We start from the raw sequence: 141,379 nt of genomic DNA, 5'->3' as shown, positions 1-141,379 counted from the left end.
TACTGTATATCTGGTGACACTGAGACGTTTGATTTCCCCCGGGTTTAGTCGTCCTCCACCGGTAAAAATGGCTTCGCCGCCTAAGCGTCACGCTTTTAAAACCTTCTGGAAGCTGTCAGATTGTGCTGTGAGACAGAACCTGACCCGCCATATGCAGTGGAAAGTTACGAAGACATTGTGAGTTGAAGTCTTTTGATCGAAATCGCTTGTTCTTGCTCGATAAAACAAGACACAAGATCACCTTCACTAAACAGCGGGACCTACCTGCTCTCACCGCCGGAGACGGACGCTGTTTTCCGGGAGGCAGTACGCCGAAGAGTCGGTAGGAGGACTGTCCGGGTTGCAGCGACTTTTATCCATATAAGTTTGGCGACTTTTTCCATATTTGTTTGGCGACTATTGTCTGATCTTATTAGTGTGTGGGCTGAAGCGCTGGAGGTTTTGTATGTATTTTGAAAGCTTATCGTTAGCCAAGATAGGAAGGATCTGTTTTGTTGTCATACTGTGAATTACACTTCAGTAAGGAGACGCCCTGAATCGCCTTGCCATGTATTTGGTACCAAATTAAAGGGAAAGTTGTGTTTTTTTAAATGGAAAAACTTTGAAAAAATTTGACCATATGGTACATTCCAAAAAAAAAAATATGGCAGTTATATCACACTTGATACCATCTTTTTAAAGAAGAGTTTGAAAATGTAAATGACAGTTGTCAGGGCATAAAACCAATGATCTGTTGATCTTTACAAATCAAGACTCGATAGTCTAATAATGGCATAGCCGTCAGTGCTGAAAATAAAATGTTTAAATCGAAAATCGAATCGAATCGTGACCTTAAAATCGAAAGTCAAATCGAATCGTGGATTTGGAGAATCGTGACACCCCTACTGTTAAGAAAACAAATAATAACGTAAATATTTGCCAGCTAGCTCTGTTATTTTCTTTAGCTAGCTTACGCTTGGTTTGGACCGGACGCGTAGCGGCCGAGTAGCTACTGTGATTTTGCAAGCGAGTCGCAGCTGGACTGCGACTCGCTGAGTGTATTTCTCTGCGCCGGCCAGCAGCTCTCCGCTACAGGAGGAGAAATACCCCATGGAAACAGGCTGTAGGCTACTTACATTGTGCTCCGATAGCCACCAAAGCCTCATCTTTCTTACTGTTGGCCTTGTAGACACAATGCTGACAGCTCACTGTACTTTTCCACATCAGGGATTAACTTTATATAGTCCATCTTCTTCACTTTCTCCCTTTCTTCATTGACTTTATCATATCAAAGCAGTCACCATCTATTTCTATGGCGTTTTCATGTGAAATATGCGCCGTGGCGCGCAGAGAAAATGGACTGGATGCCGAAACTGGCGCTGCAGATCGCGAGCCGCAAGCGGAGCTCCGTGCTGTACCATGGCCGGTGTGAATGGTCTGACCCATTAACATGGGCGCCGAAAGGAAGCGTGCTACGCTTTGGTGCCATTCCACAGCCATTCTGCATCCGTGTGAATCTTGCGTTATAATCAATCTAGTATTTTATTGGTGCTTTTGTTAAGCTATTGATAGCTTAGTTTAAATGAGGCATCTAGCTTGAGTTGAAGCTAATGTGGCAAATAATTGCCAGCTAGCTGGTAGCTATAGTCCTATAACTTCTCTTGAGCTAGCTATCAATAATGTATATGTAGTACCTGATGATACCTTTGTGAACCAATCTCATAAAAGTATTGTGTATGTGTATTGACACGGGCAAGTACGAATTTTCATTGGTCTTGTCCGGGTAATGCTTACTTGCACAAGTGAACACTATATGTGGGGGGGGACAGAGCTTTACCCTGTATGATTCTCATCCATCTGTGGATGGTGAGGTTTTTGACCAAGAGGGGAATCTATGATTCTCGTCTGCCTTGGGCAGTGAGATCTGACGTAAATATCGGATCAAGAGTAGAATCAGGAAGGACAGGGGAAAAGTAAATTAAAGAAAAACATATGGGTTCACTCACAATGTGCATCTAAAAGTGGGAGTATTAGTTGTGTTCTTCTATCTTTCTATTTTACTTGATTTGATTCTTTTAATGCAATGCATCTTGCTTGTTCTTTTATATGAATTTTATCTTTTTATCTGTCTTTTATCTGCCTTTTATTGATGTAAAGCACTTTGAGCTGCATGTTGTGTATGAAAGGTGCTATACAAATAAAGGTTATTATTATTATTATTATTATTATTATTATTATTGTGTAAAACTAAGTGTGAATGGGAAAGAGATGGGAGCATACCAGTCAGTGGAGTAATATCAGCTAAGTTAAACAGAGACATTACATTACATTAGTACATTACATTACAGAATGCCAAGGAGAGAAAGAATTAAAAAGAAAAAAGAGTTGGCTCCTATACCTGTGATGATAAATGAACTACTGTAACATACTGCATGCATAGTGTTCACAGTGGTCTATTAAAATTGCTATCTTGTAATATAGTTTGTTTTGGGTATTCAAATTTTTATTGTTTTTTAACTTATTTGGTATATTACAGGTCAACATTTGAAATTGTGACACATTCATTTATGTGACTCAAACCCAGGAAGACGTTACATTGGGTTTTCATATTTGAGAAGAATTTGTGTTTATGTTTCAGGTAAGGAGAGTACTTGTCAATCAACTATTGGGACACCACCTGTTATTTCAGTGCCACTCCCATCAAGCGGCCAATACTGGGAAGCAGGACGATCCCTCCCATCCAGTGACGCCCCTGTGAAAACGTACCATCACGCGCACTGCGATTGCAGCACTGACTACTAGGGCTGAACGATTTTGAAAAAATATCTAATTGCGATTATTTTGACTGAAATTGCAATTGCGATATGATTTGCGATATTAGAGGGAATGATCATTTTTACATCATTATTCTCATTTTCATTGAAAAACGTATTAAAATGATTATGGTGTGATTTTTGCGGGGATCTGTACCAAACAAAGATGTTTTCTTAAGTCTGTAGAATATGATGTGTAGGCCAGGACATCTCTGCAGCACGACAATATTTCATTTAAAATGGTATTTTGACACACATTTCGCCTTTAACAAATATTGCGCCTCCTGCGATTTGAAAATTGCAGTAGGCCATATTGCGATTTCGATAAAATTTCGATGAATTGTTCAGCCCTACTGACTACAATGGAAGTGCCTCTGCTCCAACAATCGTGCTACTACTACCATTTTTCTTTACATACGTACCTCTGGAGTTTTTATAAAGGCTCACTCCCTTTAAACACATTTTCAGGAGAGTGAGCCAACAAAATAACTCCCCAAACTCCTCTGACTGTCGTTTTCTCCCTCTTTGTGCTTTACAAATTGTAGTCCTCATTGCCTTCCCCTTTTCACTTCATCTAAACTCACTTTTAACCTCCAGACTGCACAGAAGTTGAACACAAGAAGACGGGTCCCTCTGTCATCTGGTCATATTTCCTTCATTATTTTACAAAGAAGAAATTACACAAAGCTTAAACCCCCTCACCCAGTCCGCATTCCCTTTAGGGCTGTATGATCGTGTACAATCACAAAGACTACTACAAAGACAAGACTCACATATGACTCACCTTGTGATTATTGTCTGTGTTGGTAGTGTCCGTACCAAGAGAGAAATGAGAAACAAAGTAAGGTGAAGCGATCAACAAAGAGGCCAAGAGACAGAGAAAGATAGACACACACTGAAAAAGAGACAGAGAACTACAGTATATGTAGAGAAAGAGTGTGTGTGTGTGTGTGTGTGTGTGGTGGTGGTGGGTGCCGGGAGTTGTGTACCTTTCATAATATGCTTGTGTAAACTCTCAACTGTCAGACTGAGCTGGGTGACACACATGCATACACACACACACACACACACACACACACACACTGCTGAGTCCACATGGCTGTGAGTGGAGGAGTGCAAGAAAGAGAGACAGAAAAGACAGAAGAGGAAAAAACAAAGAAAAGGGACAATTATTTCTTCCTCTCCCCACCTCCCACACTCTTCCTGAAATCTCTCTCTCATCTCCACTACTTTTCAGCCTCTCTCTCTCTCATGTAAATTAAGATGACACTGAAATAACTACAGGTATGTATTTTTTCCACTGTAAAACAACCTGCTATTTAAAAAAAATGACATGAATGGGAGAGATGACACTATGGTACGTTAAACCTGCACTAAGCGATTTCAGACCCTGTAACCAATCCTGAAACTAACGCGTCACTCTCTCCATTTTAATTCCAGAAACTGCAAATACTGAAAAAACCCCAGGATCTTCTTTCCCCATAATAAAGTGAAAGTCATCCAAACACTGATGCCAGTTCCATCCAACTAATGTTTAAATCTTACCTCCTAGACACAAACACACACTCCTAGAGATGCATCCATACACACACACACACACACACACACACACAACTCAGCATAGAATAGATGATTAATTGGGTTACATAACACATACTGGCAACATAAGAAATGAGAGGAGAGAAGAAGAGTTTTGAGGAGTTTGTTTCCTGAGGGAAGACTGAAGGCCAAAGGCTGCTGTGCAGAGCTGCCAAACCTGTGTAGTGAAAATAATTTAGTTTTTTCTAAGAGCAGAAATGGATGGAAATGCAATTGATACTGAACTCAACAACAAAGGAAACAAGGGAGTCTTGGCAGCTATGTTTATGAAGCTTCTGGTGTGTGTGTGTGTGTGTGTGTGTGTGTGTGTGTGTGTGTGCACGCGTGCCCATGTGTGCGTGCATGCATGTGTTTGTGTGTAGGGAATTAAAAGAGATGTTTGAAAGAACAGCTGAGCTTGAGCACAGCCAGAACCTGAAATAAAAGTGAACAGAAAGTTGATTTTAAATAGCTACCTTTTCTTGACTTAAAATAAGTCAAGTCATTTTCTAGACTGTACAGGAAGTTGATAAATTCACCATAGCCACAGGTGTGAGAGACATTTTTGCCTACACACACACACACACACACACACACAGTACTGAGTGTGTTGGTTAGCATTAGTCATCATTAGCGGCTGGTTTTACCGGCGAGAGCTTTGGGGACATCGATAAATATGGCCAGGTCACAGTCTCTCCTCATGCCTCTCCTCAACATCCCATCGATTTACCTAAACGTTCAGCTGACATACTTGTCTCTGTGTCTCTCTCTTACTCACACACACACGCAGAGCTTACCGCTGATGACACCGCCCTCCCCTGGCAGGCCTGCAGCCAGGTGGATGTGTGTCCTCTTCATGCGGCTGAGGCCTTGCTGCTGGATGGAGCTCCAGTGGAGGTAGGAGCCATGAACCGCCTCACCAGCACCTTCAGCTCCAGATCCGTTCCCTGAAGACAACAACAACAACAACAACAACAACACATAACCAATAATAACACATTAAGTATGGGTTGTATGCTTCATGATGAAGTGCTCCTCATAAACTCCTACCACTGAGATCAGAAGTCGTAAATATGAGTTATTGTACACAAGGGCGGATATTTCATTTCACTGTTGGGGGGGACAATAAACAGAAAAATTTCTCAAGAGCAATTCCTGAAGGGGACACCAAAGGTGCCGCCAAAAGTACTGTTGTATTAAATGTATATAGAGGTCCATTATGAAACATTTCCATAAGCACTTCATTCCTTTCTTATGAAGATTTTATCAAATTGCCTTTGATATTACTGGGGTCTTTCTACTTGGCGTTTCGGTGCACTGAAAAATGATCGGATGTCTGTTTTTCTTTTCTCTGCCATTTTAACTGACCTGGCTGGCTGACAAATAGACACACACACACACACACACACACACAGCATGCAGGTTATTTACAGTAGTAGGTGAGATGCAACACCCATTAACTGAACTAAAGCTAACATATGCCTAATTAGATTTAGTTTTCCCGAAAAAGCAGATCTCTAATGTTTTGCTGTCAATGTGTAAAAGTCCAGAACGCTATGAAGCCTGCCAGAAACTTACTTCAGGGTCTTTTTTAAGAATTAAGTCTTCATTTATTTCCAAAATTATAAACACAATTACATAGTGGCAGCCATTTTACATGCAGTAAGAAAAAAATAATATACTTAGAGCCTAATTACGTAGGGTAAGTTAATCTTAAATAGCCTATTATATTATAGAAATATTACTGTTACCATCTACAAAAGATAATTTTGGTATGAAAACCCGCATTTTAATTTAACCAAGTATCCTGTATCATAAATACATGTCTGGCATTTGTAACAAACCAAACCGCTTGAAAATCGGTCGAAAATGAGGATTAGGTTATGAGGATTTTAATTGTGGATAGACCTCCTGCCTCCATAGACATACATGCATTAGGAGACGCGGCTGCTCCGTACCAATACGTTGACGCACAAGATTCAACCGCGAGGTAATGGAGCGAACAAAATGTAGTCTGGTTACAATTGTGAATGTGTTTTATTCTATTGAGTGGCAGAAGTAAAGAAAAATGTCTGACACATCCTTTGTTTTAAGTTAACCTTTGCGAAGCAGCTACTTACTGAAGGTCTGCCACCACTGACACACTTCCAGAGATCCTCCACAGACACTCGTACCGAGGGCTAATGTGTGTGTGGGGGTCCGGACCCCCCTGTCCCCCCCGTAATTTCCGCCCATGATTGTACATTCAAGTGCTTTTGGTTAGAAATAATAACAAAACCCTGTAGCAAAAGCAGCTTTGCAGTGGCTGATCAGGAAATCAAGCAGCACAAGGCGACTTTGTGCTGCAGCTGCAGAACGAAGAGGAGAAAATGCTTACCAGGCATATATATATTAAAATAGTACCCAAACGTTGTTGAACATCACTTTCTCTGCCAAATTACGCCACATCTCGGCAACTCGGGTCTCACAGAAAATTCCAACACTCCCAGACGTATTGATCACTGTGTTGGGTCATTCATGTGCTCTCAACTGCAATAACGATATTTCCGACAGCAATTGAAGGCAGCATAAGCTCAGATAAGGAGATAACAAATCCTGGCATATGCACAGTGCATCAGTGGCCAGTGTGCTGAGGAAATCAAACATCCTCCCCTCGATGCTCTACGTTAGCATGTCTCTCTGCAGGAATACCTGAGACTCATCTGAGATAGTGCTGGTCAAAAATGAACGCACGAATCATTTGTACCGGATCATTCTCGGGCTCGATACGTATCGAGTCTGTAGTGGTACGTACTGGTTCCTCCCACTTTGAGTTTCCAAAGCTCATTAAACGACTGAATGATTGCCATGTATCTTAAATGAAGACATCGCACGTTCCAACCCGCTCTTTGTGGAAGTAGTATATATTATTGTTGAGCGTGCCGTTCATTCAGGATTTCTAGTTTAACTTTCAAATCACTATCCAAGCTGTCCGAGTCAAGCAGCATCGTACTTCCATGTCGAGTCGTTCCTTGAGTCGTTTGAGTATTCCATATACGGGTTACGTACGTACTGAAACTCGACAACTCGCTCAACAATGTAGTACTACTTCCTCATTGAGCCAGCCGTTCATTCGGGTTGTCGAGTTTCAGTACGTACGTAACCCGCATACGGAATACTGGAACTCGACTCGACACGGCAGCGACACTGAATGCTGGAGTTGCTGCTCGTGGCCGACAGCCTGCAAAACACTGTGCCTGTGGTACTTTACCACAAAACTGTTTTGTTGTAGGGACGATAAGTTGATAGACATGGTTTCACTGAACAAACAAATAATATTCTTTGTGTATACTACTGTATGTCCTTGTATTGAGCGGTTGTATAGTTTTGTGTCATGTGCCGACTTGTGTTTTCCCCCTCGGGGCTTGCCGTATAGATACTGCTTTGTTGAATGAGTCGTTCATGTGCCGGTATACTGAAAACTCAAACTTGACTTGACATGGCAGGAGTATCGAACGTTTGACATGCTGCTTGTCTCGGTCAGCCTGCAGATACTGTGTCTGCCCAGGTAGGCAAGCTGCTGCGGTTTCCAGCTTGGTTGGTAGTTGTTTATCCTTTTGGTGTAACTAATCTTGTACTTTGTCTTAAGCCATATTACTAACAAATTTAAATAAAAGTATGCTTTTGTACTCTGTTAATTATTTTCTTAAACAATTACACACACCAAATTTGAAAACGACTATTACAGTGCTTCTCTCACCATATAGACAATTATAATCAATAAAACTAAAAACTGTTAACATTCTAAAATCTAATGAAATAGAAACAATTAACAGTAATTAAATAGGATATCTGGCCCTCTACTGGCCTAAAACAAGTACAACACTCAGTGTGTAAGCACACAGGACATTGCCTGAAGCTGTATGAAGACCAGATAGCTCCGTCTAAGAAAAAGCTCAAAAACTCGAAAGTTCGATTCATTTAGGATGTACTGACCCGACATGAACGAATCAACAAAAAGACTCAAACTTCCTGGCACTAATCTGAGATCTTGGAGATCTCCTGCTCCGCCTACCTGTACCGACTGGCCCTGATTGGCTCGAATCTGCAGACGGCTGTCCTCCGGACGGGGGCGGCCTTAAGCATCTGGGGGCCCGTTTCAAGAGCTAATGTGCAAAAAAAAAAAATAAATAAAAGAGAAAAAAAAGCGAGGATTCAAGTTGGTTTGCATCAATAATGGTACATTTTCGGATTTCAACTTAAATGCATTATGTGCACTTTCAGCATCATGGACAGCTCAACATAGTGTCACGTGTGTGGAGAAACTCGGGGTCTGGACCCAAACGCAGACCGGCACACAGAGAACTGGGGTTACGTAAAAGGTTTTAATAGGGAACTGAGGCAAAGTACAAAATAAAGCAGGTAATCCAAAAAGTCAAGAACTCAAAGAGGCCGACAGGCAAAAGGCAAAAACTAAACAAACAAGGAGTCCAAGGCTGGCAGGTAGTTAGAGGAAAAGACTTACTAAACAAACACAGGGCAGGTAACCAGGCAAGGAACACAAGGAACACAACACGTAACAAAATGAGGAACTGGCAACACACACTGAAAAACACAACCTATATATACACAGACAGGGACTAATGACACACGAGGAACAGCTGGCAGGAGGGGAGAGAGTCCGGGAGCCAATTGGCTGGAAGCAGGCTGGTGAAGGGGGAACAAGGTAACAGGGCTAACGAGGGTGATGCAGGGCAGGTGTGGAGGGAAGGAGCACAGAAGGGAGGAAAGTCCGAGGACATCTGGTGGCTGGTGGGAGGATGGCAGGACTGGGGAGTGAAAAGAGTGGTTGACCAGGACACAGGGGCAGACAGGGGCAGATCATGGCAGACACAAGGGCTAGGGCTGAGATCGTGACACATAGAAATAATCCAAACAATTCAAACAAACAATTACAAACCAAACAATTTAAAACTGAAACAATGACATTTTTGCTTTGGAATGAGGAGAAGCCTCGCCCTTCTCGACAACTACTAGTCTGCACTGAATAGCACTAGGCCTATGTGTTATGTATCAGCTGACATAAAAACAGCTTAAACAATTCCCTCAAATTAAACAAAAGCAATGCCATATTTTGCTTGGGAATGAAAAGTGTCTGAAACTACTAGTTGTTTACAATGAATTGCGCTTCGCGCTCTTTCAGCACCGTGGACAGCTCACGTCAGGCCTGGAGAGCTTGTTATTCATGCACTGTTGGCCTGGTAGGCTTAATTTAACCCTAAATAATTGCTTATAGAGATTCTTTTAATTATGGGTATTTGCTTTAGTTTGAGAATTTACTAGTTTGTATTAGTTGACACCGTTAGTAATGTTTGTAGTGAAAGAAATGACCCGCCTACCGTTTTGCTGTGAATATTGAACTGCTAACTGGTTCTAACTGCAATTAAAGCTGGCTGTTAGCTTTGAAACGGTGTCCGGTGCGTTATCTTTGATTGAAGTAACCACAGCTCGCCACAGTATATATATATATATATATATATATATATATTTATATATATATATATAAAAAGTGGGTGAATTATTCAATGCTTGCATGTCAGTCGGGGGCCCTTTGGGAGTGCAGGGCCCGTTTCAGTTGAAACGGGTGAAACATAACTAAGGCCGCTACTGATAAAGTAGTACATTATAACTGCCATGTTGTAAGGTATGAATTTCCTCTTTTTATGCATCTTTTTTATGAATCTTCATTTTCCCACCTTGAACAAGGTTTTTCCTGTTTTAGATAAATAAGAATGAACCCAAGCAAACCCCATTCAAAATGTCACATTAACTGTGTAGGTATTAAATTGAAAAAACAAAACCGTCTTAGACCAACACTTGCTATCAAAATTGTGTCAGAAGCAGTACCAGCAATACAAAGTGATCTTGGTGTTTACCTAGACCAGTTTGTGAGCGTCTCACCTGCACTCATTTGAAGAGCCATCTGGTTCGCTCCATGGCACAGAGCATAGGACATGGACTTTGACAGGCGGACATCTCTGTCCTGGTAGAGGAGGAGGCACAACTCATAACAGACTCACTCACTCAGCTCTAACTGTACCACTGGTCTAAATATACTCCCCAACCTTGTTTCCACCCTTGTTTGTCTCTTTGTATAAAACTAGTTTCCCATTCAGTCCATTTGTTCTATCTCTGTATGCTGTTCTCCATAGATTTAATAACAAAGACTTTGCTGAACAACAGCTAATCAGAGAGTGGTTTTTAATCTGGACCTGGTCTAATGTGATCTGGATGGAGAAATATCAGTGAAATCACCCTTTTTTGCATTTTCACAAATAGAATAAATGTTTCACAAATCTGAAACTGTGTTTTAATGAGTCTCTGGAGTGTCCTTGGTAATATAGTCCAGATTTGACAGGTCTAAGTATAGTGGTTTTTAATCTGGACCTGGTCCAATGTGGTCTAGACGTGAAAAAAGCAGTGAAATCTCCTTTTTTTGCATTTTCACAAATAGAATAAAGGTTTCGAGGTCAATAAGAAAAAAATGCTACAGTAAAAATGAATAAAACTCAGGATTATGATACCCTGTGATGTCCCCTGTCATATTGGAGTATTAGTTTCTTGAGACCTTTTGATACTCAGCAGGTAGGACCACAGCAAAAGAAATAGCAATAAGACTGAAAATCAGTTTACCATGAGTAAGGGCAATAAGAAAAAAATGCTACAGTTAAAATGATCAAAATCCAGGATTGTAAATGAATTAAAGACTATTTCATTCTATGATTCATTCTCATTTCATCTTCCCCCTATTTGTTACGTTTTTCAGTTCATGAATTAGCTTGAAAATGACTGAACAACACCATCTACAGACGTCTCATCCAAAGGAGGGTGCTCACTCATAGGACAGAGTCCCTGTCTCTGCCCTGGGGGATTGGGGATATTATTCATGAGACCAGAGGGAAGAGCATCTCCTACTGGTCCTCCTTTTTTTTTAAGTGGCAGGTTGTTTTACAGTGGAAAAAATACATACCTGTAGTTATTTCAGTGTCATCTTAATTTACATGAGAGAGAAACAGGCTGAAAAGTAGTGGAGATGAGAGAGAGATTTCAGGAAGAGTGTGGGAGGTGGGGAGAGGAAGAAATAATTGTCCCTTTTCTTTGTTTTTTCCACTTCTGTCTTTTTTCTGTCTCTCTTTCTTGCACTCCTCCACTCACAGCCATGTGGACTCAGCAGTGTGTGTGTGTATGTGTGTGTGTGTGTGTATGCGTGCGTGTGTCACCCAGCTCAGTCTGATAGTGAGAGTTTACACAAGCATATTATGAAAGGTACACAACCCACCCACCACCACCACACACACACACACACACACACACACACACACACACACACACACTCTTTCTCTACATATACTGTAGTTCTCTGTCTCTTTTTCAGTGTGTGTCTATCTTTCTCTGTCTCTTGGCCTCTTTGTTGATCGCTTCACCTTACTTTGTTTCTCATTTCTCTTTCTCTCTCTCTCTCTCTCTCTCTCTCTCTCTCTCTCTCTCCACAATGGAAATTTCTCTGATACCACATATAGATTAAGCTTTGTTTCTGTTCTGTATTGTTGTATTAGGTTAGAAGGCAGAACTGTTTCTCCTGTACAACCTCATTTTGACACACACACACACATGACTTGCCAGACACTTAGTAAGCTGACTGCATATGGTAAGGACACTACCAACACAGCTCAATAATCTCTTGAAAATGTGTTTAAAGGGAGTGAGCCTTTATAAAAACTCCAGAGGTACGTATGTAAAGAAAAATGGTAGTTGTAGCACGATTGTTGGAGCAGAGGCACTTCCGTTGTAGTCAGTGCTGCAATCGCAGTGCGTGTGATGGTACGTTTTCACAGGGGCATCACTGGATGGGAGGGATCGAATACATGAAAGCTGCTTGTTAGGTAGATAACAGATAAGTAGATAACAGCAGTGTACTTGGTGATGATTTCTATAGCCTACTAGTGAGAACATCACCAGAAGACATAAAGGTTGTGAAGTTTTTAAGCGGGTAACTTGCAAGCACTCGACTGAGTTACTTTTAATAAAGACTAACTTAGTAAAGTAACTAGTTGCTATTTAGAACTATAGTAACAAAGTAAAGTAACTAGATGAGAGCAAATGACTGAACCTCTGAGATGCGTTCTATAATCGCTCTAGTGTTTATACTTTTTATGAGCGACAGTGTCCAAAATCAAAGTTGAGCGATGATGGAATATTGGTGACTTTGTAGCGATGTGCGGGCGATCATAAATCGTTGTACTATAAACTGCCCTTAAGAAAGATGAAGCTTTGGTGGCTATTGGAGCACAATGTAAGTAGCCTACAGCCTGTTTCCATGGGGTATTTCTCCTCCTGTAACGGAGAGCTGCTGGCCGGCGCGGAGAAATACACTTCTGGTGTGAACAGTCCAGCTGCGACTCGCTCGCAAAATCACAGTAGCTACTCGGCCGCTACGCGTCCGGTCCGAACCAAGCGTAAGCTAGCTAAAGAAAATAACACAGAGCGAGCTGGGAAATATTTACTTTATTATTTGTTTTCTTAACAGTCTTCTTTACAGTGTTGAGGCTAAGCAATTTCACTGTATTTAGGCCTAGATGCTGCCGGGATGTTGCAGGATGCAATTTATCTCGGCCAGTAGGTGGTGCATGGCCTTTCTTGACTGCTACATTAACTTTAAGACTGTTTATTTCTAGGCTATGGTCAACTTCTCTAATCTAAACCACTGCCTGTTTTTGAATATGCAAAATCATTTTATATGAACTTGCTAAATTAATTTCAGTCAGAGACAGAAAAGGTTGGGAGAAAGAGAGGGGGAATGACATGCGACAAAGGGTCCAGATTCAAACCCAGGATGTCGCGTTTACATTGTATGCACCTTAGACCACTGGCCCACCAGGATGCCCCCAAATATTGTAGCTTTAACCAAAAGTATTTTGATATAATTCTTCTGTGAATAATGCTGAAATGTATAGGTTGGTAACATAAGTACATCATTTTAGTCTGTTCAGTCGAACAAGAATAATGAGGAATATAAAATGAATTAGCAAGCTGCTGTACTCTTCAGACATCCACACTGGCGGTTAAGTTTGTTTTTGTTTAGATTTAAATGATGAACAGCTACGTGGACTACAAATAATAACAATATACAGTCCAGACAAATATCTTAGCAATCTTAGCAGCTCAAGAAATAATTCATGTCATATTTGTATTTTGAATGAAAAATGTCACACTCTTACAGATGGAGCATCCACGGCCCAAACTCTTTGACTTCCATGGAGTTTCCATGACCAACCACTACACTGACAACTGGGACAATGTACAGAACTTCAAAGCGAGACCAGATGATATTGTTATAGCTACTTACCCCAAAGCAGGTATGACTGTGTGTATGAGGTTCTGGGAATTAGCTAAAATAATATTGTGTCTGGCATTATATTTATGCTGATATATCTGTGATTGTATAGTGATGAACGCAATGGGTTGGCATGTTTAAGATGTTAAGGCCATTGAACGATTTGTATTCATGTGTTTCTCTTTTCTACTCTTAGGAACCACATGGGTCTCTTACATCCTTGACCTTCTGTATTTTGGCCAGATGTCTCCAGAGCGTCAGACATCCATCCCTATCCATGAGAGAGTGCCTTTCCTGGAGATTAACAACCCGTCTCTATCCACAGGTTGAATCATCTGATCACATTCATCCACACTTAAATTAGCATGGCACTGAAAACATGCTATTTCAGTTCATTAATCTTGTACAGTCACCACTGATGCGCTCTACCTTATCTTTGTATTAGTGGTGCCTTTGTCTTCATCTATATCATTTTTGTTTGTTTTATCTCACTTGCACAAATGAGTGATTGTATCTCTTTTTCCTGTTCTTTGTAATTGTATTTAAGCACTATGATTTTATCACCACTTTCCTTCTATGTTTTATCTGTGTAACTAAACCAGCCTAAAAAAATTCTCTGTCTTTTAATTTTATCAGGGTGTCTACTGTGTAAGGCACTATAATGTTTAATAGTCATATTGTTCTCTGGCTTCTAAACAACTAAGCCCATCCTCTGTTGGTGACTAACTCTACCCCTCTATAAAGGAATAGATTTGGCAGAAAAGCTTCCCACCTCTCCTCGCCTCATCAAAACTCATCTACCAGTCCAGTTGGTGCCCAAGTCCTTCTGGCAGCAGAACTGCAGGGTACAGGATGTACTTTCTTTATCTGTACTTAGTCTGTAAATGAGTGAATTGCAACTCCCATTACTTGCCTGACTCTGATCGATAACAAGTGTTTTTGCTTTGTGCAGATTGTCTATGTGGCCCGTAATGCCAAGGACAATGCGGTGTCTCATTCCAAACTTCTTTATCTGTTCTATGAAGATCTGATCGAGGTAACTTAGTTGTTGTGGTGGTGGTGGTGGTGGTATGAGAGAGAGAGAGAGAGAGAGAGAGAGAGAGAGAGAGATAGAGAGAGAGCGAGAGAGAGAGAGAGCGAGAGAGACACTGTCCCAAAGAAGAGACATCGATGTGTTAAACATGCATCCTTTCAAAGACTGTGTGTTGTAGTGAAAGATGGAGTCAATGTCTTTATTTTATGTGTTACAAGGTTTCTCCCTTCATGAGAAAAGCTAGAGTGAAAAATGTTCTGTGAAGATAAAGCTACAAGGAGAGAAAGCATATTTTCCCCACTGAGCTCATGATGTACTCAAATTTTGTGTGTGTGCTCAGGGCAGGGCCATGACCTGAAGGCGATCACACTAGGAACAGGAGGTACACGCCTAGACTCACTTCAAGATGTCACATAGTATATTAATGGACGTATTAAACAAGCTGACTGTTGACTGGATGAGACTGACACAGACAGTTTTTGGACAGACCAGGTGAGTGGATACAAGTTTGACTGCCAATACAAGCAGTTATTTGAATTATTCACAAAGAGAGAGTGAATAATTCTGTGAGAGGTTTTTTGTACTTGTTACAAGTCACTATTCTGCAAGTTAAAAGGCAGATACTCTTACACTACGTGATATAGTAGTAGCTAGTAGTAATAGGCAGTATGTGGGCACTTATTTTAACATGCTACAGAATGTTTACATTTTTCTAAATTAGTCACTAGCACCTGTAAGAACTAGTATCTATTATATAGCAGCTACTAAAAATATATTAGCAACTAGTAGCTGCCAAAATAATGACTAGTGACTAAAAAATAAGTACTAGAAGCTAATTTTGGTGACCATACTTTTTAGGGAATAAATTATGAAACAGCCAGCCATAAACAGGACCAGTGCGCATTTGTTGCTTCCCACCATCACATTTGCTGCAATACATTTTTGTTTACATCGTCAGACCAACTGATCTTTGTTTAGGTCTTTGGATTTAGATGATGAACACACTATATTGTCTACATTGAAAAATATTAAATCCAGACAAATATCTCCGCTTGGGCAATATTTGCAATATTGTTTGTGTATTCTGAATTAAAAATGTAACACTCTTACAGATGGAGCTGCCACCTCGGCCCAAACTGTTTGACTTTCATGGAGTTTCCATAACCAAATACTTCACTGACAACTGGGACAATGTACAGAACTTCAAAGCGAGACCAGATGATATTCTTATAGCTAGTTACCCCAAAGCAGGTATGACTGTGTGTATGAGGTTCTGGGACTTAGCTTACAAGACAATATTGTGTTTGGCATCATATGTTGTTATATCTGTGACTGTATGTTGGTGAATGTACTAGGTTGGCAAGTTTCACATGCTAAGGCCATTGAACAACATGTATTCATATGTTTCACTCACAGGTAACACATGGGTCTCTCACATGCTTGACCTTCTGTATTTTGGTCAGACATCTCCAGAGCGTCAGACATCCATCCCTCTCCATGAGAATGTGCCTATGCTGGAGGCGAGCATTGCCCCTTCTTCATCCACAGGTTGATCACATTCATTCACACTTAATCAGTATTATAATGCAAACATACTTTGTATGCAAACTTCACTTCATTAATCTTGTACAGTCACCACTGGTGCACCCTGCGTTATGTTTGTAATATGTGGTGCCTTCTTCATAGTTTTTGTTTGTTTTGAGGTGAGATGTTTTAATACCCCTGAGCAGTTCCGTCTAATTTTCTGGCTATCTCAGAAAACTCATAAACCCCTTAAGTTTCACTCCGAGCACTGTGAGCAACATTTAACGTACATGTTACCGTTATAACAGTAACCTGCCTGCCTCCATAAATCATACCATTGTACCAAGGTTATTCAAAATAACAAATTACAGTAAATACATTTAATTGATAAATGCAATCTGGCATTCTATATCCAGGCCATTAGACTGAAAATGAACATAATACTTAATACTAAATGTCAATTGTGCTGTAGCACTAGCTGATCTTAAAGAGGCTCCTCTGCTCTGGGTGAGGATCTCCGAGGAATGGTCATGGTCCTGGAAAACATGAATAGATGAAATAGTTGTGACATCCGTCGTTCACATTTATTTTTTATGGGTTAGTGTTACGCCCTCAAAATCATGGCTCGCTCAAAAATGAGATTTATTTATTTATTTTTTATTATTTATTTATATCACAAAGTTTTCAAGTTAAAATACAAGAAGAGTAGGGAGGTCCAGCCAAACAGAACAAAAGCAGTGGGACACTACTGAGCCAACAAAAATTGGCAGCTTAACCATTGGTTTAATCACCCTAACGGACTTCTCCTCTGTCAGCACTCACCCTCAAGACTAATTTGTAGAATCCGGAACAAGCATAGTTACCGTCTGTGACCACAAGAGGGAGCCTTTTCCACAGCTGCCCCCAAATTTACCGAGTAAATTTGCTACCACAGAAAAGGCACTAATAACAGGCAACAAGGGGGGCTGATGTAGAAAGGATTAGTTCTGGTCCGGCAGGGCAGGAAGACTGACCAGGTGGCCAACTGGGTGGATATACAGTAAGTCCGGTCCTTGATCTCCGCACTTCTGACATGCCTGTCTGCCCCCAGAAACACTTGTATGACCTGCCCAACCAGCTACTGGGCTGATGGAAGTTGACTGTCCACAATCATCACAATGGTCTCGACTTGCAGGTCCTCTGCTTCAGTTCGCCACTTCTGGCCGACCCATCATCTTAAACAGAATCGGTCTCCAAACTACGATCTCCATGGCTCAAGAGGACTTTGTTTATCTTAAGCAGTACAATCCTACTCTCTGTGGAATGACATGTAGGACAAGCAGGTGTTTGCGGGTGCACGTTTTGCGCAGAGCCTTCAGGGTACACTTGGCTTGGTGCCCACGGACACAACGCCAGCAGCGGTGGTTCTCCTGGATCCATTTCTCCTTTTGTTCCTTAGTCAACTGCTTGAAGTTCGGACAGTAGCTTCTCTTCCTCTCTTGAGACTTAGCATCTGCTGGCCGAGACGAGGCTTCAGGGGCACTGCTGACTGGGGTTTTTTCAGTACTAAGGAGAATGGTGGTGGCTTTTGTGGGATGCTTTGAGTTTTTACGCTCAAAACATCCCTTTAGTCTTTAGTCTTTGTTTCTTTCCCTTCTTGGAAGTAACATCTCTCGGGGGATAACTGGAAACTTCCTGTACCTGCACCTCATATTCCAGCCATTCCGCGAGGTCAAGAAAGGTGGGGATGGGGAATCGAAGTGGATGAATAGACCTCCTGAAGCTGGATCTTTGGTCAGGAGGGAGCTTGCCAAACAGCCTTGAGAAATGGGAGCCAGATTCCAACTCAACAATGCCCTTTCACCCCAGCTGCTGCAGTATACTGATTAATGAGCGGACACGGAGCGCTACCTCTCAGGGAGATCTTTTAGAGTGTCTTGGAGGGGGGAAGTGTCTAAATCGCACTGCTTGTCCACAGGGATACCTCAAGGGTCAGTGCTTGGTCCCCTTCTCTTTTCAATGTACACCACCTCACTTGGTGCAGTCATCCACTCACATGGCTTCTCATACCATTCATATGCTGACGACACCCAGCTCTTCCTATCATTCCCGCCAGAAGACCCCACAGTCTCGGCACAGATATCAGCATGCCTTGCCGATGTCTCGGCATGGATGAAGGATCGCCACCTTCAGCTTAACCTATCAAAGACTGAGCTCCTTGTCATCCCAGCCAGTCCCTCTATCCAACAACAGATCAGTATCCAGCTTGAATCAGCTCAGCTCATTCCCGCAAAGTCTGCCAGAAACTTAGGTGTCATGATTGATGACCAACTAACCTTTAAGGAGCATGTGGCTTCTGTTGCTCGGTCATGTCGATTTGCCCTGTACAACATCAGGAAGATTAGACCCTACCTGTCTGAACATGCAGCACAACTCCTAGTACAGGCTCTTGTAATATCACGCCTTGACTACTGCAACTCCTTACTGGTAGGGCTCCTGGCAGGTACGCTCAAACTTCTGCAGATGATCCAGAACAGGGCGGTGCTTCTGGTCTTCAACCAGCCCAAAAGAGCACATCACTCCGCTGTTCATATCCCTCCACTGGCTCCCAGTTGCTGCCCGCATCAAGTTCAAGTCCTTGATGCTCACCTACAAAGCAGCAACCAAAACGACTCCCACCTACCTGAACTCCCTCATTCAGGTCTACGTTCCCTCCCGCTCACTATGCTCTGCCAAGGAGCGGCGCCTGGTGCTGCCACCACAACAGACAGACTCTTCTCTTATGTGGTTCCTCGGTGATGGAATGAGTTACCAAACTCCATTCGATCCGCAGAGTCCCTCTCAATCTTTAAGAAGAAGGCTAAAGACCCAGCTCTTTAGCAAACACCTTCTCACCTGATGGACTGTATAATTAAAAAAGGATGGAACCTCTATGCACTGCCTCGTGGCACCTATGTCCTGTTGGACTAGAACTTAGCTTTATGGCACTTACTCTCGTTGTTCTCTCCTGACTAGATTCTTGCTTGTGTTGTATTAACATCTAATGTGTACGTCGCTTTGGATAAAAGTGTCTGCCAAATGGGAAATTGTAATTGTAATTGTAAATTGTATACTGCCTGGGAGGGTTGCCAAAGGAGAGTTCTTTGTTATAGGCTGTTGGGTAGTCTGGTGAAGCTTTCAGAGGCTGAGCAGCATGAGACGATAGCTACAGTTGTCTCAGTCTTGCCTCTAGTTTAGCAGCAAAGCCAGAATCTAGGTTATACTCACCGTGTGGGCCTCTGAACCTGCTCCATGAATGAGGAAAAGTGGGAGCGTCCTGTGATCTTTGGCTGGCTCCTTGATAATGAGGGTATATGCTTCTCATTCGCTCTGGACCTGAATGATGTGCTGAGACAGATTGTGGTAACTCTTGTTGAGCTCTCTTGAGCTCTCTGACCTGCTCCTATAGTGCTTGCTTCCATTCCAGTCTCTGCAGCTCGCTGAGGGCATCAGGTAGTTGGCTTTTCCTTCATCGCAGATCGTTGCTATCTCTTTCCATGAAACAGGCTTGGTGGCGTACATCTGCATAATTTCACCTTGCTTGCTGTGGCTCTGAGAGTAGTGACAGGACTAGCTGAGCTTGGTGGTAAAGATCCTCATTTCCTCGTTCATACTCTCTGATAAAGGATAAATGGACTTGATGGCTGGCCGGCTGGAGTGTTGTAGGGTGAGAGAGAGAGCACTCCCTGAGGGTTGTCTTCCTTGTGCTGTTCAAAGAATGATGTCTGTTCAAGGAATGATATCTATTTAGCAACATAAATACGCATGGATACAACTTTCAACTTAAGATATTTTCACCATAGTAAGCAAATAAATTTACAATGGTGCCAGACTCCATGTGAGGTGCATGAGTGTATTGCAAGACGTGTGGTAAGATTCAGGGTTGGAATAATCAGCCAATGTGATCAGCAATACAATACCAAATACCACAAATATGGGCAATTTCTCATCCACCTCGGCTAGCATTTCCTGTGGGTTCCTAAAAGGCTCCATTCTAGGTTCCATCCTCTTCTTTATATGCTTCCACTCTACCTCCCACTAAAACCCAATGATCTCTGCACTTTAAATAACCTAAGGGACTGTCTTGAGGATAAGCTCAGAACCATCTCTAAAATCAAGTCCTTCCTCTTGTTTCATGACCTGGACAAAGTTATTCATACTTTCATCTCCTCCTGCCTCAATTATTGTAACTCCTTCTACACAGGTGTTAGTCATCTCTGTCCCGCCTGCAGCTAATCAAAAATGCTGCCACAAGGCTTCTGACTAGTACTAGATGGAGGGACCACATTTCCCCAGTGCTAGCCTCTCTTCACTGGCTCCCAGTACACTTTAAAGGAATAGTTCACCCAAAAATGAAAATTCTGTCATCATCTACTCACCCTCATGCCAGTTGAAACACAGGTGAAGTTTGTCCATATAACACACAGGGAGGTTGCCAGCACAACTCCATAGCAGCCTTCTCCAAAACAACTGAAGTCAGTGGGGACCAGTTCTTCAGAGTTCCAAAAAGACCTATATTTACACCATAATTTAGTGCAAATCTTAACTACAGCTGATTGATTTGCAACAAATAATGGTGTATAGGTCTTTCTATTCACAGTGTGATTGTTTGGCTGTTTTTGTTTTGGAACTCTAAAGAACAGGTGCCCATTGACTCCAGTTGTTTTGGTGAAGGCTGCTACAAAGTTGTGCTGGCAACCTCCCTGTGTGTTATATGGACACAAATTTCACCTGTGTTTCATTTGGCATGAGGGTGAGTAGATGATGACAGAATTTTCATTTTTGGGTGAACTATTACTTTAAGGTCTATATATATATATATATATATATATATATATATATATATATATATATCGATGATCTCCCATGCCCCCAGTCATCATCTAGGTCCCTTAAGTCATCTGACAAGAAACTATTGGCAGCTCCATGGTCTAGGTTGAAGCTTAGGGGGATCATGCATTTGTTGTTGCAGCCCCTAGATGATGGAGCAGCCTCCCCTAGTGCATCAGGTCTGCCCTAACCATGACACATTCAAATCCTGTCTTAAACCCATTTTTACTCCTTAGCATTTGACTTGATTTGCCTGTATGCGACTGTGTACTGATGTGTGCTGTGACTGTGTGTTGGTGCATCTGAGATTGTTGCTACTGTTTTGCACTTTGCTGTTGTCTGCACTTTTTTGTACAGCACTTTGGTCAATGTTGATTGTTTTTAAATGTGCTTTGTAAATACATTTACTTGACTCTAAACAACTCTGACTAAGCACATCATTGGTTTTTGACCAGCTCTACCCTGCTATAATGGAAAAGATTGGATAGATCAGCTCACCATCTCTCCTCGCATCATCAAAACTCATCTTCCAGTCCAGCTCCTGCCCAAGTCTTTCTGGGAGCAGAACTGCAAGGTATACTGTTTATGTACTCTCTTTATCTGTACCTAGTCTGTAAGTATATGAGTTATAATTCCCACTAGTAACGTAACAGTGATATGTTAAAATCGATAGCAATTTATGTTTTAGCAGTATTTACTTGAAATATTCATTGTAATAATCTGTGACATTTTCATATAAACCAGTGTCGCCATAGTGATTTGAACTGGGGCTGGGTGATAAATCGATTTGATCAATTAATTCGAATTTATGGTTTAGCACGATGTGTAAACATGAAAATCGAGTTTCACTTTAACCTGGGTAAATATGGCACGGATCGCTCTCTGTCAATCATGCCTCACCGCTTCCCTGAGCTTCCGCAGTTGATTACGACCACCGAGATTTCCCCTCAGACACAACACAGTATCAAGATGGCAGCACATGCTTCTACAAGTGAGGAGCTCGTTTCCAAAAAAGGCAGTGTCTCCTCAGTCATTTGGAAGTGGTTCGGTTTTGCAACGTCCGACGTCGAGCAAACCACTGTCCGTTGTAAAGTTTGTCTAAAGTCTCTGGCAACTAAAGGCAGCAGCGCGACAAATTTATTCCAGCATCTCTGACAGAGGCACAAAGCCGAGTGGAGAAGTGTGTGGCACTGTGACATGCACAAACAGCCCCCAAATGCCTGCTAAAAAGCAGGTAACATTGGCATAATTTTTTTATTTTTAAGTGATGAAAATGCATGTGAATTGAAAAACTGAGTGATAAATTGTTAAGTGATTTGACCCTTCTGAGGCTCGCCTTAAATGATAAATGGCAATGTTGAATGATAGGAAGTGGTGATAAATGATGAAAATGGCTCATCATATATAACATTCTGTGTAGACTCGGTTGTACTAACCAAAGATATTGTTATTTATCCAAATAACAAGCCTTGGGTAACAAAAGAACTTAAATCTGTCATAAACAAAAAGAAATGCATATTTTTCATGGGGAATGCCATGGAGAAAAAATAAATTTCTAGGAAAGTACGTAATGAGATAAGGAAAGCAAAAACAAGGTATAGGAAAAAGATAGAATTGCAATGCAGCAGTGGTGACCTAAGAGCAGCCTGGCCCCTGTCCTCCAGTAGTCAGAGGGTAGACAATATAAAAACCATAATAGCCAACAATAGATAATTCTAATTTACCAAATGCTTTTAACTCCTTCTTTTCTCGTTTTGAGACAATTGATTTTTCTGATAATGTCTCCAGGCTAAAACAGTCTCTGGTTTCACAAAATAATATGGTAATCACCCAGGATTGTGTGACATCCCTGTTTTAGTGCGTCAATGTAAGAAAGGCTCCTGGCCCTGATTCCATTTGTGGGCGCGGTTTGCGTTACTGTGCGGAACAACTTGGGAATGTTTTCTCAGTGCTTTTTCAACAGTCACTTGACTCTGGCCAGATTCCCATAATTTGGAAATCATCAACTATTGTACCAGTCCCGAAAACTAAAACACCTAAAGAACTAAATGAGTTTAGACCCGCTGCCCTTACTTCATTGGTCATGAAAAAGTTCGAGAAAATTATTAAAAACTTGATTGTTTCTTCTATTGATGGCAAACTTGATCCACTTCAATTTGCCTATCAGGCTGGTAAAGGCGTTGAGGATGCTAAACTTTTTATTCTTAATAATGTGTACAAGCATCTGGAAAAACCCCAGGCCCATGTCAGGCTTTTCTTTGCTTACTTTTCTTCTGCTGTTAACAAAATGCAGCCACACATTTTAGTTGAGAGACTAGCCTCAGATTTTAATTTACCTGATCAGCTTTTGCTGTGGATTCTGGAGTTTCTTACCAAGAGAGAGCAAAATGTCTTGGTGAATGGCAATATGTCCAGTTCAAACTACTACTAAATTATTACAAATACTAGATCGCCCAAGGGGTGTGTCCTGCTGTTACCCTTGCATTTTATTATGTACATGGACAGCTGCAGAAGCAGTAAAGAGGGCAGTTATTTAGTCTAATTTTCAGATGACACTGCCCTATTGTCCCTCCTTCAGGCCCCAGAATTAGATCATGGAGATGCTCTCCCTGCCTTTGTAAAATGGTGTGATGATAATTTCTTGGAGCTGAATGTATCAAAAACTAAGGAGTTAGTAATTGATTTTCGACAAAGCAAGGATGATGCTAAGGCGTGCACTGTACATGGAGAGGATGTTGAAATTGTACATTGTTACAAGTATCTGAGAACTGTGTTTGACTCTAAATTGAAGTGGGATGTAAACACTGAATCCATTGTCAAGCGTAGTCAACAGAGAACCCACCTTATGAGGAAACTAAACTCCTTTTCAGTGGACAGAAACATTTTATGTCGTTTTTACAAATCTTTTATTGAGAGCCATTTAACTTTCTCCTTCACTTGTTGGAATCAACAGCCTGTCCTTGAAAGACAGAAACAGTCTGAACAACATTGTTAAGACTTGTTCAATGATTATTGGCATTGTCTTTCTGGGAGAGGATGTACTGAGCAAGGCAAAAAACATAATGTATCAGCCCAGTCATGTCCTGGCAAACAAATTCATTCTAATGCCTGCAGGACGCAGGTACACAGTGCCCCCTAGGAGAACTAATCGGTACTCCAAATCATTCATCCCCTCTGCTATTAAGTTGCTGAATGAGCACTTTGAGCACTTTTTTAAATTGTGTAGTTATTATAACTATTATTGACTAATTTATTGTACTTCTGTTTGATATTTGTCTTGTGTGTTTGACATGTGTTTTTTGTGGTTATGGTCATGTAGGCTGCAACAAATTGCTCTTTCAGGGATGAATAAAGTTGAATCTGAATCTGAAAAGATGACTTGCCACTTGCTCCCTCCTCTGTCAAGGAAGTTTGAAAAGACAAATATGTATACAGAAGAGATGACATAAAACTAATGCAAACTGAATAACAGAGCTGGATTTAATGTTTTTTTTCCCATGGCATAAGACGTGTTCATCAATAGCCAAAGTCAGGTCAGTCTGTTGATCAGTCAAACAGTGCTCTCTCACCTCGTACTGAGTGATGCTCGTTCGCCCAGTTACCATTTCGCCAAGTTTTGCAACTGCAGTGGCTTATGTATGCGTGACAAAAACATAATTTTTTTACTGGCTAATTTTTTACTTACAACTACATTGAGCTAACAAAGCAGTTTTACATCAACATTTATTAGGTTTTCCCAATGCAAACAAAACGGCGCTCTCTTAACTCCCATTGAATGATGCTCTCCTCCTCAGTGTTACAGTTTCGTAATGTGTGCGTTTGTAACTTACTATACTGAACTAGCGAAGTAGTTTTGTGTAACAGGTGTGGAATTCGTTACATTTTGGGCAAATGCTAACAAAATATTTTGACAAACAGGCTAGTACGTTATGTGGTACTGAAACGTTAACCTACCAGAGCATAGCAATATTGTAGAGTGGATCTCTTCTTGACAAAACATTGGTGAATGATGTGTGTTATCCTGATTATTCCAACACTGTAGTACCTTCAACTACAGCAACAGTTGATGTTGCACATCTAGCTAGGCGCTGTGGGACTGGACAGCATCTGTACTTGTCTGTATTTGTTCACCTACAAACAAGTAGAGTGAGTAAGTCCTCTTCCTGTTTAGGTTGAGGCCCCTCCTTTGGCAATCCTGAAAAATTTGCGGGAAATCATACCAGGGGACGCACAGAATAAACACATAGAAAGCAACACAGAATAAACCAGTTTTCATGGTTACGGTCTTGTTTTTCTACAGTCATGATTTGCTATCAAAATTAATTTGAGAATTGGGTAGGGTAGATTTTTGGTCACGGTTAAATAACATTACTACTTTAAATTGCAACTTTAGTATAAAATGAAAACTTCGCTTTATGTGATGTGGACACTGAGGTAAAAGTTCTCCCTTCATGCAGATTGTCTATGTGGCCCGTAATGCGAAGGACAATGTGGTTTCCTATTTCCACTTCGGCCACATGAGCATGCTTCAGCCAGAGCCAGGAGACTGGAGCAGCTTTCTGCAGAGATTCATGGAGGGAAAGAGTGAGTTGAAAATAGTGGAGGTGTTTTAGTGTAAAAGAGGCTTGGTATTTAATTTCCTCTCTAGATGATCTTTCATGCATATTTGTATGATTTCAGTGGTGTTTGGGCCCTGGTATGACCATGTGACTGGCTGGTGGGAGAAGAAACAGACTCATTCCAAAATCCATTATATGTTCTATGAAGATCTGACTGAGGTGAGTTAGTTGTTATTGTTGTGGGGTGTGTGTGTTTGTGTGTGATTTTTAACACAACACACATTTGTGTTACTTTTCAACACAAGCTACAACTAGCAACAATGTGTCAGTATGTGTCGTTTTTAACAAAGAAGACAAAACTTAACTGCCCTTAATGGTACGTTCAGATTACAGGCTACAAAGCAACAGGAAGTCATTCATTTTCAATTGAAGCCAGCAACACAAAGCTACACACACCAGTGCGTAAAATGTAAGCTGAAGTTCAGCTGGCTTCAACTTTTTTCCATGCTCTGAAGATGTGGTGAAGTACGAACCAATCAGAGTAGAGGGAAGGTGGGGTAGGCCAGTTATATTTACTTTATTATTCTGTACTTCATTAATTATTTAAATTAACAAGAACGATTATTTGTCAAAAAAAATAAAAACGAGACAAAAACAATGTGAACATATGGTAAACTTGACTGTTAGCTAATTTATCAAAAAAACGTCATGTCTAATTTAGGTCATTGTCACATAATCCTGTCGTGGTGGAGGAACATAATCTTCACATTATTCCTGTATAAAACACCTAATCTGTGTTTCACAGTTCATGTTTACTTCATGAAATTTTGTGAGACTGTTGTTTCCTCTGAGGAGTTAGTACTGTAGGTCAAAAGAAGTCACAGATGTGTTAAATATGACACATGCTTTCTAAGAGTGTGTGTCAGAAAGATGGACAGAGTATTTTCAATTTGCCTTGTGTTACAAGGCCGACACTGGGATTGCCTATTGTAAACCTCTGCAGTAGTGTATAGCAGACAGATTGTGTGTGACCACTGTGTGTGTCTGCAGGACACTGGGAGAGAGATAGACCGTCTCTGCTCCTTTCTTGGTTTGTCTCCTTCAGCCGAGGAGAAGGAAACAGTCATAAGGGGAGTGCAGTTTGACAATATGAAAAAGAACAAAATGACCAACTATTCCACCGTCCCAACTATGGATCTCAAGGTTTCTCCCTTCATGAGAAAAGGTACAGTGAAAAATGTTCTGTAAAGGTAAAGCATCTACAATGTGAGAAAGCATATTTTTTCCCCGCTGAGTTCATGATGTGTTCAGATTTTCATTGCTCACACCAATATCTGCTCAAATCATCCCTCGCAGATTTCACTAAAACACCTGATTGATTCTCTCTGCTTCTCCAGGAAAGGTTGGTGACTGGAAGAACCATTTCACTGTGGCCCAGAGTGAACAGTTTGATGAAGACTACAAGAAAAAGATGAAGAATCCCACACTGTATTTCCGCACTGAAGTGTAGAGAGGTCTCGACTCTAGTTGTCTGCCTGAACTAGCTTTGCAGGCTTTGCTTCACGTGTTACAAGGTTTCTCCCTTCATGAGGAAAGGTTCAGTGAAAGATTTTCTGTGAAGGTAAAGCATCTACAAGGAGAGAGAGCATACTTTCCCCCCTGAGTTCATGATGTGCTCAGATTTTCATTGCTCACATCAATATCTGCTCATTTGCTTAGACACATCAATAAAAGAATACATCTCTGATCAGGGGGTTGTGCTTTAATGGTTGTTCTCAAAATTGTATGTCATACTTAATTGATTCATGACATATTGTCACTCAAATTTGTGGGGAAAATCAAGTTCCCCACTCAAAATCTGTGGGAAAATTAAGTTCCCGTTGTCTCTCATGTGGTAGCGCAGACCTGTGTGGAATGTGTATATATCTTGTTACTGGTGGAACATTGTGCAGCATCATTTGAATTCAGCCAGTTAACTATCAGAAAGTGCATAAAAATCAGTGCATAGCAAATCAGATGTCTGGGATGATTTCTTTACATGAATATGCATGTCTGAAGTAAGACTCTCCATGTAAAATGAGGGGCTATAAGTGTAGCAGATAAATGTACAGCAGGGCTAACATTTACTGCCCCTTATAAAACTGGGAGCAATATATTTTTATGTGTACAGTAAAATGGAACTCAAGAATCTCAGTCATCACTTCCACTCACATTTTCTTCTATGTGCAAAGATATTAACATTCTAATTGCTTCAAAGCTAATTATTCAAAAATGCTTGCATGACCCAAAGTACATCTCTCTTCAAATCAGGAAATTAGTAAAAAAGGATTAAGTTTGTGTGACACTGAAATCTTTAGTAATGCTCTAAGATTTGAGTCTACCTAATATTACATTACATTACATTAGCCCATGCTTCTTACCTGATAACAGTGGTTCAAATGTTTGACCAGTAGGCCTCAAAGCAGATAATGGAGTAACTCACACAGCAGGCTGGGAACAGGAGGTACACGCCTAGACTCACTTCAGGAAGTCATACAGTATATTACTGGGCGTATTACACAACAAGTTCACTGTTGACTGTGGATAGTCAGTAGATGTTTGGAGAGACCAGGGGCCTCATTTATAAAACTGTGCGTAGGATTCACGCCAAAAGGTTGTGTACGGACGAAACACAGAAAGTGCTTAAGCACAAAAATATTCTGATTTATAACACAGTGCGCACGCACGTCCTACGCCGGTTTCCCTTTATAAATCACAATCAACTCAAAATGTTGTGCACGTGCGCGAGCCTCATATTCCGCCCCTTAACCGCCCCCACAATTAACCATATATGGTCAATGAAACGCCCTGAATGAATACTGATGTGTATCTAAATGTACTTGTCATTCCATTCTCTGTGTGAGAAATTGGCAAAGCCGGACCAGACAGAAAAGAGAAATGTCCCCGGTGGCCTCAGTTCGGGTGTCACCAACCAGAAACAGTTTGTTGAGTGGCAACATGTCACAGCAGTATTTAATGCTGCAGCTCAGAGAGGAGAACCCTTTATAAAAATAAAAAATAAATTGTCCGATATAAAGGTTGACGCCAAGAAGCGCATTGGACTGTTGTGTCAGCACCACCGGCGGGGCGATGAGATACCGGAGCTCTCTCCTCTTGAACTTTACACCTCGATGACGGGGGAAACCCTATTTAGTGGCATTGTGCCAGAAAAACAGCGTGACACTGACTTAACGTTAGAGAGGAAGATGAGATGCTGCTACGATACCCAGGCATCGTAAATGTGCCTTTTGTTTTTGGAAAGAGTGAACGTAACCACGCACTCAGCATTTCACATTCATTTAATTTTAATAAAAAACGCATAGACAAGTTCTGTATTCTCGTTTTCTGACTCGGGGATCAGACAGTGTGTGACCGGGGTGAACAGCTGGCTGTAGAGGACGCTGCGCCTGGCACCGGCGTCTCCAATGCGCCCCGTGCGTCATAACGCATAATTATTTATTACATTGAGACATCCAGTCCAATTGCCTAACACCTTGAATTTGTCAGATTTAATTGTGACAAACTGGGTCTCTGCTAAAAGACTGTAATGCACTTACTTGAGACTAATTCACACCATGTCAGCCTATAATGACATGTAGATGCTTTTTGGACAAATGATCGGCTTTCAAACTAAAGCAACAAATACACTATTTAGTTGTAGCCTTGACGTTCTTCCGACAAGGAATATTATTATTAGAGGGGTTTCTAAGTTGATGTGGAGTCAGCCTGGAAGTTAACTGAGTGTAAAATGCCACTTTTTGCTTTATTTTACTGCTTTGCTATGTCAGTCGCCGTTTCCCACTGTCTCCAAAATGTGCGCACGCATGGGTCAAAGTTTCCGTGGCGGTGCGCACATTCTCCCGTCAAGTTTGTTTTTTATAAATCCCAAAGTTTGCTTAGAAAGTGGCGTACGCCTTCTTTTGTGCTTACGCAACGTTTATAAATGGGGCCCCAAGTTTGAGTGCAATACAAGCAGTTATTTGAATTATTCACAAAAGTAATGCGGGAGGGACTTAAAGTGTATGTTTTAGATTACAGATTTGATACAGTGAAAAGTTATTTTAGAGTTTAAAAATGAACAAAGCAATGACTACTGGGAGACTGATAGAATTCCTTTTGTTCAGCTTCTGGTGTTATAACCGCTCGTTCAAGTCACAACAAATGAGGGAGACCATTGGCAGCAGTAAAGCCAATTAATCAATATATTAATTCTAAATAAGTGTGAGTGTGTGTGAGTGCTGGGGGTGCACCCAGTTTGCCAGAACAACCAAACAAACAAACAAAAACTCATTTATAAAACACTGTGTGCACACAAAACCGGCCTGAAAAGTGCGTGCGCCACTTTTCACGCAGATTTGGGGATTTCTAAAAACAAACTTGGCGTGAAAATGTGCGCACTGCCACAGAAACCCCTCTAATAATAATATTCAGTGTCAGAAGAAGTCTAGGCTACAACTAAATAGTGTATTTGTTGCTTTAGTTTGAAAGCCGATCATTTGTCCAAAAAGCATCTACATTTCATTATAGGCTGACATGGTGTGAATTAGTCTCAAGTAAGTGCATTACAGTCTTTTAGCAGAGACCCAATTTGTCACAATTAAATCCGACAAATTCAAGGTGTTAAGCAATTGGACTGGATGTCTCAATGTAATAAAATAATGATGCGTTATGGAGCACGGGCGCATTGGAGACGCCGGTGCCAGGCGCAGCCGTCCTCTTCAGCCTCCTCTTCACCGCGGTCACACACTGTCTGATCCCCCGAGTTAGAAAACGAGAATAAAGAACTTGTCTATGCGTTTTTTATTCAACTCAAATGAATGTGAAATGTTGAATGCGTGGTTATGTTCACTCTTTCCAAAAACAGAAGGCACATTTACGGTACCTGAGTCAGTCGCAGCTCTCTCATCTTCTTCTCTAACGTTATGTCAGTGTCACGCTGTTTTTCTGGCACAATGCCACTAAAAAAACGTCTCCCCTGTTATCGAGGTGAAACGTTCAAGAGGAGAGAGCTCCGGTGTCTCCTTGCCCCACCACTGGCGCTGACACACTGTCGCTGCACAGCAATGCGCTTCTTGGTGTCAACCTTTATATCGGACAATTTCTTTACGTTCAGTTTTATAAAGGGTTCAGCTCTCCGAGCTGGCAGCATTAAAGGAATAGTTCACCCAAAAATGAAAATTCTGTCATCATCTACTCACCCGCATGCCAAATGAAACACAGGTGAAATTTGTTAGTCCATATAACACACAGGGAGGTTGCCAGCACAACTTTGTAGCAGCCTTCTCCAAAACAACTGGAGTCAATGGGGACTTGTTCTTTAGAGTTCCAAAACAAAAACAGCCAAACAATCACACTGTGAATAGAAAGACCTATACACCATTATTTGTTGCAAATCAATCAGCTGTAGTTAAGATTTGCACTAAATTATGGTGTAAATATAGGTCTTTTTGGAACTCTGAAGAACTGGTCCCCACTGACTTCAGTTGTTTTGGAGAAGGCTGCTATGGAGTTGTGCTGGCAACCTCCCTGTGTGTTATATGGACAAACTTCACCTGTGTTTCAACTGGCATGAGGGTGAGTAGATGATGACAGAATTTTCATTTTTGGGTGAACTATTCCTTTAACTGCTGCTGTGACATGTTGCCACTCAACAAACTTTTTCTGGTTGGTGATGGCTGAACTGAGGCCACCGGGGAAATTTCTCTTTTCCGTCTGACTCCAGCTTTGCCATTTTCCTCACACAGAGAATGGAATGACAAGCACATTTACATACACATCAGTATTCATTCAGGGCATTTCGTTGACCATCTATGGTTCATTGTGGGAGTTAAGGGGCGGAGTATGAGGCTCGTGCACGTGCGCAACATTTCAAGTTGATTGTGATTTATAAAGGGAAAATTGCGTGCAGGTGTGCGTACGCACGGTTTTATAAATCTGATTATTTTTGTACGTACTTTTCCTCTTTTGTGTGCACGTAACCTTTTAGTCTGGAATCCACACAGTTTTATAAATGAGGCCCCAGGGCATTGGCTCCCCAGGTAGGAGCAGGGAGACTACCAGGAGATGAGCAGGTCAGGAGAGAGTGTGAGCCAAACTGGGGAGAAAACTTTTATATCCTTCAATCCTACTGATAAGGCGGAAGTCCTCAGGAAAGCACCTAGAACCAATAGGGAAATGCCAGAGAGAGAAGAGACAAACAGACAGTGCATTGACCTGAAGGCCATCACATTGGGAATAGGATGTACACGCCTAGACTCACTTCAGGAAGTCACACAGTATATTAATGCGCGTATTAAAAAGTTGACTGTTAACTGTGGATGAGCCTGACGCAGAGTTTTTGGACAGACCAGGTGAGTGGATACAAGTTTGAGTGCAATACAAGCAGTTATTTGAATTATTCACAGGAGTGCAGGAGGGACTTAAAGTGTATGTTTTAGATTACAAATCTGATACAGTGAAAAATGGTTTAATAAATGACCAAAACAATGACATAATCTGGGTTCACGCTCCTCCTCCTACAGGTCATTACAGCCAACTATTAACAGCACCTCGCTGCTGTGTTATGTATCTACTGCTGGGAGAATAATAGGATTAATTGTTTTCAGCTTCTATGCAGAATGACAATCTGGAGATTGAGTGAGTTTAGATGAACTAAAAAAAAAAGGCAAAAAGGTAAGAGAGGCCTCTCAGTCATGGGTTGCCAACATAAAATATAGCATGTTTGTATTTGTTATTTTGTTTAAATGACCTTTTTCAAATTTTGCCACTCAAGAGAGGAATGTAAGCAGCAATGTGAATGTTAGCACTGTGGGTGGGGCATTTTTAGCTGAATACTGAATAATTACCCTATTTTAGATAGCTGAACATTTTCCTCCTCTTAAACTCCATTGTAGCAGCATTGGAAATGTATTGACGACACGTCATCTACATTTGGCCAGTTATCCACAGGAATTAGAAAAATATGCCAAACAACAAAATGGAACCAATACAAGGTTTTTTAACAGCATTAGTATTTTGGGATGGGTGTTTGGCTGTGACCAGCAGCTAGTCACTCAACCATGCAGTCCCTAAAAAAAAAAAAAAAACGTTGCTGCACATATGCCATGCTCCATAGCCTAGTCTGTTATCTGTCTTGTCAGCTCTGTGCCTATCAATGATTAGATAGCCTAAAGTAACCTTTTTATTGTGTCAGGAGTTCAGTTTCCTGATTGAAGCCACAGACTGAATCAATAAATGAGGTGAGGTCCAGACAAATATCTAAGCAATCTTAGCAGCTTGGGCAATACTTGCAATGTTGTATGTGTATTTTGAATTAAAAATGTAACACTCTTACAGATGGAGCAGCCACCTCGGCCCAAACTGTTTGACTTCCATGGAGTGTCTATGACCAAATACTTCACTGACAACTGGGATGATGTACAGAACTTCAAAGCGAGACCAGATGATATTCTTTTAGCTACTTACCCCAAAGCAGGTATGACTGTGTGTATGAGGTTCTGGGACTTAGCTTACAAGACAATATCGTGTTTGGCATCATATGCTGCTATATCTGTGACTGTATGTTGATGAATGGTAGGTTGGAAAGTTTCACATGTTAAGGTCCATTGAACAACATGCATTCATATGTTTCACTCACAGGAAGCACATGGGTCTCTCACATCCTTGACCTTCTGCATTTTGGTCAGACATCTCCAGAGCGTCAGACATCCATCCCTATCTATGAGAGAGTGCCTATGCTGGAGATCAGCGTTACCACGTCTCCATCCACAGGTTGATCACATTCATTCACACTTACTCAGTATTATAATGCACACATACTTTGTCTGCAAACTTCACTTCATTAATCTTGTACAGTTACCACTGGTGTACAGGAACCACTGATGCACCCCACATTATCTTTGTAATAGGTGGTGCCTTCTTCAGAATTTTTGTTGAGATGTTTTAATACTTCCGCCCCTCCAGCACTACAGACGCTCTCTGCTTTGCTCCTGCCTGCTTATCTATTTTTCGGCAATATTTTCCTGTTTTTCCGGCTGCATTGCACAAAAATACGAGTGGGAGTTCCTGTTAACTACTAATTCTACAGGATTAAAGTGATAGAGGTCGTGATCACCTATTTTTAAAACTCTTTCACCATTCGGGAATACACAATGCCTCCTCACACTCTGGACTGCCATAAACTGCTACAGAAGATTGCTCTGCTAGAAACCAGAATTTTTGCACTGGAAAATGATAGAGAACTTCATGACACACTTCCAATGTCTTCAGTCAGTGAGTTAAAACAGCCTAGAACTCAGGCTCAGAGTGCTAATGAAGTGCCAGCATTGAATGATTCCATAACCTTCCCAAAACTTGGTAAACCTGAACCAGTACCAAAGAAACTAACTGAACAGACTGAGTCTACTACCCACTGGTATACGCTGGGCGCAAAGCCCAAAAATAATCACACAAATAGACAACAGACTAATGCAAATAAGAGACTGCAGTCATCCCCGACACTACGGCTGGAAAATAGATTTGAACCACTATTGAATCTGTGTGAATCAGAAATGCCAACCACTATTGATCATTTGCACAAGGAAGAACGGCGACGGACTAAGGTGCGCACAGATAAAGGGTTAAAGTCAAAGGCTTGGATGGACAAGAAGCCTGGCCCTCCAGTGGAGCAGACACCTGTGCCGGACATTCTCATTGTTGGAGACGCCGCTATCAGAAACATAAGCGATAAGATGATCAAAACATGTTGTTTTCCAAGTGCAATGGTCTGTGACATCAGTGAAAAAATCCTGTCTGACCACCCAGAAATGAATCAAATCATTGTACATGTGGGGACAAATGATATTCGCCAAGAGCAGTCGGAACTGCTGAAGCTGGACTTCATTGAACTTTTTTTTAGCACTAATGCCAACAGGGTCTCAGTTCTGGTTCTTTTGGACTTGAGTGCAGCATTTGACACCATCGACCACAATATTCTCATAGATCGTCTTGAGAACTGGGTTGGTCTCTCTGAATGTGTCCTAAACTGGTTCAGAACGTACATTACAGGGAGGACATTTTTCATCTGTCTTGGAGATCATGTATCAGAGAAACATGATCTAACTTCTGGTGTTGCACAAGGAAGCTGTCTTGGTCCCCTGCTTTTCTCACTATACATGCTTCCATTAGGTGATATTATCAGAGAACATAATGTCAATTTCCACAGCTATGCTGATGATACACAACTATACATTTCTGTAGAGCCAAATCATGCAGATGCCTTAAGCTCCCTCACTACTTGTCTATTGGCTATCAATGATTGGATGAACACAAATTTCTTAAAACTGAATGAAGATAAGACAGAAATACTTTTGGTCGGCCCCAAAGCCAAAAGAGAAGAACTCTCCACAAGACTTGGGAACCTGAATCCCTCGATCAAATCAGAAGTAACAAGCCTGGGTGTTATCTTAGATTCTGATCTAAGTTTTAATTCCTATATAAACAAGGTGACCAGAACAGCATTCTTTCATCTTAGAAATATTGCCAAGGTGCGGCCCTTCCTAACCCAGAAAGATGCTGAAAAGCTAACTCACGCGTTTGTTACAAGTAGACTGGACTATTGCAACGCCCTTTTTACCGGCCTCCCAAAAAAGTCTATTGAGAGGCTTCAGCTTATCCAAAATTCTGCAGCTAGACTTTTAACAAAAACAAGGAAGCGAGAGCATATCACTCCGGTTTTAGCTGCATTGCACTGGTTCCCAGTGTCCTTTAGAATTGATTTTAAAGTTCTTTTACTTGTATACAAAGCTCTTACAGTTTTTAACGATCGCTAGCAAGCGTTTTTCAATACTTATAATACTTTTTCTAAACTCTTCACACACCAACTCACCTACAACACACAGTTGGCAAAACAGTTAATTTTATGCTCAAAATCACATATTGTAAACTAAACACCAACACTAATTTTCAAAATGCAAGAATACTTTGTCAAAATACACTAACTCTACCAAAACACTGCAAACATGTCTCAAGATCAAATAATTCTTTCAAAACTCTAGCACATGTTTTCTTCCAACAGGAACATTTAGTCAATCATAGCACAATGACATACAAAATACTAACAGCAGATGGTATTACAGAAAATGCATTACTTTACATGTGTCAGTTCTACCCTTATACAATAGACAGTATATTGATAATCAATTGTTTTTCGCACTGCAGTTTCTTTTGAAGTCACTCTACATTTTTCTTTTGTTGAGTGTAGTAAATGTTTTGCAAACATTCTATATCAGAAGTGAATGACTCATCTTTACTTTATAGAATGTACAGTATATGAAAAAGGAATAAGTTACAGAATTGCTGCAGTAAAGGCTTTATTTGCTATAGGAAATTACTGCAAGAGATCAACAAAAATCTGCAGTATAGCTGCTGGTTACAGTGGTGTCAAAATAAAATATACAAACAGAAAAAGGCACAGAAGAAAAAAAAAGAAAAATACACAGTCCTTTTCTAATCTACCCGGTCTTCTGCATTTGGCCACATGTTCTCGTCCACATCACTCCTTATATTTTCTCTGGCTATGCACCTTGGGAAGTATCTTTTGGCGTGCCTTATCCACCCCTGGCAGTGTTCAGCTGTGATTGGTCTATTTGCATAACTTCAATCAGCTGTTTCTCACTAGCAATAAAAATGTACATGTTTCAATGTACAATGTGAACTGCTGTTCACTTCAACTTTAGCCTATAAGTTAGGTTTAGAACATGAGGTTATCTGTTCTGACATACAGTGTGAAAGCATTTGTAAATTTGGCAGTAAAAATCCATAGTTTTGGTCTTGGTTGAGCTTGTGTGTAAAAGAAATTCAAGAGTTTTTAAAATGTGTTTACTGAATGCATTTTGTGTCAAAGGAACAAGAAATGTGTTAATGGTATGGCCCGCAACAGACCGATGTTGTGCTATCTGTGTTAAGAGTTATGAAAATGTGACTACAGAACTGATAAAAGGTTGCTAGCAATCGTAAAAAACTGTAATGGCTTAGGACCAGCCTACATTACAGAATCCTTGCTGTTCTACATTCCATCAAGAGCCCTCAGGTCTTCTACTGCTGTTTTTTTAGAAGTACAAAACCCCACTCAAAAGAAGATTGGGGATGCAGCCTTTTTTAACTATGCTCCTAAACTGTGGAACACCCTCCTAAAGAATATTAGAGAGGCGGGCTCTGTAAGCATTTTCAAACGACTGCTAAAAACGTATCTTTTCAGCTTAGCTTTTAAGTAGCCTTCATTTTAACTATTTCTGTTCAGGATCCCAACAGAGCTGACACGGGCAAGTACGAATTTTCATTGGTCTTGTCCAGGTAATGCTTACTTGCACGAGTGAACACTATATGTGGGGGGGACAGAGCTTTACCCTGTATGATTCTCATCCATCTGTGGATGGTGAGGTTTTTGACCAAGAGGAGAATCTATGATTCTCGTCTGCCTTGGGCAGTGAGATCTGACGTAAATATCAGATCAAGAGAAGAATCAGGAAGGACAGGGGAAAAGAAAATTAAAGAAAAACATATGGGTTCACTCACAATGTGCATCAAAAAGTGGGAGTATTTGTTGTGTTCTTTTATCTTTCTATTTTACTTGATTTGATTCTTTTAATGCAATGCATCTTGCTTGTTCTTTTATATGAATTTTATCTTTTTATCTGTCTCTTATCTGCCTTTTATTGATGTAAAGCACTTTGAGCTGCATGTTGTGTATGAAAGGTGCTATACAAATAAAGGTTATTATATTATTATAATACCCCTGAGCAGTTCCGTCTAATTTTCCAATTATCTGAGCAAACTCATAAACCCCTTAAATTTCACTCTGTGAGCAACATTTAATGTACATTTTACCATTGTAACAGCAACCTGCCTGCCTCCATAAATCACACCATTGTACCAAGGTTATTCAAAATAACAAATTACAGTAAATGCATTTGATTGATAAATGCAATCTGGTATTCTATATCCAGGCCATTAGGCTGAAAATGAACAAAATATTTTTATACTAAATGTCAATTGTGCTGTAGCTGGTCTTAAAGAGGCTCTGGGTGAGGGTCTCTGTCAGGCACATGCAGAGGGGGGAGCTCTGGGTGCTTGGGCACCTGCCCCTTTTCCCTTAATTGAACAAAATACCCCTTCCAATATAAATTGATTATTTTATTTTAGGCATTTCCGAATAGTTAATACATTGTAGTAATACAAGCAAAACTATCTGAGCAAATGCAAAACACATCCATCTTTCCCATTTATTTTTTAGGGGTTAGTGTTATGCCCTCAAAACAATGGCTCTCTCAAAAAGAGGATGCAACATATAACTATATGACCCAGGTTAAGAAGTGCAAAAATAAGATTTATTTTTAAACAAATCACAAAGTTTTCTAAAGTAAAATACAACAAGAGTAGGGAGGTCCAGCCAAACAGAACAAAAGGAGTGGGACACTACTGAGCCAACCAAAAATTGGCAGCTAACGGCCTTCTCCTCCGTCAGTAAATTTGCTACCACAGAAAAGGCACTAATAACAGGCAACAAGGGGGGCTGATGTAGAAAGTATTAGTTCTGGTCCAGCAGGGCAGGAAGACTGACCAGGTGGCCAACTGGGTGGCCAGTAAGTCCGGTCCTTGATCTCCGCACTTCTGACACGCCTGTCTGCCCCCAGAAACACTTGTATGACCTGCCCAACCAGCTACTGGGCTGATGGAAGTTGACTGTCCATGATCATCACAACGGTCTCGACTTGCAGGTCCTCTGCTTCAGTTTGCCACTTCTGGCGAGCTTGGAGTAGGTAATACCTGATGAGGTGCCTTAACGAAGGCACTCGCCAGATGGGTATGCTCAGCTAGGCTCAGAGGTTCCAAACAGCCAAGCTGTTTCGCAGCAGTGGGCAGGAAAATTGTGCGTTCAGACCCATCATCTAAAACAGCATAGGTCTCCAAACTAAGATCTCCATAGCTCAAGAGGACTTCGTTTATCTTAAGCAGTACAATCCTACTCTCTGTGGAATGACATGTAGGACAAGCAGGTGTTTGCGGTTGCACATTTTGCACAGAGCCTTCCGGGTACACTTGGCTTGGTGCCCACGGACACAACGCCAACAGCGGTGGTTCTCCTGGATCCATTTCTCCTTTTGTTCCTTAGTCAGCTGCTCGAAGTTCGGACACTTCTTCTCTTGAGACTTAGCGTCTGCTGGCCGAGACTTCAGGGGCACTGCTGACTGGGGTTTTTTCAGTACTAAGGAGAATGGTGGTGGCCTTTGTGGGAAGCTTTGAGTGCTTTGAGAGCTTTCAGAGGCTGAGCAGCATAAGATGATAGCTACAGTTGTCTCAGTCTTGCCTCTAGTTCAGCAGCAAAGCCAGAATCTAGGTTGTGGGCCTCTGACCCTCCATGGGTGAGGAAAAGTGGGAGCATCCTGTGATCTTTGGCTGGCTCCTTGATAATGAGGGTATATGCTTCTCATTCGCTCTGGAGCTGAATGGTGTGCTGAGACAGATTGTGGTAACTCTTGGTGAGCTCTCTTGAGCTCTCTGACCTGCTTCTATAGTGCTGACTTCTTCCGTTCCAGTCTCTGCAGCTTGCTGACAGCATCAGGTAGTTGGCATATCTTTCATTGCAGATCATTGCTATCTCTATCTCTCTGGTGGAGATCCTCATTTCCTCGTTCATACTCTCTGATAAAACTCTGCAGGGTTTGGGACGCCCCTAAGAGTGGACTTGATTTTCTGGCCAGCTGGAGTGTTGTAGGGTGAGAGAGGGACCACTCCCTGAGGGTTGTCTTCCTTACGCTGTTCAAGGAATGATGTCTGTTCAAGGAATGATGTCTGTTCAAGGAATGATGAATAATGTCTTTAGCAACATAAATGCGCATGGATATAGCATGTTAGAACTTTCAGCTTAAGGTATTTTCACCATAGTAAGCAAATAAATTTACAATGGTGCCAGACTCCATGTGCATGAGCACATTGCAAGATGTGTGGTAAGATTCAGGGTTAGAATAATCAGCCAATGTGACCAGCAACACAATACCAATGAATTTACATTTTGATGTGCACAATAATGTCATAAAAAGATACTAATATTCTCATGGTGGAATACCATTTGTAAAGCTGACCCAATTACCTCTTTACAGTCATAAGCATTCTGGCTAACCCAGCCGTCAGAGCATAGCAAAGCAATCACACATGATAAGTGTCTAAACAGACCTAATAACCAAATTTAGCAGGTGAAAATAATAGTAACATGCAGGAATTAGGAATGTAGTCTACTCACAATTTGCTGCACGCACACAATTGGTTTACCACCTACCTCACAAACAGGACCTTTTCCGTCAATATGGGAAATTTCTCATCCACCTCGGCTAGCATTTCCCGTAGGTTCCTAAAAGGCTCCAATCTAGGGTTCCATCCTCTTTTCTATACTTCCACTCTACCTCCCACTAAAACCCAATGATCTCTGCACTTTAAATAACCTTCTTGAGTATAAGCTCTGAACCATCACTAAAATCAAGTCCTTCCTCTTGTTTCATGACCTGGACAAAGTTATTCATGCTTTCATCTCCTCCTGCCTCAATTATTGTAACTCCTTCTACACAGGTGTTAGTCATCTCTGTCCCGCCTGCAGCTCATCTAAAATGCACCCACAAGCCTTCTGACTGGTACTAGAAAGAGGGACCACATTTCCCCTGTGCTGGCCTCTCATCACTGGCTGCCAGTATGCTTTAAGGTCCATAGATATATCGCTAATCTCCCATGCCCCCAGTCATCATCTAGGTTCCTTAGGTCATCTGACAAGAAACTATTGGCAGTTCCAAGGTCTAGGTTGAAGCTTAGGGGGATCATGCATTTGTTGTTGCAGCCCCTAGACAATGGAGCAGCCTCCCCTAGTGCATCAGGTCTACCCTAACCATGACACATTCAAATCCTGTCTTAAACCCATTTTTACTCCTTAGCATTTGACTTGATTTGCCTGTATGCGACTGTGTACTGATGTGTGCTGTGACTGTGTGTTGGTGCATCTGAGATTGTTGCTACTGTTTTGCACTTTGCTGTTGTCTGCACTTTTTGTACAGCACTTTGGTCAATGTTGGTTGTTTTTAAATGTGCTTTATAAATACATTTACTTGACTTATAATGGTGAATAGTCATATTGTTCTCTGGCATCTAAACAACTCTGACTAAGCATATCATTGGTTTTTGACCAGCTCTACCCTGCTTTAATGGAAAAGATCGGATAGATCAGCTCACCATCTCTCCTCGCATCTTCAAAACTCATCTTCCAGTCCAGCTCCTGCCCAAGTCTTTCTGGGAGCAGAACTGCAAGGTATACTGTTTATGTACTCTCTTTATCTGTACCTAGTCTGTAAGTATGTTAATTATAACTCCCACTAGTAACATAACACTGATATGTTAAAATCGACTTGATTTCTTATGTTGTGTTATTTGTAGTTGCTTGGCAATCTCAGAAGAACAGCCAATGCTTGTTGGTTTAGGATTGTGGGAGTTGCTGTCAGTCAGTAAGATGTTAAAATACTGACGACACTTGCAAAGTGCTCGCTGGGAAGTGCAGCGCAAATCACCACAGCGACGACTGATAATCACCACAGTTGTCACCAAAAAAAAAAAAAAAAAAATCATGAACCTCACAGATTCTCACTTTAAAAAGAAAGTGTTTGTGTGATACCATTACAAAAGTAGCACAAATTGGACATGACATTTCATGTGTTTGTCATGTGATAAGTTAGCTAAAACAGCTTTGGTTAAAGATATGGTTAAAGCTGCTACCAGTAGAATTTCACATCACTGTCACAAAAGACGACTCGACAGCATCTGTACTTGTCTGTATTTGTTCGCCTGCAAACAAGTAGAGTGAGTAAGTCCTCTTCCTGTTTAGGTTGAGGCCCCTCCTATGTCAATCCTGAACAATTTGTGGGAAATCATACCAGGGGACACATAGAATCAACACATAGAAAGCAACACAGAATAAACCAATTTTCATGGTCACGTCTTGTTTTTCTACAGCCATTATTTGCTATCAAAATTCGAGAATGATACATTTAGGTAATAAATATTGTACATGTAGGGGCTTTAACATTAGGCAACCTACCCTAAGCCTAAGGTTAGGGTAGGTTTTTGGTTACGGTTAAATAACATAAATACTACTTTAAATTGCAACTTTAGCATAAAATGAAAACTTCACTTTATGTGATGTGGACACTGAGGTAAAAGTTCTCCCTTTATGCAGATTGTCTATGTGGCCCGTAATGCGAAGGACAATGCGGTTTCCTATTTCCACTTCGGCCACATGAGCATGCTTCAGCCAGAGCCAGGAGACTGGAGCAGCTTTCTGCAGAGATTCGTGGAGGGAAAGAGTGAGTTGAAACTAGTGGAGGTGTTTTAAAAGAGGCTTGGTGTTTCATTTCCTCTCTAGATGATCTTTCATGCACATTTGTATGATTTCAGTGGTGTTTGGACCCTGGTATGACCATGTGACTGGCTGGTGGGAGAAGAAACAGACTCATTCCAAAATCCATTATATGTTCTATGAAGATCTGATTGAGGTGAGTTAGTTGTTATTGTTGTAGTGTATGTGTGTGCATGCTTGTGTGTGTGTGTGTGTGTGTGTACAACTTTTTTCCATGCTCTGAAGATGTGAAGTACGAACCAATCAGAGTAGAGGGAAGGTGGGGTAGGCCAGTTATATTTACTTTATCATTCTGTACTTCATTAATTATTTAAACTAACAAGAACGATTATTTGCCAAATAAAATAAAAACGAGACAAAAACAAAGCTATGACAGTATGACATTATTAGTTGCTGCACCCAACGTGATGACATGAACTGTCAGTGACGACCCGGGCAACATTTGTCTTCTCTGTTGGCGACAATGTAGCTTGGTACGCCAGTCCGTTTTGTAGCTTTTGTAGCCCGTAATGTTAACATAGTAAACTTAACAGTTAGCTAACTTTTCTAAAAATTGCCATGTCTAATTTGTGTCATTGTCACATAATCCTGTCGTGGTGGAGGAACACAGCACACAACAACATTATTCCACAAAACAGTATAACAGTACTACAATTATCTTATCTTGTAGTAATCTTAACTATCATATGGGCCAATCTCCTCTAGGTTTGTCTAGGAGTGATTGAGTCATGGCTAGTTATGCAGTTTGAAAAATGTACAACAGTTTATTGCCATACATAAAAATCATACCTCACAGTAAAGGAGATAAACAAATAATAAAACGAATGTCCACCACAGCAGTGTGCTGTCTTTTGTCCCAAAGTTCTTTTAGTCCACAGTTCAGTCCGTCAGTATTCCTTTTAAGGTAAGTTCCATGTGTGTGTTGTGTGTGTGTGTGCTGCCCGGGTAGTTTGTGTATTTAGTTGAGATCTCATAAGCTTATCTGTTCCAGAAGAACGTTTGCTGCAACTGCAGGTGATGAGGAAGTACACTGGATGTTACTTCACACACTCCTTGGATGGGAATCATGGCTCGCTGTATTTCAAACAACGTTGTCCAGCAAAAAATTGCAGTCTAACAAAAACACCCAACCTGCACACAGCAAATAAAATCTAATGTTAATACTGTACAGTGATTTTTTCCTTTCGCTCACTCACTGTGTAATTATATTATTGACATAGGCTAATTCACACTATTTAGCAGAATAAAATAAATGCTGTGACATTTATCATACAGCACAGTCAGAATGAATATGTTTAACTGTGTATTAAACAACAACAAATTAACTTATCTTCCAATATATCTTACACTCAAAAAGTTCTATTTAACGTTACAATACAAATTGCAATACAACTGCATAAAATGTCATAAAAACTGTCATAACTATAGAAATATGAACTGTGGGCATTGGAGCCACACAGGAAAACATGTCAAACTTCAGCATTGCCTCTTGGCTAAACCACAGTCTATGGGCTAAACGAGGAAGGTAAATATGGCGCCTCCTAATGGCGTTACTGCAAGACTAAATGTAATTAGGCTACCTTCTTAATCATCATCTAACTATAAAGCGAGGAATCTCTGTCTGTGAGTGAGTGAGTGAGTGAGTGTGTGTGTTTGTGTGTGTCTGTGTCCGTCGCATATCTCGAGAACCGTTCGTCCGATCGACTTCACACTTGGCGGGTGTATTGCTGGGGACCCAAGGACGTGCAGTGTTGGATTTGGTGCAATTTGGACGTTCAATATTACTAAACTTTGAATAAACAAGCGGACAGCGCTCTGTGCAGCAGCGGGGCTCAAGCGGTACGGGCACACGCAATTCTCGAGAAAGCTGCACTACGGGCACGAGCGGTACGGGCACGAGCAGTACGGGCACGCGTGGTTCTTGAGAAAGCTGCACTACGGGCACGAGCGGTACGGGCACGCTCGGTTCTCGAGAAAGCTGCACTACGGGCATGAGCGGTTCTCGAGAAAGCTGCACTACGGGCACGAGCGGTTCACGAGAAAGCTGCACTACGGGCACGAGCGGTACGGGCACGCTCGGTTCTTAAGAAAGCTGCACTACGGGCACGAGCGGTACGGACACGCTCGGTTCTCAAGAAAGCTGCACTACGGGCACGAGCGGTACGGGCACGCTCGGTTCTCGAGAAAGCTGTACTACGGGCATGAGCGGTTCTCGAGAAAGCTGCACTACGGGCACGAGCGGTTCTCGAGAAAGCTGCAAGCAGCAATCGGCCCATTCCGGACAGGCACGTTTTAAACGGACACTGCACTAGTCATACTATAAAGCTAGAAATCTCTGTCTGTGTGTCCTTCGCATATCTCTGTCTGTCTGTCTGCGTGTCCGTCGCATATCTCGAGAACCGTTCGTCTGATCTACTTCACACTTGGCGGGTGTATTGCTGGGGACCCAAGGACGTGCAGTGTCAGATTTGGTGCAATTTGGACACCCGACACGTTCAATATTAATAAACTTTGAATAAACAAGCGAACAGCGCTCTGTGCAGCAGCGGGGCGAACGGGCACTGCACAAGTGATACAAAACTCAGGTTAAACTTACAAAACAACATGTGTACTATCTTTACATTTTACTCTCATTTTACTGATTGGTTTTGGGATTTTTGTTAAATAAGAAAAGGCTCAACAGCACTTAAACGACAGAAAATAAAAGAATACCCCTGCAGTTTCAGTAGCTAGCAATATGGACAATAAGCTAACAGCTATCTTGCAATGCTAACGTGATGACTCACCGGAGTTTCACGGAGACTCAAAAGCATGCACCGCGGCATCGAAACAAAAATCGTTGTATCGTAATCAGGTAATAAAAACAAAAACTTTGAAAAACTAAAAAAAAAAAATTAAACACTTGTCATTTACTGATTCTCTAACTTTTACTCTCTCACTTTACTCGACGGAATTCTAATGTGCTCCCCTCTAAATCCCAATCGGCTCTGCCTATATTATGAAAGGCGTTGCAGTCTAAAGACATACTCAGAGTGCCCTCTAGCGGTCTTATTGTGCAACTACTAAAGCTGGACTTAACTTGCTGAACCATTATGTGGGTCATATATAGATAAGATATGTGTGTGTGTGTGTGTGGGTATTACAAGGCCGACACTGGGATTTCCTATTGTAGACCTCTGCAGTAGTCTATAGCAGACCGATTGTGTGTGACCACTGTGTGTTTCTGCAGGACACTGGGAGAGAGATAGACCGTCTCTGCTCCTTTCTTGGTTTGTCTCCTTCAGCCGAGCAGAAGCAAACAATCATAAGGGAAGTGCAGTTTGACAGTATGAAAAAGAACAAAATGACCAACTATTCCACCGCCCCAAAGATGGATGGCAAGGTTTCTCCCTTCATGAGAAAAGGTAGGAGCTAAAGCATCCACGAGGAGAGAAAACATATTTTTTCCCCGCTGAGTTCATGATGTGTTCAGATTTTCATTGCTCACACCAATATCTGCTCAAATCATCCCTCGCAGATTTCACTAAAACACCTGATTGATTCTCTCTGCTTCTCCAGGAAAGGTTGGTGACTGGAAGAACCATTTCACTGTGGCCCAGAGTGAACAGTTTGATGAAGACTACAAGAAAAAGATGAAGGACCCCACACTGTATTTCCGCACTGAAGTGTAGAGAGGTCTGGCCTGGCTGTGCATGCATAATGAAGCATCAGTGAATCTGCATGATGACTAATTGTTTCAAAATGATGATTTTACTGATGATACTTGATGTTAGATTTGATTGACAGGCATACTCACCAAACAATGTGGTTAATTTCTCTCTCACATTAAACTTGATTTTGGACAATACCGTTATATGACAATAAAATATTAACCTTGAAAAACTACCAATATTAAATATTACTCCAGTCATTAAAGTTTGATGAAAATAAGATGCTACTTTGATTTTACTACATTTGACCCATGTTGGTTCTCTGGATGACAAGATGCACTCGTACGACACTGATTTGTGGAAGCTATTTAGATGAAGTTCAGTTGTATGTGTATTCAGTCAGTGCTATACTGTACACATCAACTGTAACATTGTCTGGGAAATCATATGAATGTATAAACTGATTTTTAAGCGGGTGTTTTAAGCACATTAAACTCTTCAAAATGATCAGGAAATTAGTAAAAATTTTCTATTTTTTTCTGTCTTCCTGAGGGGGCATTACAATCTTCAGAAAAGGTAATGAGTATTAACTTACTGTATGTCTCTTATCAACTTGGTGACTTTTCACTAGACTAGGAACAAATCTAGCTACTTTTTTGGTCCTCTGTGTCTTGATAGCGAACACACAGCTTCCAGCTCATTGGGCAGCTGCTTTCCAGTCAGCTGGGGTCCTGGGGTGAGCTAATTGAACCCAAATAAAGAAACATAGACATGTGTACATATGTTCTTCCAGTGTACTTGGTGATTATATGGATACAAATTCATCACTCTTTGATATGGATTGACTTGGTCTCCAGTTAGGTCTCCCTCTCTCAAATTCCCGCTTTGCATTAAATAAACCTATTCATTGTTCATCATCAAACCTAATCATATTGTAGGCTGAATACAACAAATGTACAAAGATCCGAACTTGATTTTTTTAAATGTAAAAAATAAAACATATGTAGGCAGGTAAATGTCATGGTAAAATGCATTTACAAGCGAATTCAAGAATGCTTATATGATCTTCAAATTCCTTATGGAAAACAATCTCAATATGATTTTTGCTTTTCTTAGGAAGATTAAGATTGATAGTCAAAACATACTGGGCATGTGACACAAACCCAGATCTTGTCCTTTTTCCTGTTTCTTTTCCCTTCTTTTTGGCTATTTAAAATAGGCTATAATATATTTTACATGCCGACCTTTGGATGCATTTGAATAAGTTAGTTTGCCTAAAACTTGGGAGGGAGAGAGAGAGAGACAGAAAGAGAGAGAGAGATATCATGTGCTGCTGCAGGTAGAAAGACTGTTGCCGATAGCCTGTCTTAACCCACAGATAATTTCCCTGGTGCAAATAAAAACTGAATAGACAAGCACAGGTGGTCTGTGCAAGTTGTGCATGCATGATAATGGGTTCAACTATCTGTTAACCAGGTGATTTCATAAAAATGATCTACGAGGTGTAACCAAAATGACGAGGCTTGAGGCAGAAGAAAAGAGCTGTCATTTCTATCTGATAGCACCAGGACAAGATTACCTAACCCAGGTAGAACAGAGTCCATGCTTATGTTGTTTGTACTGTACATCTGTACACTACTACATATACAGTACCTGCACCCTGCGGCACAAAGGTTTGTCTAATAGCTGTGACTATAAGTGTGACTTGTCTGTCTCATGGTTGTCTGGCTGGGCCGGCTGTGCTCATTCCTTGGACTGTCTCCCACAGCAGAGGAGAGGGAACAAATAAGACGAAAAGTTCTGTTTGTCAACATGAAGAAGAACAAAATGGCTAACTGCTCCACCGATGAAGGATGATGATATGATTTTAACATATTTCCTTTCATGCGCAAAGGTAAGTGTGTGTGTGTGTGCGTTCTGTGCATGTGCATGTTTATGTGTTTGTTAGACAGAAACAGAGAAAGAAAGTAAGAGAGAGACAGAAAGGATGCGATTAATTTTTATTCCCGTTTGTCTCTTTTTACAGGAAAGGTTGGCGACTGGAGGAATCACTTTACTGTGGCCCAGAGTGAACAGTTCGATGAAGACTATGAGAAAAAGATGAGAAACGCTGATCTTCAATTTCGCACAGTTCTATAGGTCGTCATATTCACACTCACCACTACAATTAAGTGGAATGCACACCCAAAAACAATAAACAGCATATGACAATAAAGGGATTTCAGTTTTCCCATTTTTATTTGAAACCAGACATGAAGATGCAGCACAAAAATACAAGAACAAAAGTTCAATGAGCAAAATGAATGGATATAACTAACACTGTACCTCTGCACTGTGACTATGGACTGGAGAGGGGCACATTGATAGCATTAACTATGGCACATACTGCTTTAGGTGAGTGGGTGGGTGGGTGGGGGGGGGGCAACACTAAGGGTTTCTAAACTTTCAGCAGCTGCTGGAGGTACCATCCTGGTCATGAAGTACAAGGAGTAACAGCAAGTATTGATACAGTGAAATCTGACAGGTTCATTGGAATGTAGACAACAACACAAGGCCATTGTACTGTACATACTAAACAGTTCAAGCATCTCACATCACTGGGAGTTACTGCAAGTCACCCTGAGGCAACCGGAAAACAACTCATCCACGAGACATGGATTCGCTCTCATCGGGAGCACAGGCATAAATGAAGAGTTTCATTCCAAAACGCTGTTTATCCATTTTGCTACTTGAAAGTCATCAGTCAATATTTCAAAACAGAACTTATTTTCTAGGCAAAGGTTTTACAATGACTCATAACTTCAGCAGTAACCCATTAATATCCTTTACTTTCATTCCAGCAGTCATTTTTTGTAAGAGTGAGTTTCAGTTCTTCAGTAATGGATATCTCATTTTGGAATAAAACTTTTCAAATGTAAGACTGAGGGAGAGATCCATTCATTACTTAACATACGAAATACGGTTCCATTTTAAGTACACTGGCAGTACCTTACCATTACCTTAATCAACATTTAATAACAGCAAAAATAAACAAGAAATCAAAATCTTGCAGACCTTGGCCATTAGTTACATCTATTACAAAACCTCCTTCATCATTACAATCCTGAACACAGCCCAGAGAGTCCTTGACAAAACCTCTGCAGTCAAGTATCAATTGTCATGGCTCTGCATGTCCCCACATAGGCCACAATCTGACATTGTTCTCAAAATACATAAACTGTCTTCACACTTCAGAAACATCAGCAATGTCACTTTAGATTGTCTTTCACAGTAAATACATCTACTTTTTGAATACACCTTTATTCATGAACATCAAAAATAACAGTATTTACATTGTTGCTTATACATCATATATTTGAAAGATATTTTCCTCTTGAGTAGTAAAATACTTTAGTCTAGCGCTCAGGCTTTAAGAGTTAAGTGCTCTGTTATTGGGTTAGGTCTAGTATAGGAGTTCTGAGGTTCATGCGAAGCCAGTCTTGTGTGGTGCAGCCCTGCAAAGCTGTGTAGCATTCAATTAGATAAGAGATGAAACCAACTAATATTTGGATTGATTTAATGCAACTGATAGGATCATCAATACATTTAATATTCTTAGTCAAATTGCGTAATGTTATAAAAATGCAGTCATAGGCTTCAATGGTAAATAATTATCGATTGCAAAAGCTTTACCCTACAGCAAAATCACTAGACAAAATGCATTAACTTCATTGTTGACTCCTTCAGATCTCATTTTGAAGACAATTTCAGCTACAGCTAAAGGCCTCAACAACAGTTTCACAGGTAAGCATGCGTTCTGCATGTCAGCTGTTTCTCTGGCTGTTGTTTTTCTCTGCCTCTTTATGTAATCAGCTTCACATTAACATACTACATATACAGTACCTGCACCCTGCGGCACAAAGGTTTGTCTAATAGCTGTGACTATAAGTGTGACTTGTCTGTCTCATCCTGTAGACAAGGTACAGTGGCTACTGTAGTGTGCTAGATGGATAGAGAGTTGACTTTTGACCACAACAATACACAGATGCACATGAGTCCATACCACAAGTCTTTGTTCGGATTAGGTCTGTTAGGGTTTTGGTGAGTGGGCTTAGCGGTATGTAATGTTTTCATGTTTTTAATAATGCATTACACTGAAAAGGTTTACTTACAGCCTCCAATAATGACCAAAGCAATGGCATATCCTTGGTGTTATTCATGCCTCTTAAGTTGAAGGCCCCTGAGGACATTGCAGCTATGTTATTTCTCTGCTTACCACTAGTTTCGGCAGAACATCATTTTTGCCTTTGTGTTTTCAAATGTATTAAACTTACAATAAACCCCACTGGGCTCCCAATCCAGGACATTTCCTTAAACAATGTTATTTGTAATTGCACAGGATGAAAACGCTCACAGAAATCATACCCATTTAAACCAGAGGATCACACTCACTACACCACATTTTGTATTCAAATGTATGTCATAAATAATAAGTAATTCTATACATATGTAAATCTCAAAATGTTCCTTATTTATATGTTGAGTTATGCAAGTGCTCCAGTTATTGAGTGACTTTAAACTCAAAGGGAGAAGGCAGAAAGGCCGCTCAGACACAGGTGCCAAAATAAACTATAAACTATAATCTTCACAACAGAGGAGGAGTAAGAAGAGGAGAAGTTGAGAGAATTGAGGAGCTGTTTTGTACGTAGTGCTCTTGAAAAAGGTCTGCTACTCGGGAGAGTATGGTAAGTACCATTACATTTTATTTGTCTGAATGTGCCTGTTTTACTTCTCTTCTGTAAACACATGCATGTTGGAAATGTCATCAGGTTAGGAAATTACATAATTAATAAGATGTTATCCTCGTTTGTCTAGATTTGTAGTTACTAATATAGGCCTCCTTCTGCTTTATTGCAATTCTAATATCTAATATAAGCACACGCAACAGGATCAACCAAACTCCTTAGAGTAATATTGGACAGTAGATTGAAGTGGTCAAAGCAGATTGAAAAAACTGTCGCAGTTATGGGGAGAGGTCTGGCAGTTATTAAGAGATGTGCTACATTTTTACCGCAACAATGCATTTCTCACATTGTTCAAACATTAGTTCTTACTCATTACTCATTACTGTCCAGTAGTGTGGTCAAGTGCGTCAAATAAAGACTTGGAAAAACTACAGTTAGTCCAGAATAGAGCCGCACAACTCACTCTGAACTGTAACAGAAGAGCTAACATCATCAGAATGCACATAACCTTAGGTTGGTCATTGGTGAGGGACAGGACGGTTATTTCTCTGCTCTGTTTTATAAGAAATATTTCATTGTCTAAAATCCTGAATGTCCTGTACCATCAAATTTCATATAGTAGTAATGGCCATAACTTTAATACTAGGCATGCATCAAGAGGTTGTTTTTCACTTCCTGTCTCAAAAACTAATGCAAGGCAACGTACTGTTATGTACAGAGGAATGAAAATATGGAATGGTTTGCCATCCGACATTACACATTTAACAAGTAAAACTGTTTTTAAAAGAGTTTAAAGAAATACCTAATGGCACAGAACACCAGCCCCTCTCCAAATAGGACATGTTTGGACATGTGCCTAGTGCCCAGGTGGGTTATCTCGTAAAAAGGAGCCTTTCTGTGTGGAGTTTGCATGTTCTCCCCGTGCTCACTTGGGGTTCCCTCCATATAACATCAATAAGAACCCCCCACTAAAAACATGCAAGGAGATCGTCGCCTGACCAGCGAGGGTCAAAAAGAAGTTGGTCCCCGGGCGCTGTAAGCTGCCCACCGCTCCTGGCCTGCCCCATGGAGGAAGGACGAGCCAGGATGGGAGAAATGCGGAGGACAAATTTCACCGCGCCATTAAGCATGTGTGTGTGTGTGTGTGCTGGCCGCCGTGCACGTGTGTGCATACGTTGATGGTTGCGTGTGACAAATAAAGACAGGGTTTGTCCGTCCTGTTTCGTTTTTTTTTTGCTACATAATATCTGACTTTATGATCATTAATGAGGAATTTTCTTGGTCATGTTTATGCTGTTTTTTTAATGGTACTACTATCATTCCTGAGCTGTATCAAATGTTTTACTAACTATTTAGATATAGTGTGGGTACTTGTTGTCATTGTTGTTATTTGTTGTTTTTGGTAGTTTTATTGTTGTTGTTTCATTGTTGTAGTTCGCTTGTTTTTTGTTGTTGTTGTTGTTATTTTCTGTTTCTTTTTGCCTTGGATTTTAAATACATTATTGTTTTGCATTATGATGTAATGTTTACTTGTGTGGACCCCAGGAAGAGTAGTTGCTACCTTGGTAGTGGCTAATGGGGATCCAAATAAATAAATAAACAGGATCAGACTATTTCTATGTTGCTATCTGCTTTGGAACAACTTTAGTTGTCTATGCTCCTTAGATTAAGTAACCATCTAAGTAACTGGCCACTGTTCATTGGGTGATACGTTAATATATTAACCTCAACATTTGTCTCACTCTTACAGATGGAGCAGCCACCTCGGCCCAAACTGTTTGACTTCCATGGAGTGTCCATGACCAAATACTTCACTGACAACTGGGACAATGTACAGAACTTCAAAGCGAGACCAGATGATATTCTTATAGCTACTTACCCCAAAGCAGGTATGACTGTGTGTATGAGGTATTTTTTCTTAATATTAACATAATTTTGCTGCATTTTGTTGATATGTCTGAAGTGCTTCGGCAACTGGATAACATCTGTCCGTACGTTCAATTCTCTTAGGAACCACATGGGTGTCCTACATCCTAGACCTGCTGTATTTTGGCCAGATGTCTCCTGAACGTCAAGACTCGATCCCAGTCTGTGAAAGAGTGCCATTCATGGAGCTGCACGTCCCTGGGCTCCGCTCAGGCTAGTGCAATAAGATACTGTAATAAACATGCTGACAAGTTGATATACTTTATCCCATAGTGGCATTCTGACAACATGTTATCACTTTATTCCTATTACTCTGCTATATCAGGAGTGGATGAGCTGAAAAAAATACCAACCTCTCCACGCCTTATTAAGACACACCTCCAAGTCCAGTTTGTACCCAAATCCTTCTGGGAACAGAACTGCAAGGTATGTTACCAGAAAAATCATGTCTGATAAAGGTGGAAGTGAAAATGTGAGCCTGGAGACACAAGTTTGCTTTCCTTTGATGGTTTGGCAGCACTGTCTGATTTCTTTCTGTATGCAGATAGTCTACGTGGCCCGTAATGCCAAGGACTCTGTGGTGTCCTTTTTCCACTTTGACCGCATGAACCTGCTTCAGCCAGAGCCTGGAGACTGGAACAGCTTCCTTCAGAGATTCATGGAGGGCAAGAGTAAGTCAGAAAAATGGTGAAAACGAGGTGAAATTGGAAAGCATATGAATGGGTGAATATATAATAGGTATTTCACCTATTACTTTCAGCAGTTCTTAAGCAACTGAGTCATGATCTGTGATTCGATTTGTTCAGACGTTGCGTTCTTTCTTACAGTGGTGTTTGGCTCCTGGTGTGACCACGTGAAAGGCTGGTGGGAGAAGAAACAGACCAAGTCTAATATCCTTTATTTGTTCTACGAGGATCTGATTGAGGTCAGCATTGTGTTGTCTTTATCTGTGGCACTGTGAGTGCAAGCACAAGTAGACCCGGGTGGTATGTTTGTTTAAATGTGTGTGTTGGCAGGATACTGAACGAGAGCTGGGCCGGCTGTGCTCATTCCTTGGACTGTCTCCCACAGCAGAGGAGAGGGAACAAATAAGACGAAAAGTTCTGTTTGACAACATGAAGAAGAACAAAATGGCTAACTGCTCCACCGATGAAGGCTATGATTTTAACATATCTCCTTTCATGCGCAAAGGTAAGTGTGTGTGTGTGTGTGTGTGTGTGTGTGTGTTCTGTGCATGTGCATTTTTATGTGTTTGTTAGACAGAAACAGAGAAAGAAAGTAAGAGAGAGACAGAAAGGATGCGATTAATTTTTATTCCCGTTTGTCTCTTTTTACAGGAAAGGTTGGCGACTGGAGGAATCACTTTACTGTGGCCCAGAGTGAACAGTTCGATGAAGACTATGAGAAAAAGATGAGAAACGCTGATCTTCAATTTCGCACAGTTCTATAGGTCGTCATATTCACACTCACCACTACAATTAAGTGGAATGCACACCCAAAAACAATAAACAGCATATGACAATAAAGGGATTTCAGTTTTCCCATTTTTATTTGAAACCAGACATGAAGATGCAGCACAAAAATACAAGAACAAAAGTTCAATGAGCAAAATGAATGGATATAACTAACACTGTACCTCTGCACTGTGACTATGGACTGGAGAGGGGCACATTGATAGCATTAACTATGGCACATACTGCTTTAGGTGAGTGGGTGGGTGGGTGGGGGGGGGGCAACACTAAGGGTTTCTAAACTTTCAGCAGCTGCTGGAGGTACCATCCTGGTCATGAAGTACAAGGAGTAACAGCAAGTATTGATACAGTGAAATCTGACAGGTTCATTGGAATGTAGACAACAACACAAGGCCATTGTACTGTACATACTAAACAGTTCAAGCATCTCACATCACTGGGAGTTACTGCAAGTCACCCTGAGGCAACCGGAAAACAACTCATCCACGAGACATGGATTCGCTCTCATCGGGAGCACAGGCATAAATGAAGAGTTTCATTCCAAAACGCTGTTTATCCATTTTGCTACTTGAAAGTCATCAGTCAATATTTCAAAACAGAACTTATTTTCTAGGCAAAGGTTTTTACAATGACTCATAACTTCAGCAGTAACCCATTAATATCCTTTACTTTCATTCCAGCAGTCATTTTTTGTAAGAGTGAGTTTCAGTTCTTCAGTAATGGATATCTCATTTTGGAATAAAACTTTTCAAATGTAAGACTGAGGGAGAGATCCATTCATTACTTAACATACGAAATACGGTTCCATTTTAAGTACACTGGCAGTACCTTACCATTACCTTAATCAACATTTAATAACAGCAAAAATAAACAAGAAATCAAAATCTTGCAGACCTTGGCCATTAGTTACATCTATTACAAAACCTCCTTCATCATTACAATCCTGAACACAGCCCAGAGAGTCCTTGACAAAACCTCTGCAGTCAAGTATCAATTGTCATGGCTCTGCATGTCCCCACATAGGCCACAATCTGACATTGTTCTCAAAATACATAAACTGTCTTCACACTTCAGAAACATCAGCAATGTCACTTTAGATTGTCTTTCACAGTAAATACATCTACTTTTTGAATACACCTTTATTCATGAACATCAAAAATAACAGTATTTACATTGTTGCTTATACATCATATATTTGAAAGATATTTTCCTCTTGAGTAGTAAAATACTTCAGTCTAGCGCTCAGGCTTTAAGAGTTAAGTGCTCTGTTATTGGGTTAGGTCTAGTATAGGAGTTCTGAGGTTCATGCGAAGCCAGTCTTGTGTGGTGCAGCCCTGCAAAGCTGTGTAGCATTCAATTAGATAAGAGATGAAACCAACTAATATTTGGATTGATTTAATGCAACTGATAGGATCATCAATACATTTAATATTCTTAGTCAAATTGCGTAATGTTATAAAAATGCAGTCATAGGCTTCAATGGTAAATAATTATCGATTGCAAAAGCTTTACCCTACAGCAAAATCACTAGACAAAATGCATTAACTTCATTGTTGACTCCTTCAGATCTCATTTTGAAGACAATTTCAGCTACAGCTAAAGGCCTCAACAACAGTTTCACAGGTAAGCATGCGTTCTGCATGTCAGCTGTGTCTCTGGCTGTTGTTTTTCTCTGCCTCTTTATGTAATCAGCTTCACATTAACATACAAGGCAGACTGGACAACAGCAGCAGCGTGTTAAGAGCCTAGAATGAGTAATCCTTAGCTGAGTCACTATGGTACGGCTGAGAGGCTATGGAGACTTGACCCAGGTAATGCGTTTATAGATCTAGAAAAATAACATGGAACCAACCAATGGTTGTTATGTATGGCACATCTTTACAACACAAACAAATGCAAACCGAAACATGATGGACAGCAAATGAACACTATCAAAGCAATGAAAGTCACTATCGTTGATATGAAGACATTTTTCACAGAGACCACAGGGATGTGACCTACAGGCGCTTAGAGCCACATTTATCATCCAAACAATTTGTGGTTCTAAGCACTGTTTTCAGACAGGGAATTAATGACCTACTGTATGGATTTCATAAGCTATGGGAAGATGAGATTCGTCACCATCACAAATCTCAAACCACTCAAAAGTTGGGACCTGCTGAAGAGCCATTCTTAAAATAGTAAATGTATATATGGTCCCAGTGTGCTTGAAATTATACCACCATCAGTGGTACGCAGGTGTGTGTTTTGTAACAGAGAGACAGAGAGAGCAACAGAGAGAGGGGGAGGGAAGGAGGGAGGAGGAGAGAAAGTGTTTTGTTGTTTATCTGTGCAATATCTCTCTGTTTTACTCCCAGAGTACGTAGCCATATCTGTTCCACAATCACAGTTGTTGAACCCTTTAAAAAGGTAAAAGGCAACTAGGTGATATTCATTTAAGTTCATCACCCAGAGACACTTTTATATCTTTTCCCTCTTCTTCTCAAAATAATTCCTTTCAGACAGTCCACTGATCAAAATGTTTGTAGCGTCTGTGTAACTTGTTGAAGTCTGTCTGTTTCTAGTCCAGGTCTTAGTTAGAAACAGTGTTGTTAAATGGGTGTGTTTGGTGTGCGGTCATTGGTCCTCATGTCCAAGGATTGGTTCAGAGTTTAAAGGTCAATAATTTCACTGCTGACACTGGCAGAGTCGTCCTGTCGGCTGACCTCAAGGTAACTCCGTGACCCCACCGGCCTCCCAGCCCGCCCCCGCACCTTCTCTGAGTCTGGGGTGATGAACGGCCGAGTGTCATCTCCTATATCCTCCCCCAGATGCCCTGTGGAGGTTCTGGAGGGACGAAGTGACACAGGGCAGGACACTGAGGACGGGACACTTCCTGCTCCATCCCCAGCCCACCTGTGACCCTGGTGGGACGGCGTGGGGGGAGCAGTCACCTGCCTGCTGGGCACACTGCTGAGAACGCTGCCCCCCAGTGGCATGGAAGACTCTGTCTGGGCCTCGCTGCTCTCTGAAAGCATCTGAGGATCACTGTTCCTGCGGAGCCAGGGGCCCTGGCTGACCCCTGAGCCCGGGGAGGGGGACGGGGAGGGTGGGGACAAAGGCTGGAACAGGCTGCCTGCTCCTAGCAGGTGTTCCCTGTGCAGGGCCTCATCGATGCTGCGGCTCAGGTCAATGGGGGAGGGGGGCCGCAGGTCAAACTCATACAGAGACAGCCCAGTGTCCTTATCCTGATCCAGACCGCCACTCAGTGAGCGCTGGGGAGGCCGGCCCAACACCTGCAGTCGCAGCAGGGAGCCTGTGGAGCCATCAGATATGCCTCGTTCTGCTGAACGGCCCCTCTGGTTGCGGCCCCGGTTGCTGTCTTTGACACAGCGTGGCTGGGCAACGGCCTGCTCGTGGTTCTGGTTCCTGATCAGACTTTTACTGATGTCAGCTCCAGGACGCTCCTGGCCAGCCCAGTTGTTAGGCATCTCCCCTGGTCCTCCTCCAGCTCCTCCACCTCCTCCTCCTCCTCCTCCTCCTCCCACCCCATTACTCTCAGACTTCCTGCAGGGCTTCCCTCTCAGGCTCTGGACTATCTTGGACCAGCAGGTATGTCTGTGAGTGGAGCCTACAGATTGGCCAGGGGATGGCAGGTCTCCTGCTGCTCTGCCATCTCCTGTTCCCCCCTCCTCCGTTCCCCGACAATCCCGAGGCCTCCAGAACACCCAGGAACCCAGGAGTAGGAGGGAGAAACCCCAGGCCAGCTCCAGCAGCCGGGCCCAGAAGTGCACCAGCCACCATCCCCAGTTGAAGCGCCTCCAGTCCCCTAGCAGCCCATAGAGCCACAGGGTGGCGTGGACGTGGAGCCCACAGCACAGCGCCCCCAGAAGAGCGCACACAGCCAGCACCCTCCCCAGGATCAGCCCCATCCTCCTGCTCCCAGTCCAAGCCTTCCTTCTGGCCTCCTCAGGGACTCCAGGATGGGGAATGGCAGGACAGCGGAGACGTGGAAAGACATAGCAGAGGAAGCCCAGACAGAGAGCCAGGCCCCAGCACAGGGACAGGACCTGCAGGGTGACAGGCACAGCAGGGGACAGGGCTGGGGAAAGCAGGTCAGCAGCCAGCAGCAGGGTGCACTGCAGCACAGCCAACACAGCCACCAGAGGAGGGCGCTCCAGAGTAGAAGGTAACACACTCACTCCTGCCACCCTCAAGGCCAGTAGTGCCAGGGCAGCCTGCGCCCACACCAGCAGGTGCAGAGGCAGGTTGTAGAGGGCGGTAACAGCTGGGCGAGGGAGGAAGCGGCGTGTCCCGTAGGGGTCAATGAGAAAGAGAGCTGCCCTAACACCTCCAGCCAGAAACAAGAGAGCGTTGGACAGTGCGAGGGCGCCCCGGTGAGGACAGTTCATGCCAGGGGACAGGGTGAGGCCGAGAGCAGCTCCGGCAAACAGGAGGAGGAAGAGGCTAGCTGAGCCGTAGACGTGGAGCTCCCAGGCATAAGCCAGCGTCCGGCTCAGGTCATCCCAGTGGAGCAGTGTGCCATTAGGGGAGAGATTGATGCTGGGAGAGAGGGGTGGATTAGAAGCAGGAGAGTAGGGAGCTTGGTGAGGGTGTCCCAGCGGTAAAGAGCGGTTCTTCTGACCAATACCAGTCTGATAGGTGGGGCCAAACCTTGTTTGGGCAACTGGCACAACACTGGTGGTGAGGAAGGGAGTGGTCCCTAGAAAAAAGAGAAAATATGTTTTGGTTGATAATTTTGAAACATAATGAAGCTGGAGTTTTAATAGTGAACTCTTTCTACAGTGACATTTTATTGAAAAGCAGAGCAATAATACATACATACAGTTGCTATTCAGAGCCACTAGAGGGGAGTAGTTCACCATCAAAGTAATGAGCTAGAACGGTCTGGTCCTCTCAACTGTTCATGGTAACTTAATCAGCTCTGCAGCAACACATTGTCTCAGGTCTATGTTCGGTTCAACAGTGTTTCTAAATAAGAGGACGCGGTCAAAACAGATTAGCCAACCTATACATTCTCAATAACTGCTTTTTTTTTTTTTATCTTGTTTGTATTAAATCCCCATCTATCCCTTTTCTCTCTCCTCTCTACTAGTCTCAGGTGAGTGTGTTGCTACCCATCAGCTCTTGCATAAGAAACCTATTTCCCCAAGCAAGGGATACAGCAATCTCTGTTCAAGCAGAGATGTACAGATTATACAGCACACATATGCACTCAAAAAGGTGCATGTGCATATATGTACATATCTTGGAAATGGACAATTAATCAAAAAACAAATCAAAATTGCTAAATTGATTACTGCAATTTCCAAATCACAATAGGCAGCAATGTTTTTTTAGGTAAGGGACTGGTGTTCCAGACGGCCCCTCTACTGTGCAGAATACCTTGCCTAAAATCAACTTGCAAGTTGGAGAAAATGTTTCATTATATTCACACCTAAGTAACTTCTAGGGATTGGTAACTCATTTTCACCCTTGCATAGAATTTGTCAAAATATTGAAAAAAGAAAATTATGTAGAACCTACTGGACGTAGGTTCTACATAATTTTCTTTTTTCAATATTTTGTAGCAATCGCAATATTCAAGAATTAAAATATGATACAAATACCGTGCAAACCTGAACATCCACATCATATTCACATATACAGAAGACACATGCTAAAGCAAGACTCTTCTGGATAACCCAGTAATAATTGTGTGGTTTAATTGGATTAGATGTAATTAATGAGATAATCTCCATTATGTAAAACCATACAGCGTCATAATATATCTGTGGACGAGGAAAACTCCATGTGTCCAACTGTCCAAGTCGTAGTATTTTACAACACAGGCTGCAATTATAAAAAGCCTGCCTCATGGACCAAGACAACTCTTTTACAACTCGGTATCTCTCTCTTTCTCTTTCTCTTTGTCTCTCTCATTTTCTCATACGCACACTTAGACACTTATATTTGTTCAGGGCACTCCACCTTATCCTCCAGCAAAGCCCAGGAAACACCCAATAGCATTATAATCATATAGCCATTCATCACTTTACTGCCATGTGAGCTAGTCTGCTGTTAAGATAACATAAAGGGTGGAGAGCCATAACATAACCCATAAAATATAATGAGATTAAAACAAAGAAACCAATGCAAGATTAAAAGTGGGCAAATATTTTTTTTTTTTTACATAAAAGCAAGCACAAAATGCCTTTCAAGAAGTGATTTAAAAGATGATACTGAATTAGCTGGCCTATGTAACCCAAGGTCTGAGGAGGATCAGCCTGTGCTCTGACTAAGATGACTAAGATGTAGCTATAGATAGATGTAGCTGTAGAATATGTAGAATAAGGGATAGGCTATATAAGGAAATATCTTCACACACACACACACACACAACATGATGAATGGTGGAACAAAATGAACAGTGGTAAAACACTTGACAAAGAGCACTTTGAGCCCTTCTTCACCCTGTAGAAGACACCCATATAGCTGACACACTGACTGATGGCTCACTCCCTGGCTCTCTCCCTCACTTTTCCCTCACTCCCTCTCTTCACCCTATCACACATAGCCTACATCAACACACACACACGTTCGCCTGCATTCACTTTCACGCACACATAGGCACATACTGCATGCACAGAACACATATACACGCGTCTATATTTATATATAGATATGTTTGACTTCCTTCTCTTAAACTTTAGTTTCTTCGAAGCAGCAAGACCCAGACACATTCCAGATGTGCCGATCGCATTTCACAGCTGGATACACTTAAACCTACCCCTACCCTTGAGTTTTCTCTTTAGCACACACACACACACACATACAACATACACACACATGCCCACACACTGCTTTAGACGTCCACACGTGGCTATGAACTCGCCCATAAATATCCTGTTTCGCCTCACAAGACACACAATCATATATGCATGGAAACACTCAGGCACACACGCAGAAAGGCCCAGATACGAATGGGGGCAGATACACATGCTAATGTCATTGATGCAGGCCATTAATAAGCAACTTTCACTGAACTGCAAAGGAGCCTAGTGGCAGAGTTTAAGTGCACTAGTGGGAAAAGAGAACGAGCCAGACGGGCTGTTTAAAAGTCATTGCGATGTTGTCCTCATGGTATCTAAGAGACTGGCTTGTGTGCCCCATGTGTCATGCTTTTCCTTTTCCGTCTGATTTTCCTCAGCTCCCCTCCCTCCATCCATTTCTCTATCCAGCTGGTTTTCATTATCCTCTGCACTCCCTGCATTTTCCTCTGCCCCTACCTGTCTTCTATCTCTTTCACCCCACCCTTCTCCTCTCTCTTCTGGCTTCCCACTAGTCTCTCTTTCAGACCCAGCTTCTCTCTAGTCTATCACTTTGCCTGGCTGTGATTTTGTCCTCCCCCTATCCAACCCTCCCCATCTCTTCCCACACATATTTTCTTCCCTCGCTGTGTCTACCCCACACACCTACCACCCCACTTTCCATGGGACTTCTGCCCACTCTGCCTCTGCCTTTTCCCGCCTTTGAAGCTTTTCCAGATTCTTCCAGTAAAAAAAAAAAAAAAAAGTCCCAGCTGCACAAATAATTCCATTCTAAATTATCACAGGAAATGGAAACTTTAAAACCGGTCAATGCAGCCATTGTTTTTAAAACAACTACAAAACCCAGAACCCTCTTGACTTACCTGTCCTTGTTGACTGTACGGTTGTGCTTGTTGTTGTTCTTTCTGGTTGCGTTGCTTTTGTAGGTTGACTGGTTGTTTTGGAGGATGTTGTCTCAGATTCCTGTGTAGTGCTGAGGTTACTAGCTGTAGATGCGGTTGTCCCTCCTTGAGTCGTGGCGTTAGGCTGTGGACTGGTCAGGCTGCGGGTGGTAACCGGCAGTCCTGCAGTCCGTGGCTGTTTACTGGTGGAGCCAGGAATGGTGGTCCTCGGCAGCAGTGATGCAGCATCCAGCCTTCGTATGATTCTGTCTGTGGAAGGAGTGTTTGCCGTCAGCTCACCTAGAAATCGATGGAAGACTCACGGTTACGGCATTGCATAAAGGTCGTGACACCAGCGCCACATTACTATTATGAAACATTCTTTTTCTGAGACACAAATCTTTCTAGCAATGGCACTGGCTTGATAGAATGTAAACAACAATTTAAAAATGTCATTACAAAGTGCAAATAATATAATCTGAATGGAGAGCTTGTGAAATTGTGATGGGCATGGCATCTCATTTGTGATTACTACAGCAGAATACAATGGAGCTAATATTGCGAAGTATTGTCACATTTTTGTATAGCGATATAGTGAATTTCAATATATCCCATCCCTATAAAAAACATTTAACATTTCTCACCTGTTAATACCACAGTGTGAGCCGTTGCCTGCGTCACCACGGGGGACAGTGTGGCTCTTGTCTCAGGTGGTGGTGTAGTGAAGATCCTATTGGCTGTTGTCAGGGCAGACAGGCGGGGCTTCACCGTCTGACTGTCCGTTGGGGATGCCTTTACATCGACAACTTTAAATGAGGGGCCTTCAGATATCGCAGTCTGTGCCTGTGGCCGATACTGGGCCATTTCACTGGCCAGAGAAACAGGTGATTCCTCCTCCACAGCCACCACTGTTGGAATACTACCTGATCCCAAATCCAGCCACTCACCATCCTCTTTCTGTGTAACTGGTCCCTCCTCAAGACTGCCTGCTGTCGCCGGGTCATCGTCTGCAGAGTCGATGACAGCATTAGAGGGTAAAGTGGGCAGAGGTATAGTTGATCCTTTTGTAGGAGCCTCTCCCTTTGCTGAAGCGCTGCTCAACGCTAGCCTTGCCATGTCAGTCCTGGGCCTAGAGGCAGTTGGCTGAGTTAATACGGGCCTACTGCTGAGGTTCTGGGTAGTAAGACTAGTTATAAAGGAGGTGGTGGACTGTACAGTGGGACGGGCCAGTCTTTGTTTCTGTTGCATCGCATTTGTGGTTGTGAGCCTGTCCCGTATTGCAACTTTGACAGGCACATCGCTGCGCCCCCTGGGAGGAAAAGAGGGCCAGAATCGAGCGGTCTGATTGGTCGGTCGAGGTGAAGGGTTGATAGGCAGGTCCCGAGGAGAGGAGAAGGAGGGGGAGGAGCTGATGATGACTTGGGCAGGTGAAGGATGGAGAGAGGAGAGGAGAAGGGTGAGGAGGAAGAGGGACACAGGAGCCATGGTCTGCCTCTGAGGGGCGAGCAGTGACCGGTCCCTCTGGCTGTTTGTCTGTCAGTCCGTCACACCATCCTCCCACCGGGCATCTGTTGACAGAGAAAAGGAGATAGGCATTGTGTAAATTCAGTGAAACAAAACATCTTTTTGCTCACATTGTGTACAAATGAACACAAGAGCAACCATATGAAGCGTTGTGGAAATGTAAACATTCTTCTATCACACACAAGTGCACACAAAAATTCAGGTACAAAGCTATTTATGTTAATTCAACTCACTGTTGAAATGTCTTGATTACAATCTTGTCTATTTAATAGTAATATTACATTGTTTGGGTAATGTATTGTGTCACTGTATAGGCATAATTCATAGAATAGTGTTGAGCAGTAAGAATTAGTGATTGTGTCTAAATGGAGGAGTGTTTACTGCAGCCCTGCTGTGCTGATTCAGAGGGCAGGTCAATGAAACTCCCAGAGGTTTCAGCAGCATGACACCAGCAGACACACAGGGTGTGGTGAGGTGTATGGTTACAGAGTATATGGCGCACATGGCGTGCACGCGCATTTACACAGACACACACACACATACGCACACACACAGGCCAGACTTCAGCCTGTAAGTTGCATAACATAGAAGACCTCCAAACTGACCGTGGCAGAAAGCAAAAAGCGGCGCAGATGGTTTCATTCAATGGCAGATGGACGCATTCACTTGTTCTCTCACTACCTCTGCCATAAAATGCTCTTTGGATGAATATCAGTTTCTCTCTCCTCCAAAGTGTTCAGCTCTTTGTTCCAAGCAGCGGGCCTCTACTCCTTGTTCTCCTCCTATCTTTGTGCCCTGGAAGCCAGGGGCTGACAGCTGTAACGCTGAGTGTGGCGGAGGCCAGGGAGCCCAGTGGCACAGAGCAGCCCGCAGGCCCTGGAGGATTACACAATCCTATAAGTCATCTAACAAAACAGCTGCCAGTCCCATCCCCTCACCATGCAACTCTTTCCTATCAAAAACACCCCTTTTCTTTAACTACCTCATCCTCTGACTCAAATAATCCTCCCCTGCCCACACCGGCCTCTACCCATGACTCACAGAGGGAGAAACCCCCGGGGAGCAGATCCAGGATCATACCGAAACTTCAGCCTGAAACATTAGTAGGAGGAGCACAGAAAATATAAATCAGTGCCTATGGGAGAATTCATTCTACTGCTTATGACTCACCTGGGCCCCATTCAAAGCCATGATGTCTCGTTCTCTGAGAAACATGTAACCTATAGGCAACTACATCTGTGTGCAGTGAGCAGTATGTGCGTTTCATGCTCATGAGCACATGCAAGGTGATTGTGCTAGTGATTCGCATGAGTATACATATGGAAAGAATGTGTTCATGTGTGTGTGTGTGTGTGTGTGTGTGTATGTGTGAGGGGGTAGGCACCAAGGAGGAAGTCATAGACCATATGTGAGAAAACCATCCATTTCTTTTTCTCTGTTTTCTAAATGTTGGTACTGCTATACAAGAGCAGCTGAGGAGAGAAACTGTCCGTAACAAGTAGCCTAATGTAAGTGGTAGTATGTCTCAATCTCCACCCACTCACAGTAGCCTCAATGTTTATTTTCCTTCCCTGACTCGGCCGTCTCTTTTGCTCTCCGTCTAGCCTTCTGTTGGCCAATCCACCTCTGATTAATCCCTGTTTTTCCCCCATTTCTTTTTCTCCATCCCCCCCATTCAGGTGGTGTTATTTCAACATAGTCATATTTTACACACCCGGGCGAGGGCTGAAATAGGGCCGTGAAGATAGAGAGATAAGCCGAAACAGGAGGAGGAGGATGTAAGAACACAGAGATAAGATTGAGGAGTTAGCTCATGGAGAGGCCGGGCTGGAGAGGCGGAGATGGAAGGAGGGAAAAGGTGGAGGAGGAATGGTGATGTAATGAAACTGACAGTGGAGGGTGCAGTGAAAGGAGGGGAGGCGGGAATTAAGGGGATGGTGACAAAGGATGAGTGAAGTGGTGTAGATGCAGAGGGTGGGGGGCTAGCTTCTATTCTGGAGACTACTCGAAGCTAGGAAGCGGACTCTTAGAGAAAGAGAGAAAGCCAAGAGTCACGAGGAAACTATGTTAGAGGATTAACAGGTTTGTTATGGTCTAAATGCAGATATGGTGGTCGCTCCAGGCAGGCATGCAGAGAAAGGGAGCCCGCCTCACCTCTCAACTGAGGTTAACTGGCAGGTGCACAGTCTCTGGCAGCTGAATCTAAACAACCTGACTGCTAAGAAATGCCTCTTAGTAAACATACCACTATCTCAATCCAACTTAATCCAGCATGCATATGTGTGTGCATGTGTGTGTGTGTGTGTGTGTGTGTGTATGCGTGTGTGTAGGTAGGTAGAAGAGATTAATGAGACTCCGAAGGCAGTTGGCCAAATAAGCTTTAAAGAGAGAGAGGAGAAACACGCTGCAGCTATATTTGAATTGCTGTCAACATTAATCTCATCTCCACACACACACACACACACACACACAGACCAGTAGCTCCTAGAATGTTTCTTGGGTGGGATGGAGAAGCCTCTGAAATGGAGTTTAGGAATCTGACACTAAACATTTCCATTGAAATTAATATAAATAGAATCAATTTAGGCAGGTCCTCTAAACCAGTGGTGTCTCATCATGTGCCACGGAGGGCAAAGAGTCTGCAGGTTTTCCTTCCAACCAAAGACTACAGCAGGTGATTTCAGTGATCAACACACCTTCAACCAGAGAGGAGGAACTATTCAGTGAAATCACCTGCTGTAATCTTTGGTTGGAATTAAAACCTGCAGCCTCTCCATGGCACATGGTTGCCTATTCCTACTCTACAGGCCTTCAACAGTAGGTACAATACAGACACAGACACACACACACACATAGACAACACAGTAACACAGTGCATCCCTCTGTGAATGTCCAGGGGGAGAAGGCAGATGGATGTACAGTCAGAGTATTTTTATCGTGTTTTGCCCCTGGGGGCAGAGGGACACATCACCCTGGATTTCATTTGCATTGGGGTGTTCATGTGTGTTGGGAAGATGTCGTCACTCTCACTCTCACAATAAGTCCTTTATCCAGGGCAGGAAATGCCCGAGGATAACATCCAATAGTACAGCAGGCAACAATCTGAAGATTACTATAAACTCCTTGCCCACTGTATAGACCTGTCGGTTATACAATCACATGACTCAGTGCTACAGCAGCTGTTACTAAACTGTTAATCGTTGCTGTAGTGATGTCATGTCTATACCAGTCTATTAATATGACTAGCTAAATCATGTCCCCATACTCTGAACAAGGTACCAGGCGGAGGGGGCGGGGTGTGCAGTGAGGTTTTCAGAGAGTCTCCCTCTTTCTTGCAAACGTCCTCTCTCTGCCAGACTCTCTGGAATCTGGCAGGCCAAAATTTCCATTCATTTCGAGTGAATGTTTCCAGGGACAGACACAAGCCTGTTTGTGGACAGAAGGGTCTGTGAGCTGTCTCTTCAACAAAGACTGGTCTAAAGTACACTTGTCTCCATCTGTGTGTGTGTGTGTGTGTGTGTGTGTGTGTGTGTGTGTGTGTGTGTGTGTGTGTGCGTGTGTGTGTGTGTGTTTGTTTCCATGCATGAGAAATGACACGGCTATGTCTTTGACTGTGTTCCTGCTACACAGTCGACTCCACAAAGTATCCAATATCAAGGAGGTTCTCTAATGATCAGGACTTAAGAGTCAGATTCAGTCGTGCCCAGACAGGACCGGATCCAAGGACTGGATACTGGAGAATGACAGGGCAAAACATGACAGAGACCGAGAAAAATAACAAAAGATACAAAGACAAAAGAATGGCAAGAAATAGACAGTGAGAATTAGATTACAGGGGAAGGAGCAAAGACTATGGAGAGAGGTGATGGGGTTTCTGCAGGGACAGACTGACATAGAAAGCAAAGACAGAGAGATAGTGAGAGAGAGAGAGAGAGAGAGAGAGAGAGAGAGAGAGAGAGAGAGACTGAAATAGACCGGCACAGAACTGTGTGTCATGGTGGACCGCTGCACTGCAACGGTTCCACAGTCCAACAGAGCAGTTAAGTATTACTGCTTTCCCCTCTGCTTACCATACAGATGTATAGCCTGTTTGTACTGCACCATGTAGGGGAGAGGTGAGACTGTGAAGCAGTGTATGTATGTGAATTTGTGCGTATGTGAGAGCGAGAGAGAGAGAGGGGAAATGGGAGAGGGAGAGGGAGTATGTGTGGTTATGTTGGTATGCGTGTAGTGGGGGAGGTCGCTGATTTGACGGTTACAAATTCCACACCTTTAAAGAGCATATAGATTGCCAACGGCTCTCTAGCTCATTTCTGTTAATATCTACCACATTAGAATAATCTAATCAAATGACCAATATATTATTCTATTCAAATTAAATGGATTTATAAATTGGGAGTGGGACTAGCTCTACACGTGCACTGTGCATGCTCCGGGAAGTTTGTCAGGTCAGCTAAGTTTTAGCTCTCTAGAGTGCTGGAGTAAAGCTGTCCATTTAGTCCTTAAGACAAACCAAAGCCTGTTAAAGATCCCTCTCTGCCTAGGAGGTCATAACTCACTCCAGTGGAGCAACCGACCACACAGGGAGGTCACATCGTACGAAGAGACCAGGCTCCAGAACCAATCATAGACGTTTTTGATCTCCAGTTGAGGCGGATGTCCAGCTTAGAAGTGCTGAGCCCCACAACATCTTTGTCAGATGTTTTGCCTTCAGACAGGCCACAGATCAAAGGCCGAAGGTCAGCCTAAGAGGGTGAGGCATTTTAACTGCACCTTGGTTCCACACACACACACACACATGCACACAGGGGTAAAACACAGGTCACTCATGCTACACATACTGACATTATACAGGACCATCGAAAGAATGTCCAACGCAAAGCTAGGCTATATTGTCTACACCAGTGATTCTCAACCTTTTTCATATCAAGGACCCTGTAGTCCACATTAGGGCCACGGACCCCCATTTGATGAGATTTTGTTTCTCAGACCCAAATCTGAGCGTATTTTTATTGTCAGATATGATTTTGATTGTGTTGTAGGTAGAGAGATAACAGTGAAACTATGATCAAAACAGTCATTCTTCTACATTCTCTAATTGTGTTAACTTCTTGTAAATGGAAATAATGGTTAAGTCTAACAATTCATCAATTTGCTGTGGATCCCCTGGAACCCCCTTCAAGGACCCCTGGTGGTCCCTGGACCCCATGTTGAGAACCACTGGTCTACACATCTCACACACAGATTCAGTGCATATGAATAACCATGACCTGAGCATGCTCAGATGTTCAAGTTAGCACTCACACATTCCCAGAAACACACCCTGAGATAGCAAGTCTGGCAACTGATTGAGGCAGCTGTTCGACCACGTCCAGTCCAGCCACAAAACATTTTCGGTAAAACAGATTACAGTTAATGACAAGTCATTAAGTGCCTCTGCCTGCTACAGGGAGCGAGCCAGAGCCAGAGCTCTACTTCAACCAGGCTGTTGCATCGCTACAGCTGGATGCAATAAAATGGCTGTTGTGTTGTGCGACAATCATGAGTTAAGTATTGTGTTTCATTATCCCTGGTACATCGATGGGATGGTTTGTCTTGAATTATGTTGCTCTATTACTTTCCAACTATTCTGTCAGTTCAGGACTGTCTGTTCTGCCAAGGGAGTTATGTCTGCTGCTCACTTCTGGAAGGTATTACTCCACCATCATCCTGCCAGTTTCAAAAACCTCTGGCCCAAAATATGACTGAATGATCAAATCTTTACAAAACCATTAAAGTAGGCCTAAATCAATTATATCGCATACTGAGGCGTCCTGTCCACCCTTTGACTCTTTCAAAGCCCCACTTCTCCATGATTACTCTTTCAAAGCAGGCAGTAAATCTCTCTTACACTGGAGTCTGGGTACTGGAGGTGGATAGGGCTTTTGTTCTTGTCAGTGGATCACGATGTTTTTTGTTATTCTTTTGAATTCAAGTCGTCTGGTAAGACTGCGTAAAATCCAGTAGCACTTTGGAGCAGCTTGCCTGTGCGCTCAGCGATCCAGAGGCGCATTGGCGAGGTTTCCCCCCTTCACTCCACTCCTCTCCACTCCTCTCCTCTCCTCTCCTCTCCTCTCCTCTCCTCTCCTCCCCTTCCCCGCTCCGCTAGACCCAGCCGAGGCTGCGGTTCAAACCCTGATGAGAAACAGGTGAATCCAGAAGGGTCCCAGCCCCTTTGCCTATATGTCGAGGTTGGACAACCCTCGTAAACATACTGTAAAACACACACAAACACGATGCGCACCTGCCAGTAGCGACCTAACGGAGAAACGTTACTTTGTAAGTAGCTTGTAACTTGTTGCTCTTTCACCAAAGCACATAACAGCCACCATCACACCTAAATATCCCTGCTTTCGCTGTCAGAGCCTTCTCCAATTTCCAGGGATATTTAGGGCGTCTTGGTTAGTCAGTGAAGTCAATTAAACATGAGAAGCCAGTTCAGTAGAATGGCCTGGTGAAGCCTGCAGTATCGTGTGTCACGGCACCAAAAGGAGGCTCGCCTTTTTCAGCCGCTTCCACTGTTAGGCTCGTTACTCGGACAATGTAATGCATTACTCGTTACTCATTCGAAAAGTAATGTTATTACGTTACTTTTTAGCCTAATATAATGCATTACACTAGCAGTTACGCTACATTACTTTTCCGCTACACCCCTAAAATTGGCGTTTGCATCCCATCAAAAATCGGAATAGCTCAACTGCCTCACCTGGCAGGGCTAATAGCGTGACTATGATCTTGTCATCCTTGTTCGCTAAAACCAAGTAGAAAAACCATGCAAAACCACGTAGTGACGATATAGGCTACTTCCACCCAGATAAAGTACCCTGAACTTTATCTCTCATCTAAGCTAGTTTAGCATGTCTCCGCGTCAACAGAATACAGGTTGGGATGGATATGTTTTTGGATAATTCAACTTCAATATAGGCTAATACTGAGACGGGGTGATGACGAAGGTAACGACTTGCTTTAGCATTTTTTGTAACTGGAATATTCACTGAAATTGAAACCGCAAATAACTACTCGTTACTGGCAAGAGCGGTGACATTAGCTTACTGTAACGTGTTACTGAGTTCGTTACCATGGCTATTCTGGGCCAATTTCCCAACGGTAGAAAACCGACATGGTGGCTTCAACTGACAAAATTCACCCAACTGCAGCTTGACGTGCCCTCACGACGCGCACCTGTCCTTACTCCAAACAACACTAGCCTATCTATGATACACAGGCAACCAACTGCAGGTAAAATACTAAGGCACAATAGCTACTATAGGTGTGATAAATTATCGTTATCTTATAATAAGACCCAAACCAAGCGGACTGCACAACCGCGCAGGTAGAAGCAACGTCACGGATGGGATCACTGCCCAAAGTATCGCCGCATAGCAGCCACTCTATAAATTATTATCATCACCATCCATCCACTAACAGCAAACCTACCTGCAATTCAGTACGGCTCCTCTCGGATGGCGTCCTCTGCGTCAGGGTAACACTAGGACATGTCGAGCAGCCGACCAAAGAGTAGTCCAGGTTCAAGCGCTTATGAGCCGCAGGATGTTAACTGCTGGCGGTGGAGATGCAAACAGTCCTCTATCGACATGGAGGGGTTGCTTAGCGTTGTTCCGCTGCCAGCTCTAACCATGAGCTAGTATAAGGAGACGTACGCCCCCTCCGATTGCTCCATCTCTCTCCACATCCCTCCCTCCCTCCCTCCCTCTCTTTTTCTCACATGCGGATAAACACGATTGCCTACCGCCTGGCACGTCTATTACACAACTACGCGGCACGCAGATCCAGATAGAGGTCTATGTACGTAAATATACCTTGACTAGACTATTAGACTATTGCCTTTGGAAAGATGACGACATTGGCATTGACATCATCAAACCCGTGACACCCCCCCCCCTCCCTTTCTTCAACACGTCTTATACTATTGATATAATAAAGGTGCTGGGGTTTTTTAGATTTATAGCCGAAGACAAGCTGTTATGCACTAAACCGAGGTGTTGAACAGTCCACTGGGGCCAGCTGGTGTTAAAGAGGAGTCATGTGGAGACAGGTGAGGCACCTGACGTTTCGGGCAGCAGGGTGCAACAGTCAGGTCAAGACAGAAACCTGGGACCAGAGGAAGATCTCAGGGTGAAACTCTAGCCACCTCTCCTCTCCCGTGTCGCCTATCCTTGGTTTGTAAAAGGGAGCAAGCTGATACTATTTCCTCCTGCTAAAGTCTGCACCTTAGCTGGCTCAGAGCCTTTCCTTCAGCCGCCTCCTTTATCTCTCTCTCTCTCTCTCTCTCTCTCTCTCTCTCTCTCTCTCTCTCTCTCTCTCTCTCTCTCTCTCTCTCTCTCTCTCTCTCTCTCTCTCTCTCTCTCTCTCTCTCTCTCTCTCTCTCTCTCTCTACAAACACAATTGAAAACACACTCACTCTTGGATAGCCATGCAGTGCTCATGTGACTCAGAGTATACACAGCACTGCCGACTGCCAACTCTGCATTGAATGATCCCAAATGCAAATATAAGCATACTGCATAATCTGTTTATTTACCTGCACTGTGCAGGTTACTATCTCACTCTGGATCATTTTTTTCCTCTTTTTCTTTCGCTCTGTTACATTCATCAGACTGTGACGCTGCACAGCCGAGTTCAGGAGACGAAAATAACCTGTGCAGCTCAGAGGATTGTCCTAATACTATTACATTACTACTGAGCCAGCAGGAGAGACACTGAGGGGTTTGGACAGTGGGGAGAGAGGACAGGTAGAGCGGGAACACTTTAGGATGATAATCACATTACATCACGTTATTGTGCATAGATTATGACTAATATCACGACAAGGGTGGGGACATGAACAAACAAACGTAAACAGACCCACCAACTGGGACATATCAGAGAGAGTGGATGTTGATTTGACTCAAGGAAGTATTGGCAACTGATGCAATTGCGTCTACTTTTCCTCATATGTCATTGCAATAGAAAAGGTGACCTCTAATAGAACACAGAGCTTCAGATTACTGACACATGCAGGCTTTGAACTAATGTATTAATACTGTGTGAGTGTGTGTGTGTGTGTGTGTGTGTGTGTGTCATGCAACTCTGATGTGCTATCCACCTCCTAAGTGCAGTGTTTATAGTATGAATTGAGTTTTATCCAGCTATATGTTTCCCCTGTAACAAGATTACTGTAATCTGTTGTACCAGTGGGGGGCCTGGGAAAAAAAAAAGCCCCCATGAGTCACAACTCCTCTTGCCTGGAGAACAGGACACAGTCTACACACACGCACACACACACAGAGAGAGAGAGAGATAGAGAGAGAGATGCTGATGAAAAGGCGACGAGCTCCTTAGGGAGAGATCCAGAGAGTGATAGAGATACAGTTTAATGCACAAGGGGAGAGGAGGAGAGATGGGCGGATATGCAACAGAGTTATAAAGAGATACATGCCTCTCAGGTCCAGACTAAAGCATTATCTGGCACACTTGGAGCAGGAATTAAAGCATGCTAAATGGACAAGTTGCACTGACATTGACATACCTACATGCTATCCCGTCAGAAACATTCAGACCTACACATACTGCGGGGAGTGTTTCTATACCATCTTGGTCCAGGAATGTCGTGCATACATTCCACTTAGTAATTAGAATTGATCCTGGTATAGGGGCGCTGAAATCTAACACTGGAGCAGAGGGAACTGTTCCTTCCTCCCAATCTAGATGGCATTGAACCTTAATCACAGCCAGCCGAGCAGGGTTTCTATCAGATGGTGGCAAGTATTAATTTTCTTTTCTCCATGAAATAAGCCTCTTTCATTAAGAACAGCCAAGGCCTTCATATGCTAATGTCCATCCGCACACATATGAGTCAGCGACGCTTTAGCTCTGAAATACCTCCACCAGCTCTGCACTCTTACACTCTCTCTGTCTCTCTCTCACTCCCCCAATCCTCTGGTTGTCTAGACACCAAAGGATAATCTCCCCAACTCTGGGCCCCAAAGACAGACTTCCATGTGGGGACTGCTCTCCCTAACCCTCAGCCTCCCCCCATCTGCCTGCACCAGCTTTGGGTTTCATCATAACTACGGGGAATCAACACCGTCTCTGTCTATTTATCTGTCTTGGGCATTGTAACAGATACTATTGTATATCACATCTGTTACCATTCAGTAATAATAATACCCATCATTTTTATTAGTAGACAAAGGAGGGTGGATCTGCATGAGACTGTCAGACCATTTTTGGTCTTTGTCTGTGTGCAGCAGCAGAAGTGGGAGAGAGACCTGCACAGAGGCCGGATATGAGAAACAGGAAAAACATTCTAACTGTTTTTCAAAGTCTATCCCTGTGACAAAAAATAGGACTTGAGACATAAATGGGGTGCTATATTTACCACATACAAACACACACACACACACACACACACACACACACACACACACACACACTGAGTACATATGTCCCTCACTATGTTCTGTTAACTCACCCACAACAAAACCACCCTCACTTGCTGCCACCCGGAGACAGACAAACACAACCCTGCTGCTGCACATCTGGCTGTGGACAGAGGCCTCTCTTTGTGCTGGGGGTCCAACAGGTGGCGCCCCCTGGTGCCTCTATGCAGTAATGAAGCCCCCGTAGAGGAAGCAGCCGCTTTGAAAGAGATGGTCCTTTCAACAGAAATATTCCCGAGGGCATGACACAAGCTGGAACTCATCTCTTACATAATAAACAGGCCACTGTGGAGTTGTTTTGGTCTTTGTGTGGCTGCTTGTGTGCACACGTGTGCATGCTATACAGACTGGCTCGTTCTTTAAAATGATGACGTCCCACTTTCTCTCCTATCCTTCGCTTTTATTCATTTTCCTGTTCTCCCACCTCTATTTTTATCTGTCTTTTTCTCTCTAATTCTGCCCTAAAGCTGGGCCCCAGCTTCTGTCCAGCTCAACCGGAGTGGGGATGAAAGCTGACTCACATATTCATATTAACATGCATGGCTGCACACACTCCCACAAATAAACAACTTGTATGGATGGATGACATGCACACGCACTCGCAGGCACACACAGATGCAACAATTACATGCATCATGCACCTGCTCACAGATAAGTGCGCTTGGAACACACACACATCTCTCAAATTAGGGCAAGGAGGAGGCTTGGTAGCAATGTAATCCGTCCCCACTTTTTAATTTGTCTCAATGGTGAACAATAAACTAAAACACTAGTGAGACACATACTCTCCCATTGCCAGAAGGGACAGTAGTCTTACACACTCCACAAGACACATTCATGTTGTCACCAGAGACGGTCACACTAGCCCAGAGCGGTGAGGGCAGATAACTGCAATCCCTGCTATAAAAAGACCAGCTGACACAGCCAACTAATGCCTATAGATAAACATACAGGCACTATGGCACTTCCCAGCTGCCCGGCCCAGACTGCACCTTTTATGATCCCACAAACAGAAATACCATTTTGATGTAGGGACTGTACTAAAGAGACACAATGCAACATACTGGCCTTATACGCTCATTTTAGACACGCACATGCCAACACTATTCATGTACATGCACAGGTACCTGGGGGCTTGTGATTCACCCAGACAAGCAGTGCATTTTGTTCTCAAATATTTAAAAAAGGCTGCCCAAAGCAACCACGTGATGCCGTCTTGCAAAGCAATATCTTCCGAGCCATATTGCCATCTAGAGGCCACTTCAGGAGGCTTTAACTGTAACACAGCATTTTGCAAGAGTGAGTGCGGAGTTTTACTAGGCCTTAGGGTGCCTCTGTAATAATGACCGAGCTGATGTGGATATCCGGTTCCAAAACACAAATACTGAAAACACAGGAGATCAGCTATTTTATTTTTCTTATAAAAAAACAGAAGTATGACAAGTTTTTGTAGCAGTGAGCTCTGAGTTCATTGGAAAATGGACACAGGAGAAGAGGGCTCAGATCCTTTCCTCAGCAAAGAAAAACAATGACATGGAGAAAGCTTTAAGATACAGAAAATAAATCTATGAACATGGACACATATTTCACCTTTTATCCAGATTGCATTTTCCACATAGGGTGTGACTTATAACATGATGACATTGGGTTTTCAAATCAAACTGGGACCACAGGGTAAGAGGCTGTAGAAAAGATGTGTAGAAAATGCAGATGTTCAACGCTGTAACCTGAGCTGATCAATTCTAACTTAAGGAGTCTGTTTACCTCAAGCTATCCCCTTATCCTTAACAGACATCTTTGCTTCTCTGTGACATGCTGACTTGGTTTTTGCTTTCTTCACAGTTTCACCTTCTTCAATCTTAATTTTTGCCTTCTTTTTTACTACTTTCTTTTCCTCTTCCTCCTCTTCCTGCTTCAGACGGGGTATTTCCTTCAGCTTTTGGAACTTCTTGAGGTCAGCGCAGAACAACACCTAAAACAGGGAGAGACGCTCTTTGATTATAGCGGACAGACAGACGGACTGTAGAAGGATGTGACAGAGCCTGACCATTAGAGCGTGATGAGTAACACTCACCGAGTGCGCCCAGCCAGCATAAGGACCCCATAGTTTCCTGAACAAATCCCCTGTGTAGAAAGATAAGACAGGCTATTATGTGAATTTATAGATTACAGAGAGCCATAATTCGATGTTTGCAACCTGCTTGGACACTTCAAGTACTTCAGCTACTGATGAGGAGAATGAACTCTAACCGATATCTCGGTGAACTTTATCTGTAATGCTCTTTTGTCCGCTGCCAGCAGCGTATTTGTAGTCTCGTTTAGCAATCTGCCACACGTGTGTGTCTATGGGCACGGCCTCTGCCTTGTCCAGGGACATCAGACACACACAGTCTGCCACCTACAGGGAGAGAGAAGGGGACAATTCTCACACTTTCGCCATGTATTAATAAACTGGACTCAATTGCATGTTATTGTTAAAATGTCACCTCACATGCCCTCTTACCCATAAATGCAAAGAAAGCTACATCCGTTATATATATCCCTCCCTACCTTGGTGCCTACACCAGGGAGAGTGCGCAGTGCATCGCGGGCCTGCAGATATGGGACGCTCCGCAGACCCTGAAGCCACTGGGGCCCATGGGTGTCCAGAATCTGCTTGGCACTCTGCTGCAGGAACCGAGCCCTGTATCCGAAACCCAGATCCCTCAGACGCGCCTCTACACTGCTGTCTGCCAATCACAATGTAAAAACACAATTATGGCACCAATATGCAGGCCTTCTACACATTTTCTGTTTCAAATTCTGTACATTTTCCAGACCTTAATTTTGACTCTCAACTTGGTCATATCACTCCATAGCTGAAGTGTATTTTTTCACATCAATAAATATCACAATTTCTGAAATAACGGTGGATCTATAACTACATACAATATGTAGCTCTATGTGTATTGGGCCTGAACAATATTTTCCCATACTTTTCCAGACTTCTAAAAGCTGTGTAGAAACCCTGAATATGTCAATATTCCACAGTACTGAATCATCTTTTTGTTCAGGAAATATCAATACGAAGGCCAAATCTGGTGAGGACTTGAGCTGAAAATGGAGCAGCATGTGAAGGAAGGAATAAGCACACACACAACAAAACATTGATTAAAAAACAAAGAACCACATAGCGGTGTAACAATACAGCACCTGCAAGAGAAGACAGGGAAGGAAAGTCGTAGTAACTGGTTTGATCCAGCTGGCTCAGCGGGGAGCCCAGAGACTGGCACAGCCGCTCCACCATGCCCTGGATACGGGAGATATGGTTGTTGGAGGTGCAAATAAAGGAAAACAGGCATTCAGTGGGTTCCTGCCGCAGCATTCGCACACCTGGGGAAAAACACAAGTATTTCAGACACGTTTCACAAATCAAATACTGACTCAATCATTACTTACTGTGTAATAAGCAAATGTTTGTGGAACCAACAACATCATGCATGCACACAAATATGGCTGGGCGACAAATCAGTATTATTAATCGTCTTTCACTATAGAATCATATTGTGAAGAATGGTGAATTTAGGATATTGTGACACATAATTCTGCTGTCTAAATTGATCATAACAAGCAAATTTTATTTAAAAACTGACAAAATGAGGTATGAAACATTTTAAGGAATATTATTTGGACATGTCAGTTGATTATTTAACATGTGATTTTGCATAATGTGACACATACCGCGATATAGCCTATATCGGTATCGAAAAAAATCCTTATGATTACCGTGATATTGATTTCAAGTGTATCACCCAGCCCTACACACAAACACACACACTGACCAGTGAAGATGTTGGCGATATGTTTGAAGTGGGGATCCGCTACTCCCCACTCCCTGTACAGATCCCCCAGCTTCACATTCAGCTGGAAGTAATCCCTCAGCATCGTTTCCTCCTTCGTGTCCTGCTCACGGGTCACAGCCAGCGGCTCCTCCTCCTCCTCCTTCACAGCCCCTTTAAGTCTCTTCTCTGACTTGTTTGGCCCCTGGAGTGAAACACTGGCTCTCCTCTTCCTGCTGCTCCCCTCTTCCTGCCCATCTTGCTCATTGTATACATGGTACCACAGAGTGTCATCTGTCTGGGTCACAGTCCACACTCGTCCTCCCATCACTCCAGTCCAGTGGCCCTCTGCAGTCTCTCTCCAGCTGTGGGTTGTGATATAAAATAAGATTGCACATTAGTGATCCCCTTAAAAGGAAATTCAGGTGTCACAGCAGCAATTGGCAAAGATAATAAGAATCGTAGAGGAAAGGTAATGGGAAAGGTAATACGTAAATATAAAAAAGATCAAATATAAAGCTATAAAAAAAAATGTCTAAAGTGTCTGTAGTGTTGAGAATTAGTCCTGTGCAAAAATGTGTTAGTGCAAGGATAGCGGAAAATCTGCACTGTGTTCTCGCTCTGCCCTGCAGCTCTCTTGTTGTTTATGACCCTGATAAACTATATCAGTCAGATCTGACGAACTCACCGGAAAGTCTGTCCACAGCCAAGAGTGAGATCCAGACGCAGCTCTGACCTGCTGCAGGACAGAGATCTCCACAACTTTGTCCCTGATGACAGAACCGCATGCTGGGCCATAGTTGTGATGAAGCCCCGTTTGTCCAGTCAGGGATTAAACAACGCGCACACAGACTCAATACACTGTACCGTTGATATGAAACTCATTGTACTGCAACATAGCAGTCTAATCCAACGCTAGACAATCATCTATGACTTTACAGGGGGATACAACTTCATCTTGTGCCTTTTGTTTACAGCGAGCGTTAGGGACATAATGATGGGCTTAACAAAAACTTTCACGGAGTTTATTTTAACTGCCTATGATGATGGACAAAAAAGACCTTACAGCGCGTTTCAAACTTGTACTTTTCAGAGGACGAGGGTTTTTTAAAACTACACTGTTTAGGTGCATCGGATTTAAAATAGTCCCTAAAATAAATTCGAAGTTAATATGGTGAAAATTTCATGTTATCGGTTACCCAAAATGACTAAACCGTGATCTGATGCAACATTACTCAGATTTCGGTAACCCCTCCCTTCCTGATGTCAACACAAATGCTGATTGGCTCCCTCAGTCATAGTAGGCGGCGACGTCTCTCAAGTTCATTCAGGATTGGTCGATGCTGTCCGAACGCCCCGCGTGTGATTGGCTCATATTTTTACACCTCAGTTTCCTCCTCGAGGAGTACAGGAAGTTGCCCCCTCTCCGAGAAAAGTCTTCAGTTGCGTTCTGTGGGGCTCAGGTCTGGCCGCTGAATGCTGTGAAAAATGGCGGATACGTTGACACTCTTCACTTCCATCGGGCTCAGTGAGCAGAAAGCGAAAGAAACGTTGAAAAATGAAGCGCTGAGTTCTGCCCTCAAGGACGCAATTGCTCAGGTATGACCCAACTCTGTCAGTGGCGAAACCGGCGAAATATAACTGACTTTCTCTCCCTTAGCCTGCTTGCTGTATCCGCCCTGTGTTCTTCTTACTTTTTGGGGCTATGGGCTGTGAATCATCATTTGGCAAGGCAATATACAACTATCTAGCTAGCCCATTGCCCCAGTGCCATTTTAGAAAACTCCTCCTGTCCTACTTTAGGTGTATCTGTTGAGTAGTTAGCTTGTCAATGTAGCAGTGTCACTACACTTTCGGTTTCACATGCCTTAAGTGACTTGAAGACCATTCTGCCTGTCAAACTTGGAAAACATCCCCCAGTTTTACTAGTTGGTTACATTGGTCCCTGCCCACTGTGTTGGCTTTAACACAGTCTGCTGTCTCTCAAGATTGTATCTGTAATGTAATCAGTGCTGGTCTTTTCCCACTGGTTTCAATAGGCCCAGCGTGTCAATGGGGCGTCAGGAGTGGACAAAGCCATGGGGACATTGCTGTACAGCATGGCCTCTCGCCTCAGAGACACCAAACGCATGGCATTCCTGTCAGACTACATCGCCCAGCGCAAGATCTGCACAGAGCTGCAGCTGGCAGGTACTTTGACACATCATAGCCTGACTAATTATAGTGAGTAACCACAGCTGATTGATGACGAATGACGAAAGTGATGAAATATTTAATAACCATAACACATTAGAGTATATTTGGAATCTGCCAAATCTAGATTTCTCACTTTTTCCCCCCATATTTATATTTATATAACATTATAATATAACATTGAGCTTCTTCTGACATGCTGTCATCTCCCAGAATGATCGCTAAACCAAACTTACCGCTAAACAGAACTTTGATGACATGGTACTGCATCAGCATTCAGATAAACTCACCCGCCCCTGCCCACAGGCAAACATACACACTCTCTCACTCACAAATATACCCAAAGCATTTCTACTTCCCTCTATCTCTTTAGCTGCATTGGACTTTGTGAAGAGCCATCCTCAGGACCCCATCAACCAGAAGGAGTTTGACGATGCATGTGGAGTGGGAGTGGTCATAACACCAGAGCAGATCGAAGATGCAGTAAGGACACGAGCTTGCATGGACTTGCATGGAATATGTTTTTTTGATAAGCATGGTGTTTACTAGCTGTGGTGTGTTCAATGACAGTGGAATGTTTTCAGGTTGAATCGGTGATCAAGACACACAAGGATCAGCTGTTACAGGAGAGGTACCGCTTCAACATGGGACTGCTCATGGGTAAGATCTCAGACTTGTTTGGATAAATATTCTTGAGTCCTTCAATCTCATGGACATTGTTAAAGCCTTACAGAGCAACAGTGTCTCATTGAGCCTTTGTGCCACTTACAGGAGCAGCACGCACTGCTCTGAAGTGGGCTGATGGAAAGATCATCAAAAATGAGGTGGACATGCAGGTGGGTTTCAGAGAGAGAAGTTACTAGAACTAGCCAGTACTAGAACAAGCCCAATGAATTTACTCTAATGGTTTTACCTTTGTCTATCATTGTGGGAGGAGGGTAGGTGGTTGTGTCTTTGCACAACTCTAACTCTGGCTTTGTGCTCACAGGTCCTGCACCTCTTGGGCCCCAAGACAGAGGCTGACCTGGAGAAGAAACCGAAGGTAACACCTCACAAATTATTAATCGCTGCAACATGAAACGCTTTGATTTAATCTGTGGTTAATATCTAAACTTCATCCTGCAGCCTCAGAAGGCCAAAGCCCCTGAAAATGAGGTGAAGAAAGAGGAGATGGCAGCGAACGGTAAGGCCAAGTGGATGTGGATGGCAGAGATGAGTGAATGACAAGGGTGTGTCAGGTGGTGTGTTTTAACTGTGTGTTGGTTGTTAAGGTGAGGGGAACCCTGAGGGAAAGTCTCTAATGGAGCAGCTCAGAGGAGAGGCGCTGAAGTTTCATAAACCAGGTGAGAATGAATTACCTGAACAGTTAGATACACTGGCATCTCTCTGTGTTGTCTGCTCTTCTCCACACACCAGATACAGCAGTTTAAGTGATTATTTGCACCAAGTCTGTTGACGTTTCACCCCTGCTTTGTCCCTGCAGGAGAGAACTACAAGACTGAGGGCTATGTGATGACACCCAACACCATGAACTTGCTTAGCAAGCACCTGGAGATCACTGGTGGACAGGTAGAAAAAAAGACACTTTATGAGTGTTAAGTTCATTTTTTGAAAAAAAACATCCTGACTTTAAAATGAAATTTTTGCTCATCACCTATATTGAATTTTCTCCTTCCCATTTTTGAATTCCTATAGATACGCACTCGCTTTCCTCCTGAACCCAACGGTATTCTTCACATCGGACATGCCAAAGCTATCAACTTCAATTTTGGTTATGCAAAGGTACAAGTCTTTCTGGATTTTCTTGCCCAGCACCACATAAATTGCCCACTAAACTTCATTCTTCAGTCTGCTGCAGCTATCTTCTTTAAACCTGTCTCTTCCTGTAGGCCAACAATGGGATTTGTTTTCTGAGGTACGATGACACAAACCCAGAGAAGGAGGAGGAGAAATACTTCACTGCCATCAGGGAGATGGTGGAGTGGCTCGGTGAGTTTGAGTCTGTTGAGCTGCGCTTTCCTGATCTAATCCGTAAGCTTTGTGGGGTGAACGTTCAAGAGGATAGTTTCTCATCAGTGTTACTGTATTACACAGGCTACAAACCTTACGATGTCACTCACGCATCGGACAACTTCCAGAAACTCTATGACCTTGCTGTGGATCTTGTTCGCAGGTGAGTGTGGGAATTATGTGTTTGTGTCGGTCAAAGTGCATGCGTGGGTAGGTGACTTCACAGTTCTTTCTTTGTCGTCCTTCAGGGGTCATGCCTATGTGTGCCACCAGAAGGTGGAGGAACTGAAGGGCCATAATGCTCCCCCATCACCATGGAGAGACCGTCCTGTTGAAGAGTCTCTGGTCTTGTTTGAGAGGATGAAGAAGGGCCTGTTTTCTGAGGGGGAGGCTACGCTCAGGATGAAGATGGTCATGGAGGACGGGAAGATGGACCCTGTAGCGTACAGAATCAAATACACACCACATCATCGAACAGGAGATGAGTGGTATGAAAACACAAATTGTTGCACATGTGCACATGCCTTGTTCATTACATTCTCAAGATATCTCAAGATGTGTTTTACTTATCCCTGTTCTACTCATATTTCTCCCCAGGTGTATCTACCCCACCTATGACTACACCCACTGTCTGTGTGACTCCATTGAAGATATCACACACTCACTTTGTACCAAAGAGTTTCAGGCCAGGTATACTCTTGGTTATCTATATTTGTTCAATAGCATCATGGCATTCTTTGGAGGCTTATGAATGGATGGTTAATGTTCATCTTTTTTGTTTGTTCCCTTGTTTTTGTGTCCGTCTTTCAGGCGATCGTCATACTTCTGGCTGTGCAATGCTCTGGATGTGTACTGCCCTGTGCAGTGGGAATATGGACGCTTGAACCTCACCTACACCGTTGTGTCCAAGAGGAAAATCATTAAATTGGTGGAGACCGGGATTGTCAGGTAAAATAGCATTTCTTCTTCCAGTCTGTCTTTATGCCTGTGAGCCTTACAAAGTTATTAATCTTTAACTATTAACAGTCTGTTGACAGTGGAGACAAATGTGTAAAAGTCATCATGGCGTATGTGACGGGCTATAAAAATACAAAACAGATGGAAAGATTTGGTTCACCGATGCTTAAAAAAAAAAAAGCATGTGGTTTGGATTGGAAACTATGAGCGGGGGAGGAGAATATGCTCTGTTAGAATTTTTTTTTTCCTGTTTTGTTTTTTCCCCCACTTAGTCCTGCCTTCCCATGTGTATTTACAGGAAAGCTGTTACCATTGATTGTAATTGCAACCCAAATTTCTTCCAACATATAGACGCTGTCTGAGTATGTCTAGATAAGTTTCTTTACAGGACATAAAGAACTCATACATTATGGTGACGGATGAAAAGCACGTATAAGAGGATAACTACTCGTGTACAGCTCCCCTGATTTAGTGTGCAATGTTTTGACCACAGGTTCGTTGTGTGGTCTTCACCAAAGATTTAATGTGTTAATTAACTGTTAACTATCCTTTTTTAATTACAGAGACTGGGACGATCCCCGTCTCTTCACCCTGACTGCTCTGAGGAGAAGAGGTTTTCCACCTGAGGCGATCAACAACTTCTGTGCACGGGTATGCAGCATGGACCGAGAGATGGATGGATGGATGGAGGAACCAACTGTTAAATGTAAGAGGATGGTGATGTAGTGTAATCATATGTTTTTCCATCTGATCTTGATAGGTGGGAGTAACAGTTGCCCAGGCAACGATGGAGCCCCACCTGTTGGAGGCGTGCGTGAGGGACGTGCTGAACGACACGGCACCTCGAGCCATGGCCGTCCTGGAACCCCTCAAAGTTACCATAACTAACCTTCCTGAGAGCTCAAAGGTTTGTACGTTGTTTACACATACACACGCACAGGCATCACACACCAAACTGCCAGGAGACTTGCTATATTCTATGTTTTTACATGATATTTAACAACTTGTGCGCTGAATTATCCCTGACATTCTCTTCTCTTTCAGTCAGATGTACGAGTACCAGACTTTCCTGCCAATGAGTCCAAGGGCAGCCATGTGGTTCCATTTACACGTACCATCTTCATTGAACAGGGTGACTTCAGAGAGGTGAAACATCCTAACTATTAATATCTTTATTGTGCATATACAGCAAATTTCTTTCTGCAACTTTGGGATAGTGGTCAGAAGATGATTGACACCTCTTCCTTTGCAGGTGATGGAGAAGGGCTACAAGCGTTTGACCCCAGAACAGCCAGTAGGCCTGAGGCATGCTGGGTATGTCATCTCTGTGCAGAAGGTCATCAAGGTAAGATTCCAGGCCTTTCACTGCATAGCGCTTAAGGCATCTTTTATGGTTTCTCCTTAATTTTGTTATGTTGACATATAAACAAACACTTGATGCTGGTAATGTATGCTTTCATCAGCGTCTGTTTCCCTCTGTGCATGCCTTTGCTTGTTCAGTTCAGTTCAGTTCTTTATTTAATCCCAAAGGGCAATTGATTTGTAGGCAGGTATAAAAAAGCAAAGACAAGTAACACACAGACATACAATGCATGCATCCTCTTCTTCATTAAGTGTTGCTTTACCAACCTTTTGGTGTGTGCCTCTCTCCTTGCACCCTGTTACCTCCCTCTCTGTTTCTCAGGACCCTCAGGGTAAAGTGGTGGAGTTGGAGGTGACTTGCTCCAGTTCCACTGAGACTTCAGAGAAACCCAAAGCCTTCATCCACTGGGTCAGCCAGCCACTGCCGTGTGAAGTACGCCTCTATGAAAGACTGTAAGTCACAAAAAGTGGTGTAATTGACAACCAACAATCCAGCTATATGGCTTATTCACCGACATCTCTTATTGTGATTGTAGATTCATGCACAAAAACCCAGAGGATTCGTCTGAGGTGCCCGGGGGCTTCCTGACTGACATCAACCCTGTGAGTATCTCTGCGCTGCTGAGAGGAACTGGGAGAGAAGGCTTTCTTGGATAAACTAATGAGATGTATCAGTAGGGGTGATTCTTTAACAGATTTCTCCTTTCTGTCATGTAGAATTCCCTGCAGGTGATCAACAGTGCCTTTGTGGACAGCTCGGTTAAAGGAGCAAAGCTCTTTGACAAATTCCAGTTTGAGAGAGTGGGCTACTTCTCCCTGGACCCCGACAGCACAGCAGACAAGGTACAAGACAAGGCTTCTGCTGTCATTTCCAAAACTAAAAAAGTAATGATGTTCATTAAATGTGTCAATTAATAAAATCCCAAAATAAAGTGTGGCCCAAGCAGAAAGTGTAAATGGTAAAGCAGTTAGACAAATTAATTGTGAGATGGAAAATTAATAGGAAAACACATCAGTAAATGGAATAGTGAAAAGTATAAAGAATATTTTACAAATACATTTATAAATTCAGTAATTTATTCATCATTTAAAGACAGAATAATAAAATGGAATTATTAATGGACACATTTAATTAAGATTTTATTGCATTTTATTGAATTGCATCATTTAAAAAAACATTATTTTAATGTGAATTGAATTGATTACTTTATAAAATGTTTTTTTTTACATTTTATGTACTAATTAATCAATAATAACTAATCACTGAACTAGTCTATAATAATTAGCTTGGCACACTAGAGCCTCCATACTGCTGGTACTGAAGCCAGATATTCATTGACAATAGGTATTTTCATGTCCATTAGATATTCAGATGTTGATGCATTTTCTCACACAATTTTGAAACAGTACCATTATTACAAATGGTGACTGATGAAAACTAAAGTTTTCACTTAATTACTTTTACATGTACTCCTCCTGACTGAGAATATACTGGCACTTAACATGAGCCTGAACTGTGAGTAACAGAAATCTTTCTCTCGCTACAGCTCATCTTCAACAGAACAGTCACCCTCAAAGAGGATCCTGGGAAGATCTGATTGACTGAGATCAAGCTGCACCTCCTACTTCCCATGAGCCCACAGAAACATTTCCAGTGTATGCTTGTTTGCATCACTCAGTGTGGAACATCAGCAAAGACTCAGACTTCTCAGTCTGTAATTAAATCAAATATTGTGGTATTTACAGCGTCTCTGTTTCTAAACTGCAGTCCTCATGCTAGCAAGTGTCCTAGTTGAAATCTGAAAACATCAACCAGTATGGTTGTCAGTTGTGATTTCTTCATAGAAAAAGTGTGGCAAAAGCAACTGCAGTGATCACTGTGATCAGTCCTAAGCTTATGGTCGGCCAGTATCATAAGCGGCCTCTTGAATTTTTTCTATCTGCTGCAATAATATGCACTTACAATGTTTTCTCGTCTTTGCTGAAAATATGCAACTTTGGTCATAGTTCAACAAGGGCCTTATGTCTATTAATTTTATATTGCCACATCTTTTTAGCTCTAAGCTGATGTCACACAGAGGAGATGCTCTCAAATGCACTATATGGTTTTCTTACAAAAGTGGTGTGCCAGTGCCAAACCACCATGTGTTTTTGTAAGTCTCAGAAGTGGCACATGTCATTTTGACAGGAGACCATGAATAAATGACATTTAAAGAAGATGCAATGCCTCGGAAAAATTATTCCTTTTAGGTTGAAAAATACACAGAAACTTTTGGACATTAATCTCCAGAGTTGTGGACTCGAGTCACATGACTTGGACTTGAGTCACAAATTTGATGACTTTAGACTCGACTTGACAAAATCAAAAAAGACTTGCAACTCGACTTGGACTCGACCCTATAACACGGACCATGTCGGCCATTGTACAGCAATGATCTGTTTAAACAGACGAGACTGTTGCGGGTTCCCTCCCCGACTCGTACTTTGATGTTCACCCGAAACGAGATGACAAATCGGCTTCTAAAAAAGCATTCATGATTTGTGTAAATTTAATATATTGTTACTTTGTTGTTAAAATGGCATTACATTTGGTGAAGAGCGCATTATGACTTGTTTAGGACTCGAAACTCAAAGTTTAGGACTTGGGACTTGACTTGGGACTTGTCAGTCTTGACTTGGGACTTGACTCAGGACTTGCCTGTCTTGACTTGGGACTTGAGTGCAAAGACTTGAGACTTACTTGTGACTTGCAAAACAATGACTTGGTCCCACCTCTGTTAATCTCTGAAACATGCACTCTGCCCTCTGCTTTGTCCCAAAAGAAAACAGAGACAACACGTAAATACTCATTCAGATATTTTAGGCACATCACAGAAAACACATTTACACTGAGTGAGACAGACACAACACAGACCATGCTGAGCAGAGTTGAGTGCGTGGGAATTAACCCTCAACTGCCCAGAGCCTCCTGAGCGCCACACAAACATTCAGTGCATCTCTAGAGGACTACCTTAAAAGATTCAGAAGCCAGTGAACCATTGAGAGCGTCTGTCTAGCATGTCTGTGTTTTAAGGTGGACTGAAGTCAGTGTAGCTCACTGACCACATTAATAATATTTGGGTATGTATGTCCCCTTTAAAGGACTAACCCTTAAGTACTGGTCATCGCGATATCAAGTAGTGGTAATATCGCGATAGCAGCACAGAGTTCCAAATCGCCTGCTTATTGGTCTGAGGCTACTGTTGTAAGATGGCGCCGAGCGAAATATGAGTGGTGAAGAAAAGGAAAAATATAGCTAGCCATCTAACGAAAATCACGAGAAATAAAGAACAAACCAGGCACAGAGAAACGTTAGTGATACTTTGCTTCCCTTCTCGTTGGAAGTAGATCACTGTTTCGAGGGTAGAGAAGTGCTTCTGTGCGGCTCGAGCCTTGGCCCGGTTGAGGAAGAGAGGTAGCTAACGCGCCAGCTAACGTTAGCCTGCTAGCAGGCTGTTGCCTGGGAGTGGAGATAACAGAAAGAAAATGTAGTCGCTGCACAGACACAAGATAGCCAGATCAGCTCCCGTTCTTTGCTGTTTTATTTATCAACTGCTATATAACAATGTATTGTTTGTGCCGGCATGAGCTCGTTAGCGTAGTCATACACAAGGCTGCTGGATTTTCTTTGCAAACAACACGCGGCTAACATAGCTTAGCTGTCTACCTTACCTAGCTTGTTGTGTAATGAGCTGTCAAATTAGCGAGTAAAGTCTGCTCTCACACACAATGATCATCGTTAGTTGTTTAGTGCGTTAAATCAGCACGGTATATTTTGCAGCAGCTACCAGCGTTACTTTGAATACTGTGGCTGATTTGGAAAGGAACCGCGCTTTTGCCCCAGCTCGTCTACAGACAACTAGAATTAACCCTTTCCTAATACTATCCATCTGTGTTGCCAGTGGACAATGACCACTAGTTAAGTTTGTAAACACTGCTCAACTTCAACTGACGCCAACGCAGCTTTTTTTCTACTCGCTTTTCACTTTTAAAAGCCACATTGCTGTCTTACAGTCTTCAAATGCGTTTGGGTCTTTTGAAAGTTTGACAGGGTCACAGAAAATGATTCATGGTCATTCCTTACTAATTTTGTGCTAAAATGTGAATGAGCCTTAAACTAATTTTTTGGGGAAAAAAAGCCTAACTGAATTCACCTTTTCCATAGATTCCCTTTATAGAGGAGAGTGTTGCCAGCAGTAATGAATAACTCCTTGGATGGCACAGGCTCCTATGAGGAGCTAGTGAGGCAGAAAGCTCGGAGCATCCCTCAGCATCGCATGAAGGAGTTCTTGGAGTCTTTGGCCAGCAAGGGTCCAGATGCCCTGCAGGAGTTCAGCCAGCAAGGTGGAGATGCTACAACCACCACTACCACCATGGTCTACCAACAAGAGGCTAACTGCATCTACACAGACAGCACAGAGGTTGCTGGGTCACTGTTGGAACTGGCCTGCCCGGTAAATTTCTGTGTAATAGAGAGTAGCAAAATATTCTGGCAGAGTTTTACCATTGAAATGAAACTTTCTGACATTCTTTGTGTTTGTGATGCAGGTTCAGGTGCAGGTCCAGCCACAGCAGCAACAGATACAGGAGTCTGCAGTTCAACAGCAGTCTGTACAGCATGCTGAGCAACAGATAGTGCAGGTTAGTGTCTTTGTCATTCCTTACCTTTTGTTTTTATCACCTAATCCTGTGCTATTTAAAACTTGTTTCACTAAATTTTGTCCACTGACCTCCTTCCAGGTGCAGATCCAGGGTCAGCAGCAAGGTCAGATGCTGGGTCAGGTACTGCAGGTGCCCTCTGGTTCCCATCAACAGCTGCAGGGTGTCACTACTGCTCAGCTCATTCAACCTGGGGATCTTACTGAGGAGCAGCACCAACAGGTACACACACACATGCACACCACATCCATGGCAAAACAACGTTAACAAATCTGATTATGAACCACATTTTGAATATAGTTATCTATTAGCATCTCCCTCCCATGTGTTTTAGCTGCAAGCTCAGTTGGTGGCAGCCGTGGCAGGAGGACAACAGATCCAAATCCAGACAGTGGGGGCTCTCTCTCCTACCCAGCAGCAGGACAACACTGAGAGGAGGGTGCTGGGAACCACCATTGCCACTTCCCAGGGAGCAGGGGTTCTCCAGCCAGCCAAGAAGCGTAAGGTGGACATGCCCATCACGGTGTCCTACGCCCTGCCTGGTCAGCAAGTAGCCACGGTCCTAGCCATCCCTCAGGGACAGGGCCAGCAGCAGAGCTACGTGTCCCTGCGGCCAGACCTCCTAACTGTGGACAGCTCCCACCTGTACAGTGCCACAGGCACTATCACCAGTCCTACAGGGGAGACCTGGACCATCCCTGTCTACTCTGCTCCTGCTGGGTCCGGGGGCCGTGAGCAGGTCACACATATTGCCATCCCCCAGGAGGCCTATGGAACGGTGCAGGTCGCGGGGGCAAACACTACAACAATGACCACAATGCCAACACAAGTTGCTATTGAAAACGACAAGCTGAAAATGTCTGTCAGCCAAAGTCAGACAGCACAGGCCGTCTCCAGCATAACAAGTTCTGCAGGGATGGGGGGCCAGGAAGAGGTGGTGCATACACTGGCTGCTAACACACTGTTCCCTGCCCAGTTGATGAATGGAAACATCCATATCCCATTGGCAGTGCAGGGGTACCCCAACGCTACACAGTCCCTTATCTGGGACCCACAGCAGCAGGTGCTGCACACACAGGGGCTGCCAGGGCAGGATGTACAGCAGCTACAGGTAATAACACACCTGGTGTGCCACTCTGTTGGTCTTACAGCCCTTAAAACACTTTTGTTACCCAGACGTGCATGTAGTATTGCGTCTCTTGGGAGGGATAGAATGAGGTTAAAATATTGCTGTGTGTCTGTCTAGGGTCAGACAGTGGCAGTAACAGAGGTGGATGGCCAAGGCCAACAGCAAGTGCAGGTACAGGAGCTGCTGCTGCCTGCCTCTCTGAAGCCAGAGGAGGGCCTGGAGGTATGGCGGCTCTGGGCTCAAAGGAAAAACGCAGAGATGGACAAAGACGACAAGAATAAGCTAGCCCCAATTGGCCGTAAGTGCACACACATACACGTGTATTTTGTAAGGTTTCAAATAATATGAATAATTCCTTTATTCATACACAGATCTTTATTGTCATTACCTTTTCTGTGGTCTCATCTCTGTCAACCGAACCTCTGAGTGCAGGTCGCCAGGCGCTGCGTTTCCAGGAGGACTTGGTGTCCTGTGCAGTAGCTGAGCTCAGCATGGCGCTCTCTCTGATGACCCAGGAGGCCCGGGGGCTGGAAGGGGAGTCTTATGAGGCCGATGTTCTCTACTATGTCTTTCTGTGCATACAAAAGGTGCGCTCAGTATACACACACACTCTGCTTTCAACATACATTCTATCTCTTTTGACACTTGGTATTAATGTGGAAACACTGATTGACCACATCTTTCTTCCTCTGTGTTTTTCTCTGCAGTATCTGTTTGATAATGGTCGTGTGGATGACGTCTTCTCAGATCCGTACTACACTCGCTTCTCTCAGAGTCTGCACCAGATCCTGGATCCGTGGAGACCGTCTGTCCATCCACTAGGTGAGAACAAAAGATTTATATCAAACCTAGCAAGGAGTTTCCTTGAAATGCATATTCCATACATACTCTATAGTCAGCTCATTTTATTTCAAATGCAGTGCACAGTAATGAATACCATAACTTGCTTTTTGTAACACAACAGCCTGTAACATTAAAGGCTTTTATGATAACTTGAAAAAATGAGTAGTTGAGTCCTCAGCTCAGATTGGAAACATTCGAAACCAATGTAAAATACCTGATGAATGTAGACCTGTGGCCATATAACAATTAATTTAAATATTAGTGCACCAACCAAAAATCCCCAGTTTTATAAACAACCTAACAGTGCTTCTCAGCGGTTCTAAAATCACTGCAAACCACAGCTTCAGCTGGCTTATTGCCGAAATTAACGTGTTAAAATGTTCCTCACCTCCTCCACCAGGTTATGTCATCCCCAGTCATGTGACAGAGGAGATGCTGTGGGAATGTAAACAGCTGGGAGCCCATTCCCCCTCAACACTGCTCACAACTCTAATGTTCTTCAACACCAAGTGAGTTGCACTGTGCTGTCATAGGTTTTCTTTACACCCATTTAGTTTTGTTGCCCCCCCCCCCCCTACTGCTGGAAAAATGCAAATAAAATTAAAATGTATTATCTGGTCATACTGCTCAATTGTCGTACTGCACTATTGTCCATATATCATGATGTAAATATCCAAATCAGAGCCTTTGGCTACCAACCAAGACAGACTCAAAGACACAATGACCAAACCAATCAGTCAATCACCAATGAAACTTTTTTTACTGTCCCCAGGTATTTCCACCTGAAGACAGTGGAGCAGCATCTGAAAGTGGCCTTTTCTAAGGTGCTGAGACACACCAGGAAGAGTCCCAACAACCCCAAAGACAAGAGCACCAGCATCCGATACCTGAAGTCTACAGAAAGGTTTATAGGGCAGAAAGGTGAGAGGTCACACATTTGTGTTGTACTGTGATCTCTAAGAGGAATCTCAATTTAAAGGATAACGTTGACAATTAACAACCTCTCTGTATATATTTCTTCTTCAGTGACAGATGACATGTACTCTGAGCAGCTGGAGGACCCAGAAAACCCTCTGCGTTGTCCCATCAAGCTCTATGACTTCTACCTCTTCAAATGGTAAATAGGGGAAAATATAATAAGGCTGGTGGGGGGAATCGAAGAGGAAAAAAGTTAATAAGGGTATCCTCAGTGTGCTCACATCTTCCTCTCTCTGTTTTACTGTCAGTCCACAGAGTGCTAAAGGCCGCAACGACACCTTCTACCTGACCCCAGAGCCTGTCGTGGCTCCAAACAGCCCCATCTGGTACTCTACTCAGCCAATCCCGAAAGAACAGCTGGAGCACATGCTTGCCCGCATCCTCGTTGTCCGGGAAATCCAGGAAGCCATCAACATGTCAGTGAACTTGCACTAGTTGGACCGGGGGAGAACGACAAATGGACTAAGCTCATCCTTCCCCCCTCTCTTTCTTCACCCAGCCTTTGATTGCTCATTATCAGTAGTTTTCTATTCTCTCACGTCCTTTTGTGCTCTTTAAGGGTGGCATGTATATGTTTATATTCATAATGTCTGCATATCTTGAACACACTGACTGTACATACACATTCAGCAAATACAGATAACAGATTTTGCCTTACAGAGGCATAATCTGTCAACCCCACCATCATGTTTTTTTTTTTTTTGCCAAAGGATGTAGTGTCTAATCTTTTTATTGGACCTGAACTCTAATTTAAATGTTATTTTAACTGTTGGTTGTCCTACCAATAGTCTGGAATAATTGTATATTTTCTTTACTGTTTTTGTTTTAATCTGTAATATATTTCATATATATTTTCACTGGGGTTGGCCTGCGCTATGCTGCTTTTCATATATATCCCTCTTTCTTGCTATACCATCCCTCATACCTCACCATTACATCTCACAGTGAATACCTCAGTGGTATTTAGACTGCATCAAGTAGCCGGGCATGGGCTACTTAAATACTCGCTTTCAAGTTGTGTGACTTTTCCCTCTTTCTTTGTATCTCACTCTGTCAGTCTTGAGCTGAATTGACGTGTGGACACATTGAGCTCTGGAGAGGACTTGCTTATTAGTGAATGGTGCTTGGGCTGTAGCGCCCCTTATCGGACTAGCTCAGATCAGCAGCATTGAATGACTTCAGGACCTTAATTCTGTTATGGACTTTGTTACCATACAGCGTCGCCACTCTACCTGCAGCTACTTGCAGCTGCCACAAGGAGGACACCTGGCAGAGGGAGGGTGAAGTCGGCCGACTGCTGGATCCTCCTCCCTCTTCAGTACATCACCAACCCCAGGACTCACCCGCAGAGGGATCCATTGTATCATAAATGTTTATTACATGACAAATGAAAGACTCTTAAAAGTGGGTTAGCCCTTATTGTTCTATAATGTATAATACTCATAGCTCCTTCATGTACTGTAATGGGTTTCAGTCATCTAAGGAGAATGGCAGTGCCTGTGTGTTTTTGAAACATGACCTTTTTGTACAGCCACTATACCATGTGTCTTTGCCTTTGTAGCAAGTCCATTATCAATTCTGCACACGCATCCTTAAGTATTGATAGCTTGCGTTGTGATATAAAATGATACACAATGATTAAAAAAAAACCATTTAGTTCAAACTTGCATCACTCCATCAGTAGTGGAGGCAAACAATTTACTGATTAACATATTGGGACATACACATGTTCAAGCACTCATCTGACAAATATTTGGTAGCCGCATGCAGTAGACATTTTGGTTGAACATGTTGGGTTCTTAAACATTGCTATAGGTGGCGTGACAGAGATATGCTCGTCTGCTCCCTTGGTGTTAAATTGCATTTATCAGCCTGATTATCGTTCTCACGTTTCTTGTAATCCAGTGTGGAGGAACAGGTTTGACCTGAGCGGCAGGTTGTCTCCTCAACTTTTCCCCTCTGGTGACGATATGTAGTGCTGCGGCTGTGGTCTCTCCTGTCACCTTTTATCAGCATGATGCCCTTAGGCCTCATTCCCGCCCACTGGGCCTGTCCTTATACACGCGTGCACAGCATTTCCGCATAAAAGTCTATCCTTCCGTCTCAGGTGTGAGAGCTTTGGATGGGTGTTTTTACCTTGAAAGCTGTGGGTGTGCCTTGCTTGTGGATTTGTATTGTGAGCATTATGTCTGCTCAGCTATGCGAGTGTGAATTAAACTGCATTGAGGAAGGCAGTAGCCTCCTCAATAGGTTCCCAGGGTGGAGCAGATGCTGCATTGAGTTCTGCGGTTGCTCTGGGTGAGGCTTGTGCCGTTCGTGCTGATGTCTCCTCCTCCCTCTCTGTGCCGAGGAGCTGTGGGGTCGATCCTGGCTCTGGCCGGCATTAGAAGTGCCACCCTGACTCTGTGAGCTGTGGAGAGAGAGAGAGAAGAGACACCTCATTAAGATGCAATCATGCACTACAGTGACTGATGATATTCCTATACTGAAATCAATCTTGGTGTGTGTTGATGCATGTTTATGTTTTCTCACTGTGCAGAGGTTCCCACAGATCCTCCACTGAGCCAGTGTAGCAGACACCGATGAACAAATATATACTGCTCCTGTTTACACACACATTTGGAATGAGCAGATAATGAGGACGCTTGATCTTGCATTTTGCACATTCCATTAGATCACACTGAGTTTATGAGTTTGGCGATGACAGATTTATGATGCTGTCACAGTTGGGGAGTAATAGATTAAAAGTGAATGGATTACAGTTATCCCATCACAAAAAAATTGGTAATTGCAATGCATTCCACTCTAAAAACAGTAATCAGATTACACATACATGTACAAAAAAAGTGGTAACTCGGATTTGTCAAGTGTATGCAGGCAAAACGTGTTTTGACTCACATGATAATTACTTCATTTTATACTACTTAAATAACACTATTCAGTCTATAAACTGGAATATATATGTATATATATATATATATATATATATATATATATATATATATATACTGTATATATATATGTACAGATTTTAGTAACCAAAATGGAAGTAATGAGGTTGTGTTACTGAGTTGACACAATCCAAAGGAGCATGCTAATGATTTAAGTTTCAACCACGCAATCAATTTACATTTTAAAGTAACGTGTTCAACTCTAAGTACTTCTGGATAAATGACCAGGGTAAGCTATTTAAGGTTTTATAGCACTGAGCCCTCCACTTAAGGTATTCAGGTACAGTCATTCCATCATTATGAATAGAAAATTGACAACACAATTTGAATGGGATATTCTTGGTTGTAAATAGGACATTTAGGCCTCATTGGGACTGGCGAATGTTTGATGACCCTGTCCAGTTGAGTGTCGTAGTGGACTGACCAGATTCTGGACCATCCACATTCGGTGTCGGCGTAGGTCTTCCACCGCAGCACGGATATTAGGCTGGACGCCCCTCACACACAGCTGCATCAGCCATAACAACGTTACAAATGCCCCTGACCGCCCAACACCTGCACTGAAACGCATAAAAAGATGAATGATATTATACACAGTCCCATGTTCCACCAGATAAACTCTACAAACTCTACATAGGCTTATGAAAACTAATGCTGACAGAGACACATATAAGTGAGTCATGGGTTCCTTCAAAGAGGTGATGGCCTTGAGGTCAGAGGTCAGACCTGCAGTGCACCACAGCTGGCCCCAGGCGTGGAATGGTTTCCAAATGCTGCCGCACATGCTCAGTGACGGCACAGAGTGAGGATGTGTCTTTGGGGACGCCCCGGTCCGGCCAGGAAGGGTAGTAGTAGTGCGTTACTATCCTCTCTGTTGGACAACCTCTCTGAAACACAGACAGTCACCAAGACTTTGTGAGTAGATCTTCATCTGGCCTCAGTATTGTAAAATGTAGAAACTTCTTTGATGATGAATGTGTGTTGCGCTCACCTGTCTAAGGTTAATGGTGGTGATAAAATAATCTGGACCTTGTTTGCGGGTCAGTGTGGTCACTTGGACCAGTCCGTGACAAACTGTCCCTCGTTCCAGAGGCCAATACTTATCACACAGCACCTGTACACACAGAAAACCATGTCAGACAAGCTAGATTTGTGAGCACTCATTTGCCCTGTTACTATATTACGTAGGTAATACTAGTAGTAAGTATTGTTGGGATATGCAAATTGTAGACACGCATGAATCCACTTCACCAGAAAGGTCAAACCAGAGGATCAGCACTACTACAGCAGCAGGCTTTCTTCATATTTTGTAGAAACGGCACTACAATTAAAGGTTAGCATGCAACAGCCACACACACTGACACAGACACACACACACACACTCACGCACGCTGACTGAATGAATGTCTTTCTCACCGTGTCCTTGTGTCTCAGCGCTGTCACCATGACAATGATCCTGACGTTTTGCTCCCACACCATCCTCCAGAAGTCCGCCATGGTGTTGTGCAAAGGACCCTGGGTGCAGATGAAGTCTCTTTCCGATCCTCCACCCTGAATACAGACACACGGCCATTATGGGATTAGATAAATACACACAGACACACACAGACACACACAGACGCGCAGACTAGATACTAGCAAGGTAAGTGAGTATGTAATCCTGGCAGGACAGGTAGACAGAGCGACAGGCAGGTAACCAAACAGAGAGACAGGCCAACAGTCAGAGGGACAGAGAGGTAGCAAGGTATGTAGGTAAGAAGGAAGGTAGGTAGGAAGACACACGGGTGAAAATAATAGGCAGTGTTAGCTATATTACATGACAAGGTTTGAGGAGCTGAATGAATTCTTACAGGCACAAAGTTTGCGTTGATATAGTCAGAGTGTGGCTGGGAGTCTTGAAGGGACAGCCTCACCCGACAGTGGTCGTCTGTAACCGAATGGGGTCAGAAAATGGATGGATGGCAAATACCTGTCTCAACATGCATAGGCTAGTGTGCTGTGAACTGCTTTACTATGATAGAGCTACGTACTTACATGGCAAAATGTAGGGGTACCTGTTCTTCTCCCTGTTGGCCTCCAGGTCTCCCGCCCTGGAGGCGAGCTCTTTGCCAACGTCATTCAGCTCCTTCTCAGAGCCAAAGCACACGTTAGTATACATGACAACACCTCTAGCATGTTTCCCCAATCATAAACATAAACCAAGGCTTGTTTCCCAGTCACAAATTTAACCCAAGTCCCATTTGGAATACCTCAAACTCCTGTTTAAAGCCTCTGTTGTGGTTGGCAGCGAGTGATTGACATCGAAGATGGAATTCCTGCAGGATCTGTCCTCTGGAGAAAGTTCGCACCCTGTGAAACATCATTCTGTTGCATTAAAGCCTTGTAAGTCTACATTGATCTTCTGTTCATGCACTCTGGCCTGTGAGACAACAGCAAGCAGCCTTCATTCTAGACATGAATTATAAATACATGGAGTGTGCCTAACGCATTTTCTCAGGATCCAACTTGTCCTACCAGGACAGTTGTCACTCCTTACCTCATGTCTTTTCGTGGAGTCGACCTCCTAGTTCAAATACAAATCCCACTGGGACAGAGAAGGGTGTTAAGCGGTGCTGTGATGACGTGTGAGATCCTAGGTAGTCCTAGGATATGTAGATACCATTCTTCAGTGTTGTTACTGTAACAAAGACACCAAATTCTCTGTCATAAAGTAATATGTGTGAATTCAAAGTAGTACAAATTATTCAGAGGTGAAAAAAAACAAAACAAAACAAAAAACAAACTAAAAAGCCTAGGTCTTGACAAACTGTGTCTAACACACTTACACAAACACTTATGTTTTCCCCTCCCCCGGTAGTTAAAAAGGAATTTTACCACCCCAACAGAGGTATGTGACACCAAGCAAATATTCTAATTAAAAAACAAAAAATGTACAGATGTGAACAGATACAATGCAGTTAAGTTAAAGTTGGAATAGAATTGTTTGTATTTGTTTATGCCCTGAGGCAGTTGGGTTTGGCAGTTGTCCAAACAAGACCAAGAAAATATATACATTCCGACCCGACTACACCTGCGCTCCACTTTCCAACGGCTCCATTATAGCAAAAATGCATACACAACACGCACAGCATTCAAGGCCATTTTAACACCGGCACAAACTGCTCCAACAAGTTCCTGACCCTAAACACTCACAGCAGAGGGAGAAAACTGAGAAGTCGCCCGACAGCTTTAGTTGTGTCTTGTTGTTTCAGTATTACCTTTCCAAATGGTTCCTTGTTGATTATTTTAAGTCTGTCCCCGGCCACAGAGGAAGAGTACAGGGCCACGCTGCTCCAAGTCATCTTAAAAGTGGTCTGGTTTCAATAATACTCCTCTCTCTCTCTCTCTCTCTCTCTCTCTCTCTCTCTCCCTCCCTCCTCCAGGCAGGAGGAAGGTATGGGTGGAGACTGAGGGGGGGGGGGGGGGGGGTGGAGAGATGAATACTAATCTTTAGGGAGTGTTGGTATTATAGGTTGGCCTCAGCTATTCTTTGTGCCTTACACTGTGTTGTTCATTGCACATAGAAATAACACAATGTCTTAACTTCTGGGAAATCTTTTCCATCTTCTCATGACAGGATAATTCTTGTTTTTGTTTTGCTTTTTCTCTTTATGGTGCTCAGATGGTTCTTTGGCCTGAGAGTTAACTAAAGCCATGTGAAGGTGGAGTTCATGGTTTTGTCTTCCAGTCATTGTCACTCAACATGAGCAAACTTTAGCCACATCTAAAGTGTTTGTGTCCAGTTTGTGACAACACATGTTATTTCTGTACAACACAACATAAGCAATATATTATGTCTATGTGTTCCTGCTAACATGTGAAATGTGTGTTGTGTGTCCCAAATCAGATACAAGAATGTTTTAAAATGACACAGAGGTGCAACTGCAACATGTTTGACAGTTGATATTAGGCTAATCACCTTAAATCAATACACTTAGTTTTATGCTAAATGATTTAGCCCAGAATTTCAAATATGTTACCTAATACTCCTATTGCTTGAGCGGTTGCTGAATTTTGTTCCTTCTACAGCAGAGATCCAAACCATTCATTCCACTTTCACATAATCGTCTGCTCCAAGGAACCGAACAATCACTATAATATTCCCATTCCCAGAGGGAATTATTGCCTAGTGTGTCTCTGGTACCTAATAGTGACCTTATCACACTTACTGATAGTTTTTAAACTTAAACCTAGTCCCAGACTAAAATGCCTGTTTGAGCTGTCTTAACTCAAAGCGACTTGCACAGACTTATCTTAAAATAGTCGTAGATTTAACCTGTTCTGGATTAAACAAAGCCGATTGCAAGAGGGAGGATTAGAGCTACTCTAGGACTAAATTGAAGCTTAAATGAATCCTTCAAAGAGGCAGGTTTAACTTCTGCTTAGTACTGTTTGTGAGGGAGCATGGACTATTTGGAATATCTAAATGAAGACCAACATGCACTACAGAGGCCAGCCAGACGAGTACTTATGGATAGGAGTAATTCATTAAATTACTTTGATGAAATAACTTTTCGAGACCACTTTCGTATGTACAAAGAAAATGCATTGGAGATAATATCTTTGCTTGAGCCTAGACTTTCCTCTCTGTCTCAAAGAGGAAGGCCTTTACCCAATTCTCTCCAAGTTCTGATCACTTTGAGGTTTTTGGCATCTGGAATCTTTCATCATGAAACTGGTGATTTGTGTGGTGCCAGTGAAGCAACTGTGTGTAGAATAGTTCACAAAGTCTGCAGGGCCATTTGTGAACTGAGGGGTCTTTACATCAAGTTTCCTGATGCTGCTGGCCAAGCCAACTATAAAGTGCAATTCTATGAATATGGGCACTTCCCAGGAGTGATTGGCTGTATAGATGGATGTCATGTTCCCGTCAAGTGTCCATCAACTCCTGATGCTGAGGAGTACAGGAACTGTAAGAACTGGTTTTCCATCAATGTTCAGGGTGTATGCACTCCTAATTTAGAGTTTTCAAACATTGTTGCCCGTTGGAAAGGTGCAACTCACGATTCAAGGATTTTTCTCAACTCTTCATTGTGTGCTCAGTTTCAGAGAGGACAACATAGTGGACTACTACTTGGGGACAGTGGAACTTTTTATTCACTCCATACATAAATCCCACAACAGCTGAGCAGCAAAGATACAACAGAGCTCATATCCGCACTAGAGGGATGGTCGAGCGTATGTTTGGAGTATGGAAAAATCGATTCCAGTGTTTACGCAATACACTTCGTTTCAAGCCAAGAAGATGCTGCAAGGTGATCATTGCTACAGCTGTGCTGCACAACTACCTGAAGCAGCATTGCTGTCCTGATCCTCCAATGGAAGATCAGGATCAAGCAGATGTGCCCATGGCTGAGGCAGGCAATGACCGACGAGGACTTGCACACAGAGTTGCTTTCACATTGCAGCACTTCAACTAGATGAGATGCATTTAAATATGGAATGTATTCATTATGGCTTATTTTTGCTTTGATAATGTTTGTTCTGTACAAAATTAAAATAGTGTGCAGCAAAATTAAATGAGTGACTAAACCAAGGCTGGTTTAAAATGTAGTTTGTGGTGATTAAAATACTCACACTCATGAATATCCAAATGACAAAACATTTATTTTTTACATATCATACTGTTCACCATGGCTAGTAATCACAATTGTCTCATTACTGTATCTTTTTTGGATCATAGCTCTCTCTTCCAACTTCATATCCAATTCAACCTGTAGAATTTTCATTTTCATTTCATGTTCTTCCTTCAGATATTTAATTTTATGCTCATGAAATTCTCTGGCTAACTTTTCATGCATGGTCATCTTTTTTGTTCTCTGCTGAAAGGTGGTGGCAGCATCTTCTCTCAGGGATGCTATAGCAGATGTGGAGGGTACACACTCACTGTGCACTGGCTCTCCCAACCTGTTCAGATTTGTTTTCTCTGGAAACAGAACACAGTTAGAAGCACAAATAAACTCATATGGTCCTTAGAATGAAAGAATAAAGATTGACACAGACAGTGGAATATATTTACCAAAGGAAGTAACCAATTTACTTTCTTTGGTATATTTACCATTTGTGCTCAGTTCTTCATCTGAACTGTCCAAATGGTCATCGTCTGGTATACCATCCAGAGGTTGCTGGTGCTCTATTATTTCAGACAGCAAGTCACTCAATTCATCAGTCTTGTCTTTTTTTGGTGGTCCACCACCAGTATTAAATCGCTCTCTTCTGATCTCTGCATTCTCTCTTTTTAAAGCCAGTTTAAGGTTCTTCCACAGAGTCTATAAAGGCAGATATCATTCAATATAAGTGATGTCACAAAAATATGAATATGAGAAATGTGAAATACTGATAATAATGAAGATATCTCACCTGAAGTTGTTGTACTGTTCTTGTGGTTACATTTTCATTTGCATTGAATTCACTGCAAATTGCAGCACAACCACTCTTTTTCTTTTGCTCAGTAGCAGTAGTATGGTTTTTACTTTCAATAACTGGATGGTTTGACACAATTTGTTTTAGTAGCATTTTTTCATACTCACTAAAGTTTTTTGAACAAATTATTTTTGCCTCTGCCATAGTTTTGTCTCAAGATTCACACCAGTAATGGTGTTTTCTATTCCATTCCGTTCTATTCTATTCCGTTTTGATGAGCACCTAACCTAATGAGGCTTAACCCAGGTGTTCTCATTTAGGCTTACTTACCTTACTCCAGGACTCCATAGTCTCCGACTAACTAAGCCAAATTTAAGCCACGTTCATGAAAGCTACTTAAATGTCCTAGTTTAACTAGTACACATTAAGGCCTACTCCTGGCTTAATCTAAGCCCTGTCTGTGAAACCGGCCCCAGATGTATTGCTAAAGGATCTACTGTGGTATGGTTTTGACCTATAGCTGCTGCATGACATTTAAAGTTTTGCTGTGAAATTACTATAGTACCTATGCTTGTAAAATATAGGATTACTAGTTCTTTTTGTAAGGTCAAGCTTTGAAAATACAAGGCCCAAGGGATGTAGCAACATTTTTACCAGTTAAAAAAAAATCTGTGTACTGTGGGTAAGTCCTTTCAAATAACCATGGGAGTGTATAAGCACATTGTGTTGCACGCTGAGCCAGATAGGGGTTCCCAAACTGGGGTCCAGGGACCACCAGGGGGTCCTTGAAGGGTCCCCAAGAAACTGAGGATTTGGACTGAGAATGTTTTTATTTCACTATTATTTCACTCAGTAGAGAGCAGAGAGTGTAAGGATGACTATTTTGGTCATAGGTTTCACTTCCCCCACTGTAGGCTGTCTGTTGTTGTGATTTAGTGTAGAAACTGCATCACTGTCCAGATACTTTGAGTTTACAACAAAATTCTCAGATGGGTTCCTTAGGGACAAAATCCTTGGTCTAATGTGTATGTAATGTGTAATCTTTGGGGGTCCGATGTGAAAACGTTTGGGAATCCCTGTTTAACACTGGGACTTTCCACTCCATCGTGTTCATTTCTCACTTTCACTCCACTCCACCGTTAAAGTGCGCCACCAGTTGGCGAACCCAGAATCCGTCCCTCCGTCACATGAAGACAGGTCAGGTGAGGAAACAGGTGTGACTCCAGGTGCCAATGTGGACAATAAGACGAGCAGACTGCGCCTCAATGATTTACCTTCTGTTGTCTTAGTTGTTATGCATCTATTTTTTGATTAGCCTTTATGGCTGCTCTGATTGGATGGCAGTTTTTTCAAAAGGAAGTAAAAAGCATGTTGCTGCAATATTGCCTTCCGCAATCCACATAATATGCAAGTTGCGTTTGTCGACAACGTCCGATTTTGAGTTGTACAGAACTAACAATATTTAACTTGTAGGTCCAGTCCGGCATGGCAGGTGACAGACCGTGAGGAAGACTGAAATGGAAAGCTTTCACTTCACACAGGCATCGATGAATCAATCTTGAGAGATCACACACTTCCTGGTCAGCAGAACTCAGTGACAAACGAGATTTGTCTTTCAAAAAGACCAACAACCCTGCAAGTCCAAACAGTGAGAAATGGATCATGGACGACCACAAGAGACGTCGCAAAGCAAGGTAAAACCATTTCCTGTTGTTTCTTTGTATCAGAGCAGCCTGGGGGATTGAATGTGGCTCACAGTAGTAAAATATCTCAATAACTGTCACAAGTAGCTACTTCTAACCGTCTGCTTACAGATACACAGGGGGGCTGTGAGCTAACCTGCCTGCCCCCTCTGACCAAAAGGCACTGATGCATTACAGATAGGCCGACCTGTAATTAGTTTCATTTGTTTGAAAAAGAGACGAGTCACAGTTGGCAAAGTGCCAAAAAAAAAAAGTACGGAAAAAGAACTATAGGCCTAGTAATCTTGTACATTTTAGGAGGCTACTATATCAATAACACAACAAAATAATGACCTCCCATAGGAATATTACAGAAATATTATAGTATATGATAGGAAAAGAAAATAGCATTTATGTACAATAAGATCACTATAAACTCACTATTGAGTACCACAGACACAATATAGGAGTCTCTATAGGAATATTACAGTTATTTTTCTTAAGGGTGATCCTGTAAGCTTGTCAGTAGATAGTAAACACTCATATAATCATTATTATAGTAAGAAAGCTGCATTCTAATTGTGTAACACCTTGCTCTCTCTGTCTGCAGGGCTCCATGGTGTGGCACAGGGAGCACAGTGACGACTCTGCTGACAAGAGGCAGAGTGACGGCTCCATGAAGTCTCCCGCTCAGGTACATCCGCTTCTCCGGCTGCTTCATTTCTGCAAGGATGGCTCGTCTCGAAATGAACCTTTCACACAAGCTGTAAAATTGCTTTGCTCTATAGCGTTTTGCTCTCTGTATAAGCAGCACGATCTCATACTTGGGTACCGCTGTTAATTCAGGATGAGAAAAGACCCTTCAGAAGAGTGAGGAGCCCGTCCAGACCGAGGGCCTGGATATCCACTTCGTACAAACCTAGGTTTGGAGGACGATTCCACAGGCCTCGGTAAGACTGGCAGGCCGAGAAGAGGGAGCACATTGGGTTTTGTAATATTGATGATGATGAAGAAGAGGAGGAGGAGGGTGACGATGGCCTCTTTGAATTCTCCCCCTCTAATTGTGCAGTTTTCTGAGGGATGAGCATTCATTCCGGAAACCCGGCTTTGGCCTCCAGAGGTACCACCACTTCACCCACCGCTCTCACTTCCACCCGAGAGATCACCCGCTACCGAAACCCCAGTACCCCGCAAAGAGGGAGAAGGAGAGAGAGTGGGAGAAGGAGAGAGAGAGGGTGCGGGAGGACAGGAACGAGCAGAGAGAGAACACCGACACAAGTTCACCTCCCAAAGAAAACACCAGTGAGTTTACGTCTGCAACAAACGCCTGCAAAAACGACGACAATACACAGACACACACACACACACACACACACACACACACACACAGTCTTACTTAAGTCACTTTTGGGGTATTTACATAGACTTACATTCATTTCCTGGAGACTTACCCTAACCATAACCACTACTTGCCTAAACCTAACCCTTACCCTAACCTTAACCTAACCCTAACCTTAACCTAACCTTAACCACTGACCCAAAAATCAGCTTTTTACCAATTGGGGACACAGCTTTTGTCCCCAATTGCACAAGCCGTCCCCAGTCAACTGGTCTTAAGTCTGGTGTCTGTCCCTGAAAGTGACTTAAGTCATACCCAGACTCACTCGCACACACACACACACACACACACGTATATATGTGTATATTTATGTACAATATACTGTATATTTGTGCACTTTATCGAGTGACCATTGGGTGGCAGTGTATGCAAGCAGTGGCGCACGGCATTTTCATGAACACTTTGCATTACAAATATTTAGAAGGCATTTTTTCCATCACGGTATCCGGCGGTTGGCAGTCACATTCAGGTAGCAACGAAACCAGAGTTACATAATACTGATCACAAAGAAGCTTTGCCTAGACTTAACAGATGGATTATGTCATCATATAATGAGCAGTCCTCCCAGTGAATTGAAAGCAGTCATACCATCACATATGCCCCAACGCATCTAAAGGAATGTGTGTAATTCTGTCGTATGTGGAAGATAAAGTGGGTATCGGATAATTATGTCATCAGTTGTCAGTGGGTTTGTTATTAGTGAACAAGAGGGCTTTCAAATCAGTGGATAACTAAATCATATGGAATAATGTAGAGGACTGTTGTGTTGTTGTTGGTTGGGTGTTGAACTCTAGAGGATGGCTTCATTGCAGAAGTCCATGTTTCAGATTGTTGCTGATCTGTTGGTAGTATTTGGTGGTATGGTATCGCATTTTTATCGACTGTGGCATTGGTATGTTTTTTTTCCTCTCTCACACTCAGCCACTGTATCTATGCGCAGACTGCAGCAGTGTGGAGGTGTATGTGTGTGTTTGTGTGTGTGTGGCGTGTGTGTGTGTGTGTGGAGCAGGTTTCTTTGTGTGCCTGAGTGATGGTGCGATGATGGTGACTCATCGCTGGTTTGTGTGTGTGTGTGTGTGTGTGTGTGTGTATGAGAGAGAGAGAGAGTGTGAAAAAGAGAGACAGGAAGAGGGAGGGAGAGGGAGAGAAAGAGAGAGAGTGAGAGAGAGAGGGCAGGCAGCCAGCAGTATATAATGAGCCGTAACAAAGCTATTGCCTCACATAGGAACACTGCAGTCCAACGTTGCGAGGCAGATTTCTCAAATCACACCCAACGGATTCTGCTTAAAGAAACATTAATTTTAGCCGCTACTGCTTGCAGACAATAACTCTCCTTCCGACAGCAGATTGAAGAGAGAGAGACAGATCAAGGGAGTCTTGCAACAGTAAAGACACAGCTGATAGGCTTGGTAAATAGAAAAACAAGACCCCCCCCTAACATGTGTTAGAGCCGCCTTGGTTTGGATAGGACACATTGATTCTCTGTGTGCCATGTGTTGCATTGTGCTGTGCTGCTGTGTTGACCTCATGTGTTTTGACTGTTTCCAGCTGCTTGGGGACCTTTGTTCCCCAGGTGTGCTTCCAGCAGAGAGAGGGACAAGCAGTTCACTGTAAGTTCACAAGCAACACCCCTTGCTCTGCCTTTTCCTCGGCTTTGCCATTTCTTTGATGTTTCTGTTGTGTTCGAGAGTGTGATAGTAGACCCAACCATCACTTAAAAATTCAGCTTTAAATTCATCACTATTTTTTTCTCCCAAAAGACCAATTTATTGTCAGGCAGCACAGTACGAAAACCCATCTTCCCTTTGTTGAATGTTTTTGCGATATGAATTGAAAGACATGTGAACGCAGCTTTTTCTACACAATTTCAAGTCCAGCAAATGAAAAAATTGTAAAAAGAAACGATTGAAATGAAATGCTAGTTCCTAGTCTTTGCTCATTTTGAATGCAATGGAAGAATTTCTGTGATGTGCAGCTTGATACAGTATGGTGGAAAGGGATTCTGCACAGCACCAAAATCCATTATTTAGGAGGCACTCTCTCTGATTAAAAATAAACAAAAAATGTAGCCTTTTGGGATTTGGAAATTGTAGTAGTCAGTATTTCAGTGTGGATTTTTTCATTATTAATTTTGCCTCCCGAACTGGATCTTGCCTGCGTGTTCCTCAGACATGAGTTCAAGGCAGAGACCAATTTAGCTTTAAAACAAGAGCACAGGTGCAGCAGAAAGGGCTGAAATTGAAAGATAGGATAATCTTCTTGGCCGACCTAGACTCAGCAAGGTGAGGAGCAGAGTAGCACATGATGAATCACATGGTGAATCATGTTTGGCCACTGCTGCATTGGAGTCACAGTGAAAAGAGGAAGAGGAACCAAAGAAGCAGTGACTGGTTTCTAAGTTGTCCTACAGATCAAAACTCAAATCAGCATTGTGTTAGGAATGCTGATAAAGTGAGCCTGTATTTGATACTTAATACTTGACTTGGTTAAAGCTAGATGTCTTGTCACAAGTAATACCATAAATAAGATTTAAGCAGCTTAACTAATTGTAAAATTTAATCAGGGAAAGACATTTTGCTATGTGCAGCATTTGACTCTTCTTTTGCTATGTGCAGCATTTGAAATCCAAGTTTTACTCTTTGTTACTGAACGTTCCTACATCTCTCTGTTGTTTTACATGTATTGGGGCTGAATACATATATAGGAACAGATTCAGAATTTATACTTTATGAACCTTAGTGTCACAAGCATATGCACTTAGCTGCCATGTGGAACTACACTGTAGTCTGCAAACAACTGCTTGCTTATTCTCTTGTCATATCGGCTCTCAAGTGGTTTGCACCCATGTTTTTGGCCAACTGTGTAATTACTGCATTTCCCCTCTCTTGTCTCATTGTCTTTGCAGGTTCCTCAGGAGAGCGAAAGAAACCAAAGCAGAGAGAGAGATCATAAGGGAGCCAAAGGCAAAGAGAGAGAACGAAGTAGAGACAGGGAGCCCCATTCAGCTGCAAGCCAGACAGCAGCACGAAACAGAGCCATCCAGCACAAGAGGAGAGAGATAGAGGAGGTAGGAGATTGTCAGTGCACACACACACACACACACGACACCTTGGGAGAGGGGATAGATGCAAACAGATAGGGAGAGATAAGAGGAGCTGGGATTAGAGGGAGAGAAAGAGAGAAGGAGGGAAGACCTTGGAAAGCGCCGAGAGACATGAGGAAAAAAGAGATTTGTTTAGTGTAGTCTGAACATTCATTTTGAACTACTGAGCCCGAGGCGGCGAGAGTGCATAATTATTGTCTTCACTTTGTTGTCGGGTCCAGCAAAGAAGCCCTCATTCATCATCTGACTTGACTGATGGGGAGGTAATTCATTTCAAGTCGAGCAAACTTTAAAATGTTAATTTTGAGGTTGTTTTTCCTGGCTCACCTGCATCACACAGTGGCTCTAACCCACGTGCGTTAATGCTGTCTTCAATGTGACAGCACATCACATGAAGCTCTGCTCATAGACTGTGTGTGTGTGTGTGTGTGAGACAGGGAGAGAGAGAGAGTGCGTTTCCACCCACTTGACTGAAGAGATGGCCTCTTGCTTTTCATATCTCCATGGTTACGGGAGAAGGTAGGCTTTGCAAGAAAGCAGTCTGGCAACAGGTAGCTGATGCAAACTTGTGCACAAAAATTCATGCACACACACACAAAATACTCGTGTGAACAGCTGCCTGCTTGTGAATGTTTCCTCGGACTGTTAATCCATTCAGTGGTAATGGTATACACATGACAAGACTTCCCACTCAAGGTTTACTTGTTTGTTATACTCTCTCCCCTTCCAGTAATCCCCGCTCTTTCTTTTCTGTCTTTTTTTTCCATCTTCACCATGCCTCTCTCTCTCCCCCTCCCATTCAAACTGTCCTTGAACCTTAGTAAACCTAGATGCTGATGATTTCACATGCCATATAACCATGAATATGTATGTATGTGTGTGTGTGTGTGTGTGTGTGTGTGTGTGTGTGTTTCAGGTGTACCGCCAGGACTGCGATACGTTTGGCGTGGTGGTGAGGATGCTGATAGCCAAGGACCCGTCGCTGGAGCGTCCCATCCAGTCCTCTCTGCAGGAGAACCTCAGGGAAATCGGCCTGCGCTGTGTGGAGGCCATGGAGAAATTCATAGAGGACTACGACTCCGGGGAACTGTCTCACTAATCATACATACACACACACACACACACACACCTGGCATCCTGCTTGCCTGTCTGCCTAGCATACACACCACTTGTAAGTGTTGAGACTCTTGTGTTGAGTGTTTCAACGCCGCTTGTGTGTTTGTTTTCGTGTTTCCGGATGCCGCTAGCTGTAACGAGCTCGTCTGTCCTTGTCTGCTGCCTGGTCAAAGTCACTCTTAGTGCTCAGCCGCCTGGTGGCTCTGTTTCCGCCCGCATGTTCTGTGACCACTGGTGAAATGTGACTGTGAAATTTTCATGTGATTTTGAACGTTTGATACTCCTTCCAATGTTGAGACTGTGATGATAACAATACACTGTTGATATATTAATCAGGGGTGTGTTGAAGTGTCTTTATGAAGAAATCAAAGCAAAAATTTTTGATGTTTATATGACTGATGTGCATAGTAATTTATCATTATTACTCGCTGGTCACGTTTTCTAAATCTACTTATGTTCATGATACATTAAACATCAGATGGTTAACAATTTTCTCAGTGGCTTATTCATGGCTACAATAGGCAGTACAATACCATAGCAGAAAATACATTTATGGGTCAGTAGGTGACGAGGCCGGGGATTGTTGTTTGTACAACGGGGAATGAGTGCAGATCCCTTTTGATGTTTGATCAACTGGGCAGACTGCCGATGAACAGATGGTGTTTCCTTACCAGAGATTGGACAAAAGTTTCAAGGGAGAGAAACTATCATTCAAAATACTCCGCCAACCACTCAACAACCAGACAACGGTCACAACCAACCAGAGAGCTGAATAGAAGATACAACTTCCTGGCTGATCATTGAAGTACACTTTATTTTCAATATGAGACAACAACATCAAATTGACATGCAAGCCTCCCTATCTCTACATCATGTTATACAAATAATGATTCTTTAGATACAAAATATAATATATATAAATATTTAAGACCATATGTACATAACATTTACATTACTACATCCATTACTTTAATAACATTTTATTACTATATATACATTTAACAGGTATCATTCTTTAATTTATTATTATTATTATTAGTTATTATTAGTTATTATTATTAATCATCTATAGGTAACTCTCAAAAAACAAAGCATGTTGCAGAAGAGAAAACGGGACCATACCTGACGTTACTGTGCCTGAATGGTCAAGGAGCAGAGGCGAGCTAGCACTCTGTCCTTGGTAAAGCATGGAGAGCAGGCTATGTAGAGCACAAGGTTCAACAGACTATTTGTACAAGGTGATAACGGGGCTAGCGAGCCAACACTATATTCCAGCAGCGTTTGGATCCCACTGAGGTAAACAAAGACATAGCTTGGAATCTAGCACGTAGCTGTCACTGTCCCAACACAATTTCAGATTTGTCCACATAGAATAGGTTTACTGCCCAGAGCCTGGAGCGCTGAGCTGTGACCCGCGGCTGTCCAGAGCAGTCGGATCACTGCGGTTTCACCAGTACTTCCCTTTGAATCTGTAAAGGGGTTGTTCATTCTCTCTTGCACGCACAGACACACACATGTACTGTTATACCCATTAATTTGCCCTGACCAGACTATATTTAGCAGTCTAATCCATCCATGCTTCCTTGTGCCATCGCTTGATTTGATCTGCATCATTGTAAACATTTCTGTTGTGTAAGCCAGCTAAGCTTCCTCTCATGATTACATCATACTGTGTAGGTGTACACAAACACTACCCGGTGTAGAGTTGTGTAAGCTCACATACATAAAAAATGCCTTTTGCTTTCTTCTACTCCCCCCCCCCCCCCCCCCCCCACACACACACACACACACACACACACTCTCACTGTCCGCTGTCTTACTCTCACCTTCCCACTCCCTCTCCCTCCCTGTTGCTTTCACGCTCTCCTTACCTCTCCCTCTCCCATCTCTTTCTCTCTCCTGTTCATCCCTCCCCATCTCTTGGCTCTACATCTAGGAAATTATACAGTTTTTGCTCTTCCTCCTCTGGCGAGTGTGCAGCTGGCCATGAATCGGTCCATGCAGAGGTCCATGATGACCCCCCATCCCAGAGGGGCTGTAACGGTGGCGCAGCTCCTCGTTGATGTAGCGCAGCTGCACAGGCCGAGGGATGGGTTCCCCCAGGAAATAACCCTCATCTTCCTCAGACTCCGAGGAAGAGGAACAGCTGGAGCACCAGGGGTCAGCCCCCTCCCTGTAGCCATCGCCCCAGTATGGCCCACCCAGCCCCGCGGGTTGCCAACCAGCATTCTGCAGGGTGAGATCAGAGGTGGTGCGGGGACAGGGCCGGTAGGACTGCTGCCTGCACCCTGCTGGTCCCAGGCCAAACAGCTCCCTGGCAGCGTGGCCGGGGGGGAAGCGGTCGTAGTCCTCCTGGACGCGGCGGTAGGGCGGCTCCACCATCTGAGCAGGCCGGTCAGCCACCAGGTGCAGGGCGTTGTCGGAGCGGGAACGGCGAGAGCGTTTGTGGTGGCGCCCGCTGCGGTGCTGGCCGTTACCATGGTTACCGCGATGGTGTTTGCGGCGTCTCGGTTGTGGCTGCTGTTGCTGGGATACAGGCTCCTGCCCGTTTGGGTGCCGACGGGGGATTCTCTCACTCATGGGAATCATGCGCAGGTTTCCGCTGCTGCCTACCAGCCCAACGCGACCTTTGCCTTCAAAGGCCAGTGGTTGCGGGCCGTCCCAGTACTGCAGGGGGTATCCCACTCTCAACGGAGCATCCATGTTCCCATAGGGGCGAGAGGACAGGGACTCTGTGCTGTGGAACTGGACTGAGGAGCTTAGGGTGCCCATGTTGCTCTTCTCAGACACATTCACACCAGAGTCCTTACTCAGGTCAGGCATTGAGAACCTGGACAGATGCTCCTGACGCTTACTGACCCCATCCAGAGAGTTACCTGTAAAAAGCATACATCGCACATCAGTTGTTCATATTATATAGCATTGTCTCATATTGTATCAGATACTGTATCATATATCACTGTACCTGTAGCATTGGACATTGTGAGGGACTCCATGGATCCACGAGGGGTCTGTTCTAGAGGAGTGAGGGGTTCATTGAAGCTCATGGCATTAATGGGGTTCCTCCTGGTCAGCGGGGGCCTGCTGTCCCTCTGGAATCCATGCAGGCTGATGCTCCTCTTGTCTGAGAAGCCCTGGCTCTGGCTGGACATCTCGTTGAAGCTCATCTGGGTGCGTAGCTTGTTGGGCCTGAACTCATCCTGGCCATGGTGGGTCCAGTTCTCATTGAAGGAGTGGCCCCTGAGGGCGGCCATGGGGGTTCTCTTGGCGTTACCTTGCTCCTTCCCCCAGGAGTCAGGCCTCTGCCCTGGGTTGACAGGGCTCTGGGCTGGAGGGTGGGGGTTCGGGGTGGGATTGTAGCCCTGCCTGGGGTTACACTGCCCCAGCAGCTGTATAGGTGTCGCAGCAGGGGAGGGTTCCCGTTGGGAGGTCTCATACGCAGCGGGGGCGTAGGGTTCATCCCGGCTCATCCACACTTGGTTCAGGCTCGGGGCGCGGCTCGGGGTGCGGCTGGGCGTGCGGCTGGGGGTCCTGCTCGGGGTCTGGCCAGACGAGAGGCTCAAGCGGTCCATCTGAACAGACAGGGGGTCAATCTCGGCAGACAGACGGTCAGGCAAGGGCGGAGGAGCCGGCTGGCGGGCCTCAGCGCTCCGCCGTTCCTGCTCGGCATTCCGGCGCTCTTTTTTCCCAATCTTGGTGCTGTGGCGGGACTCGCGGGAACGGGCACTCTGGAAAGCTGAGTCTGAGGAGTCAGACTCATCTGGATCCTGATTGGTTGAAATACAACTAATTAGTAAGATGATTAAACTGCTAATCAATGTATACATATATCATCTCTAAGTATACAGATGACATACAGAAAATTAATTCAACCAATAAAATATTAGTCATATGTTTTGTTAAGCACCTGTCCAGCGCTGCAGGACCGTGAGCAGAAGATCTGCCCCTGTTTTGGCAGGAAGGGGCGGCCCAGCAGCGAGCGCTTGCAGCGGGCACAGCAGAAGCATTCCTCAGTAGCGTGCCAGTGTTGCCCGTCATACGTCATCTGACCTTGGTCAATGCCTACAGCCAGATGGGGAAGAGATAACCATAACTTTAACACTTAACATACCAGTTACAAGTTTAATGGTTAATAATAGTTAGTATACTTGGGCCATCTCTAGGCTCCACTGTTTTAAAATCGTCAGGTGATGGCAGCTACTCTGACATATATTCAATACTAGTATAAGATTGTTCTCCTTCTAAATCCATGGTGCATGATTTTAGCACTCCCAGTAATGAACACAGCCAAGCACAGTCTGTCTTTTAGCCAGTAGGTTAAGCTAATCTTCATGAATTATTCCTCTCAATAATGGTATTTATTGGGAGTAATGGAATCCAGTACAAACACAGAGATCTGCTGTAGATTTATGACAGTGTAGCCTGATGTTTTCTATGGTACTCATTGGTATGGGAGTATATCATTCTGTTAAACTCTGAATTGGGCCTCTATAGGAATGCTCACCTTGGATTATGGCACAAGGGATATTAACATCATATCCTGTGTATTGATAAATGGTATTTATTGGGAGTAATGAAATCCAGTAAAAACACAGAGATTTATTCTCCTGAGGGAGAATATTTGTAATTGTACACTCAAACACATGATTTTTCAACTGAGATATATATATAACATGAGAATACATTTCAGTAGATCTGCTCTGAGCTTCTTTCAGAGCCTCCATCTGGATACAACATGGCTTCCTCTGAAACAAGCTCAGTTTCCTCACTGTTATTGGAGCCTGGGACGATAATAACCATCCACATCTCACTGCTCCGACTACGCCTCTCCACAGCTGTGTGCTACACGGGGCTCAGAGGGCTAATGTTACCCACATTTAAATCTGCTTCCTAAATAGCTGTTAGAGGTTTTCTGTGAAGTGAGTGTAAGAAAGACGTACCCAAGTGTGCTGTTAACAGTTCATGTATGTTTGTGCTGTTAAAGTAATAATAGAAATGTGCAGGAAACATGTCCGGAGTGCTGTACCTATGTGTTCTCCACATGCGTCACAGTACTCTGCGTAAAGGGACTCGAAGCAGTTACAGCAGTGTGGCCGTCCGTCCTTCATGATGTAGCGCTGGCCGCCGAGCGTAGCCTCACACTCAAAGCAACAGAAGTGCTTCATGTGCCAGTGCCTGCCCTCTGCCTTGGTGCACTCATCAGCAAAGATTATCTGCATGACCGAGACATCACATTTATCAGCGCAGATATTCTACAGAGAGAAACTGATGCGATTGAGATGAATGGAGGTGACGGGGGAATGAAAAATGAAAGACACATTTTTAACTCAGTAAAGGCCTGCTTGCCACACATTAAGTAGAAAACAATCAGACATGGCCTTTCTGAGACATGGCAAGAATACTGAGACATCTTTTCACTACAGACCAGTTTAAACCCCATCCAAGCCTCTTTGCTATTCAACCATTTCCAGCCCTGAAGGGCTGTGAGCCCAGACAGGCGCACCTCATCACAGGCACAGCAGCGGGGTTTCAGCCTCTCGGCATGGTGCCGGCCACAGTAGATCTTGCCATCCTGGTAGAAGTAGATGAGATCCACCAGCAGTTCCTCACACATGCTGCAGACAAAGCAATGCGGGTGCCAGCATTGCCCGTGGCCCGCTCTCGCAGCAAACACCACAATGTCTCCTCCGTTTATCTGACCCCCACACTAGAAAGGAGAGAGAGGGAGAGAGGGAGAGAGAAAGAGAGAGAGAGAGGGGAAAGGAAAGAGGGGGATGCAGAGTGATGAGGAAATAGGGATGGGGAAAGAAGGAGAGAAAAAAAGATGAATGCAAAAATAAATGTGTGGAGAAGAGAGGGGAAGGGAGGGGGGTGAGAAAATGGCACTTGAAATGAATATGATCTTTCAAGATTGAAGTGTTTTCTACTTCTAATCTGTTTCATCTATCTGATGAAACATCAAAAAAGAAGCACAGGCAAGCAAATCTCATGTCATTTATGAAATGGGCAGATTTAGGATAATGCAAATTCCTTAGACAGGGAGAAACTATGAAAAGTGTTGGGCTGGCAATTGTTACCTTCTGTCAGTGAAGAGGAGGACAACAGGGGAAACAAAGGGAAGGGACGCTAGCTGTTGGCTGTACCTGTTCACAGATGGCCCCGTTGATGGTGAGGGGGAAAGGACGGACGTTGCCCCTGCCCAAGTTCTCCTTCTTCCGTTGGTTGCTGAAGAGCTTAAGCTCTCTTTTCTCCTCGTCATCCAGAGTGTTACAGTAACGGACCTGGCCAACACAGTTAATCATCACTTCAAGTAGGCTCATCTGCCACATCTGTCTTTATATCAGAAAGTTAGAATGCTTCCTAGCTACTGGAAGTTATATTAAAACACACAATCTGTTAATGTATAAATGAGTGACACAAATTTACTGCAGTATGGAAAGTTCTGTACCTCGTTGTCATGTGGTGGCAACTGGTGAAGCAGTTGTTTGATGCGATATTTCTCTCCGGGGCTGTTTATATAGGGAACCTTCTCTTCTGGTAGGGAGTTATAATACTGATGCACCTGAAACAAACACACGAAACAAAGCTCATGGTTCTGAAAATAGCTACAAACTTAAGATCGTTCAATAATTAGGGATAAGGTAAGCACTACAGTGAGGTAATTTTGTAGCCATGGCAACTGACTCATTATGCATTTATTGTACTGAGGTAAAGGTAGTCGACTTCACATAATCTACCATGTTTCATTATTTCATTTTAGTGGTGCCATGCCTGGAAATGGTTAAAATCCACCCAAATGAATGTGAAAGCAGTTTCAAATTAATTTATCATGGTCTTCATGTGCATAGAGTTTGTTTTTGTTCTGCCCTCCATCATCATTGCCCTTGAAAATCAGTGTCTGGAATTGAAAGTGTGTGAGACAATGAGTCCTGTGCTGCTGCAGCAGATGCAACCTTGAACAGCATCCGGCTCTTTCAGTTTTCACCAGCCAACACTCAGATTGCTGAAGAAACCTGAGTTACACTCTTGTATACCGCTTTGCACTTAGCATTCATGGTCCAGAAGAACTTGTTGTGTTGGTATCCATGGCCTAGCACTCCTTTTATGTTTGCAAGTCAGCGGGTGAAATGGAGAAAAAACGATAAAACTATAAAATAAAAATATGATTAGTGTTTGAGAAGTACACACCCATCTGATGGCACAAAGGATTCTTGTCATATGTCACTGATTTTCAATACAGTCTTTGACACAAAATGATCTAGTTTTCACTGCAGAGTAAAGCTCTATATTGTTGAAATGGCTGTGGACCAATTTGCATAATTAACATAATTTAAACACCTGGTGTCACATATTAAGTCTGCATTACCACCAACAAAAGTACAACGTTCTCGATCTATCAGAATGCATTTCCACACGTTTTCTTAAATAGTCCTGAAACACACTGTTTTCAGCTTGTTTCTGCCTACTACACATTATGGAAAATGTGAATAAGTGGTAGAGAGCGAGAGGGGAAGGGGGCGTGGCTCTGTGATGGACTGGTGCCCCCCAGATCCTCAGTAGTCCACCCACTTGTTTATATATGCTATGGAGAGTGACACTGAGTCTCATGGCAGTTTTGTAACCAAGTGGTCATTTGAGGTGGAAGACTTCTCTCCCCCAGAATCTTTTTGAAAGGCTGGAAAACGGGGAACCTTTGAAAAGGGCTACAACTGTATCATCACTGAGTACTCACTTCTCATACTTTACAGACTTCTTTTTTTACTGTCAAACATCCTGTTAGACCGAACAGGTTGTAAAAACAGTTTTGACTGGATTAATGGTTTCACATGTTTCCTTAATAGCTCTGTCTGTTTTGAGTTCTCTATCATTTGGTTGCAGATAATCAATGGAAAGCTCTACCTGATCATATCCTATATATATCAAGCTCTTAACATAGCTTTAATTCACTGACTCAACTGTATTATTAGACAGTGAACGGAGTTTAAAATGAGTACAACCTACATTATAGGATAGGTTGTGTTACAACAAATAAAAAAACAACATTCTGTTCATGAACACACTCAACAGATATGATAGCAAGAGTCTGTTGGGTGACTGGCTCAGAGTCAGTCAGTAGTCGACAGTTTGGCCGGGGGCCACAACATTTGGGGAAGCAACTCTGCCAGAAACTTGAGGAGTAAAACACTTGAACCATAAGCCGTTGTTCAAATCAAATGATGAAAAACTGCATGGAATTCACACTGTTGTTGTTTTATTTGTGTCAGCATCACTCTCAAAGTGGTGTTGCCAATAGGATTTGAATTTATTTTCACGGTTTGTACAACAATCATTTCCAAAGCAAATAGAATCCGAAAATGCCCAAATCCATTTGATTAGAAATGATGCTGTATTTTTTGGGTCATTTTTATGCTATATTTCTTAGTCATTTCTTTGTCATTTCTTTGTCACAAATAGACTGTTAACGGTCATTTAATCTGTGACTGGGTCAGTCCATCCTTTATGACTTGTTCTTACAACTAATAAAGCAATTATAATATCAAAACTAGGAACTGTATGTTCAAACAATTCAATCAGTTAACTGTACTGCATTAGATAAGTAATGTTGGTGATTTTCTTTTACATTGTGAAGCACAGGAACACATTGTACAGAGAGAAATCTACAATCTTCAAACTAGTATCCAGAAGTGTCCAGATGTGGCGGACTTAAAAATCATTATATTCAAGCACACCAAAAAGCAACAGGCAGCTCCAATTTCCTTCATCTGCTGTTGGATGAGAGAGGCTGCAGCTTCTTTCAGCATCCTGTCAAGATGGCTGACTGGAGAAAATGACTGTTATCAGCTCAGCCTGTCATCTGTTAACAGAGCCCTAGGAGGCCTGCTGCACTACAGTGCTGCACTTACAAAATAAAGACAGAAGTGTTCAGAGCCTGACCCAATAGTTGAACAGAACCTTGCTTATCTGAACCGTCGATTTCCTCACTGATGAACGCACTGATCACAAATATGAAATGATTTGAAAATACCTCCTATCAAATGTGCACAATTGTTTACATTTCCTTGATTATGCAAGCGATTAAAAGGCATTTAAAGTGCAAATTGGTCCAGACAGGGCATTTTGGAATGTGGGTGTAAAGATTTTGCCACACATTTGAGTCATCCAAACATTTGCTGGCTCAAATTGCAATGATCTACTAAACTAGAGAACACAGAACAAACTGATGCTCCATATTTCAACAGCATCCTTAAATGGAATAAGAATGGCCATATTCACATGTTTCAGTCTTTTTTATAGAAAAAAAAAGGAATTATATGCTTGATGTTCTCTTTAGGTGATTAGAGCAATGCCATTTACTGCAATCTGGGAGGTTTTTGGGGCTTTGTCAAGTCACAGGCCCATATCATCATCATCATCATATCAGCAAATATCATTACAACACAAACCACAATCCCATACAATTGAATACAAATGGTTGATAAATAATATAGGATCAAATATTTTGAGTCACAGAGCGATTCAGTCAACATAGCATTGCGTCATTTCTGTCCTTCGGACAAATCAACTAATTGGTCTGCGGTTCCTTTTCATGGTTTGGTTATGGTTGTCATTCTGCTAGACTGTGACCTTGATTCCTACACAGTGGCAGCTTTAACACTGACAGCTCAGAAACTTCTTCACGATTATTCTTCCATGAAATGTCTGACAGCTATTTCTCTGTGATATGTGCATGTCATCCCTGCCCTCCCTCCTCTCCCCTCCAACCCCACATGACCAAAACACCATGAAGGGGATTTAAAAACAATAACGACCCGCCGTCTTGTTTTACTGCCTTGTCTCAGATCAGTGAATTTTCCATCTTGGATGATTAGGAAAATGTCACAGACACATTATCGCACAAATAATTAAATTCCTCTGACCGATACAGTTCAATTTGATATGGTCTGGCAATGCCGGACTAAAGGTGACTCGAAATAAGCACTGGCTGATGGACTACTTATGCTTATCCAGTGCAAGGCGTGGTTATGGGTGTGTTACTGGGTTTGGGGCTAAACACTACTTTTTAAATGTGAGTTGAATATCTGTGATTTGAAAGGGAAGCGAGGGGAAACGACAGATTTGGTTTGTGTGTGTGTGTGTGTGTACCTGTTCAGGGCTGAGGCCAGGGGGAACCCAGGCGTATTCCTCCAGCGCGCACCCAGAGTCGTCGTCAGAGGTGGAGTTCCTCTGGAAGTCGTACATGAGCTTGGTGATGGTCTTCTCCATCTCCAGAGGCATGGCCGTCACAACATGCTCCTCAGCGTGACTCCTGCAGGGGACACGGGTACTCCTGCTGTGGAGAAGAGGCGAGGAACAAAGGAATAAGGAGATAAAGTCACAAAAGAGAGAGAGAGTGAATGAGTAGGGGAAGGGAAAGAGGAAAAGATGGGGAAAAAGGGAGTAAAGAGGAGAAATCAATATTCTAGACTATTATGTGGAAAACAGTAGATTCCCCAGTGGTGTATATCAGGTCTATATAGCAAAATGAATTACAGAGATCCAAGCAATTTATTATGAAAAATACTATGGGAAGCACAGTACACATTCTCTCTCACTTTCACATACACATACACACACACACATTCAAAACCATCACTGGTCCAGATCCTCTAAAATCCATTCAAGGTTTATGAAAAAACAAGATCAACACATTAACATGCAAACAATACAATTTCTGCCCACAGGACTAGCACCATTGTGTATGGGCTGATGGCTTTACTTGAGTGTGTATGGATTAGAGAGTGCACAGTTTGATTTGAGCCACACATGGCAAAGTCAGAAGGGGGGGGGGAAGAGAGGAGGGTGCTCTGGCTGAGAGGAGAACAGCTGCACACATTACTAATACATGAATGATTAACAGGACTAGGTATTGCCTCCACCACCAGAAACATGCAACTCAAATGCAATTAATTTAGCAAGCAATTTGAATATTTAGTGGGGCAACAACAAGAGCACGAATGAGCTGTAACTGTTAACTTCACATGGATTGTCACTTTAGATGCTGATGGGTGGAGAGATATTAGAGATAGTCAGACAGTCCAAGTGGAAGAAACAATCTTTGTTTTGAAGAATACCAGCTCCTAATGTGGGTTTGATTGGTGATTACTGAACTTGATAATGATGTACAGAGTGAACAATCAACATGGGCAAAACTGAAAACCTTACAGGAAGATACAGACAGCCACTGATTCTTCATTTTTTTCTGTTTGAGTCATAGATCAAGGTCATAGCAGTGCATTAACAAAGTCCCACTAGAAACGACACTGCATGATGGTCCACGTTTGAGTGAGAGTCAGGCCCTGAAATGTCTGATTCCAAAATGATCTTTCCCAAACCATGTGATGGGTCTTCTGCGGCTGTTTCAGACAGCAGCGCTATTTCCCACAGAGCAGAAAGCACGGAGAGACGGAGCTTCAGCAGTGGCCAGGAACAGCAGACATTTCCACAGACTGAGCCAGTGAGTCAGAGCCCTGTACTGTTTATCTCTCTAAGATGGGTGCTGCTGATTCCTTTATGCGCAGAGATCGGAGGTACGTAACCTCAAGCCCCTGGCCTGGCCCGAGGCGGTTCTTCATTAGTGAGTGGAGAGAGTGAGAGTGGCCTCATGGGAGACCTGCAGCCTGTTGCACCAGTTAAACTTAGGTTCAGATGTAGACTAGTTTGGATGTAAATTCTCACTAAGTTTATACAGTACTTAAATTGTATTGGTTGCACCAATTAAAATAGTTCCAATGTAGACATACAGCCTACCTTACAACTTATGTCTACATAGCCACTTATATACAAACTTACACCTACATCCCACTGTGTGCAAAGTCTTCCATACAATATTTGTGGGCATGGCATCGATTTGATAGATGGGAAAACTTGCTAGAGGATCTGGTTTAACAAATAACAAATTTGTTGGCAAAATGAAATTAGATCACTGAACTGATGAAGAACCAAACTACAATATTAGCTAGCTGGCATTACACTAAATATCACTTTCCAACAATATTATTAGTCATAGGGAGACTTGCATTATGCCTAACTAGCTACATAGCTTTTAGCCTGTTGAAATTCACGATTAAACCATTTGATGATACTATTGTCACTAATTACATCTAGTTGTATACACATATTTATGTGGGTATGGGAGACAAACTACAAATGAATCCTAATATGCACTAGATAATGTTCCTATTTGTTGACGTTTGGTGATGTTAAACTAGCTAGATTTATCCTCTTCTTTCACTGTTGTGTGAGTTAGCCAATATTAACTAAGGCTACTGTTAATTGAGGCACAAGTTAATTTTGGCACACTCGTTATTGGAAACAGAAGGTGAAAGTGTCCCCATGCGACAATGTTTTGGTTAGTGCTCCCTTTACACTCTGCTAGTTAAGAAGTGCCTTAAGTGTCCATGGTGCAGTTAAACAAAGACACAGCCTCAGTGTCAAACGAACTACTTTCAACGTAATGTTTGGTGTAGTCTTTACACCCAAACTTACGATTGAGTGCACGCTCAGCTGGTGCAACAGGCTGCTGATGAGTGTGTGAGTTTTGACGTAATACACACTCGCCAGGCCGAGCGGTTAGTCATGACACACACTCCTCTGTTCTTCCCCAGCAACACAAGGAGAGAGGAGAGCCGTTCCAAGTTGTTAACTTCTGTTTCCTGGAGGAGGCAACTTCTGGGTAATTCATGCTTCAAAAAGAAGTGGTAATACATATTTGGGGGAAAAGAACGATTCTACTTTTTTTCAACTTTCTAATTTTCTACATTTTTGTAACTTGTTTGCCTTCCTCGAGGTGAACACACAATGCCCAATGTTTTTTTTATAATTCGCTTCTTCACACTTTCCAGTCACATCACTGTGGCTTGGTACATCTTGGTACATCCTGATAGAGCTGGACTGTATTGTGGCTGACTGTTGTTGTGCTTGCTGAGAGTGCCTCTTTTATAGTTACTCAAATAGGACGATCAATTCTTTAATTCTCCATGCATTTTTGATAGATGTAATGTACATTCAAGAGTTTCTGTCCCCATGATGTTATTTATTTTATGTTGACATGTTTCTAAGTCATATTTAAGGTTTTTTTTTTTTTATCCATAGAGAAAGTAGAGGAAGGGCAGGAGACAATACCTTTTTGGAATTCATTTAATCTAATTTATCAATGTCATCTATTCATTTGTCCAATAAAAATAAAATCTTTATCTTGACAGAGGGAGGAACCATGGTGTTCCAAGTTTTATCATCCTGTATTTATCATCAGTTCATGTATATACTTCTTTAGCAGTATGTGTGATGGTGAAGAAAGCATCTTCTTCTATATTTTTGAGCACAGCCATGAGAGGATTCAGGGTTCAAGGTCTGTTAATTAGTGGTAATTAACAGCTTGTAATGGTCTACAACAGGGATGGGCAACCGTGTGCCATGGAGGGTTTTCATTCCAACCAGGTGATTTCCCTGATCAACACACCTTCAAGCAGAGAGGAGGCATTGATCGGTGAAATCGGCTGGTGTGGAGATTGGTTGGAATGCAAACCTGCACACTCTCGGATTGGAAGATGACACTCATCTTCCAATCCATCCCAAATTGCCCCCAATTTTCCTCAATATTGTGTTTGGATAGCTGGAGCGAAAATAACCTGACATTTGTCTTTGTAGGAAGGATGAGCCACGGTGTGCCAAGTCCCATCTTCTTGTATTTCATGCCTTCAAATGTATTTTTATTGCGATGCGTGATGTTAAGAGGTATGATTACCTCTCCCTCTCTCTCCGCAGGATCATGGAAATTAATAATTGCACCCTATTAGAAATATTGTAATTATTTCAGTAAAATATGATAATTGTTTGGATTGAACAGACAGGCAATGCGCAACAATCTTACTGCCTTCACATAATATTGTCATGCTGATTTAACATGACTTGCTTAGTTAATAAGTGTATGGACAACAGCTTAACCTATAGGCCTAATTTACAATTTGTCTCCCTTAGTACCTTGCTGTTAAGGTAAGATCATTTGTTGATTTGTGCCTTCCTCACTCCTTTTTCACCTCTTTTAACTTTTGGAACAAATAATGAATTTAAAATGATGATGATGATCATCATATTAATAATAATATTATTATTTTAACCATATATAGTGACCAGAAAATGAAGAGGAAGCCTACTCGTCCAAACCCTCCCTCAGTGAGGCAGCAGTCTGCCAACTGTAGGTTAGTTGGAAAAACTCTGCAAGTTGCCTTGGCAACCAATTGGTGTGCATCGTCTTGAACGACACCCATTTGCCAGGGACAGAAGAAACATACGATTTTATTGACTAGCTGTGAATTCACAACACAAAGAGAAAAGGATGAACAGCTGAACTGAGAGAGACATAATATTTTTCTTTCAATCGCTGCTTCCCTGTTTCTTCTGGGAAACATGAATCTACCTTTCAAGCTGTCTCTCCCTGACAAACCTCTACAATGGTTATATAATGGATAAGGATATGTAAGGTTATCATCCTTTACTGATCATACATCATGACGGACCCTGATGGTTATATGACAAAAAGATTGAATTGTTTAGTGTTAGCATTATCAGCTTGGTTCTGCTTCAGTCAGTTCCCATCAACAGTCTGTGACGTCTGTGACGATGAAGCACAGTTTACACACAAATTAAAGAAGGAGATTAACCAACATCAAGACCATCGTGATGACAATAGATTCATTTTGAGAACAATGTGAAGAGGCTTTACATTTAAATTCACAAAAGCTCAGAGTTACGAGAGAGAAACCACCGCTGAGTACATGCTGAATCTGAGAAGAGAGGGAGAGAAAAAATGGAGAAACAATAGATAGAGGGCTGTAGATGCAGTGTTAAGAGCAACGCTTTTCCTTTTTCACGTGTCATGCTTCACCCACCTCCCTCCTTCCTCCTCCCATCCTCATGTGGTTCTGACAGGCTCTGTGTGGGTGTGCATGAGAGAAAGAAAGAGAAGGAGAGGGAGTGATGGAGAGAAAAAGCTCTTATTTATGTAAAAGCTGACATGAGAGGAGGTGCTCGGCTGAAGCACACAGCCTGACCGAGGCTCTGTTAACTCTTCACAGTGAGAGCAGCACCAGTCGAAACCAACTACGCGCTCTCCGTGACACAGAACATGACGCATAGCTCACATTTTGATCTCTTTACCTATTACCACTGTGTCAAGGTTAATGAGAATTTCCCCATGCTATCTGCAATGATTCAGTCCCTGCGCAAAACTTTGCCCGTGTAAAACATCAGAAAATTGAGGCCCGTAACACATTTCTTTTTTGCGACTCTGATATTGGCAATCAACAAGATGAACTGGTGCCAATCGGAACTAGATAAATTGCATTCGGTACTAAACTTTCAAAATTGTAATTTGAAAATTTGAATGAGTTGTAATTTGATGCATTCACTCTTGCCTCCACTCTAAGTCAATAACCGGAAATACACAAAAGTCGAACAAAAGAGGATATAATTGTCCCTAACAGGTACTTGAATGTCATTTTGTACCATAAAAAACTAATCTCAGTATGCAGGCAATTATTTCATCGTAAACAGCCATTGTGTTGGATTGTTTTTCCAGAATAATTAAGCATCCTTTGTCTATTGCAAGGTGGACAGCGCTGCAGTAATGCATGAGGCGTAATTTCAGCAGCCAGCAGTGCTCAGGATTTATGAATGCTATTAAACCTTTTACTATCTGGATGAAACAACCAGTCTGTGGAATCAGATGCAGCAGATAGGAAGACTGTCACTCACTCCTCTCTATTGGTAATGGCAGCACTTCACCCCTTTCAACAACAAAGCAATCTCAAAGACTCAGCCCATCCAATGAAATATTAAAGCCAGAGTACAGTGTGAGGTTTGAAGCCTTTTACTCATACGTTTTCTGCTGGCTCTGTGCGTGTGTGTGTGTGTGTGTGTGTGTGTGTGTGTGTGTGTGTGTGTGTGCGTGTGTGTGTGGTTATACATATGCTCCTAATGTTAAACAAGTGATAGTGATTTAGTTCTCCCCCAGGCGTATGGTGTCCCCCCTTCTGCAACACTGTAAAACATCAAACACTTCCACAGTATGCCCCGGGGACATTGGGAGAACTGTGGCAGACAAATGCATAAAGCGACAAAGTACATAAAGGTCAATTATTGAAAAATTGAAATGCAAATTTATTGGGGGAGCAGACTGCTGTGCAGCTCAATGAAAGAAGAATGAAAGGCTGAGAAACTAAATGTTGAATTTAAGCTAAACAAGTCATTCTTTAGTTTCTCACATGTGATATCAACACAGAACTTGTTCATTTACTCATTAATTTGACAGATATGGCGGATGGAATATAATTATCGAGAGATACCAATATGAAAATGACATATCACTATCAATTGCAATATGAAATAGATTACCAATAAAACATAGATAAGTAGCACTTTCTAGCATAATAAATTTGGCAATATCTGTTCAGTTGTTGCGCAAGGTTGACTGTATTAATATATTGAAACAACTATTAATATTGTGTCCCTATTAAATATGGTTCTCTCTTCTCTTTCATCATACATGACGATACATGATGACGACCCCTTTTTTGTTTTTCAGCACTGAGGCCAACTGCAGTGCTAATATTCTGCTAATCATTCATGGAGCAGTTTTAAACGTAATTATCTGCCTAAGTGCCTTTCACATCTACTAAACCCCCGGAAGTGCTTTGTGGTGTCATAATAGGGTTTGGATGTTCATCAGATTATAGTTTTGCTTTTACAAAAAATGTTATGTTTGTTAAAATAATATGTTTTGGTATCTATTGGTTGCATCAACTGATATGGATATCCCATTGTATAGGCGCCCAGTCCATTAAGATACTAATTTGTTGGTGCACCTCTCACCTCACGTACACCAAACTTTCTAATCACAATGATCCGATACAGAAGCAGCGCTATAAGATATAATCGGTTGATATAATTAATTCTACGTGACAACAGATGGATGCGGTCTGATATCGTTCTCCTCACCGTTACCAGTTTCCTGATGCAAATGTTCATTATGCTCAGTGGTTATAGTTTGTATTCACACTCTGAGCTGAAATATGCAATATCCTGTGTGTCTCAGTAACTCAGCAAGGCACCAACAGAGATGCAATATGACTAATCTTTAGATAACAAAAGCGATGATACTCCTATTGGAATCTGCCAGAATGTCGCGGTGTCCTTTATACAATACGGTACAATGAGCAACAAAATGTTTTATGACATTTTCACAGATTCATAGTGAGTCTGGATGAATTACAACAAAGCACTGTGGGCAGGATGGCAACAGTAACCCACTGCTCCACAAACAGTGGTGTGTGAGCCTCCCTGCTGGACTTACAGCAGCCCAAAATGTCAACCATTGGCCTCTTTCCCCTCTCCCACTGAACTCACAGTTATCCCTGATTAATAATAAAGGGTTATCGACACACACAAGAGCCCGCCTACACACACACACACACACACACACACACGCGCGCACTCACACACGCACGCATCCCAATCCTCAAACTTCCAGCCTTCCATCCTGTCCTCCCAATAAGAGAGGATTATTTCACACAGCATGAAACGAATGTGCACGGTAACCTTCGATGCAGTATACTGGCACAGTAGCTGGTCGCCATGGAGTCAGGCTGGTTGAGTAACTACGGTAACCCCTGCCCAACACACTCATACACCACACCGCCACATCGCCACACCGATGTATGTAATGAAAGGAAAAACTCAATAACAGCATGACAAGGGTGGCAGAGGCCGGCAGGAAATTTGTTATTCGTTTATCTAAATGCAGGGGATGATAAAGTAGTTTGCGTGTGTGTTTGTGTGTGTGTGTGTGTGTGTGTGTGTGTGTGTGTGAAGAGAGAAAAGAAGGCCGAAGATAACAGGTTCCTGTGTCAAATTAGTTCCCCTAGAGATGAGGGAATGGAAAATTTCAGTCTTTTAAAATGCAATCTTTCAAGCAACTTCTGTGTCCTTCATTCCTCCATCTTTTCTCTTCTTTCTAATGCGCACAGCAGCAGGTCCATGGGGACACGTGTGTGTGTGTGTGTGTGTGTGTGTGTGTGTGTGTGTGTATCAGTGTTCAGTGGCCCTCGGAAGTGTGTGTAGAAAATCATCATCAAGGACACTCAGGAACTAAAGGATGGTAAGTGTGAAAAACAGCCACTGTGCTGCGCATTCCTATTATCAGAGCTTGTCTCCTGTTGGCTGTTAGAAATCATCCTTTCTATGAAGGCTGAACTCTATGAAGGCTAATAACTGATCGTTAAATGATCAGTTATGATTGGCCGTCAATGGGTCATCAAAACCAGAAATATGTAACTCTAATATGTAATTACAATAACAAACAGCTCGCTTGCAGCGCCGATCAGCTCATAATCCAATTATGAGGATTAAATTCTTACAGCAGCTTATTTGGATCACGACTAACAAGAAATTAATTGAAAGGGGATGACCCTATAGGAATAAAGCTCTGCAGTTCAGCTGGCAGAACAGACTGAGACAAACTCAGAGTGGGTGATAATACTGGTGATATTAAATGGGAACATTACACACACTCCAAGTGGCGGTCTACATTACTCACACAATGTTGTCACCAATAGCTGAAAGGACATAATTTTCAGTGTGCTGCAGCTATTGATCCCAAAAGTACAGGCAATGAACCAAAATGCTTAAACTGAACCAATTAATGCACACACACACACACACACACACACACACATGCACGCACACACACTACTGTTCATCTCCCTGATGTGGTAATTGCCGGAGGTCTGTTCCTGAAATCTAAAGTAGGACTCTCTCTTACCTACAGATGCACAAAATTTCACAGGGAACTCGAAAGCTGTAATTAAAGGGTGACAAATTCCTGCTCCTCTCCCACTGTGTGTGGGATGGCCTGAAATAGAATAGCAGGGTTTCAACAGGCGAATCGCACTCACACCGCTGCACAGCCGCGATCCTGTGTCTCAATAAGAAGAAGAGGGAAAAAATGGATACTGCCTGTACTCATAAGTCTCCCGTCTCTGTAGGCATTCTAGCAAATGATTTTACAGACAAGCGTGATAAGGTACGGTGACAGCAGAGGCTGAGGAACAGTGGGCCGTATGTAGCCACAGGAGAGTGACGCTGTCTGAAATGGCAACACAAAGCACATCAGTTGCCAGACCGAGCCTGTGAACTGTACGAGGAGAAGTGCAGCTGGGCAGCCGCATCTTCTCCCATGACTGCTGCCGGTGATTCACAAGCCGAGGCTAATTCCTGTTGTGTGATGCCATTTACATCATTTGCTTGAGGGTGTAATCTTTAATATGGGTCCATTATTATTCCACAGAGCCTTGTGGCTGGGGGTATATGTGCGCAGGCGTGTGTATATTCGTGCGCGTGCCTGTGCATGTGTGTGTGTGTTAATGTGAGTATGTGAGAGAGAGGGAGAGAGAGAGAGAGAGAGAGAGAGAGCGAAAGAGTCTGTTGCTATGCATTTTTACACGTCCTTCCTCCCACTGGTCTCTTCACATGAAACACGGCAGAGTGGAGTTGAACACATATAGCCGAGCCTTTTTCCTGTGATGCAACAACACTTCAGCAGTAATAGCTCTGAAAGCCTCGGTGTAGCATTAGAGGTCCTGCGTGTCCCTGAGCCGTCTTGCTGCTGCGAGGGAAAAGGGCTTGAACCCCCCTGAAAATGTCTGTCGGTCCTCCAGACTGCTCCATTATTTCGACGGATTCTAGTGTTAGCATTATGGCCAGTGTTGGGGAAGTTACTATAAAAAAAACGTACTACATGTTACATTTTACCTTTCAACCAAAGCACTGCGTTATATTACAGTGTTACTCACGGTAGAGAGTGATATGTTATATTGCTTGTTATGTAACTTTTGAGTTACTTCCATAAATATATTCATGTGACTCAAAAATGAGGCGCTGTGTGTTGCCCAGCCATAGACTCAGTAACGTAGAGGACACATCGGACTGAAATTATTTTCTCTTTTCTCGCATTAAATCAAGTAATGTGTGGATTTCCACAAAGAAACTATTAAGTGATGTAACTTCACTGCTCAAATTTTCTTTGGATATGTTCTTCAGGACAAAATGAAAGAGCATAAATTTGATTAACAGCTTTGTCTTTTGAAATATTACATAATATATAACAGCCAATACAGCACGACACCGCAGTGTAATGATCCTGAGAGGAACTTTGTGTTACATAAAAAGTCTCTGTAATAATACTGGTTGATTTTAAAAAGTAATTACATTATATTACTTAGTATGATTACATCAAAGTCATTATTACCTCCAGCACTGACAATGGCACAAAATGCAGCAGTGATGTCGTGTGATTGAGTTACAAAAGCAGCAGGTCAGTTCAATAACAAACTCCACATGTGGCAAAATTATTTGAATTTAATAATTGCATATATTCAGCAAGATGTCTTTTGTTGGGATCTAAGTAAAGAAAGGCCTTTTCCTCTTCTGGCACGTTTGACTGATGGTAATTTGATTTCAATAGGACAGCAGTGTGAGAATTTCACAATCTCAGCACTCTCTCTCCAGAAATAAATAATGTTATAAATCTCAATATATTTCCATAATCTCTCTTTTACTGGCAGCGAACTAGGCGCAAACATTTTTTTTTTAACCAACGCAGAAGGACTGACCAATGTGTGAACTCAGCCATATGGGAAGCATTTACTGCTCTCCATGCATGCGTAAAGTGTTATGCATATGAAAGAGACGTCTTTTGGTGTTCAATCTGGAGATGAGGTGTCTGGGCCCTATACAGCGCTCTGGCTGCTTTGTCAGTGCAGCCATGCAGAGATAGCATGTGTTAGTATGAGGGGCAAATTGGAGCTTTGGGGGAGAATAGAGCAAGTAGCTTACTAAGGAATCACACTATTCCCCAAGAAACAGCAGACAGGCCTAAGAGGCTTGAAGAGGGTTGAGTTGTTTGAAACATCGCATCAACACTAAGAGTTTATACATCGATGTGCTGTGAACAGAAAGTGTGGGAAATAGCTAAACGTATTGGCTTGGCTTGCTAAATTCAAGAAAAAAGTCCTCCAGTGTCAAATCCACAATCAGAAAAATGGCATCTACTTGCCATTGAAGCCTCAGGTTAATGGAGTAGAAATCTAATATTGACTATTTGGAGTTGGGTACCAACCCATATTCAAAAAAGGAGAGAGAGTAGCCACTGAAGGCATGATTCATTTGACACCCTCTTTCATTGTTGTAGTCTTTATTGAAAACCAGTGCCTTTGTGCAGCGATGCTATCAACAATGGACATATAATGACTCACACCACAGTCTTTCCAAAGCTAACAAAGACATATAAATTAACTGTGACAGTACAAAGGAAGCAAACAATGAGATGAGACAAATCGTTCAGATTTCAATAGATCAAGTCAAAGTCAGACAAAGATTGGGAGCGAATCTAACTGTGTATGTATGTAACAGTCTAATGCTGTTGCAGGTGTTCCCACTGAATTTCTAAATCTCTGTGAATCATTTACACCTCCATGCTTTAGTGGTTCGTCATCTGACTGGAAGATTACAGGCTGAGAGCAGTATAATGTTTAGGACAGCAGGGTTATTGGCAAGAGTATGATTACATACAGACAGGTGGGTGTCGCCATCTAATAGAGCTTCCTCCACCGGCCTCTGACCCCAGCCACACTACACTGGGATGTAACAGCAGAGTTCACTGGAGTTCACAAGACTGGCTCTTTCACAGAAGGATGCATTCTCACCAAGACAAACACCAGCTTGGCTGTCTGGGTGAATAATGAATGCAGTCAGACGTAAAAGATGGCCATGACAATGCAACAAGTGCAAAAAAAGGGCAACTTTGGTCAGCGTACAGAGGCGATCAGTTACCATTAGCCTAAAAGCCATTCAGCCAACAGCTGAAAGCTGTAGACATTAACACAAAACATAATTAACTAATGAGGAAAACCTGTTAGCCATCAGCTTTGTGCTTGTACTGTTGAAGGGTCAGGAGAGGTAGCACAGAGCTGGGAATAAACCTAAATGGGTAACAGCACAGCACCAGGGAGGGTCATAGTGTGTGTGTGTGTGTGTGTGTGTGTGTGTGTGTGTGTGTGTGTGTGTGTGTTTTGAGTTGGGTGAGGTAAGAAGAATAATTATGATACCCACTCCTTTAGTGAGAAGAGCGGGCTCCCAAGCTGGAAAGAGAAACAAATGGATTAAATAGCCTGATAGTGGATAGAGAATTGGATAAGATTTGGTGAAAGACAAGACAGAGAGTGAGATGGAGATTATGTGGAGCAACATAAAAGGGATAAAAGGATAACAATGGAGGTGAGAGACAGGCCCCAGGGGAGAAGCCCCTGCTCCTGACTGAACTATAAATGGAGACCAGTCAGACTAGAAGCTGCCAGGCTTCAAAGCTGTCCATCTGTCTGGGGCCGAAGACAACACGAGGTCCAGAGTTTCTACTGACACTACTGTGAAGGACACTTGGGTAGTAAAGAAATACAGCCTTACTGGTGTTAAAGCTAATTAGAAATGTTACTGCAATGTCTATAACTTAAAGTCAAGATGTCAATATTTGACATTTTGGAAGGGGGTTTTGTATAATACAGACAGAGGTCAAACTCAGAATAAAATGCTCAAGTCACACTCTCTAACCTGACCAGATAATCTGAGGTTAAACAGGTTTTTGTCAGGACCCACTCAGTCATGTTAGAGCAGATCACTGGTAAACCAAATTTCTTTAGCAGTTTAAGACACAATAACCTAAACAAGGCAATAAAGGAATCCATATGTAAAGGTGTAATATCTTGAGCTCATTGAACACATCACACTCCTGTAGGTTGGAGGTTCAATAGCTCCTAATTGGTTTTAAACAATGAAGCTCTTGTCCACCGGCAATTAATCTAGTTTTACATCCGTGCAGCGAAGCCTATAAGTCTATACAAAATGGAAAGCACTGTATATGTTGTCGGGTTAACAAGTGCTATTAAATCATGCCTGTTAAAAGACTAAGAGGTGCTTAGCTTGTCCAAAGCCATTACTGGCTGATTTAGGGCCTGCCAGAGAGACGCTCAGCGCAGGCCTCGCATGACACTGTGTGCCCAGGAAAGGGGGGAATGTCCCGCTGTTGGAAAAATCATTAGCTGCAACCTCAAATTCAATTACCTCCTTGGTACTGGATCCCCCCGATGGTCCTCTGGAGGACTATGCGGCCAAAATAACTCCCACAACTCCCCACGTTAGTGAACTCCCCCGCCAGATGAGAGAGCAGACCTCAGCAGCCGCCATCAATGGAACAACACAATCAGAAACACTCAGAGAGAGATTTGGGATGCTGGCGGGGAGCAATGAAAGAAAACAAATACAAATCAAGTACAAAATGAAGGGGACATGATTTGTTGCCCCCAGGACTGAGTGACCTCCCAGCAGGATAGCACACATACACACACACACACACACACACACACACACAGAAAGACACACGCATGCACATACAAACACATGTGGCTTGTACACATATTTACACACATATATGCAATGCTTGCCACATCTAGTCAAACCACTTACATCTGGGTTGTGTGTGTCTTTTTGAAGTCCAGCTCCTTTGCCATCATCGCAGGAAAATAAAATGAAAGGAAAATGATGTATATGTGTGTCAAAAATTGAAAAATAGTCCGGGAGGGAGAGAAAGAGGGAGACATAAAGGAGTGTGTGTAGGCTGTGAGCACCTTTCTATTCTCTTGGCTTGCAGGGAGCCCTGAGGGAGCAACAGAGGCCTGCGATGGGAGCGCTGTCGGTACGCCGTGGGCTGAGACAAGTGGATTAACGCTGATCTTATTCTGCTTGATGAGGGGGCTGATGAGAGGCAGGTGGTACAGAAATGTAGCAGATCCATTGGCTATAAGTATTTGGGTGTGTGTTTCTGAGCGTGTGGTTTTCACTAAGGAGGTGTAACAGTTAACAGCTTTGCCTGCATCACATTCTCATTTCGTCAAAGATGTTAAGACTGACGCAAAAATCATTAGGGGAAACCAAAGATGAACTAATTACACGCTGAAAACTCATGGAAATGGAAGATTTAATGGATCATGCAGACAATATTGATTATTATTACATCGTCTGCAGGGGCTAGTGTTCTTTTTACACTGTTTGAAATGGAATCAACTTAAATTGTAGACATCAATGCCTCTAAAGTGCACTAAAAAACCCCTCTTTCCATAATTTAAGTTATTTTATGACCGTCAGTATGGTATTGATTAGTTGCTTGGATTTGGCTTCTTAAAATGCAGAGACTGCCAATGTCCCTTACTGCTGATGTCAGCTTTGTTGTTTCCGGAAGCTAAACTTCCTTTAACTGCTGATGATCCCTCTTCCTCCTCATAAGAGTTGCTTCTTGCATCGATAGTGTGGCCATACTGCATAATAGCAACAACAAACAGTTTTTGCAATGATGGAATACCCATTAAAATATAAGCAAAATATTCTTCAGGTTGTTTTTAAGCACTTTTGAATTGTATTAGAGTCGAAGGAGGCTCCAAGTTAAGTCATGAACTGATTTAAGAAGACAGATGGACTTGTGGAAAGAAGACAAATTGGATAAAATGCTGAATTTTGATCTAAGATCTGGAAAAGAATCAGGTTAGGTTATACTATAATGCAAGTCAAAGCAATATCAGCTTTTTTGTATATTATAAACTTGAGTGCTACAGTGGGTCTATATTCTTTATCAGCGCAATAGAAAAGTATTCTGTATATTTCACTCTGTATGCAATATTCATTGGCAAATATCAATGTGAAATGAAAGGAGCAAAATCTCATTATTGCTACATTAAGGGGTGCGCTGTTTATAAATATATTATATGTGCATGCATGCGTCAATTTCTTATTTTGCCTGTTCAAGTCTGTTTCCCTTGGGCATTTTGTGTGCACCTGTGTGTTTGTTTATGTGTGTACGTGCTGTGCGCATGCATATTTGCATGTATATGTGTATGTATGCACTGTGTGTGTGTGCGTATAGATTTTGTTGAGTGGGACAATGGCATTTCAGAAACCCAGTAATGATGCCATTAGTATGTCTGACTGTACCACGAAGGAGAGAGTCAGCGCTGAACCTCGGGGCACAGCAGCGCCGCAGACGATTCCCCGACAGTCAGCTCTCCTCATGTCCATCAGCGAAGGCCACGCTCCAACCACAACCACAATCAGCACCAACAACACCAGCAGCAGCAGCAGCAGCAGCATCACATTGTCACCCTCCCCTGGCAATAATCCATACACCTGCGTTAGGACTACAGCCTCTGTTTTCCTGTTTCCCTCTTTCATTCAACTCCTCTCTGGATTCAACTTTTAATTTAAGGGAAACAGTCTTCCTCTGACTAAGCATAAACTGCATATTGTTCTCCTAGTGATCCCTATCCTAAGCCAGTCAGCACTTTCTTCTAAACACAGAGATTGGTTGGAAACTGCTGAGATGCACAGTGCCATGGCACTAAAGAAAGGCACTGTGGTGAATCAAGTTTAAACCCGGAGCTTTATGAAGCCCTGTGGCTCCGTCTCATCCTCTTCTCTTCATTCAGCTCACCTTCCTTATTTCCATCCAACAACAGTGTGTGGGCCATTTCAAACTGGAGGCCTCACAACTGTCAACGTGACTGGCCAATTAGACAGGAGAGGAGCAGATGGCAGGAATAGTGGGGCCAGATGGGAATTTTTGGCCAGAACAGTGAGGTTAGTGCCGAGACACCCTGACACTAAGTGCCATGGAATCTCTAAAGAACCAAAGTGAGTCAGGACGTTGGTGTTGATGAGATCGAATAATGTTACAGACCAAGATGAGGCTCGGGGAGCAGTTAAAGAAGTTTGCCATGATCAAGTCGCAGCGGTCTCAGCACTACAATAAGCTCTAATGAGTAAGTTAATGACCGACTTGTTCTAACCAATTAAGGGACTCTAATATGGGGCTCGGGAAACAATTAGTCATCAGGCAGCAGTCAGCCACTGGGAATGATCTGAGATCCACTTCAAGAAGAACTTGATTTTCCTAACGACCAGTTGGAGACAAAACATTCACCCTTTCACTCCACATGGAAATCAAATCAAGCCCTTTATGCACTCCAAACAACACTCCAGCATTAAATCAAGTATGATTCACTTGATTTCCTCCCAATTTATTTTAAAGCTGAGCACTGATGATACTTTTCTTTTAGCAGGTAGCCAGCAAATAGCGTTTTATTGCTTGGACTATACATAATATATTTAGGCCGCTTTTCATTTTTCTCCAACCAAGATGACCCTGTTTACCTCTCTAACCACAGAGGTTATCTGCATTAATTCCTTGTGGCACCATTTTAGAGTCATTCTACTACACATGTCAACATTATTCTGCCCAGACAGCTTAAATGATTACCCAATTAATCACCAGAACAGTTCAGTTAAAAGACAGGTCCAACTTATTGGAAAAATCAATCTTGGTGCCTGCTGAGTGTAAGTAATAAGAAAGTAAAGTCAATAAGAAAGACACCCTCAATAATCATTAATCTGCCCACCAAAGCAAAGAAGACATCTCTCTACATGAGTAGTGAGTTTCACAGCTAATGTCCTCTCTTTCTTATCAACACGGCCGAGTCAGGATGTGTTGCTCCTCCACATCACATCACTCTGCCAGAGCAACAAACTCTGCCAAGAATATGGATTCTCTGGGCAGCAAGAGGGAGAGAAAGGAGTAGGAGAGATGAGGATGGTGAGGGCGAGGTGGGCCAAGCCTTCATCTCACTCTCATTTATCATTAGGGGCAACACTATGACTTCCTCCCACTCAGCTCCTTGTTCACCTTTCTCTTCAGATATTTTACTTTTTTCTTCCACAGTCTGCACTGAACATCCACCCCCTTTTTTTCATGGCAGTGTAGGATGTCAACCAACCGGTTCTGCTTCACACTTACCATGTCAGGAATTTCAACCTGTAAACAGTCACTGTGATTGCACACGGGTGTTCTACGCCTTCAGACTCTATAGAGTATAAGGCAAGCATATATATCATTAAAGTGCCAGAGGATAGCCATCATCTTTGAGCTCCTCCTTATGGATTTACACCTCACAAGTTCGCACGGTAGAGTGAATGGGTATAGACACACATGCACACACACTAGCACACATCAAAGTGGTCTAATGATGCCCATAAAAATCATCTGTGTCCCACCTGAGGCTTCTAGTGCCACAGAGATCCCTTGGGTGCCCGGGACAGAGTCCTAAAAGGAGCAGGGACTCGGCACATGGCTCCATATATCACACTCTCCCAGTCAACAATCCTCTGAGGGATTGTGGAGAGGTGACATCTGTGTTTTCATCCATGTTGAGTTTTTCTCTCAGATGACAGTGTGTGCTCTTTGTTCTGGCTGTGTCTCGTGACGGGTCTGCAGTGTGCTGTGTGAGTCTGGGGCTGCGTCACCACTGACTGTAATGGCTGAACACTGCAGGGTGGAAAACCACTGCAGCCTGCATACATTTCAACCTTTTTGCCATCCAAAACTAGAAAACACATTATCTGAGATATTTTTATCATTTAAGATGAGACCAGATAGTGTTTCGAGCAACTTGTTAATATCCATATTGGTTGCTGTTGTAGACACTGTTCTTCGATAAGTATCTTATTTATAGTTTAAGATAATAGCATCAGAAAGTAACTTTTTGCAACAACTAAGTAGTCAAGGATATACTGTAGAAAGACTGTGTCAGCGATCAGTCATGTGTTGTGCAATGAGCAAAAAAAGATCAAAAGCTTGATTTTTACCGAGCAAAACAAATTAGACAGACCTGGCCTTCACCATTACCTCCTCAGTGAATACAAATTCCCATTTTAATTTAATCAGGCACAGCAGGACAGGCTCATGGGGTCCTGCATGGAACTGACTGCAGTGCAACACAGGTTTCATTTCCTGTTCAGGCACCTTTTCCAAAAGGCTTTGTTTTAGCTGCTGTACAAACGATCTCTGCAGCTTTAATGACAATCAGAGCGACCCAAAATGTGACAAAAGGGGTAAAACCACAACACAAACACAAAAAGCCACTTTTGATAAAACCATCTGTAATTACAGCTGCTAATCATTTATTTAACCACACTAACTTTGGAATTTCTATAATGGTATATACAGTACATATTTTGCGTTCTCTTCATGAAATGCCATACAGTGTGTATTTGGCAAGGACACATTCCTGTTGTGGGTCTATTTGTTTCTCTCCATCGCTCTCATCCTGCTTCATCGACCTTATGTAAGGGAAAGGTCATAGCATATCTATTATTAAATGGCTCGGTCATGGTATATTACATTATTAATCACCTCTATGTAGTCTCTTAACCCACACAGCGTGATTCCAACCTGGGTGTCATATATGTTTAAGCAGAAAGAGGCCTGCAATCCCACAGGGTCAACCTGACAGTAAATTAGAAGACCATATGACAGGTACATTTACATTCCACCTTCTTAATTCAGAAACACTAATAATGTCCTCACAAATTCAGCGTTCAAGAATCTCGAGGCGTTCTCTATGTCCGTACCGTCGTTAGCAGAAAAACTGAACCGTGAATAGGAATTCAACTGTAAACACTGAACCTGTCCTCCGAGGGAATTGAGCAAACACCCTTTGTGTAGCCGATGCCGTCGTATAACATCTGACTGAGCCACCTGAACTGTCAGCATATCAGGGCCATAAAGGCAGCACAGAGGCAGAAATGTACTGTGAAAGCACCGCATGGGGCAGAGCAGCGAGAGCTCTGAGCCACCCGCCCACCCTTCCTGAATCAGCCGTTTCTGTGGCGACCAGAGCAGAGGGGGGTGGAGGGAAGGCGCTCGGTGAAAGTGAAGAGACAACATTTCAAACCCAGTGGGAGAAAGATGAAGAGAGGGATAGATGGATGGAGGGATGGAGGGACGAGCGATAAACGGACGTGGCAGGGTCAATGGGGAGCTGGGGCTGATTCCTGAACATCACAGTCTGTGTGACAGATTGACAGGCAGCAGCAAACGGCAGCAGCATCCACAGTGAGAGAGACAAACATGGAGGGGATTTTTCACACTCTGTGGATTGCCTATGGCAGCGCAGATCACAGTCATGGCTCAGGGGTTTATAGCATCTAGACCGGGCCGCAGAAATGTGACACACAGACACTGTCTCTCTGTGAAATCTCATTCGGCCATATGGTCCTATTCAAAGCCTCGTACGTCTCTGTCCCCTCTGTACGCAAATCACTTGAAGTAAGTCATAGCAGATTACGACTTACTTCAGAGAAAAACAACAGAGAGGAGCTTGAGACGGGACATGAGCCAATTCAACAAGTTGTGCACTGAAGAAATAATTTCGGACCAACCAGATTCCTTACAGTAAACACTCAGGAGCTGCCATTACACACAAATGACATTCCAGGAGGCAACAGTAGGAGCGACAAGTGTTACATACTAACATGGAGGAGAAGGTGCTAAATGCTTAAACGGGCGAGAGAGCAGTTTATACATAGATTAGATGACAGTCTCACATGACCAATAGAAATATGAGCCAGCTGACCTCAGCCATGGCCAATACAGTTTCTGTGCTTTGTGAGAAAAGTCAAAATAAATGATGAATCATAAAAAGGTATCAATTTTCATATCACTTTCAGCCATGGTCTCAAGTGGATAACAAAGTGGACAATAAAATTCACCATTAAATATCGCAACCTCATGCCAAAACAGTGACACATTGTCCTTTGCATAAATAATTTTTTTCATAACATAGAAGAAATAAGAAGCCAAGCATAAACTTGCTCCATATAGGGATCTTTGTTTTAACATCAGTTCCATTTTTGATATCATGCCAGCATCTGGAACTCAGTATTATGTAATGAATTCTACTTTGAACTGAGCATATTTTTACAGCCTTATACTACAGTGATCCCATGCTACGGATGCAGAAGGCTCTCTTGCGCAGTTGAGACAAAAGGCTCACACTGAGCCCTAGAGAAACAGCGTAAATCTGAGATGTAAACAACTGCAGGTTTTCCTGACAGCTGTCTACAGACGACTGTGTCCACACACTGTTTGTTGTATGTGTGCATTTGCATTCCGTCAAACAGTCTGACTACAGCGCAGCAGCTGATATGGCAACGTCTTCCTCATGTTTTTTTCTGCTTCGGAACAAGACTGAGATAACAGTAACAGAGCCACTGCTGTAACCGTTCCGTCCGCCCACCTCCTCTTTCAGACACACATGGATACACACCTATTCACACACACAGAAACGGGATGAAACAAGATGGATACAGCTCTTTAAAAAGCAAAGCTTCCCCAAGTCCCAGTGGTCTTTTTCACTTGTCAGTCAAGAGGTAAACAAGCCCTCACACAAACGTACATTCACACCCACACCCCACCCCCCCACACACACACCCACACCCGCACACACACACACACACACACACCCACCCACACACACACACACACACACACACACACACACACACTGACTGATAATGGATACACATTGCTTAGGAAAACTTTTACTTCATCCCAGACTTGCATTTGTTAAATCAGTGCATCCTTGTTGTAAATACTGCAACATATTTTACATAAGTACTCTAGTAAAAAACACAACAAAAAACAACTTAACGCACAAACGTTCACATTCACATTCAACCATAAAAATCCAGTTTAGCAGTAAGGAACAGTCATTTTCAATTTAGGTAACAAGCATTTTGAGCTGTCAACCAAATGGGCGCTACCCACAGTATTTCAGTCTGATTAAAGGAAGGCTGCGAGACTCACCTGTTTGTGCGCCTGGTGTTAGTCTCCCGGCTGGAGGCTGGTCAGAGAGCAGAGAGCGGTAGAGGTGTGGAGGGACTGGACTCAGTCGGTCACACTGGAGTCATGCCAGTGGATTGGCTCTGCACTGCACTGCACTGCACTGCTCTGCTCTGCTCTGCTCTGCTCTGCTCTGCTCTGCTCTGCTCGCCTCCGAGTCTCAGAGACAAACACCAGCTCTGCCTCTGGCTTTCACACGTAGCAGCAACGGAGGGAAGGCTGGGGGCTGCAGACTCTGTGATCAGCTCAAGTCTCTCTCTCTCTCTCTCTCTCTCTCTCTCTCTCTCTCTCTCTCTCTCTCTCTCTCTCGGTTTCTCCCCCCCCCCCCCCCCTCTCTCTCTCTCTCTCTCTCTCTCTCTCTGACTCTCTCCCTCTCTCCTCCAGGCTCTGTGTTTCTCCTCAAGGCTGGCTAGAGGCGACTGTGGCAGAGCTTGGCTGGGGAGATGAACACAGAAACAGGGAGAAAGTGTATATAGATTAGGTTGACTCCCTTTGCAAGTATTTATGTGTGTGTGTGTGTGTGTGTGTGTGTGTGTGTGTGTGTAAAAGAGAGAGAGAGAGGATTCTTTGAGCACCACTGACAGCCACAATGCACACAGGCTCTTCACTGTGACAGAGAAAGCTACTCCCACCTCCTGCATCCCCCCCACCTTCCTCCCTACACACACACACACACACACACACACACCCCTTCTTGCCTTCCCCACACCAGCCTGTTGAAATGAGTCACCGGCTCTCAGCCAATCGTACGGCAGCACACTGCCTCTGATTAGAATCACAGGAGTATTTATTGAAGCTGATGCTTCTGTGCTCCTATTTTGAGGAGATGAAAATGAAATGGAGAAGGTCTGGCAGGACTTGACATACTTGTTGGTTTAATGGCCTTCACTCTGGGTGGAGGGGGGCTGTTAAGGTCTGCCAACTGGGTGATGGAAGAAGTGAATGACAGCAGGCTTCATTATATAAAACTATGTCACAGCAAACATTTCTCATTTCACATTACCCTATTTGTCTAGTAAGTAAGGAGTATTGCAAGTGACCTGATATGAAAACTCAGATGAATTCCACAAACCCCTGACAAAAATGCAAGAGAAAGGTATATTTAGGTGATCGATGTACAGTATTTCTATGTACAGTGTAAGATGTGTCTTGGGGTGGTGAACGATTCATTTTGATTGACCTGTTGAGGAGAACAACTGAAAATCAGTTCAGTACAGAAATCCTCATAACATCCATCCATCCTCCGTCCTCAAAACCTCTCGTCAGCTGACCAGGCTGGCTTCATGTCAGACTGAATACCTACAGACAACTCCCAAGCCGTCATAAAGAAGCAAGGGGCTGGCAGAGAGACAATAGTGGATTTGTTTTATTTGAATCCTTCAAACATCACTATTAATATTGATTGACATCCCACTTTGCTGAATAAAGGGGTTATTTTCAAGGGCCGCTCTGTAAATCAATTGTGAACAGTGCTTACGATGAAGACAGGACTTCATTTGGTTCCAGACTTATATAAAATCAGATAAGATGTAGGACATCTGTGAAGTGTGGGGCACATAACGCAATAAAAGAGACTCAATAACTGTCACCAAAAATTGTTTAAACGGCTGCAGAGCCAATACTGTGGTCTGTTTCCCGGGCCACACATCCAAATCAATTTCTCTCATCTCTGGTCCAGGTGGAGAAATACTATAAGCCAAAGGGCATGAAACAGCGAGAATGAGAGGAGGTTCAAAAGGTAAGGCAGAGGAAGAGGAGGTACAATAATGTACAAGAGATCAATAGATGACAGTCAGAGAGCATAAAAACAGAAAAAGGAGGAGCGTGTGAAGAGGAGAAGCGGAGCCCATTCCATATGACTGAAAGGAACGCTGCAGCGTAGCTGTTAAAGTCATTTCCCCTCCACAAATTTCTGTTGCAGGCTGAAAATAGGCCCTGCCATCAGATGCACATAATAGAATATCCTGATGATTATAAGGCTAGACTGCACTCTTTCCTAACAGGCTCTTTTTTGTCCTCAAATTTCCATTATCTCCGCAAAAATTACTCTGATGGAGGTCAGAATGAATCCATTTTGGTAGAGCTATTCAGAATAAAAGAAAAAGTAGAGGGAGTGGGAGGGACAAACAATGAGAAAGAGAGGATCTTTCTCTTCACAAAGAAAGTATCCATTAAAATAAAGGAAAATTATTTAAATGACCTTGGTCAAGATTCTGTCAAGACAAAAA

General features: G+C 42.8%; 11 protein-coding genes across 16 annotated transcripts; 6 read left to right on the top strand and 5 right to left on the bottom strand.

The window, feature by feature from the left end:
• Positions 1 to 5,000: 5,000 nt before the first annotated feature.
• LOC139928299 (tRNA 2'-phosphotransferase 1-like) lies at positions 5,001 to 11,570 on the bottom strand. Its single transcript, XM_078288094.1, has 4 exons — positions 11,565 to 11,570; positions 10,311 to 10,392; positions 5,168 to 5,317; positions 5,001 to 5,074 (listed from the first exon to the last, which is right to left on the bottom strand). The coding sequence occupies exons 1-4, from the start codon at positions 11,568 to 11,570 to the stop codon at positions 5,001 to 5,003; spliced, it is 312 nt and encodes a 103-aa protein (XP_078144220.1).
• Positions 11,571 to 13,605: 2,035 nt separating this feature from the next.
• LOC139928275 (cytosolic sulfotransferase 3-like) lies at positions 13,606 to 27,217 on the top strand. Its single transcript, XM_071920751.2, has 7 exons — positions 13,606 to 13,765; positions 13,940 to 14,068; positions 14,488 to 14,588; positions 25,606 to 25,732; positions 25,829 to 25,926; positions 26,758 to 26,932; positions 27,105 to 27,217. Exons 1-7 carry the CDS (start codon positions 13,606 to 13,608, stop codon positions 27,215 to 27,217), a joined length of 903 nt encoding a protein of 300 aa, XP_071776852.1.
• A 5,864-nt stretch (positions 27,218 to 33,081) lies between these two features.
• LOC139928273 (cytosolic sulfotransferase 2-like) lies at positions 33,082 to 45,983 on the top strand. The gene is made up of 7 exons (XM_071920749.2): positions 33,082 to 33,220; positions 33,385 to 33,516; positions 40,956 to 41,074; positions 41,996 to 42,122; positions 42,214 to 42,311; positions 45,405 to 45,579; positions 45,734 to 45,983. The coding sequence occupies exons 1-7, from the start codon at positions 33,082 to 33,084 to the stop codon at positions 45,844 to 45,846; spliced, it is 903 nt and encodes a 300-aa protein (XP_071776850.2). The 3' UTR covers positions 45,847 to 45,983.
• Positions 45,984 to 52,296: 6,313 nt separating this feature from the next.
• Positions 52,297 to 53,946, top strand: LOC139928312 (cytosolic sulfotransferase 2-like). Its single transcript, XM_071920803.2, has 7 exons — positions 52,297 to 52,438; positions 52,560 to 52,688; positions 52,801 to 52,901; positions 53,020 to 53,146; positions 53,303 to 53,400; positions 53,492 to 53,666; positions 53,813 to 53,946. The coding sequence occupies exons 1-7, from the start codon at positions 52,300 to 52,302 to the stop codon at positions 53,923 to 53,925; spliced, it is 882 nt and encodes a 293-aa protein (XP_071776904.1). The 5' UTR covers positions 52,297 to 52,299; the 3' UTR covers positions 53,926 to 53,946.
• Positions 53,947 to 53,991: 45 nt separating this feature from the next.
• On the bottom strand, positions 53,992 to 70,798 carry LOC139928308 (uncharacterized). 2 transcript variants are annotated; one of them, XM_071920797.2, is made up of 4 exons: positions 70,638 to 70,798; positions 62,282 to 63,205; positions 61,620 to 61,937; positions 53,992 to 58,649 (listed from the first exon to the last, which is right to left on the bottom strand). In XM_071920797.2, the coding sequence occupies exons 2-4, from the start codon at positions 63,120 to 63,122 to the stop codon at positions 56,599 to 56,601; spliced, it is 3,210 nt and encodes a 1,069-aa protein (XP_071776898.2). In that variant the 5' UTR covers positions 63,123 to 63,205; positions 70,638 to 70,798; the 3' UTR covers positions 53,992 to 56,598. The 2 variants fall into 2 exon arrangements, with proteins under 2 accessions (XP_071776898.2, XP_071776899.2); XM_071920798.2 differs by having other exon boundaries at positions 61,620 to 61,907.
• A 4,243-nt stretch (positions 70,799 to 75,041) lies between these two features.
• Positions 75,042 to 78,586, bottom strand: ogg1 (8-oxoguanine DNA glycosylase). Its single transcript, XM_071920791.2, has 7 exons — positions 78,149 to 78,586; positions 77,464 to 77,825; positions 76,835 to 77,014; positions 76,193 to 76,371; positions 75,893 to 76,040; positions 75,717 to 75,766; positions 75,042 to 75,614 (listed from the first exon to the last, which is right to left on the bottom strand). Exons 1-7 carry the CDS (start codon positions 78,256 to 78,258, stop codon positions 75,408 to 75,410), a joined length of 1,236 nt encoding a protein of 411 aa, XP_071776892.1. The 5' UTR covers positions 78,259 to 78,586; the 3' UTR covers positions 75,042 to 75,407.
• Positions 78,587 to 78,898: 312 nt separating this feature from the next.
• qars1 (glutaminyl-tRNA synthetase 1) lies at positions 78,899 to 86,201 on the top strand. The gene is made up of 23 exons (XM_071920799.2): positions 78,899 to 79,059; positions 79,500 to 79,650; positions 80,027 to 80,136; positions 80,238 to 80,313; positions 80,425 to 80,489; positions 80,642 to 80,695; positions 80,779 to 80,836; positions 80,925 to 80,996; positions 81,137 to 81,222; positions 81,349 to 81,435; positions 81,543 to 81,642; positions 81,748 to 81,826; positions 81,912 to 82,151; positions 82,261 to 82,353; positions 82,474 to 82,611; positions 83,184 to 83,271; positions 83,381 to 83,527; positions 83,665 to 83,766; positions 83,873 to 83,965; positions 84,305 to 84,435; positions 84,519 to 84,585; positions 84,700 to 84,825; positions 85,530 to 86,201. Exons 1-23 carry the CDS (start codon positions 78,949 to 78,951, stop codon positions 85,578 to 85,580), a joined length of 2,325 nt encoding a protein of 774 aa, XP_071776900.1. The 5' UTR covers positions 78,899 to 78,948; the 3' UTR covers positions 85,581 to 86,201.
• A 1,032-nt stretch (positions 86,202 to 87,233) lies between these two features.
• Positions 87,234 to 93,160, top strand: LOC139928284 (transcriptional regulator QRICH1-like). 2 transcript variants are annotated; one of them, XM_071920767.2, is made up of 12 exons: positions 87,234 to 87,332; positions 88,187 to 88,475; positions 88,570 to 88,662; positions 88,762 to 88,902; positions 89,015 to 89,791; positions 89,927 to 90,107; positions 90,242 to 90,396; positions 90,517 to 90,631; positions 91,053 to 91,161; positions 91,425 to 91,573; positions 91,679 to 91,769; positions 91,879 to 93,160. In XM_071920767.2, exons 2-12 carry the CDS (start codon positions 88,221 to 88,223, stop codon positions 92,063 to 92,065), a joined length of 2,253 nt encoding a protein of 750 aa, XP_071776868.1. In that variant the 5' UTR covers positions 87,234 to 87,332; positions 88,187 to 88,220; the 3' UTR covers positions 92,066 to 93,160. The 2 variants fall into 2 exon arrangements, with proteins under 2 accessions (XP_071776868.1, XP_071776867.1); XM_071920766.2 differs by having other exon boundaries at positions 87,240 to 87,436.
• Positions 93,161 to 93,268: 108 nt separating this feature from the next.
• LOC139928285 (receptor-type tyrosine-protein phosphatase V-like) lies at positions 93,269 to 97,952 on the bottom strand. The gene is made up of 11 exons (XM_071920768.2): positions 97,839 to 97,952; positions 97,118 to 97,258; positions 96,831 to 96,930; positions 96,616 to 96,706; positions 96,432 to 96,508; positions 95,998 to 96,132; positions 95,573 to 95,695; positions 95,308 to 95,468; positions 95,006 to 95,141; positions 94,163 to 94,233; positions 93,269 to 94,040 (listed from the first exon to the last, which is right to left on the bottom strand). The coding sequence occupies exons 2-11, from the start codon at positions 97,120 to 97,122 to the stop codon at positions 93,824 to 93,826; spliced, it is 1,116 nt and encodes a 371-aa protein (XP_071776869.2). The 5' UTR covers positions 97,123 to 97,258; positions 97,839 to 97,952; the 3' UTR covers positions 93,269 to 93,823.
• A 4,219-nt stretch (positions 97,953 to 102,171) lies between these two features.
• Positions 102,172 to 108,761, top strand: LOC139928310 (uncharacterized). 3 transcript variants are annotated; one of them, XM_071920802.2, is made up of 8 exons: positions 102,172 to 102,185; positions 102,457 to 102,677; positions 103,276 to 103,359; positions 103,512 to 103,615; positions 103,735 to 103,967; positions 105,613 to 105,674; positions 106,970 to 107,131; positions 108,084 to 108,761. In XM_071920802.2, exons 2-8 carry the CDS (start codon positions 102,639 to 102,641, stop codon positions 108,264 to 108,266), a joined length of 867 nt encoding a protein of 288 aa, XP_071776903.1. In that variant the 5' UTR covers positions 102,172 to 102,185; positions 102,457 to 102,638; the 3' UTR covers positions 108,267 to 108,761. The 3 variants fall into 3 exon arrangements, with proteins under 3 accessions (XP_071776903.1, XP_071776902.1, XP_071776901.1); XM_071920801.2 differs by having other exon boundaries at positions 102,173 to 102,197; XM_071920800.2 differs by lacking the exon at positions 102,172 to 102,185 and having other exon boundaries at positions 102,217 to 102,677.
• Positions 108,762 to 110,215: 1,454 nt separating this feature from the next.
• Positions 110,216 to 118,573, bottom strand: LOC139928301 (prickle-like protein 2). Of its 2 annotated transcripts, XM_071920789.2 has the most exons (10): positions 118,427 to 118,573; positions 114,732 to 114,845; positions 114,427 to 114,564; positions 113,787 to 113,990; positions 113,310 to 113,496; positions 112,191 to 112,345; positions 111,807 to 112,050; positions 111,249 to 111,758; positions 110,819 to 111,159; positions 110,216 to 110,749 (listed from the first exon to the last, which is right to left on the bottom strand). In XM_071920789.2, the coding sequence occupies exons 1-10, from the start codon at positions 118,556 to 118,558 to the stop codon at positions 110,216 to 110,218; spliced, it is 2,559 nt and encodes an 852-aa protein (XP_071776890.2). In that variant the 5' UTR covers positions 118,559 to 118,573. The 2 variants fall into 2 exon arrangements, with proteins under 2 accessions (XP_071776890.2, XP_071776889.2); XM_071920788.2 differs by having other exon boundaries at positions 110,216 to 111,159; positions 111,249 to 112,050.
• Between the last annotated feature and the right edge of the window lie 22,806 nt (positions 118,574 to 141,379).

This window comes from Centroberyx gerrardi, chromosome 14, assembly GCF_048128805.1.
Source record: "Centroberyx gerrardi isolate f3 chromosome 14, fCenGer3.hap1.cur.20231027, whole genome shotgun sequence".
In the NCBI taxonomy this organism is placed as follows: Eukaryota; Metazoa; Chordata; class Actinopteri; order Beryciformes; family Berycidae; genus Centroberyx; species Centroberyx gerrardi.
The sequence above is the reverse complement of the archived record's forward strand: the minus strand, read 5'-3'. Positions and strand labels throughout refer to the sequence as shown.

Coding starts and splice junctions, on each gene's coding strand:
- LOC139928299 (XM_078288094.1), bottom strand. Junction 5,318..10,310: donor GGCTCTTCAAATGAGTGCAG/GTGAGACGCTCA, acceptor TGTTGTCTTCAG/GGAACGGATCTGGAGCTGAA. Junction 5,075..5,167: donor GGAGGGCGGTGTCATCAGCG/GTAAGCTCTGCG, acceptor TGTTGAGGAGAG/GCATGAGGAGAGACTGTGAC.
- LOC139928275 (XM_071920751.2), top strand. CDS start 13,606: ATGAAAAATGTCACACTCTTACAGATGGAGCATCCACGGCCCAAACTC. Junction 14,069..14,487: donor CAACCCGTCTCTATCCACAG/GTTGAATCATCT, acceptor CCCTCTATAAAG/GAATAGATTTGGCAGAAAAG. Junction 14,589..25,605: donor TCTGGCAGCAGAACTGCAGG/GTACAGGATGTA, acceptor CCCTTCATGCAG/ATTGTCTATGTGGCCCGTAA.
- LOC139928273 (XM_071920749.2), top strand. CDS start 33,082: ATGGAGCAGCCACCTCGGCCCAAACTGTTTGACTTCCATGGAGTGTCT. Junction 42,123..42,213: donor GAGATTCGTGGAGGGAAAGA/GTGAGTTGAAAC, acceptor GTATGATTTCAG/TGGTGTTTGGACCCTGGTAT. Junction 45,580..45,733: donor TTCTCCCTTCATGAGAAAAG/GTAGGAGCTAAA, acceptor CTGCTTCTCCAG/GAAAGGTTGGTGACTGGAAG.
- LOC139928312 (XM_071920803.2), top strand. CDS start 52,300: ATGGAGCAGCCACCTCGGCCCAAACTGTTTGACTTCCATGGAGTGTCC. Junction 52,439..52,559: donor AGCTACTTACCCCAAAGCAG/GTATGACTGTGT, acceptor CAATTCTCTTAG/GAACCACATGGGTGTCCTAC. Junction 53,401..53,491: donor TCTACGAGGATCTGATTGAG/GTCAGCATTGTG, acceptor GTGTGTTGGCAG/GATACTGAACGAGAGCTGGG.
- LOC139928308 (XM_071920797.2), bottom strand. CDS start 63,122: ATGGCTCCTGTGTCCCTCTTCCTCCTCACCCTTCTCCTCTCCTCTCTC. Junction 61,938..62,281: donor TCACACTGTGGTATTAACAG/GTGAGAAATGTT, acceptor ATCGATTTCTAG/GTGAGCTGACGGCAAACACT. Junction 58,650..61,619: donor CGTACAGTCAACAAGGACAG/GTAAGTCAAGAG, acceptor TCTTTTTTCTAG/GGACCACTCCCTTCCTCACC.
- ogg1 (XM_071920791.2), bottom strand. CDS start 78,258: ATGGCCCAGCATGCGGTTCTGTCATCAGGGACAAAGTTGTGGAGATCT. Junction 77,826..78,148: donor GGCTGTGGACAGACTTTCCG/GTGAGTTCGTCA, acceptor CACAACCCACAG/CTGGAGAGAGACTGCAGAGG. Junction 77,015..77,463: donor TATCGCCAACATCTTCACTG/GTCAGTGTGTGT, acceptor GTTTTTCCCCAG/GTGTGCGAATGCTGCGGCAG.
- qars1 (XM_071920799.2), top strand. CDS start 78,949: ATGGCGGATACGTTGACACTCTTCACTTCCATCGGGCTCAGTGAGCAG. Junction 79,651..80,026: donor CACAGAGCTGCAGCTGGCAG/GTACTTTGACAC, acceptor CTATCTCTTTAG/CTGCATTGGACTTTGTGAAG. Junction 80,997..81,136: donor GCTGAAGTTTCATAAACCAG/GTGAGAATGAAT, acceptor TTGTCCCTGCAG/GAGAGAACTACAAGACTGAG.
- LOC139928284 (XM_071920767.2), top strand. CDS start 88,221: ATGAATAACTCCTTGGATGGCACAGGCTCCTATGAGGAGCTAGTGAGG. Junction 88,476..88,569: donor TGTTGGAACTGGCCTGCCCG/GTAAATTTCTGT, acceptor TTTGTGATGCAG/GTTCAGGTGCAGGTCCAGCC. Junction 88,663..88,761: donor CTGAGCAACAGATAGTGCAG/GTTAGTGTCTTT, acceptor ACCTCCTTCCAG/GTGCAGATCCAGGGTCAGCA.
- LOC139928285 (XM_071920768.2), bottom strand. Junction 96,133..96,431: donor TCAACGCAAACTTTGTGCCT/GTAAGAATTCAT, acceptor GTCTGTATTCAG/GGTGGAGGATCGGAAAGAGA. Junction 95,696..95,997: donor CGCTGAGACACAAGGACACG/GTGAGAAAGACA, acceptor CTGTGTGTACAG/GTGCTGTGTGATAAGTATTG.
- LOC139928310 (XM_071920802.2), top strand. CDS start 102,639: ATGGATCATGGACGACCACAAGAGACGTCGCAAAGCAAG. Junction 102,678..103,275: donor AAGAGACGTCGCAAAGCAAG/GTAAAACCATTT, acceptor CTCTGTCTGCAG/GGCTCCATGGTGTGGCACAG. Junction 103,616..103,734: donor GGACGATTCCACAGGCCTCG/GTAAGACTGGCA, acceptor CTAATTGTGCAG/TTTTCTGAGGGATGAGCATT.
- LOC139928301 (XM_071920788.2), bottom strand. CDS start 118,558: ATGCCTCTGGAGATGGAGAAGACCATCACCAAGCTCATGTACGACTTC. Junction 112,051..112,190: donor GGTCCTGCAGCGCTGGACAG/GTGCTTAACAAA, acceptor TCAACCAATCAG/GATCCAGATGAGTCTGACTC. Junction 111,160..111,248: donor CACAATGTCCAATGCTACAG/GTACAGTGATAT, acceptor TGCTTTTTACAG/GTAACTCTCTGGATGGGGTC.